This window comes from Myodes glareolus, chromosome 6 (genome assembly GCF_982192425.1).
Source record: "Myodes glareolus chromosome 6, mMyoGla1.1, whole genome shotgun sequence".
In the NCBI taxonomy this organism is placed as follows: domain Eukaryota; kingdom Metazoa; phylum Chordata; class Mammalia; order Rodentia; family Cricetidae; genus Myodes; species Myodes glareolus.
This window is the reverse complement of record NC_142031.1, coordinates 4745251-4887532: the sequence shown is the minus strand read 5'-3', so window position 1 is coordinate 4887532 and position 142282 is coordinate 4745251. Positions and strand designations below refer to the sequence as shown.

At 48.2% G+C, this 142282-nt stretch overlaps 3 protein-coding genes across 6 annotated transcripts; 1 reads left to right on the top strand and 2 right to left on the bottom strand.

Annotated features, from left to right (window-relative positions):
* The first annotated feature begins 74506 nt into the window (after positions 1-74506).
* Dnajc11 (DnaJ heat shock protein family (Hsp40) member C11) lies at positions 74507-125720 on the top strand. The gene is made up of 16 exons (XM_085690140.2): positions 74507-74643; positions 93380-93509; positions 95694-95767; positions 100048-100149; positions 110774-110902; positions 112013-112135; positions 112589-112662; positions 115440-115629; positions 116253-116338; positions 116530-116646; positions 120566-120721; positions 121636-121705; positions 122634-122691; positions 122772-122914; positions 123332-123461; positions 124449-125720. The coding sequence occupies exons 1-16, from the start codon at positions 74572-74574 to the stop codon at positions 124472-124474; spliced, it is 1680 nt and encodes a 559-aa protein (XP_085546266.2). The 5' UTR covers positions 74507-74571; the 3' UTR covers positions 124475-125720.
* Positions 125721-126416: 696 nt separating this feature from the next.
* Positions 126417-132365, bottom strand: Thap3 (THAP domain containing 3). 3 transcript variants are annotated; one of them, XM_048415835.3, is made up of 4 exons: positions 132237-132365; positions 128851-129043; positions 127366-127446; positions 126417-127134 (listed from the first exon to the last, which is right to left on the bottom strand). In XM_048415835.3, the coding sequence occupies exons 1-4, from the start codon at positions 132308-132310 to the stop codon at positions 126853-126855; spliced, it is 630 nt and encodes a 209-aa protein (XP_048271792.1). In that variant the 5' UTR covers positions 132311-132365; the 3' UTR covers positions 126417-126852. The 3 variants fall into 3 exon arrangements, with proteins under 3 accessions (XP_048271792.1, XP_048271784.1, XP_048271796.1); XM_048415827.3 differs by having other exon boundaries at positions 132154-132352; XM_048415839.3 differs by lacking the exon at positions 127366-127446.
* A 790-nt stretch (positions 132366-133155) lies between these two features.
* Phf13 (PHD finger protein 13) lies at positions 133156-139144 on the bottom strand. Of its 2 annotated transcripts, none has more exons than XM_087906829.1 (4): positions 138969-139144; positions 137195-137296; positions 135764-136298; positions 133156-135433 (listed from the first exon to the last, which is right to left on the bottom strand). In XM_087906829.1, exons 1-4 carry the CDS (start codon positions 139005-139007, stop codon positions 135207-135209), a joined length of 903 nt encoding a protein of 300 aa, XP_087762955.1. In that variant the 5' UTR covers positions 139008-139144; the 3' UTR covers positions 133156-135206. The 2 variants fall into 2 exon arrangements, with proteins under 2 accessions (XP_087762955.1, XP_048273838.3); XM_048417881.3 differs by lacking the exon at positions 138969-139144 and adding an exon at positions 138073-138282.
* Between the last annotated feature and the right edge of the window lie 3138 nt (positions 139145-142282).

The following is a 142282-nucleotide window of genomic DNA, read 5'->3' as shown; positions in this document are numbered from 1 at the left end:
TCCGTCAAGGCTTGAAAAGTGCTGGTAGTTCTGCCTCGGCAAGCAGAGCTCGGTGGAACTGGACCACATCTAATGCCTGGGCCATGCAAATGAAGATGGAGACTCTTGTCTCCTTTGATATGTGTGACTAAGCGCTCAGAGGGGATATTTTCCTTCCAATCCCCCGGTGGATAAAGGCTCTTTAAAAATACCTGTTGGCGCTCCCTCCTCCCCGTTGACAGTAGATGTGACTCTTGTGCTGGCGGAGGCTGGGAAAGGCTGTGATGAATGGCTCTCCCTGGGAAGAATGCTCTTTCTGTGTTTGCCACAATGGGTAAAGTTCTGGAGGGAATTAAGGCGCGTGAAAGGCACGTTAGTGGTGGATCTCTGCAATGATCTCTAGAAGGGTCCAGAGAGCATGTTCCTAGTGCAGAGCTGGACGTATGGAATTCCCAGTGGGATTTTCTTCTCGCTCTTTTGGGTACCCGGTAGTGAACAGAGTCCAGGGAAGCAGGGGATGGGAGTGGCTGAGTGGAAGAAGCCAGTCCTTGCAAACCCTGACCCACCTATTCAGGCTTACCCCTTGACCTCCCTGCCAAGAGGCAGAATGATCCAAAGGTTGCTGGGAGAATCTGAGCACTTCTCTGTACTAAGGAAGTCTGTGGAAACACACATGCAGGAAATCAATAGCTTTGGCCGCCATCGGAGCTGCGAGTCTCCAAATTGGCTGTCCTGGGTGCTCAGAGCCGCACTCATAATGAAAGGAAGCCAGCTTTGGCTCCCCTTGACTTGACTCCCCCTCAGCGCCCCTATTTAACAAGGCACTCTGCAAGGAAGATTCTGTTTAAAAGCAGGAAAAACAATCCATAAATTCTGTTTCGTGCCATTAATTAATTTTTAATGTCTCTCCCATCTCCCTTTTTTTTTTTTTTTCAGAGAGGATAGAGGGAGGGTACGGCTCAGTGTGGAGGTGGGACATGAGACAATAGCTCCATGTTGTGAGACTTCCTCAGGAGACACAACACAAATGTCAATTCACCCCGGACAGGGAGCCAAGGACAGACCAAAGGAGGATTCTATGCAAATCACAAACCAGTCAGTTTATGAGGGTTACTCATAGGCCCTGGGTAGGTGAGGAGTTATTTACTTAAGGGAGCACCACGGATGACTCAAAGGTAGCAGCAGCACCAGAACGCCCACCCCAACACAGAATACCTTGGAGGCAACTCAGGGGTCTGGTTAAAGAAGCTGTCCCAGATACCACCATCTCTTCTCTCACCCCTCCCCTCCCCTCCTCTCTCCTCCCCTCCCCTCCTCTCTCCTCTCCTCCCCTTCCTTCTCCTCCCCTCCCCTCCCCTCTCCTCCCCTCTTCCCCCAGTCACTGTTTAGCCCTGGGGAGGGAACTTGTGAATCTGTTAAGTTTCAGCTCCCCAAATGTTTTTTTAATTTGGTGAGTCTCATGAGTCTCCTTCCTCCTTTCAGAAAGGGATATTTTAATCCTGAGGAAGTCGCTACACAACATTCTGTGATAGAAACGTGGTTGTCACCACTGTGTGCTCGGACTGAGCCGGGACACACCAGTGTGCAGGAACGACTGAATGCGTGCATGCATGAATGCTCAGTCCAGCAATAGCCAAAGGAGCCAGTGTACTGTGGGGGCAGGAAATCTAGGTAAAAGAGAAGCTAGGCTCACTCTTGCATGGCTCCATCTGTTTGCTCTGGCCGCCATTCAGCGCACCGCAGACTGAGCACCTCAACAGAAGTTTCTTCTCACTGTCCAGAAGGCTGGGAATCAAAAATCGGGATATCAACACGTTCGTTTTCTTCCAAGCCCTCCCCATCTCAAAAGATTTGTTTACTTTATTTTACATGTATGAGTGTTTTGCCTGCATGTATGTGTGTGTAGCACATACATGTACGTGTGTGTAGCACAGGAGAGGATGTCAGATCCCCTGGAATTGGCATTACAGATGGTTGTGAGCCACCATGTGAACTCTGAGAATTGACCCAGGGTCCTCTCTAAGAGCTACAAGTGCTCTAACCACCGAGCCATCATCCCTCCAGCCCTGAGGTCTCTCTTTCAGGCTGGCAAATGGCTGCCTGCTAGCTGTGCCCATTCAGGTGACCTACCTCTGTATACATTCACATGTCTCTTCTCTCCTTAGAGGGACACGGATGAGACAGATAAGGACTCAGTCTAAAGGTTCCGCTTAACCCCAACGTGTTTTTTTTTTCTTTCAGAGGCCAGTGTCTACGTACAATCCATCCTGAGAGTCTGGAGTTTAGGGCTTCACAGGATGAACCTTAGGGCATGTGTTTCAGCCCGTCACTGACATAGACTGTTCTCACACTACATTCACTACTGCGCTAGTCTGGTGGGTGAAACAATATTGGTGCCATTTCCTGCCATGTGAAGGAAGCCTACATTTTCCAGTCTTTCTTCCCATGCTAGCCAACAAAGAATGCCTCTGTCCTTCCATGTAAACCCTGCCACACACCGCAGCTTTTTCTCCTCTCTTCTCTCCTCCTCTTTCTCCTCCCCTCCCCCTTATCTTAGATAATTTCATACATGAATACAATGTACTTGATCATAACCATTTCCAACCGAGTCCTCCCACTCCCCCGCTGCCCCATAATCCCTAACACATCTCCCTCCCGCCTTCTCGTTCTCTGTCTCCCCAGACCAGTGGACGTGGTTCACAAGTTAGCAGATCCATTGTGTGGTTTAACAGACTATTCTTAAGGAAATAAAAAGACAGATCTTGGGGGGAAAGAAAAAGAAAAGAAAACCACAACCTATCAAAATGCAGGGCTGTGGAGCCTAGCCCAGTGTAGACATCGAAAACCCGACTCCTAAGTCTAAGACTCGGGGATCCTTGCAGAAGAGAGGGCGAGGAGACTGCAAACCAGAGCGCCAGGGAGCTGTCCGGAGTCACAGCCATGCTGTCTCGCCAACACGGCTGCCTAAATATGACCAGGGGAAATCTCAGGAGGCCTTGACGCCAAACAAAGAAGTACAGGCAATTCAGGAATGCTGAGCAGGGGAGAAACACCTTCCCCAGGGAAGAGCCCACCAAAGAGTTATCCAATACCAATCGTCAGCCCTGAAAATAAGTACATACAAGTAACGTTAAACAGGTTGACCAGGTTGTATTTTGGTATCTAGGAATATATGTATAGGATATATATATTATATATATGCATATATATGCATATATCAACAGTTAATGAGAAAGAGGTCATGGATTTGAAAGGGCCGGTACATGGGAGGGTTTGGAGGGAGAGGAGTAAAGGGAAGGTGGGCAGTTACATTACCCTGAGCTTTTTTTTTAATTTAAAAGAGGGTGTTTATGTCCCCAAGGGCTAAGTCTCAGTGTAGGCAAGGCACACCACCTAAAGCGTCTGCTTTTAAATATGATTTTATATTAAGATCAACACAAATGCACGAGGAAGCAGAGTGGGAGGTTGGCATAACAAGCCAAAACCTGGAGGGTTTCCAGCAACCCCTGTCCTTGCTGCGGTCTAGGCTCCTCTGCCATCCCAAGCGCTCGGGCAGGCTGCACACACAGAAGATGGACGAGGTTGCTCCACTGCCTGACGGTGAACAATTGCCAAGACAGATGGCAACATGAAAAATTCCAGGTGCCGCCAATTATTTTTCTAAGCAGAGGGAAGTGAGGGTGTTGGCTCATACTTGTAATCCCACTTCTCAGGAAGTTGAGGCAGGAGAATTGAGAGACCCAGGCCAACCTGGGCTACATAGTCAGTCCTAAAATGGCAACAAAATAGAAGTAAGTGAGACTTGTGAGTGCTTCTGAATTAAAGTCCTGGAAGCCCCCATACAGGAATAAGAAAGAGGTCTTGCTAAATACCCCACACACACACATACACACATCTACATGTGGTATTTCCTTTTCAGCATACATGCAATTACCTCTTTCTTTTTCAGTGTGTCATTTTTAAAAGCAGTAGTCTTCTTTTTAAAATTAATTATCATTATTCAATGGATGGTTTTCTTCCAGAGCAAAATGAAGGATAAGAAAAATGCAAACTATTAGTGAATATTGAGTCTTTGGGGCAACCATGCATGGTAACTGAGCAATCCTGAAACTGCAAGCTTGGTTTTCCTCTACGTTTAGACTCTGAAAATTGTTTCTCTGATATTTCTACCTGTGTGCAAAGGGGATAAAAGCATCAGGCAACACAACCAGTAAGATTCTCTTCCTACAAACAACGTTTAACTGTGAGAGATTAGCAGCTCATTAGCAGCTCACAACCATCCAGAACTCCAGTTCCAAGGGATCTACTGCCCCCTTCTGGCCTCCGCAGGCACTGCTTGCACATGGTACACAGACACAAAAGTAGGCAAACACTCACATACAAAGAATAAACAAATATATAAGAATCTGATAAAAAAAATAAGAATCTTTTTTAAAGTTTTCCCCCCAAAAAAATAGAATAGAATCATCAATTTTTTCTTTAGGTTTTTTTAAGTTTATTTATATGAATATTTTGCTTTAGTGAATGTCTGTGTACCACTGGTCATACCTGGTGCCCATGGAGGTCAGAAGAGGGCATTATATCTCCCAGAACTAGAGTTACAGATGATTGTAAGCCACCATGTGGGTGCTAGAAACCAAATCTGGGTCCTCTGGAAGAATGACCAGTGTTCTTAACCTCTGAGCCATCTCAGCCCAGTCACTAATTAATAAGGTGTGGTAATCCTAGGCATCAAGAGGCTGAGTCTAGATGACTATCAAGTGGTCCAGAAGAGTTGAGCACAGTGGTGCACCCCTTTAATTCCAGCACTTGGGAGGCGGAGGCAGGAAGATCCACGTGAGTTCAAGGTCAGCCTGCTCTACATAGCAAGTTTCAGAACAGCCAGGGTCACACAATAAGACCCTGTCTCAGAACAAAAAAAAAGTTTCAAAACAACAGGGCTATAGAGTTAGATTCTAGGCAGCCTGTAGGAGAGTGAGGGAGAGTGAGACCCCATCCTAAAACAAACAAAAACACAGGGGCTGGTGAGATGGCTCAGCAGGTAACAAGCCTGGTGATGCAAGTCCTCAGAATTCACTGTGGAAGGAGAGAACCAGCTCCTGGGAGCTGGCCTCTGCTCTCTTCACACTCGTCAGGGTATGCGTGGTACACACAGAATAAATAAACACAAAAACAAAATTAAGAACTCAGAGGACTTAACCCAGACACAGGAAGACAATTATCACATGTACTCATGTAGTTGGTTTTTAAACATAAAGCAAAGAAAGACAGCCTACAAACAACATTCCCAGAGAACTTAGACAACAATGTGGACACTAAGAGAGATTCACATCGATCTAAACTACATGGGAAGTAAAAGTAGAAAAAGACAAGATCTCATGAGTAAATTGGGAGCATGGGGACCTTGGGAGAGGATTAAAGGCAGGAGGAGAGAGGCAGGGAGGGGAGCAGAGAAAAATGTAGAGCTCAATAAATAACAATTTAAAAAAAGAACAAAAAGATAAATAAAGTAAAAATTCAACAAGAAAAAAAAAAAAGAACTCAGAAGACTGGTGGGGCTCTAGCCTACCAGTTACTCTGATAAGCTGTTCCTGTGGAGTCCAAAGGGCAGCGGTCACTGCAGTGAGGGGGAGAATGACCAAGGGCAGTGGTCACTGCAGTGAAGGGGAAGATTGACTATGGAAGGAAGTAGTGTCCCTGGTGCAGTATCTGCAAACAGTGAGATGAAGTGGGGGGTGATGAAGACAAAGGGGGACCAGGGCTCTTCTTGTTTTCAAAGATGGCAGCCACATGGTTCCCTTCCCAGACTGAGGGAAGGAGGTTTTTGTAGTGATATTTTGTTTGTGTTTTAACAAATAAAGCCTGCCTGACCTGAAGATCAGAATACAGAGCTAAGTCACTAGGGGCCAGGCAGTGGTAGCACAGGACTCAGGAGACAGAGGTACAGGGATCTCTGTGAGTTCAAGGCCACCCTGGGCTACTTTGAGATTGATCCAGTCTAAAAGAAAAGCAGAGCTCACACAAAGGTGATCCCAGCACTTGGGATCCAACACCTTTAATCCCAGCACTAGGGAGATGGAGACAGGACCGATATGGCTGGGTGGAGAGAGGAAAATAAGACAGGAGGAGACAGGAGCTCAGTGAAGTCTGAGAGAATGCAGTCTGAGGACAGGACAGCCTTTTGGGTCTAAGGATTCGGTAGAGTTAGTAAAAGGTCTCTCTAGTGGCTGTCTGCTCTGCTTCTCTGATCCCTCAGTTTTCACCCCCTAAAATATGACTCCAGGTTTTTATTAAGGGCAAATAGAATTTGCACTACAGGTTTTAATTGGGTGTCCGCTGTTCAGAATCAAAGCGTTTTACTTTCTTGTTACGAGTGAGATCACAAGAGCAAGCTCTGCACATCTTCATGAGACGAACACGGTAGGAACCAGCACCCAGGGCAAGGCCTAGCGCGAGCAGAACACAATGACTTTGTCTAACATCGAGACTCACCCCCAGCCCACAGGCCTCTGCCTGTGATAAAGCCTGTGGGAAGCCCCACCCTCTCGGGGTCAACCTGCTCACAGTGGGAGGTTGTGATGACCACAGGTGCCAACCTGACTGGATCTAGAACCATCTTGGGACAAGCCTCCGGGCATGCTATGAGAGATTAGGGTACCTGAGACAGGAAGAACCCCTCGCTGTGGGCGGCGCCATCTCACGGGCTGGTGTCCTGGAATGAAGGAAGCAGGCTGAGAATGGGTATTCACTACTCCCTGCTTCCTGACTGCAGAGGCAATGTGACCAGCTGCCTCGAGCTCTGGCTGCCAAGATTCCCCCACAAAGATGGACTGTACCCCAAACTGGGAGCTAAAATAAGTCCTTTCTCCCTTCAGTTGCTTCCATCAGGTGAATCGTTATAGTAACAAGAATGTAACAATACTAAACATAGAAGTATATAATAAAGTTTACAATATGCATATCAGCCAGGCCTGGTGACACACCCCTTTAATCCCAACACTCAGGAGGCTGTGCCAGTAGATCTCTTGAGTCTGAGACCAGTCTGGTCTACATAGTGAGTTCCAGGCCAGCCAGGGCTACAGAGTGAAACCCTGTCTCAAAATATATATACATATCAGATAGTAAACGCCAAAAATTATGTGTGTGTGTGTGTGTGTGTATATATATATATATATACATATATATACACACACACACACATAATATATATACATAATATATATACATACCAGACAGTAGAAGGGGTAAAATGTATATATTATATATACATTATATAAATTATATATACCAGACAATAGAAGGGGTACAATAGGTAGGGAGGAGCATGAGGGGTCCCAAAAGGAAGGGCAGGTTATAATTAAGCACAGCTGTGAGGGGACTGAACACAGATGAAGCAGACAGGGAAGCAGCCACAGGATCCCTTGGGGAGGAGCATCCTGAACAGAGGAAAAAGTCAGTGCAAAGGCCCAAGGCAAAGGCCTTCCTTGTGGGTCAGTGAGAAAACAAGGAGACTGAGGATTGGATGATGGAGCAAAGGGAAAAGAAAGAAAGGCATTGAGCATTCAAAGCTGACTCAATGATGGGGCTCTGCCAGCAGGGAAGAGCTTTGAATCTGGTTCCAAGCACACGGGGAGGTCAAAGGGACTTGACCTGACGTGGATCAGAGTCCTCAAGCTGGCCACAGCATGGGGACTGGACAGTTGTGAGGGAGGAGAAAGGAGAGGGACCAGTTATAAAGCAAGCATGGGATCCAGGAAGGAGGGACCTCCAAACCGCCCCAGAGCAAGAACCACAGGGATGGCAAGAGGACTAACTGTAAAGACAGAGCGGGGGATCAGCCAGCAGCTTGAACATGAAGCTCAAGCGTGAAGGACTCCAAGGTGGGGAAGACTTCGTTAGGGGAAAGATTAAACCTGCCCGGGAATGGAGGCCTAGTGCCCTGAGCCAGCTCTATCCTGGATGAGCAGACTCCTTCAAAAGGAAGCGGGTCACTAGGGACATGCCTTGGCCACATTCCCTTCCTTGTCCTCCCTCCCTCTCTCCACTTCTCCTCCCCTCTCCCCTCCTCAGCCACAATGAGTTGAACCACTTTACTCTGTCACAGGTTTCCTGCCTAAAAGCAAAGACTATACACTGAAACCATAGCAAATACAGTTTATTTTTGAAATAAGGATTCTCGTGTAGCTCGGGCCAACCTCTAATTCCCTAAGTAGTTGAAGATGACTTTAAACTCCTGACCTTCCCGCTTTTACCTCCCAGGTGCTGGCATTACAGGTGGGGAGCTCACACCTCAAGACAGGGCTTTGTATAAAAGGCCACATCCCTGCCTGCCCTTCTGTGTTTTTTGTTTTGTTTTGAGACAGGTTCTCACTTTATTGCCCAGTCTCTCTAGGAACTCACTATGTAACCCAGGGTAGCATCAGATTTGCAGTAATCCTCCTGCCTCAGCCTCCAGAGTATTGGGCTTATAGTTGTGAGCCACCATACCCAGCTAAATCTTTCTTGAAGATAACTTTCATGGGAACTTGTTGAAGTGTTGAAGAATGTAACAGACGAATATTAGTAACACGGGAGCCACGGGTTCTATTAGTAGACTAAGATACAGCTGAAACACAGCCTGTTGCTCCTCCCCAGCCAGAGTCCACACTGCTGCTCAAAGGCGAAGCGAAGGGTGTTCCCAGAGATTGACCGTTTTCCTGTTTGTGGCTGGTGTTGCTGAATGAGAAGAGTCCCGCAAACGCCCGACCAGCTTCAGAAACTGAGAGACCAGGTGGGTTAGACGTGCATGTGTTTGGGGTAGTGAACATCCTTGACTGGTGGCATACAACTCGAGGCCAATGGCTCTCAAAGTTGGGCTCTTGGATCAGCCAGTCACACCATCTAGGAACTTATTAAGCAAGTCTGTATGTCTGAGGTGCTATTCCACCTCACTCAAACAGAAATGCCCAGAGAAAGATGTGGTGGTGTGTGCGTATCGACCCAGGGTCCCCTGAAAGAGCAACAAGCTCTCAAGGGAGGGGAGGAAGAAGGGAGGAAGGGAGGAAGGGAGGGAGGGAATGAGCTAGTAAGGGAGGGAAGAAGGAACAGTGGAAGGGAGGAAGAGAAGGAGGGAAAGCCAGGCCCAGAGGTTTGCTTCCACAGCGGTTATAAATCCAGGCCAGTTGACACTGGAGAACTCACATTGCACTGTTACTTGAAGCGTCTTTTGCCACAATAAACACCATGACCAAACACAGCATGGGAGGGAAAGGGTTTATTTCACCTTGCAGATTATAGTCCGTCATCAGGGGAAGTCAGGGCAGGACAATGGGGCAGGACAATGAGGCAGGAGCTGAAGCAGAGGCCACAGAAGAGCCCCTGCTTCTTGGTTTGCTTCCATGGCTTGCTCGGTTTCCTTTCTGACACAACCCAGTACCGACTGCCCAGGGGTGACTCCACGCACAATAGGCAGGGCCCTCTCACATCAACCATGAACCAAGAAAACGCTCCACATGCTTGCTTGCCTACAAGTCAATCTTAGGTAGGAATTTTCTCAGTTAAGATCACCTCTTCCCAGATAGGTCTAGGTTTGTGTCGGGCTGACAAAAAAACCTACCAGGACACTGACTATATGCACACAAGCAGGGAGTCACATCCAAGCTTGTCCTCACCCGTGCTCGACTCTGGTTATGCACGCATGTCTCTTAGCCTTGGCAAGCATCACACGACTAAATGACAGTTGAGCTTCTGATGGTTACATATATGGCAACATGGAAACGCTCCCTTTCACACGAAGTTCCGTGCTGCAGGAGACAAAGCCAAGCGTTGCCATTTTTCCAAACACTACAGTCAAACACAGGGCTGGCTTTTCCAGCGTCTGTGGGACTGAGATCAAACCAACTGTTATTTTGGCGTGGTGTGGCTTAACGTATCTGTGGTGATTCTTTGGAATGGGGATGTGGGGGAAAGCCTGCTAAAAGCCAGGCTACCTCACGGCTTGCCAGTCAGCAACGTCTGGCTTTGACTGTTTGTGATAAAGAGGAACACCTCAGTTGTCCGATGGTTAGGACACTTCGGAACTCACCAGTGCGCATTCAGGACTGCAGGGGAAAAGCCCCAGCCCCTCGGGCTGCTGGCTCATCCATCCAAGTGGCAGTTAGGCCCCTTGTGACTTGAATGAAACCGGTACTAATACCCTGTGGGCAGCAAGTGCTGAGTCAGGGCCCAGAGAACTGTTTTCTCGGAGACCCAAGGAGACAGGTCGCCTGCTGTTTCCCACCGTCCAGAGCTAGAAACCTGCTTGTCCGGGGGAACAGAAGCTGATGCCAAAGACAGGGAGAACGTTCCTGCCTTCCTACACAGGCCCCTTTCTCCAGGGCGAGAAGAGCTTCCAGTTTGCCTGACTGGCCTGGGAAGGGGACAAGAATGCCTCCATCAGCGCTTTGGCTCTCATCAGGGAATATGAGTCTGCTCCTGGCACAGGCAGGAAGTGGGACTTGACTCTACCGAGCAGGGCCTGCCTATACTGAGAGGGGATGCTGTGGCCTACACTCTCACAATGAGTGCCCCCAGGCATAGACCTTGTGGGCGCCAAGGCTATGGGTGGCACTGAGGGAGGCCAGCCAGGCACCCACTCTTGCAATTGCGCGTCCCCTGGAAGGACCGCTTCTTCCCAGCCTGCACCCTGGACTCCCGGACCGCCTCTCTTCAAGCCAGGCTTCTTCTCTAGGGACACAATTAGAGGCTTCAGAGGGGTTATTTAATAAGATGCGGGGTCCTCCTGCCAGGTTCACAACAGGCTGAAGCCACTATCGAGCCTCGTTTGCCAAACGATCGCACAGTCAGCAGTAAACGGCACAAGAGGGAAAAGGAAATCGGAGAGAGAAGGCGAGGGAGCTTGTTTCCAAACTCCCACTCGGCCGTCAGTACTGTGGGATCAGCAGAAAGCCCTCTGCTCCTTCCGCCGGGCTTTCCAGACTGACTGCGCCACTAGAGAGCAGCTGGCAAAAGGCGCTTCACCAACAGCTGTGCCTGCTGGGGTCGACGTCAGAAGGTAAATTGTGGCGGCACGTGCCTGCAGACCCGGCTACTTCTGTTTGTATGTGTATTCAAGTGTACAGGCATACCGTGTTATATATATATATATATATATATATATATATATATATATATATATATATATATATATATATATATACACACACACACACATATATATTTCAAACAGTCTTAATTTGTAGTCCAGGCTAACCTTGAGTTCATGACCCCCTTGCCTCAGATCCTCCTGCCTCAGCCTCCCAAGTACTGAAATTATAAGAACGCTCTGCCAAGCCGGCACCACCTGGCAGGCACCACACCGGATGTCATTTCCTATTTATTTACCTAACTCAGCCAAAACTGAAGTAGACTGCTTTTGTTCTATATTCTGAAAGCAAAGAGGGAAATGCGAATTGGGCTTATTAACTTTTGGTAAAGGAGAAATCACACAGAAAAACAACGCCCGGGTTGGCCCGAGGTTCCAGTCACTCATGGGTGCTCATAGCCTCAACGAAAATTATTCCCAGCTCTATAAATCAGTGGTTCTCAACCTTCCCAACGCTGTGACCTTTAAGACAGTTCCTCATGTTGTGGTGACCCCCAACCATAAAATTATTTTTGTTGCTACTGTTATGAATCATAATGTATATATCTATGTTTTCCAACGGTCTTAGATGACCCCTTGAAAGGGTTGTTTGATCCTCCCGCCCCCTCCCCACAAGTTTGAGACCCACAGGTTTAGAACCACTGCCCTAAATGCTCACAACATTCATTCAATTGTCCCCAGTCTTTCACCAACCTCCCCAAATCCTCTCAGAATTTGCTGGGGGCTCTGAGGCTCAGCAAAGAGATACCAAGCCTTCCTCTAGAGGAGCATAAAGGGTTGTCACACAAGGATGATCCAAGATAAGGTCTGACAGGGCTGGGAAGAGGGCTCAGTCAATAAAGTGCTTGCTTTATAAGCACAGGGACTTGAGTCCAAGCCACAAAACCCATTTTTAACGAAGTCAGGTAGAGAACTGGAGAAACAACTCAGCAGTTAAGAGCACTGACTGCTCTTCCAGAGCCCTGCACTGTGTCCCACAAGCATCTGTAACTCCAGTTCCAGGGGTTCCAACGCCCGCTTCTGGACTCTGTTACAGGCACACATGTGGTGCACCTACACACACACAAAGCTCTCTTTTAAAAATATTTGTTTATTGTTTACACAGTGTTCTGTCTGCATGTTTGCCTGCAGATCAGAAGAAAGCACCAGATCTCATTACAGATGGTTGTGAGCCACTGTGTGGTTGCTGGGAATTGAACTCAGGACCTCTGAAAGAGCAGTCAAGGCTCTTAACCTCTGAGCCACCTCCCTAACCACCAGATAAAGCTCTTGTACACATAAAATAAAAAAAGTTAAAAAAAGCCAGTTGATGCACTTGTGACCAACACTGGGAAGGAAGATCCCTGGGGCTCCCTGGTCAGACAGACTAGCCTAACAGGTGAGCTCCAGTGACTGATGCGGTGTCTCTAAGAATGAAAAGGTGGACCGGACAGTGGTGGCACATACCTTTAATCCCAGCACTCGGTGATGCGGGGGGCAGAATCAGGCAGGTCTCTGAGAACTCAAAGCCAGCCTGGTCTACAGAGTGAGTTCCAGGATTGACACACAGAGAAACTCTGTCTCAAAAAACGAGAGAGAGACAGAGACAGAGACAGAGAGAGAGAGAGAGAGGAGAGAGAATAAAAGGGTGAATGGCACTGGAGGGGTGACCCCGAGATGGTCCTCTGGTCTTCACATGGGAGGACCCAGGAGAGCTGACCTGACCACTTGCTGCCTAGAGAGGCAGCTGACCCCGCAGCTCATCTCTTGCTCCCCTCACCAACGGCCCCCTCTTTATTTATTCACCAGTGCACAAGCACGTGCATTCAGCACCAGCCCAGGCACTGTTCTCGGTTCCAAGTGGGCAGTGACAAAGGAGACAGGTCCCCTCAGGATGGATGGTCCCACTCTAGAAGGAGGGAGACGGACTAGGAGGGGCCCGAGGGGTGTGAGGTGTGGCAGGGAGCTTCCCCTGAGTCACGGAACTCTGTGAGGAGCAGATCAGGCATGACAAGGAGGCTGGACGGTGGCCCTCAGGAGAAGAAGCTTGATCTGGGAAGCCAACGTTCAACCCCATGACAGGGGAGAAGTCAGCGCTAAAGGGGGCCTGCTGGCTCTGATGTGAGCTTGGGTTTTATGATAAATGGTGGAAGAGGCCATTGGGTAGGGTTCTCAGTAGGAGAGAAGCATGATCAGAATTCTGAGGACCAGAGCTCTGTTTCCCTTTTTATTATTTTTCATTACATTCACTTATGGGGGTGAGCATGCCACAGCCTGCTTGGGAAGAGGTCGGAACACAGCTTTGGAGAGTCAGTTCTCTCCTTCCACTACGTGGGTCCTAGGAATCGAACTCAGGTCCCTGCACTTGGCAGCAAGCTCCTTTACGTACTGACCCATCTTGCCTCCAGGGTTGCTTCTTAGTGTCTTCCAACAATTTTCTGAATTGCGTTTCACCCATTCTGCCAAAAGTTAGGCATAAGACAGTGGCCAAATCTACCTCTGTTGGTCTCCGTTGTATGTCTCAGGCCTGGGCACTTGCCAGGGAGTCGGCACGTCTCTGGTCTGGGAAGCCAGGGTGCTTTCTCCTGACTTAGCATCGGCGTAAGTGTACGACCTCAAACTGCTGAAATGGTCGTAGAGCCACTCAAGCTTCTCCCAGTGTTCTGTTCCAATTGGATTATTACAGCTCATTTCTCTCCAGAACGACCCGAACCCCTCCCTAGACTCCCAGCCACAAAGGGGAAATTAACGGTAACATAAAAAGTTAAGAAGGTGAGAGAGTGGGTATCGCTGTTGTCAACAGTAAAATCTGCTGCTGATCGTCAGTGGGGAAGACAGGGGCATCTATTATTTATAGAACACAGATTGTTAAATATTAAATGTTCGAGGCTGGGACAGTGTAAGGGTAAAACCAGGGGTGAGAGCTTGTCAGAATCATAAAGACATACTCTTTGCAAGGGTGAAGTGCGCCTACGTTTATTACCAGTTTTACTGCACTGTAAATTAAAGGGGGGCCCTATGATGTGTCTGTTTCTAAGTGATAGACATTATCATCAGGAAGACATCTGTCTGTACTTAACTCTGCTTTCCAAATAACGGCAGTACCCTCACCTGGAACCATTAACCATTTCAGCAAAGGCGGGCGATAAAAGGGGAGATCCCCTTACTTATTTACACCCGAGGGAACGACAGCCAGGAAAGGGTTTTCTAGGCTGGTAATGTTTCTTGTTTCTTGCCGCTTGTCCGAAGACTCATGCTGACAGAGAGAGGTAAAAATACTTCTTAAAATTACCCAAATCACCAAAGTCGTGGGGTATAGAGCATGTGTTTCCAACTGAGGTGAGAGGAACATCTAAACCCTGGGATTTAAGAATAGCCTGGGTAAATAAAGAGTTCGCATCAGGAAAGAAAGGGGGCTGGAGCGATGGTGAGGCTGTTAAGAGCACTGACTGCATTTCCTGATGACCAGATGGACCCAGGTTCGATTCCAAGCACCTGTGTGGCAGCTCACAACCATCTGTGACTCCAGCTCCCGAGGATCAGATGTCCTCTGGCCTCCTTGGCCACCAGACACATAATGGCCCACAGACAGGCAGGCAAAACACCTATTCACATAACATAAAATGAATAAATTATTTAAAACATTTTTTAAAAGAAAGGGAATGGGGATAAGGAAAAGACCTGGGGAGATGGCTCAGTTGCTGAGGGTTTGCCAGGCACACACGAGGACCAGAGTTCAGTCCCTGAGAGCCCATGTCAAAATGCCAGGCACAGTGGTGAATACCCGTAATTCCCATGCTGGGAAGGCAGAGACAGACAGATCCTCGGGGCTGCTGGCCAAGTTGATGAGTTCGGGGAGCTGCTGGCTCAGTCACAGACTCTGTCTCAAAGCAATAAGGTGAGATGCTGACATCAACCTCTGGCCTTCACACGCAGTTTGTACATACACTTGGACAGAGAGAGAGAGAGAGAGAGAGAGAGAGAGAGAGAGAGAGAGAGAGAGAGAGAGGCTCAAAATGTACGTGTTTATATGATCTTTGTCGGTCCACCCTAATCATTGTTCAATTATTTGTTTAAGACAAGGTCTCTCTATGTAGCCCTGGCTACCCAGGAATTCACAAAGTCGAAGTAGGCCAGGCAAACCTTGAAATCACAGAACTCTACCAACCTCTGGTTCCTGAATGCTGGAATTAAAGACAGGTACCACCATGCCTAGCCTTTTTAAAATTGTGTGTGTGTGTGTGTGTGTGTGTGTGTGTGTTTCAAGACAGAGTTTCTCTGTCTTAGAACTTACTCTATAGACCAGGCTGGCCTCAAATTCACAGAGATCTGTCTGCCTCTGCCATCTGGGTGCTGGGGTTAAAGGCGTGCGCCACCACCACTCAACCAGCATTCTTCAAATTTTTAGAAATTTATTTTTAAAGTAAAATTTTTAATATTCTCTGAGTTTCCCAGACTGGTATTTGATTCAATATGGAGGGCAAGTAGGCTTCAGCTGCCTCCGTCTCCTGAAAGACCACTACATGAAGCTCTTCCTTAATTTCTTTCTGACTTAATTTTTTTTTAAAGACAAGCACTCATTTGCCAACATTGACCTTGAATTCACGACAACCCTCCTGCCTCAGCCTCCCCTAAATGCCGGGATTACAGGGGTGAGCCAGTATGCCCAGGTCTACCCTCATTTCTTTCTGATCTGAATTCTTTGTTTGGGGAGAGGAGTTGGGAGTGAGGAATAGGTTGAGGCAGGATCTTATGTGGCCCAAACTTGCCTTAGATTCTCTTTGTAGCAGGGAATGCCCTTGAACTTCTGATCCTCCTGCCTCCACTTCCCAAGTGCCGGGCTCTGGCCTGAATTCTCAATGCAAGGCTAGAAACCATGAAGCATTGGCTTCATAACGTGAAGTAAGATGTCCTGAGATCCACCAGCACCAGGCATCCCCTTGGGCTGCCCCCAAAGACTCACTGGCCCAACAGCTTCGACTCGTGATTTTCTGCTCAGAAGAAAACCATGTTTCCCTCTTTCAAAAGAGATTTTCTCATCCAATTTGTTTTCCTTTTTTAAAAAATGTGACGAATTAAGCCAAAATATTTCTGATGAAGCACCTGACTGAAACATAAATTATACCCACTGGGGTAGCAGCCTCCCGTTTAATAAGTGCTCAGTGGGGACTGTGCACTAAATTATCTGCCTTAAATAGTTGCTGATAGACTTATCAATATTTGGATTAATTTTAAGGTTAAGGAAGTAAATTCTTAACATTTCCATTTTAGGTAGGAAAGAAGAGCTGCAACTTAATTGTATAGCAGCCTTAACCTTGACTCTCCCTTCTTCTGACTGAACGCTATACAATGATATTAAATTCAAAAATTAATCTAGCCTGCAGAACAGATAATTAGTCAAAACCAGAGAAAAGTCACAAGAAATTAACAATGAAATCAATTCCTTGATTTTATGTCACACCTTTTTCTCTAGGGCATTTTCAGGCACACTTCAATGTGAGCTCATTGCCTTTTAAATTCGGGTAAAATTATATTGTCCTTTAAGAGCTGGGGAAAATGGAAGTAAGATAAGTTCCATAACAATGGGAAAGAAATCCAGAAAAGAAAATGATCCGAAAAGAAAGCTAGGAATGAGGGATCTACCACAGCCCAGAGGCGTCAAGACAGCCGACCCTGGGAGAGGTAGAGGCTCATGGCTGCAGAAAGCATAGGAGAATGGCTTCCAACACAAAGATGGAGCATGTGTAAGCAACTGTCTAGCATGGAACAGCAAGGCAGAGGGCTCTGGAAACCTCCCTGGTAAAGGCAGGGATTTGGTAGAGTGACTGGAGCAAAGAAGAGCTTGGAAAAGGACTGGGACAGAGGTAAGGGGTAAGTCTTACTGAAAAGAAAGGAAAGAAAGGACACAATCACATACCCTAAGACAGCTGACGAGGGCTGGGGATGGGGCTTGGGTGGCGGAGTGCTAGCCTAACTGCACAGGGTCCTGGGTTCAATCCCCAGCACCCTGTAAACTGGCCATGGTCATCAAACCTGTAACCAAAGCACTTGGAGGGTGGAGGCAGGAGAGACTGGAGGGGCAGAGTTCAAGACCAGCTTGAACTACTTGAGACCTTATCTCAAAAAGAGAGAGGAAGGAAGGAAGGAAGGAAGGAAGGAAGGAAGGAAGGAAGGAAGGAAGGAAGGAAGGGTGAGGAGAGGGAGGGAGGGGTGGGGGGAAGAAGGGAGAGAGAAAGAAAAGAAAGAACGAAGGAAGGAAGGAAGGAAGGAAGGAAGGAAGGAAGGAAGGAAGAAGAGAAGGCCTCATAGCAACCCAAAAAAGTGTTATAATGTAAAGCAATCAATGGAACAACACAATAGTTTCATATTTGGGATGATGATGGTGGTCATAATGAACCAGGCCTTGTACGCTTTTGACCAAGGCTATCATCCTAATGGAAGGTCATTGAAGATATATCTATATACTGGTTTTTCAAGACAAAGTTTCTTTGTCTAGCTCTGTCTGCCCTGGAACTTGCACTGTGAACCAGGATGGCCTCAAACTCACAAAGATCTGCCTGCCTCTGCCTCCTGAGTGGTGGCATGTGCCACCACTGCCTGGTTTGAAGTTATTTATTTTGATTTACTTTTTTGTGAGTTTCTCTACAGTGGTCATGACCAGCAGCGAAACCATCCTTGAAGAGACAAGAAGGAAAATTTGGTTCTGCCTGACTTAGCTGAACTGGATCAAACTCAGGGAGACTGACAGCAGGAGGTTTATTGTAAGCATATTTAAACACGGTACAATTTGGGGGAAAAAAGTTTTCTGGTGAAATACAATCCCCTGTATACAAGGATAATAATTATACCAAAATCCAAAGTACATGTGACCAAGGTGGGATCTACAGAACAAGGGTCTGGGATCTGGTGTGGACTCTGACAGAGAGCACAGAGGCCAGCAGGCTATAAAGTATATGTAGTAGCTCCCCTAAGGATGGAGTCTATTGACTGAGAGCTAATGATAAAGGCCTATGGAGGAGCAGCCTGGGATAGACATTCTGGGGATTCGGGTGAGGTCTGGCCCTACAGATAGCAGAGATTGCCAGGTCATTAATCCACCCTCAGCTTTCTGGGTGAAAAAGCGGTATTTATTTCCTTCGTTGAGAAGACATCCCTGCGTGATGATTAACATTCCTGGTTTCTCCAGTATTTATCCATGAGAACAAGGACCCTGTGCCCTCTGCGTTTATTTATGTGTGTGTGCCTGCTTGGATTTATGCTAGCGTGTGTGGGTACAGTAGCCATGGAAGCCGGAAGAAAGCATCACATCCCCTGGATCTAGGGTCGCAGATGGCTGTGGGTGGCCGGTGTGGGTGCTCAGCACACAACCCAGGTCCTCTGCAAGTGTGTGCTCCTTACCACTGAGCCATCCCTCCAGTCATAGCTTTTATTTTTTTTTTAATTTTTTTACTTGTTTGCTTGGTATTTTAAGGCAGGGTTTCTCTGAGTAGTCCTGGCTGTCCTGGAACTAGCTGCGTAGATCAGGCTGGCCTCAAACTCACAGAGATCTGCTGGCCTCTGCCTCTGGTGTGCTGGGATTAAAGTCATGCACCTCCTGGTTTTTAACTTTTAACTCCAAAGTGCAAGCACAGCACCCAAGACTCGGATGAGGTGGTGGGTGGCAGGTAAGAACGTTTCCCTGTCTTCACATTCTCTGCTGGTCAGTGTTGTGAGAAGGAAGGAGGGGGACTATGAAACAGTGGGAGTGGCCTTCCACACAGCAAGACCAGGCAAAACCGTGGGCACAGAAGAGCCAAAAAACCAAAATATAATCCTCTTACCTAAAGTTACAAAGTGAGCCAGATGGGTGGCCTGTAATCCCAACTGCTCAGGAGGCTGAGGCAGAAGAGTCACAAGATCAGGATGGAAGTGTTTGTCCAGATTTATAAACTGTTTGGCCTAATGCTCAGGCTTATTACTAACTAGCTCTTACAACTTAAATTAACCCATGATTCTTGTCTATGTTTAGCCACATGGTTTGGTACCTTTTCTCAGTGAGGCATTCTCATCTTGCTTCCTCTGCAAGATGCTTCCTCTGGGTGGTAACTGCATCTCTGCCTTTCCTCTTCCCAGAATTCTTCTACTCTGGTTGCCCCACCTATACTTCCTTTTTATTAAACTAATATGAGTGTCAAATCTTTACAGTGTACAAGAGCATTATCCCACAGCAAGGGCCAGCATGGGAAACTGATAGTAACAATGTTGAAGGAGAAAAAGATAGTGCACACCTTTAATCCCAGCACTAGGGAGGTGGCACAGAGCCCTCTGTGAGTTTGAGGCCAGCCTGACCTTCAGAGTGAGTTCCAGGCCAGCAGGAACTGTCTAGAAAGAAAGAAAGAAAGAAAGAAAGAAAGAAAGGAAGGAAGGAAGGAAGGAAGGAAGGAAGGAAGAAAGAAAGGAAGGAAGGAAGGAAGACAAAAAAATTATTCCCAAAAGGGGAAGGAAGGTACTGGGGATGCAGTTCAATGCTGGGTGCTCGCCTAGCATGTGCAAGGTCCTGAGTCTGATCCTTAGTGCCAATAATAATAATAATAACGACAAGAATAATAGAAGTGATTGATGGAATAATTTAGAAGAGTAAATATCAAGCATTAAGGAAAGAAAGAAGGTGCTGAGAAGATGGCTCTGTCAGTAAAGTTCAACATGAGAATGAATTAGGATCCACAGCCACCATTGGGAAGCCTAGCACTGGTCGGGGGTTGGTGAAGAGCCAGGCAGACCCTGGCAGCTTGCTGGCCAGTCTAGCCAAAAAGAATAACTCTAGTGAAAGACATGGTCTCAGAGAGGTGAGGGAAACACCCCAATTTAACTCTGGTCTCCACACACGCACAGAAAGAGAGGTGGGTGGGAGGGAGACACGGGCAGACAGACAATAAGACACATACACTCAGAGACCACACAGGAAACAATTCAGACTGAGAAAGGAAAGGGAAGTGGGAAACTGGAGGACATCCAAAAGAAACAGGAAAGTCTGAGTGTACCTGTGACAAGCAAAGGGATGGGGTTAGCATGGGAGGGCCTGGGTTTGACTGGAGAAAAACGAGAGCAAATTAGTCATCAACCACCCAATCCCATGACCAACACACACACACATATACACACATACACACACAAACACATATACACACACAAACACACACATAAAATACACACATACATATACAATACACACACACACACACACACACATACACACACTTCACTGAATTCAAAGAGGTCTAACAAACATTCCTTCTAAATGTAGCAATACCCCTCATGAGCATTCCCAAACGAAAGCAAGAAGAACTATGTCCCAACTCAATGTATGAAACCAATATTTATGGTTCCCAAACCATACAAAAGCTCATGAAATTGCACACCAACATCCTCAACAAAATCCTAATGTACAGAATCAGATCCATACAAAAAGAATTATATGACCAAGTGGGATTTATCCCAGGAATGAAGTGTTGGTTTAACATATGAAAATCAATCAGTGTAATATACAATATTAATTGAATAGAGGATAAAACTATACAACCATCTCAACCACTACAGAAAAGGCATTTGACAAAATCCAACACCCATCAATATGAGCCCCACTCCTCCAACAGTGGCCGAAGAGAGCATCGCAGATGCTGTCTATGGGAAAACCCTCATGGAGCAAACCCAGGCACTGCAATGACAAACTAGATGCCCCCCCCAAAGCCAGGAGAAGCTCAAAGACCTTGTTCTCCTGGCTCTGGCATCTTAGGTTCCAGCCCGGACAGTCAAGCAAGCAAAAAAGCACTTAAATTTTTTAAACAATGATGCTCTCTCTCCACACACCTTTGATGGGCGTGTGGTACTGGGGTTCAAACTCAGGCCCTTGTGCATGCTAGCGTTATACTTCTGAGCTACCCACTCCAGCCTTCTACTTATTTTCAAAGATTTGCTTTTTATGTTATGCCTATGAGTGTTTTGTCTGCATGAATATATGTATATTACATGTCTGCAGTGCCTGTGGTGGACCAGAAGAGGGCAATAGATTTCCTGGAACTGGAGTTATAGATGGTTGTGAGCCATCAGATGGGTGCTGGGGATCTAATCCACATCTCCTGGAAAGCAGCCAGTATTCTTAACCTCTTAGCCAACCCTCCAGGCCCACCCCCCTTTTTTAAGATTTATTTCTATTTTTCATTTATGTGTGTGCCTACCTGTGTCTGTGTGCAGGTACCCAAGATGGCCAGAAGAGGCCAATGAATCTCCTGTGTAGCACACATGATTAAAAATCCAGAGACAGATATTGGGGTTCAACCTGAAGATCAAAAAAGCAAAACTCCCTATCACTGGCTCTTACTTCTACCTCAAAACGAAAGTGGCCACAATCCTGTCTCCACGAATCCTGAAGATTCCACACCTCACACTCCACTGAGTTCCTGTTTCTTCTGCCTTATACTCCTTCTGCCATATCGTTCCTGTCTCCACCTCCCTAGTGCTGGGATTAAAAGCAAGGGATCTCAAGTGCTGGGATCACCTTTGTGTGAGCTCTGTTTCTCTTTTAGACAGATTCAATTGTGTGGCCCAGGTTGGTCTTGAATTTACAGAGATCCATCTGTCTTTGTCTCCCGAGTCCTGGGATTAAAGGTGGTGGTACTTCCTAACCTGTATGGCTGACTAGTGTGGCTGTTTTGCCCTCTGATCTTCAGGAAACTTTATTAAAACACACATGATACACCACTGTACCCCTGGAACTGGAGTTACAGAAGACTGTGAGCTACCTGGCATTGGTGCTAGGAACTAAACTTAGGTTCTTTGCAAGAGCAGTGTACAATCTTAACCACGGAGCCATTCACTCCAGCCCTCTCCCCACACCCGCCAGCCCTTTTGGGTTCTCATTTGTTTGTGAAATGTTTTACTCCGTGTGTGTGTGTGTGTGTGTGTGTGTGTGTGTATGTGTGTGTGTGTGTGTGTTGCACACCACATGCTGCGTGTGTGCTAGTCAGAGGACAAACCTGTAGAGTCCACTGTTTTTCCATCCACCACAATCTGGGTTCCAGGGACAGAACCCAAGCCATCAAGCTTTAAGTGCTAGGATTTCGGGAAAGTTCTGCCATGCCTAGCTGTGTAAAGGTCCTAAGGACCACACACGTGCTCACACAATCACTAGGAATAATAAACGGACTTCTTGGTGGAAAACCAGTGTGAGAGCAATTACTGCCTGCTGACCATGGAGGAGCGGGCGTGCCAGTGCAGCCCCAGGCTTCAGGGCGCAGAAGTAAGCCGGCCATAATGATTTCCAAGCAAGTGTGTGCTACTTAACAAGAATCTCTCACAAAGCAAACCACCACCTAAACAAGCGCAGTTCTATGCCTCTGAACAACTGGAATATGAAATTCAGAAAATTCTCTGTACAGTTATAACAAAAGCTAAACACAACACAATGCTACTAGGGCTGGAGAGATAGCTCCACGGTTAAGAGCAATTGCTGCTCTTCCACGCAGGACTGGGCTTGGTTCCCAGCACTCATGTCAGTTGGGTCTCACAACTACCTGTAAGTCTAGCTTCAGAGAATCGGACGTCCTTTGCTGGCCTTTGAGGACACCTACACACACCTGGCATACACACACACACACACACACACACACACACACACACACACACAATCTCAGCACCTGTGAGCTAGCACACACCTTTAATCCCAGCACTGGAAAGGCAGAGGCAGAATTCACATTCTTAGGTTGGGGAATTTAGCATACGTGCTAAAATTCCTTCCCCTGGGGACATATAAATCACTTCAATCCTCCCCAACACTGAGGTGCGACTCCTTCAGAGTGAGCTCTGGGGAAACAGCAAGCTTATTAGGTTTCCGTAGGGAGCACTAGGAGAGGAATCACGGGCAGGAGCACGGGTGACCTTAAAGCAGCCACACTGTGAAGTCTTCACCCAGCTTGGTGATGACTCCCTTCTGCCTGTGTAGATGGAATCTCTTCCCTTCATCCTTCTCCACCTTTATCCTCTAGCCTCTCCCGGAACCCTGAGGCCATGCACAATTAGGGCAGAATTGCACGCGACTGGTTGGGAGCAGTGCCTGGATGCTCAGACAAGGGTCCCAGGATGCCCCACCCTCTCCTTCCAATAGGGATGGTTAACAGTCAGTGAGACTAGCTGTGATGATCTTGGGCAAGCTGGTCCAGCTGCACTCCTGAGGCAGCAGTCTGGCTCGGAGGACAGACCTCTACAGCAGATGACAACTCCCCAAAAGGGCCCACACCTTCGGTAAAAACCCTGTCAGAGGCCTAAGTGGAAGAGCTTAGAAGAAAACATGAATTTCTCAAACATTTTGACTTCGAATGGACCACAACTTATCAGTCTGGGAAAGCATTAATTGCAAACAAAAACAGATAAATTCAGCTTCACAAAATCCAAAGCTGGGCGGTGGTGACGCGTGCCTTTAATCCCAGCACTGGGGAGGCAGAGGCAGGTGGATCTCTGTGAGTTCAAGGCCAGCCTGGTCTGCAGAGTTAGTTCCAGGATAGGCTCCAAAGCTACAGAGAAACCCTGTCTCAAAAATAAATACATACATACATACATACATACATACATGAATAAACAAAATCCAAAGCTTTGGTGCCCAAAGAAACCATCAGGAAAGAGATGGAAGGATGGTGTCTTTGGGTTACTGTGATGGTGTCTTTGGGTTACTAAATGCACGGTGGGGCAGAAAGGGTTTATCTGGCTCACACTGCCTCATCACTGTCTATCAAAGGAAGTCAGGACAGGAACTCAAGCAGGGCAGGAACCTGGAGGCAGGGGCTGATGCAGAGGCCATAGAGGGGAGCTGCTTACTAATTTGCTCCCCATGGCTTGCTCAGCCTGCTTTCTTATAGAACCCAGGACCACCAGCCCAGGACTGGCATCACCCACAATGGGCTGGGCCCTCCCCCATCAATCACTAACTAAAAGGCACTACAGCTGGATCTTAGGGAGGCGTTTTCTCCATTGAGGTTCCCTCCCATCAGATGACTCTAGCTGGGGTCTAGTGGACATAAAACTAGCCAGGACAGAAACCTTGTCAAAAAAAAATAAGAAAAAAAAGAAGGAAGGAAGGAAGGAAGGAAGGAAGGAAGGAAGGAAGGAAGGAAGGAAGGAAGGGAGAGAAAAAGTAAAAGCAACAAAAAAATCAAGTGGCTAAGCTTAAAAAGGGATAAAACATATGTATCTAATAGAAGGCTTTTTGTTTGTTTTTTTGAGACAGGATTTCTCCGTGTAGCCCTGACTGTTCTGGAACTTGCTCTATAGATCTGACCAATCTTGAACTCACAGAGATCTGCCTGCCTCTGCCTCTGGAGTCCTGGGATTAAAGGTGTGTGCCACCACTGCCCAGTGATAAAAAACGTTTTTGAAACCAAGTCTCCCTTTGTAGCCACAGCTGGAGCTCACTATGTAGACCGGATTTGTCTGTCCTAGAACTCACCAAGATCCACCCGCCTCTGTATTCTGATTGCTGGAATTAAAGGCATGTGCCATCATGCCTGGCTATATAAAAGGCTTTTATAGACATTTTCTGAAAATTTATAAATAGCATATAGGTTCATTAAGAGGTACTCAAAATCATTACTAGTTACGGGAACACAAATCAAAGCTATGGCAGATCCCCTTCCATATCCCCAGAGTGGCTTCAAGAGACTGAGACTGACGAGCCAGTTAAAAATGCTCTTGGGACTCTTTTCCTCCTGTCCAGCCTCACTGTGAAGGCTTTTGCCTTGTCTTATTGTATCATGTGTGTGTGTGTGTGTGTGTGTGTGTGTGTTGTCTCTTGGAGGCCTGATCCTTCCTGAAGGGAAACTTGGAGGGGGGGGTGGATCTGAGGGAGAGGGAATGTGAAGGGAACGGAAAGGAGTGGAGGGAGAGAGCTGTGGTCAGGATGTATTGGATGAGAGAAGATGTTTTCAATTGAAAAAAAGATGCAGGCCAAAGCTCTCTCTAACAGGCCCGAATATGGCAAACATGGTGCCAACAGGTTTCACCCTTTCCCCTCCCCTCTCTCTTGTTAGACTGTTAGATTACATTCCTCAAGCTAGCCCCCAAGGTCCATTCTCTTATTCGGCCACTGACTCATTCCTGAGACCAAACACCAAGGTCTAGTAACCAATTTCTTTATTTGGCTACGCTGGCTAACCTGTCTACTCGGGACTTACCAACTCGCCCCAGCACACACGTCTCATTTTCCTCCTTAAAAACCACTTCTGGGCCGGGCAGTGGTGGTACCCACCTTTAATCCTTGCACTCAGGAGGCAGAGGCAGGTGGATCTCTGTGAGTTCGAGGCCAGCCTAGTCTACAAAGTAGCAGCCAAGATGGTTACACAGAGAAACCCTATCTCAACACACACACACACACACACACACACACACACACACACACCACTTCTGCAGAGAAAGACCTGCTGTTGCCTTTGTCCAACCTAGAGGCAGTCACCCACCTCTCCACCCCACCACCTCTTGGCCCTCTGAGATTATAAATCTCCTTGTGCTGAGAACTTGGTGCCTGGGTGGGTTCTGTGCCAACTCCAAGCCACCCCACCACCACCACAGGCATAGTTGCAAATTCCTCTAATTCCAATACCTAGGAGGTGGAACACAATAAAAGGGAAAAAATAGCTGAGGTCACTCTGCATTTTTCAAAATTCTTTTCTTGGTGCTGGAGAGACAGCTCAGTGGTTAAGAGCACTGAGTGCTTTTCCAGAGGACTGGGTTCCATTCCCAGCAACCACCTCCCAGCTCTCTGTAACTCCAGTTCCAGGGGATCTAACGCCCTCTTCTGGCCAAGCATAAATGTGGTACACAGACATACATGCAAACAAAACACCCATACACACAAAGTACATATTTTTTTAATTAATTAGAAATTTTTCACTGGGCGGTGGTGGCACACAACTTTGATCCCAGCACTTAAGAGGCAGAGACGGGTGGATCTCTGTGAGTCTGAGGCCAGTCTGGTCTACAGAGCAAGTTCTATGACAGCCAGGGCTACACAGAGAAACCCTGTCTTGAAAAGCAAACAACAAAAATTGTTATTTTCATCCTTCTGCCTCAGCCTCCCAAGAAATGAGATTTCATAGGCTTTCACCACCACACCTAGCTAAAAACAGCTCCTTCCAGTGCGCACACGCGCGCGCGCACACACACACACACACACATACACACACATATTATATACATATGTAATATATATATAATCTCCCATATCTTTGATATGAGAAATATACCTTTAATCCAAATGTTTTGAGGTGTGAAGATCCACCTCTAATCTGGACCACACCTTCTGATGGCAACCTATATAAAGGACATGGAAGAAAGACTCTCTCTCTGTCTCTGTCTCTGTCTCTGTCTCTGTCTCTCTCTCTGTCTCTGTCTCTGTCTCTCTCTGTCTCTCTGTCTCTCTCTCTGTCTGTCTCTCTCTCTCTCTCTCTCTCTCTCTCTCTCTCTCTCTCCCTGCCTGCTTGCCCTCACTCTCACTGGCAAATCCATTCCTTCACTGGCACTAGAGCCTTCTTCTTCTTCAGGATTCTAGTGTGTACTGAAGACCAGCTGAGACATTCAGACTCATGGCCTAAACAACCACTGGATTATTGGACCTTTCATTGATAGACAGCCATTGTTGGGCTAGCTGGACCATGACCCATGAGCCATTCTAATAAATCCCAAGTATATATATTCATACATACATACCTACATGGAGAGAGAGATTCATTCTATAAGTTCTGTTCCTCTAGAGAAGCTTGGAAATATATGTATGTATGTATGTATGTATGTATCTATGTATGTATATAAAATTTGCAGTGCTTTGAAACAAACCCAGAGCATTCTGTGTGCTGAGGAAGCACCCTCACCACTGAGCTAAGTCCCAACCCTTCTTGTCTCAGTTCTATTTGTTCCTATGTGTGTGTCACTTTGATCTAAAGTTTAAAAAAAAAAAAAGGCAAGCAAGTATTTTTCCGCCAAAGATCCTGGTGATTGAGGTCAAGACAGGGAAGCTGTGACGAATGCTTTGCGGGGGGGCATCTTGCATGGGAAGACCACAGTCAGGACTGAGCCTCTTCCAGGAACCTGCCCATGCGCGCTGAAATCTCGTCGCTGTGCCCACCCGCTGCTGTCCCTCGCATCTCCTGCTGTGGCTGATGCCCCTACTCAGGCTTGAGCAAGGATAATGACTGATACACATTTTTTTTTTTACCCCATCCAGCTGAGAGATCAAAGTGACACTTTGTCAAGATGGAACGGTGTACGGAGTTAACTGTAAAATTAATTAAATGTCATGCACCCAGAAGAAGAAAGATCGGAATGAGAGTACAGCCACGGCATCGACAGGCAGCGCTCAACTCCGCATACTCTTTAGTATTACCCCCTACTATGCCAATAAATTGGGGTTTTTTTTGCTGGCATCCCTGATACCTCTCCTTGGCTTCTATTGCTGTAATCCCAAACCACTCCTCTCCCGGGCTGAATGCATGGCTCAGCTAACACATAGACCAGACAGCTATTTGATCCAAGACTCCGAAAAAAAAAATTTTTTTTTGAAAGCAAAAAACAGTGTGTAAGGTAATTTTGTTCCAGATCTTTCCCTCCGAGTCATGAACATAATAGATTTGACTTTTTACTCGTGTACCCCCCTAAGAAGCATAAAAGAAAGGTTACACTGGCAGGCGGCTAGAAAAGAGTTTAATTAATCCCAAAGTGTGCGCTTCGTTTGGAAAGTGCATTACAGAAGAACCCTGTGTCTACTGAACTAGATCCTTCAGGCTATTATGCCTCGTGCTGGAGAGAGTTTTCTGAGGGAGCCAGTCCCTCGTGGTCTGGAAGGCACTGCCATTAAACTAAGATCTATGCAGGGACCAAGACGGAAGATGCTGAAGGAGCAGGAACTCTCCCCTCACAGCAGGGGCTGGCTTGTCTCTGTTTACAGGAGATCGACACCCAAAGGCTGTGGGTTGCCTCGCTCTCCTGATGGGCCAAGCTGCCCAGATGGCTTTCTCTAGGTCGCCCCCATCTGTGCAACAGTGAAGGTATGAATGACTGTCTTCGTTTGGCTTGCTGCTTCATTCATTCATTCATGCTGGTGTTTTCTCACTATATCCTTTGTTTATTGTTTGACATTTCATATATGCATACAATGTATCAGGTTTTTATTTTTGTTATATTTTATAAGTGTGTGTGTGTGTGTGTGTGTGTGTGTGTGTGTGCATTTTCTGTGCACATGAATGTAGGTGTCCACAGAGGCCAGAAGAGAGCGTCAGATCCCCTGGATCTGGAATTACAAGGCAGACACGGGTGCTGGGAAACAAACATCTCCCACCTCCTTTCAGCTCTGTGTGTTCAACCAGAGCTGTCTGCTGAAGTGTCAGTGGACCTGTTGGCTTACAGAGGTCTTCTGCAGGTAGCCATGTTGCAATAAGCTCGTGTATTTAACAGGCAAGTCCAAGAGTCAGCATTTCCCAGCACTGCGTCCCACCCTCCAGTTCTTACATCTTTCTGCCCCCTCTTCCGCCATGTTTCCTGAGTCCTGTGAGGCTGAGAAAGTTGTCCCACTTAGGACTGTGCACACGATGGTCACTTATTCTCAGCACTTTGCCCAGTTATGAGTCTCTGCATTAACTGCTGCCACAGTACAATGATGTTTCTCTGAATAAGGCCAGGAGCTACACAAATCTACAGGTAGCTACTAATCTCTAGATAGACATTACACTAATCTATAGGTAGATGCTGCACTAATCTACAGGTAGATTCTCCACTAATGTACAGGTAGACTCTCCACTAATCTACGAGTAGACACTACACTAATCTACAGGTAGACGCTACACTAATCTACAGGTAGACGCTACACTAATCTACAGGTAGACGCTACACTAATCTACAAGTAGATGCTTCACTAATGTACAGGTAGACACTCCACTAATGTATAGGTAGATGCTCCACTAATCTACAGGTAGACACATAAATACTTAGAAGGCAGTTTGACAACAACCGAAGGAGGCTTCTTCAATGACCTGAAGCACGGGTCTTTGGTCAGGTTCACAGTGCCAGGCATGAAGTCTCTCTTGTATTCAAGGACTATCTCAGAAGAGCGAGAAGAAAGGTTCTAAGACCGAGAGGACCCAAAGTCCACTGCAAGGTTGTGCCTTCCACATGTGACAAGGAAGGTTACACCCATGAACTCTCAACAGTATGCCCGCTTATACAAGACTGGAACAATGACAGCACTGGTTGTCATGCCAACACAAAGGGGGGATATCCCACAGGGCCCCACCCTGTAAAGATCTGATAATTAAAAACCGCTGAGAGAGAGAATAAGTCCTCCCCAGAGATGGGCTCATTAAATGGTCATCTAATACCAAATGGTCATCCCTAAAAAATATACATGCAAGCAACATTAAACTGACTCAGCAGGTTGAATTTATAAATGTATTTGCATATATGTGTGTGAGACAACAATAATTAAAAAACAAGAGAGTATGAATTTGAAAGGGGGGACATACAAGGAGTTGGGCTGAAGGGAAACAATGCAATTATATTTTAATTTTTAAGATATTATAAATAAAATAAAAGATCAAGGTAAGGTAAAAATTATAATAAATAAATATGGGCATACTTTCATATTTCTCCTGTGGAGCTGACCACAAACCCAGTCAGAGAAGAGGTGGTTATCCTCACCATGTGGGTGCCGGGAAATGAACCCAGGTCCTCTAGAGGAACAGTCAATGCTCTTAACCACTAAGCCATCTCTCCAGCCCCCTTTAAAGATTATTTTATTTTGTGGTAGTTGTATTTTAATTGAACATCTTCTTTATCAGTTGGATGCCTAAAGGAAAACAAGCAGGAGAGAGGCCCTGGGTGAACCCCCAGCAGAGTAGCCAGGTGGGGTGGGTCAGACCTATAATCCCAGCACCCAGGAGGCTGAAGCAGGAGGATTGCCACAAATTTAAGGCCAGCCTTAGGGAGTTCCAGATTAGTAAGACAGTCCATCTCAAAAAGGAAGAAAGAAAGAAAAAGGGAGAGAGAGAGGGAGGGAGGGAGGAGGGAGGGAGGGAGGGAGAAAAGGAAGGAAGGAAGGAAGGAAGGAAGGAAGGAAGGAAGGAAGGAAGGAAGGAAAAGAGGAAAGGAAGGAAGGAAGGAAACTGCTTACAATTGAAAATAAGATTGTAAGTGCTTATCTGTTTATCTGTGAATAGAACAGTTTTGCCATCTCCTGTTTTGGATTATTTAACTAGGAAAAGATGTGTTACATTTCTTTATGCCACAGAATATGACTTTAGCTGTGTAACAGTGTGTTACTTTTGTTTATGCTGCATTTGTTTAAGTGTGTAAAGATGTGTTGAATTTGTTTCACCTTGCCTGCAGAAGGCACCTGATTAGTCTAATAAAGAACTGAGCAGTCAATAGCTGGGCAGAAGAGGGATAGGTGAGGTTGGTGGGCAGAGAGAATAAATAGGAGAAACCTAGGCTCAAGAGAAGAATGGGAGAAGGAGAGAGATGCCTGGGGCCAAAAGCCAGGCAGCTTCCAGCCAGCAGACATCAGAAGCAGTGAAAGTAAGTTACACAGAAGAAGAAAAGGGTGAGAAGCCCTTAGGCAAAAGGTAAATAAAGAGAGCCGGTGAATTAGTTAATAGCTAATCAGAAAAGAGCCTAAGCGGGACCGAGCACTCTTAACTAACAATAGTTTCTGTGTCATGGTTTGGGAACTGGTTGGTGACCCAAAAGAAGAAGTCTGGTAAAACCACCGCTGTACCATCACCACCACCCCAAGGCTTCGGAAACATCTCCAAAGAGGAGGCAGGAAGAACGTTTGAGCCAAAGGAGTGCTGTGGAAAGCGGCCTTCCAGGCAGGCTTGACGTGCCTTTTGCCCTCCAAGATCAAGTCAATCCAAATTCCTTAAATGGGAGGGGTGATCTCCAGGCCCCACCCACTGCCGTGGAACTACTGGCAGTCCATAGCTGCTGAAGAGGGAGACTCATTCTTCTCTGAGGGGTGGCCACTGCCAGGTTTCCCACACTAACACACATGTGGGCAGTTCTAGGAGGACATCATGGATTGTCAAAGAAGGAGGGAGGGAAGGCATGAAGTTGGGAGGGGGATATGTTGGTGGACTGTGGAGGAAATTGCGAGGAGGCAATTGTCTTAGGGTTTCTATTGCTACGAAGAGACGCCATGACTACGGCAACTCTTTTTTTTAAAATATTTATTTATTTATTATGTATACAATATTCTGTCTGTGTGTATGCCTGCAGGCCAGAAGAGGGCACCAGACCTCATTACAGATGGTTGTGAGCCACCATGTGGTTGCCGGGAATTGAACTCAAGACCTTTGGAAGAGCAGGCAATGCTCTTAACCGCTGAGCCATCTCTCCAGCCCCACGGCAACTCTTATAAAGGGAAACATTTGATTGGGGTTATCTTACAGTTCAGAGGTTTAGTCCATTATCACCGTGGCAGAACATGACGGCATGCAGGTAGACGTGGTGCTGGAGGAGGAGCTGAGAGTCCTACATCTTAATCCACAAGCAACAGACAGTGAGCTGAGACCCTGGGCGTGGCATGAGCATCTATGAGACCTCAAAGCCCACCCTCACAGTGGCCCATTTCCTCCAAAAAGGCCACACCTCCTAATAGAGCCACTCCCTATGGGCTTATGCAGACCAATTACATTCAAACCACCACAGTGATAGTCTCATATTTCATTGTGTATGTGCATGAAATTCTCAACAGATTAGGTATAATTGAAAATAGAAAAAGAAGGTGGAATGATGGCTGCTGGGGTTGAGGCTGGAAACACTGAATGGGATAGGTTGACAGGATGACCAATCCCCAAGTTAGCCAGTGGTGGTGGGTGCCAACAAACCAAACAAACTTGGTGCCACTGAGTCACTGAGTGAGCCACCGAGAAGTGGCGGAAATGGCAAGCTTTCTGGTACACACATTTTACCATGATTTAGAGGAATTAATAATTAAGGGGCAAAGCACAGACTGTTCTATTAAAAAGTACATGATGTTCTGCCTTGCTATAGGTGTTAGCCTGACTCTGATTTCAGAACAGCTTGAAGCCCAGGGCCAAGGCGCCTCTCTGGGTATCTGAGGGTGAGACAGGGACCAAGGTGCCTCCGTGGGCATCCGAGGGCAAACCAGGGGCCAAGGTGCCTCCGTGGGCATCTGAGGGTGAGTCCAGACTCTTCTGAGGTCTGGGAGGAAATGTCTCCTGCTCCTGACTGTGGTTTTCTGGCAGACACTAAGGAGGAAGGAACTAAAAATACTTATTGGCCACTCTGCCAAAACTCCACAGTGCTCAGAGTGTACCAGGCCAACGTGTTGAAGCTCTCCGAGGAAGAGGGATCTACCAAACGCCAAGGTCAAAGTTATATCCTGCATTCCCCTCTGTCTCTCAGGGCTGCTGGTGAACAAGGGCAGCAGGGTGTCCCCCCAACACAGCGGCAGCATCAGGCGGAACTGGTCGGGTTCCCAGCCTGCTATCTCAGGGCTACTGGTATACAAGAGACATTGGGTGTCCACCCAGTACAGCGACAGCATCCAGCGGAACTGGCCAGGTCCCCAGCCTGCTATCCCAGAAACACCACCCCACACCCAGCCTCAGAACCCAGTCCTCTCCAGCCAGGTTCTGTTCTGCTGCCAGCTCTTCAAAGCTAAGAGCGAGCCACACAGACATTTCCCTAACGCTCCTGCCAGGCTGCAGGAGCTCGCTCAGGACACCTGCAGAAAGGCCAGGCAGCAGAAGAGGAAGAGGAGCAGGGAGAGTGCAGTCCAGAGGGCTAATCCTCCTTGATAGGATCCTCTCTAGCGTGCCCGTGAATCATGGGAGATCTGGTCAGGATACAAGCGCTCATACAGCAGGCGTGGCACAGGGCCTGGACCCGACCCATTTAACAAGCGCCCGTGTGTGCCAAGGCAGCTGGCCGGTGTAACCACACAGTGAAGAAGGGACAAAACCTGAGCAGGCAGAGAGCAAGCAAGAGTTGGGGGTGTGGAAACGATGACCCAGGCATGGTGAGCTCCCGGCTGGAGAACTGCAGGGCCTCCCACGAAACCCATCCTCGCTTTGCATGTTGGGACTGGAGCAGATGTCCTAAGGCTTTGAAGCCTGTTAGTGTGGAAGAAGGTGACTCTGCCTAGCACCATCTAGGGAAAGTGTGTCCTTGCAAGAAAGGTACAGACTGACCTAAATGGGTGTCTGGGGCAAGTCATTCTGAGTCTTAATTTTCTTCCCGAGTGAGACTAATGGAGGAAGGGGCGGTGGTGCACACCTTCAATCCCAGCAATCAGGAGGCGGGGCCAGTGCCTCTCTGTGAGTTAGAGGCCGGCTTGGTCTAAGCAGTCAGCTCCTGATCATTAAGAGCTGCATAATGAAACACTGTCTCAAAAAGAAATAAAAAACTTTCAGGGTTAAATAGACAAACAAATCATGGCTGGGGCACAAAGGGGACAGGCGTCCAAGACTCCAACCATCATCCATTACCTTTAAACTAAGAGCTAAAGTCCATTTAAGTTTTAAAATTGCCTGTTTATTTTGGCTTTTTGAGACAGGGTCTCACGTATACCAGGCTGGCCTCGAACTCACAGTGTAGCCATGGATGGTTCCAACCTACTGACCCTTCAACCTCCACCCAGGATTATAAGCATGCACCACCACAGACCAAAACCCACTCTCTTTTTTATTTTGTGTGTTTGAGTATTTTGTCTGCATATATGTCTATGCACCACATGCGTGCCGGGTGCCCTCAGCATCCAGAAAGGGATGTTAGATTCCCTAGGACTGCAGTTGTAAACTGTTACGAGTGGGTGCCGGAAATCGAACCCTGGTTCTCTGGACAAGCAGCCAGAGCTCTTAACAGCTGAGCCATCTCTCCAGCCCCCTAAAGTCCATTTTAAACCTGTACACTCGCTTCCCAAAGTAACACTGTTCACAGGCGAAGGTGGACTGTGAAGCAGAATAATCAGACCCAAACAGGCTGAGGATGACTCAGAGGACCAGGCGGGCGCTCAGCCACCCGCACCTGGGGGACCATCAGAAGTGAGGCACTCGTTCCTAAAACTGAAACCTTTCCCTGCTCCAGATTATGGATCCTGGACCCGGGCCAGGACATAATGTATTATAACTATAGAGTAAGTTATTCAAATTATGAACATTTCAGGAACCATTTTTATGAGAAAATAAATTTTAAATAATAGCATTTTAAACTTTTTATGGCTATATTTGTCATGTGACCCGGGACAAGGTATATTTTTGCACTAAAATGGGACACATTAATTATCTCCTAAGTGGCACTCGCTTAGCATCCACCTTCGCGGGGTGAAAGGACAGACTCAGACAGCTTCTCCACCTGTGACACGTGAGCATACACCTGGGGGGACACGCACGCATGTACACACACACATACATAAAGGTAGGGCAATTGGGCCTGTGGGCCTAAAATAGGTCCCATAAAAGTCATAAAGAGTCTAATACAGAGCAGTAGAGTTAATTATGGCTGTGTGTGTGTGTGTGTGTGTGTGTGTGTGTGTGTGTGTCTGAGAGAGAGAGAGAGAGAGAGAGAGAGAGAGTTTGCTTAACTTGTTTACCTGTTAATTAAACACTTAAGCCTTACCTTTGGCCAAATACTTCCCACTTCTTAGAAACAGAAACGAAAATTCTTCAATATTGAATTCCCTACCTCTCTCGACACCCCGACACTCCTCTGGGAACGCAGAGGTTCCGAGCTCAGTGCCCATGCGGAAGGTTATTGGAATCAAACAGTACAGCCTGGACAGTGTGAAGTGCAGCTTTCTTAGCAGAAAACCCACAACACAAGACTTTGTCCCTGAAGAGAATGAAAGGTTTATTGAGATTACTAAATCAGACTGGAGAGATGACCCAGTGGGCAGGAGTACTTACTGCCCTTTCCAGAGAACCCGAGTTCAGTTCCCAGCCGCAGCGTTGGGTGGCTCACAAACTCCAGCTCCAGGGGATCTGACCTCTGAAGGTGCCTGTGTGAATGCTGGATGTAGGGGCACATGCCTGGGAGGCAGAGAGAGAGAGCTTTCCTGGCACCTTACAATTTGCATAGCTCCTGTTCTCTATGGTTCAGGACATGAACGGGACTGTCTATATCACTGCGGGCCTGGTATAAGATGAAAATAGGATCTTTTTGTTTAAAACTGTTAGGAATTTTGACAGCGACAGCTCTACCTTTTTGTTTAAGCCAGCTTGCACGGAGCTGCTGTAATCTGCTGAAAGCGGAACAGAGGAGCTGTTTGGAGGGGAGGTGATGGAGGGGGGGCAGGTACTCTGTAGGTCATGGGTTTCAAATTCTGATAACCTGCAGGGGACAGGTCAGCTTCACAAGTAGGTAGCCTGGGTAGTCATGAAGACCCTGCTGAGCCCAAGCATTCTTCCATCTGCTTACTGACGGGATGCAATGTGACCTGCTGCCACAGGCTCCTGCAGGGATGCTGCCCCACCAGAATGGGCTTTGCCTCCAACTGTGAGACAGAACAAATCCCTCTTAAACTGGACCACATCAATGATGTAAATAAGACTCTCCCTTAAAAGTAACTGCACTTCCTCTCCAGCAGGGGCTGTGAGGAAATACTGATGTGGGGCAGGCACCCCTGTGGGCTTCACTGGGAACTTGCTGGAGGAAAGAATAGAACTGACCTTCACTGGTTTCTGCAACCACAGATTGTTGACAGAAGTTTCTGTCCTGCCTGCTCCCACAGCCATTCAGTCCCAAAGAAACACACAGGGGTTTTTTATTAATCATAAGCTAGTTGACCTCTTAGCTCAGGCTTATTATTAACTAACTCTTACATCTTACATTAACCCATAATTCTTGTCTATGCTGTGTGGCTTGGTACCTTACTCATGAGATATTCTCATCCTGCTTCCTCTGTGTCTGGCTGAAGACTGCGTCTCTGCCTTTCCTCTTCTGAAAATTCTCTTAGTCTGGTTATCCCACCTATACTTCCTGCCTGGCTACTGGCCAATCAGTGTTTTATTAAACCAATATGAGTGACAAATCTTTACAGTGTACAAGAACATTATCCCATAGCAGTTCCTCTTTATTTCTTTTCAAAACAGGACCCTGAATCTAATCTCCTTTGTTTAGCTTTTTTTCCCAACCATTATTCATAAAAACTGTAAACAGCATACTAAACAAAGACAAACATCCATAATTCATTTTTTGGGAATGTGGACATAATTTTATAGGCTACTTTCTGTTGATTGAGGATGCTGGTAATCTTATGGGGACCCAAAGAATTCAGGATTATGATCAAATCCTGACTGGAGTCAGCAGGATCATCTCAGTCAGCAGTCTTGAAGCTATTCTGGATGTAGTATTGGTGTACAAAAGAGTTCCACAATATCCTGGAATGGAGTATAACAAAGGTTTATTCATCTGGGGATAAACTCACAGAAAGAATAGCGATCTGCAGTCCTCTGCATGTGCTGGGAACTGGAATAGAATCCAGCAGCTAAGAGGCTCGTGCATGCTTTCCATTTGTATTTATACATGAGACCATGCCCAAAGTATGCTGGTATCGTAAAAGTTATTGGCTGAAGGAGTTTCCACAGCAATGTAGAACTCAGAGGAAGCTGCAACAGAGGTGCTCTGAAACTTGGATCATCTGGGCCACCCACTCCTATCAGAGATTTCTCAGGAGATCTTCCTTGATCAAACCTTATTTTTCTTAACCCAGAATGAATCCACAGCCTCTCATTTCCTGTGGAAGCAAAAGTAAAACCTCTTCTTCAGAGTAACATGTCTTTTGACTTAAATTTTGAAGTCAAGGCATTTTCAAAATACATAGGTTGAATTAATCCAGCAGTATTTATAATCAGCAGTATTATAATATCTTTTAGCTGTTGTTCCTTCCTCAGCAGTCAAACAATTCAAAGATAACACAATAACATACAGTGTCCAGATTCTCTGTGTATTTTCCATCTTTACATGGCTTTTTAAACTCTATTTTTTAATTTTTATTTTATAATTTTTTAGTTTTTTGAGACAGGGTTTCTCTTTGAATCTTTGGCTGTCCTGGAAGTCACCCTGTAGACCAGGCTGGCCTCAAGCTCACAGAGATTCACCTGCCTTTACCTCCCAGCAAACAGAGCCTACCAGAGAAAAGTCGGTTACCAAGAAGCTGCCCTTGACTGTTCTGTTCTGTCTAGAATACTTTTTTTTAAAAGATTTCTCAGGCTTTATGTGGAATTTCTTGCCATTTGTAGATGGAAGTTTCTGTCCTGCCCGTCCCACAGCCATTCAGTCCCAAATAAACACACAGAGGCTTATATTAATTATTATTTGTTTGGCTTATTGTTTAGGCTTATTACTAGCTACCTATTATAACTTAAATTAACCCATAATTCTTATCTATGTTTAGCCACATGGCTTGGTACCTTTTATCAGTGAGGCATTCTCACCTTGCTTCCTCTACATCTGGTTTTTTGTTTGTTTTTTGTTTTTTGTTTTGATTTTTCGAGGCAAGGTTTCTCTATAGTTTTGGAGCCTGTCCTGGAACTAGCTCTTGTAAACCAAGCTGGTCTCAAACTCACAGAGATCTACCTGCCTCTGCCTCCCAAGTGCTGGGATTAAAGGCGTGCACCACTGCTGCCCGGCTCAAGTGACAGATCTTCACAGTGTACAAGATCATTATCCCACAGCACACAGCCAACTGTGGTCAAGATTCAGAACCACATTGGGTCACAAGAATGCAGAGCGCCGCAAGAATGACCCAATGCTGCTGTATAGCAGTTTCCTCCTAGATTAAAACCTTCCATCCTGCAGATAAACTCCTTGAGCAGAAAAGTAAACAACTCAGAAATTTCAGGAAGTCCCTGAAACTGAACAGATTCACTAGGCCCCACCCTGGCAGAGTAAGCCAGAAAAGCTGAGAGCTCCCCTGAGACAGAAGAAAGCTGAGTGCCAAGAAGACTCTGAGACCAAGTCATCTGCCTGGAAGAGGTTTAAACCAACTGAGTCACTGGAAAAAAAAACAATTGGGGAAAAAAACACTCTCTAACCTGTGGCGCTGCCTGCAGGCTGTGCAGTGTGCTCCAGGTTCCCAGCCTCTGTGAGCTGTCACCTCTGCTGGAGTAGGTTCTAGTGATGTAGCTGTCTTTAAGTCATTTCTGCTCCTGTAAGGAACCCCAATAAAACTCATTGGTTTACCAAGTCGGACTTTAGTGGTATCTGTACTCTGGTCTGTTGTGAGCTCCCTATCTGGGATGAGTACATGTGTGTGTTGTATCTCTCCAGGAAAGGTTTTTATATGCCCTGCCTGACAGGAGCTTCCAGTGATCCATTTGTGACATATAACATTGGCTATTAGTTATACTGGATTGACCCACAGGACCCTAACCCAGAGATAGCCTAACCATGAGCTGTGTGTTGCCCTGTGGGGCTGAGAAAATGGACAGTAAATGTTGGCAGTTGACATTTAAACATCACAAAGAAGAAAGACTCCAGAGAGGACACAGAGGGCTTTGTGCAATTCAAGTAATGAGGAAGAAAAAGAAATGTGGCCCCATAGACCCTGCAGCGTTGTATGGACACAGCTTGGCATACTCAAAGCCATCTTGAGTCATAACCACCTTGACTGTCCCTGGGTAAACTTAATTGTTTAGTTTTCGTTTGGTTTTCCCCTTGTTTTTCTTTCAAGACAAGATTTCTCTGTGTAGCTCTGGATGTCCTAGAACTCACGCTGTAGAATGGCCTCAAACTCACAGAGATACACCTGCCTCTGCCTCTGGAGTCCTGGCATTAAAGTTGTGCACCACCATAGCCTGGCTCCAAGCTGGTTTTTGTCTGTGTAAATTCCCAACAAACTATTAAGCAGGTAAAGTCATTGAAGTCTTCTATCAGACTTTGTGTGGGTATCCTGACTTTGGTAAGCACTTGAGTCTGTGCATATGTGGACTGTGTTCATACACCCACATGTATGTTATATATATGTTCATGTTTATATGTGTGTATGCATGCATGTGTGAGTGCATGTGCATGCATGCGTATATGCATGTGTGTGTGCTTATGTGTGCATGTGTATGCACATGTGTGCGTGTGTGTGTGTGTGTGCATTGCATACATATGTGTGTGTATGGAGGCCAGAGTGTGGTGTCTTCAATCACCCTCTATATTTTTTTCAGAGATGGGGATCTCTCTGAACCAACTTAACTGGGATGGGTGGCCAGTGAGTTCCAGGGATCCACCTGGAACACTAGCACTGGGCTTACAAGAGCATGCCAATATACCCAACTTTTTTGGGGGGAGGGGGGCCGAGAGAGGGTTTCCTCTGTGAACCAGGCTGGCCTTGAACTCACAGAGATCCACCTTCCTCTGCCTCCCCAAGTGCTGGGATTAAAGGCGTGTGCCACCATGCCCAGCTATATCCAGCTTTTTACACGAACTCCAGGGACCAGAAGTCAGGTCTTCATGCTTGTGCGGCAAGCACTCTGCTGACTGATTCATCATCCCAAGCACCTTGACTCCTCCCCTGTCCATGTTCTTTAACCCGAGTTCTGCCAACCTCTAACCTAAGGTAAACTTGAACAGTCCAGCCAAGAAGAAGTCACCTTAGTCCTGAGCTGCAAACACACCCCTGTTTCTCTTACAAATTATGACATCTAATCGGTCTTGTCCAGGACCATGCTTCCATAGTGTACGACTCTCCAAAAAATTAGACTCTGCCCGACTTCCTTGTCATCTTGTGCTACCTTGGGACTGAGCATCACAGGACCTGACCAAGATGCTCAAAAACCAATGTTGAGAAAAGATGTTGAATGACAAGTGAGGAGCAAGCAGAGACAGCCAGAAACAAGGGGGGCAGGCACTGCAAGCTCCAGAGGGTTCTGGGTCCAGCAGTCAGCACAACCACCTTTGCTGCTTTTAATTATCTCATTGTTGTTGTTGTTGTTGTTGTTGTTGTTGTTTTACCTTTTGTTTGTTTGCTTGGGCTTGAATTTTTTTGGAGGGGGATGGGTTTGGGTTTTGTGGAGGGTTTTTTCCTATTTATTATTTATCTATCTATTTATTTAGAGACAGAGTTTCTCTTTATAGGTCTAGCTGTACCGAAACTCACTGTGTAGTTGAGGTTAGCTTCAAACTCACCAAGATCCGCCTGCCTCTGCCTCCTGAGTGCGGGGGGTTAAAGGTGTGCGCCACCACAAGCAGCTCTGCTCCAATTCTTAGCGTCCAGCTTTCCTCGGGCTGTTTGTGCCCCCCTCCCAGATTCTTGAGTGTTTTCTTCTTCTTTTTACAACCAGAAGAGCCTTGTGTTAAACAAGGCATCTTAAACTTAATTGCTCTTTTCAGCTGAGTAAGAGAAGAAAGAAAAGAGCCACTCTATCATCCAGCTTGTACGGAGAGCTCTTTGTGTGCCCTGAGCCACTGTGAGGCTTCGGGGTTACCACAGTAGTACAGCCATGGCGGCAAGTCCTTCACTGCTCAGGGCGATTGAGAGGGTCCCCAGCCACAGCCACCTCACAACCAAGCATCTCCAAACTTAAACTGAGGTCCAAATTTACGCTGTGAGTGAAAATGAGATGCAAATGTCCGATAATAAGCAAACATATGGTAAATGTATTTCTGCTCCCCTCCCCTACTGCCTCCCCTGGATCTATAATCCTTCTACTGCCATTAAAAAAGAATTTAAAACAAACAAACAAGGTTTATCCTGAGAGCTTTGCACAGATTAGTTCTCAAGCCCACGAAAGCACAGCTTCTGCTTACAGAAAACGGGGATAACAAGAGTGATATCCATGGAAACCGATCAGAAACAGGACATCCATGACAGATCCTCGGTGGGACAGATAATCAGACCAGATGACCCTGATTTAGGAATCTAGCTGTGGAGCCCCGGGAGGGGTGCACGCTTCAGTCCCACGCGGGACTCCAGGGAATTCACCGTCCCTGAAAACAGCCGGAACCTCAAGGCCAAAGGCTGTGTGTATTGGCAGCCTGAGGGGCGGGCAGGGGCACAGGAATGAACACGGGAATGAGCAAACACTGGTATATTTATATCCTGGGGAAAGCTGAGTCCCACCTTCATGGTTCGCTCCCCCGGGGGTGGCCATCAGTGGCCCCTCCACCAAGATTGCACAAATCCAAGGAAATTTGCTCCAAACTTTGGGCAAAGGCTGGGGAAATGGGTCAGTCAGTAAAGTGCTTACCTGAGTTTGAAACCTTTGAGAAACACACACCTTTGAGAAAGGCCCTTGTGAAGAAGTCGGGCATGGAGGTTCACTTTTGCAATGCCTAGGGAAGTGGAGACCACAGACAGATACCTGGCGCTCATTGGTCAGTCAGCCTCGCTGAATTGCTGAGTGAGAGCCCAGGTCAAGTGAAAGACTGTCTCAACACACAAGATAGGCAGCCCCTGAGGAACGAACCTTAAGGTGACTCTCGTAAAGATATCTTGCTTGTAATCTAATAAAGCTTGCCTGAAGATCAGAGAAGCAGAGCAGTCGGCCACTAGAGAGACCTTTTACCTCTACTCAGACTGAAGGGGCGATCCTGTCTCTGAATCCTCAGACTGTATCTCAGACTGCCCTGAGCTCCTGTCTCTTCCCGCTTTATATTCCTCTCTCTGCCCAACCACACTGCTCCTGTCTCCACCTCTCTAGTGCTGGGATTAAAGGTATGTAAGTACCGAGATCACCTTTGTGTGAGCTGTTTCTCTTTTATTCAGAGTTAATCTAGTGTAGCTCAGGGTGGCCTTGAACTCGCAGAGGTCTATCTGCCTCTGTCTCCCGAGTACTGGGGTTAAAGGTGTGTGCCACCACTGCCTGGCCTCAATGGCTAACTAGTGGCTAGCTCCACACTCTGATCTTCAGGCAAGCTTTATTTGTTAAAACACAAAATAGCACTACAACCTCTGGCATATTCACACACACGCACGCACACACATGCACGCACACACGCACACCTTTAGGAAAGGCTCTATCTTAATTACCAGAGACTTTGTAGAGACAATGATCACCCACATGACCCCAGCCAATCCTGACCTATTGACATTTCTCCACTTGAAGTTTTCTAATGTGGCTGGAAGGGTCATGAATAGCAGCTGTCCCCACTTCCTTTGCCATCCCAGGGGTAGACATAATGACAGACCTCCCGTTCCTTGCCTCGTTGGGACCTTGGTGATAACTTCTGGAAGAAATAGAACTGTATAAATCACAGACTAAAATCTAATTACATAGAGAAAAGGCAAGTCTGCAAAGATGGCCCCAAGGTCAGCCAAAGGGAACGGGAATTGATTTCTTCATGAGGTCACGGAGCAAGCAGCCTCTGGCCAGATGTGCCCTGGCAAGTGTCCACATCTGCTGTAAAGTATCCAAGCTGTCATCCTTCTATACTCAGAAACAGATGAATAAGGCAGGGAACACGGGCTGCGTGCGCGGTGCAGCCACTGCCTGGCAGGCGGCGTGGACGGCGGCGGACACCGCTACTCTGAGTCCCATCTTCTGAGTCAGTGACTTTGATAATTGAGTTTACCCTTAGCAATGAGTACAATTCTAGGAAACCTAGATAAGAGCGTGATGGGCTTTGTTTGTCTAAGTGTTTCCTGAGCAAGGACCATTAGCTTCCTGTGGCCTGTTTTTGGACACTCTGTCATCGCCAGAGCCAGGCTAGAGCTTTGGCGTGGTTCTCCGGACTCAGGGCCTCCGTTTCAGAACAATATGCAATCAAGTGAGGCATGATGGCACAAGTTTGTCATCCCAGAAACTGGGAGGTAGAGGCAGGAGGATCACAAGTTCTAGGTCAACCTGAACTGCCTAGCAAAGACCCTATAGCAGAGGGAAGAAGAGGAGGGGGGCAGAATCAAGGGATTGGAGGAATGCTTGATTGGAAGAATGCTTGTCTAGCACTCAGGAAGTCTTCGATTTGTTTCTTGGTACCACCATAAACTGGGCAGGGTAACCCATACCTATAAACCCAGAATGCTGGAGGCTCAAACGTTCATGGTCATCCCTGGCTACAGAGCAAGTTAGAGGCCTCCCTAGGCTACATCAGACCCTACAGAAAGAAAGAGAGGAGAAGAGAGAAAGAGGTGGGGAGGAGTGAGGAGGGGAGAGGAAAAACAAAGGTACCACCCAGAAAGAGGCCAAGCAGTTTTGTAGGCTGAGTGGGCAGGAGCTGCTGAGCCCTTACCCCTACCCCCCCACCCATTATACCAGTGGCCCTGCCCTGAAGAACTCAGTTTGAAAACTACCACAGAACCCACAGGAAAGCTCTCGTCTTGTGATGTGTGGACAAGCACGGAAGCTTCTGGGAGGACTTCTAGATTTGGTTTGCTTTAACTAGGGAGGACTGGGAAGGGGACAAAGTAAAAGTCATCCAAGAAGACGGCACAGCAGGGTAGAAGTGGGACAGCCTGGGGAAGTCTGAGTGAGGAACCTGGAGTTGATCCCTGGACTGACAGAGATTGTGACTTGAGAGGAAGATAATGGGATGGGGATGTGGGGTGGGGAGAGGACACAGGGTGGGGGAGTACTGAACACCAAGCTAAGACATGTGGTGATATTTTGTTCGTGCTGTAACAAATTAAGCTTGCCTGAAGATCAGAGTGCAGAGCTAACCATAGAGGTCAGGCAGCGATGGCACACACCTTTATCCCAGCACTCAGGAGACAGAGGCAGACAGATCTCTGTTAGTTCAAGACCACCCTGGGCTACATGAAATTGAACCTGTCTAAAAGAGCAACAGAGCTCACATGAAGGTAATTCCAGCACTTGGGATATATGTGCGCACAGATATACACGCGGATAAAACACTCGTACACACGGAATAAAAAATAAATCTCAAAAAAGAAAGACGAAAACTACTTCAAGGCCCCATGGCAGAAACCTGCAACCACTGTGAGTTCAGAGGGAAAAGAATAAGGGCCTCAAGGTCATCTGTAGGCTTATTGAAGATTCTGGGCCAGCCTGAGCTATACGACACATTGTCTCAAAAAGTAAACAGAGGAAGAAGGGGGAATTCCTACATCAAATTTTTGAATCTTGTTCCCAGGTTAGGAGTTTGCTAGGAGATTTAAGCTTGGCAGAGGGTCCCCTAACCTGCGGAGCCATCTTGAAGGGTCTCAGGTGAGCCTTCCACTTAACTCTGGCACCAAGCAGAAGGTTTCACCCCAGCACCACAAAGACAAACAACACAGAGCCCTCACATGCTGTGTTCCTAAGCAAGGATGTTTAGTAGCTTGGGTAAAATAAATGTATCAATTTATCGTACTTCTTAGGATGGGTTTCATGAATCGTAACCTGTCGGAGTTGCTTTTCCTGATGCTATGACAAGACCAAAGCAACTTCAGGGAGAAAGGCTCATTTAGCCCATAGTTCCCGGCTACAGCCCGGCGTAGGGGAGGGGGTAAGGCCTGGAGGAGGGGACAGTCCGAGAGAGGAATTTGAAGCACCTGTTCACATCACAGACACAGTAAAGAGTAATGGGTGACGTCGCTCTCTCCTTTCCACCTAGACCAGGACCGCGCCCACATTCAGAGCAGACCTTCCCATAGCAGGTTAACCCCAAAAAATCCTGCAGAGGCACGCCCACAGTCCAACGCAGTCCAGACAGGCCCTTGTTGAGGCCCTCTTCCCAGGTGATCTGAATTGCGTTCAGTTGACATCTGACATTAAGAATTACGAACCCATCAGAAGTTGAGTGTGTCAGGTATGTGCTTGCCTAGGTCCTAGAAACCCCTTCTCACAAGTATCCAGTCCTGTTCTGCGAGGATCCACCCTAACAACCTCACCTTCAGCTATCCATCACGTTTTGATGTATGGGGGCTAGGCATGGACTTCAACATACATGGTTTTGGTTTTGGTTTGTTTGCTTTTGTTTTTTTTCAAGACAGGGTTTCTCTGTGTAACAGCCCTGTCTGTTCAACCTGCCTACCTCTGCCTCCCGAGTGCTGGAATTAAAGGCATGTGCTGCCACCACCCAGCACATATGAGGTTTTATACAGATTTATTTTTTAATTGTGCGCAGGCGCATGTATGTGTGTGTGTGTGCGCTGGAGCATACACATGTGCACACATGACTGCAGGTGCTCACAGACGCCGGGGAAGCATGTTGGATCGCTGGAGCTGGAATTACGTGTGGCTGTGAGCTGCCGTGTGGGTGGTGAGAAGCAAACTCAGGTCCTCTGCAAGAGTAGCACATGCTCTTAACTGCTGAGCTGTCTCTCTAGCCCCAACAACATACGAGTTAATGTTTATATTTATATAGTAATGCTATTATACATCATTGTATATAATAAATGCTGCTCAATATGTAGGTATATAAATTATCATCTACATTGTAACACATACCATATATCACTGTATCATCACATGTGTTATGTTCCATGTTAAATACATTGTTGCATAATATATAAAGCTCACCTTTCCATAGCTCTTTAAAGAAAATCCTCTGGTAATCCCAGCAGTTTTCTTGGATTTTGTTTTATAGTTTTGTATTTGGTTGGTTGGGGTTTTTTGTTTATTTGCATGGTTTTTTGTTTTCATGATTCTAATTTTTTTTTTCAGTGCTGAGGATCAAACTCAAGCCTCTGCACTTACTGGGTTAGCCCCCTGCCACAGCTGAGCCCACAGCCTTTGATTTATTAGTTGTAGGAAATCCACTTGTCTGGCACCAGGCACCTTGTGGAAAGACTGGAGACCAGAACTCGCGGCAATGCCATAACACAGTGCCGGGGACGAGCTGCACACTTCTGAGGCACTGTGACCACATGGCGGTCAGGGTGCTGCAGCTGGCGAGGGCCGTGGAGTCTGTGGAGGAGAGGACAGAGGGTATTACAGGCTACACGGGGGTAAGGAGACTATGAGAGGAGAAATGAGGTGTGGTCCCAATAACGGAAGGCAGAAAACCCCCAGGGATGCTGGTGCAAGCGTCTCTCGAGGCACTCTGGACAAGACTGCCTTGCTGCAGTCTGATCGGCTATGAAGCTGCAGCCCTGCGCATAATACTAAAAATGCAGGCTCTGGGTCCGGTCGGGGCTTGTGGCTAAAGGCCTTTCCCACCAAGCCTGATGACCTGAATCTGATTCCCAGGACCCACACGGTAGACGGAAAGAACTGGCTCCCAGGTATTGGTCTCTTATCTCCACATGTGCACACATGCCCACGTACATACACACACACTATAAATAAAGTTAACGTTTTAATAAATAAATTTAAATATGTATGTACATATATACATATTTACCTTTTAATGCAGGACTCTACCTTGTATTTTTGTTGTTTCTTTTGGTTTTGATGGATTTTTTCTTTTTTATTACTATCTATGTCTGCATGCCATGTGTCTATGGGAATTACAGGTGGTTATGAGCCACCAACGTAGGTGATAAAAACTGAATCTGGGTCCCTTGGAATAGCAGCAAGTGCTCTTAACTGCTGAGTCACCTCCCAGCTCTCACCACCTCCTCTCTAAAAAAAAAAAATACATTTATTATGTATTCAGTGTTCTGTAGACGGTTGTAAGCCACCATGTGGTTGCTGGGAATTGAACCCAGGACCTCTGGAAGAGCAGCCAGTGCTCTTATCCTCTGAACCATCTCTCCAGCCTCCACCACATCCCTCTTTTTTAAAAATGTGTGTATATGTATTTGTGAGGGTACACACGAGTGTTTGTGTGGAGGCCAGAGGACTCCTGGTGTCATGCTCAAATATACCATCTTCTTTGACACTGGCCTGGACCTCCCTGCGAGGTTGGACTGGCTGCTCAGGGAGCCCCAGGCTCCACCTGTCTCTGGCTCCCCAGCACCGAGAATTCAGGTGCAGTTTCTTATGTGAGTTCTGGGCATTGCACTCAGGTTCTCGTGGTTAGGAGGCGGGCATATTATCAACCAAGCCATCTCCCCCAGCCCTTGCTGGATTGTTCTATTTGAGGCAGGTTTTCACGTGTAGACAAGATAACCTTGACTCGGCTGTCTCTAAAGCGGTCCTGGGAATTGCCTTGACGTGGCACGAGAACCTCAACCCGTAGCAGCGCTCTCTGCAGGCTCCTACACTGCAGTCCTGTTGGAATACACTGGGGAACCTCACAAAGGGACAAAGCAGGGTCACCCCAACTGAATCACGCAAGTCAGGGAACTGGACATCCCCCATCATGTGAGTAGCTGCATGAGTCTCAGTGGGACAGAGGGGGAGGTTGGGGGGGGCCATTTATTTATTTATTTATTTATTTTTAGAACAGCTCCAATAACAACCTCGAAAAGCCAGACTTCAGAGAACAATGAGGAAAAGGAGCGGAGCCAAATATAAAAAGCCTGGCACATGCAAAAATAATAATAAAAAAATCAATTCACTCTCACGGATTACAAGTGGAGAGTCCCGGGGGGCGGGAGGATCCTGGAGAGGAAAAGAGATTATATTTTATGAGGAAGGATACAATAACCATTCTCTTCCCATAAAGCCAGTGATGGAAGATTGTCTCTGCGTCACAGATCCACACTGCACATTGTCAGGATAATCCTAACAGGAAATCAATAGCATCTTTTCTATGTGAAAAGACATTATCTCTGCAGACCCAGGCCGGCTAACCGGGCTACGCAGGATCTTCACAAAAACTTGTCAGACAACACTAATCTGGATCCTCGGACAGGGAGCAGCAGCCCTCATGCCCAAATCTTGGTTTATTTTGAAGTTGTCCTTACACCTGTTTAAAGAGGCACAGTCATTACAGCCACAGAACCCCCCAGGTGACTCTGCATGACCAAGTCTCCTTGGTCAGCCAGACGCTCTCTAAAGCCTTCCTTATGTCTGTGCTGGGTGACGGCCATGACACCAGCCACCAGAAGCTTTGTCGTGGCATCCTGTGACAGTGAAGACAGTCTCAGCGGAATTTATGGAATCTCCTGTTTGGGTTTTTTTGGTGGGTTTTTTTTTTTTTTTTTTGGCTTTCATTGATCTGAAACAGAACCCAAGTTAATATTAGCAAAAGCCACTTTGTGCTGGGGTCATTTTCCTACGAGTGGCGGCTTTAAGCAATGTACTCTATGAGATTTCTAGCTGACTCGGGGCAGGAGGAAGCCTTGGCAGGTCAAAGACACCACATCCTAGCATCTCCTCCCTTCTGGGCTCTACCCACCCTCTTGGTAGAGCGTCTTATTTTCACACAAAACTAACTTGACTGTCACAAAGCATCCAGCTCATTAGTGTGAAGTTTGGATTTAGCAATTGGCTGTGCCCTTGTATCAGCCTTCTTGGGAAGCCACAAAAAAAAAAATGCAAGAAACTTGGAAGCTCAAACCCCAATTTCTTAAACCGTGCACCCTGATCCTCCACGAAGTACCATAACTGACTATAGAAAAACAAAAAAACAAACTTGGCAACAGCAAAGATTTTCTGAACAGCCAGTAGCCAAAAAAAGTGAATTCTGATTCAAACACAACGAGCCTGGGGCGTTTCCGACAGTGCTTGCCCGCATTCGAACTCCACTGTAACCTTGATTCTATCACGCAACACTTACACCACCCGAAGCCCAAGGACGCTGCCTGCGTCCCCCTCAGCTCAGACTCTGCGCCACCATGCCACTGTGAGCAGTGGCATTTCCACTGCGCGTGCAAAAGTTTCCACCCATGTACGAAGAGAACAGTCTAATTGCGGAGGTCTAGGGTTTTCAGTATTTCCTGCTGTGTGCCTCAGCACAAAAGCACCAAGTTCGTATGTCTGTGGAGCAGACTATGACAGAGAACTTGATTTGATTTTTAAGTTTCTGTCTGAGTTGCTGACTTAAATTCCATAAAAAAAGAAATGTTCAATGGATTTTGGTTTGGGGTTAGGGTGGCATTTTCAACCGTTTCTGAAATGACCCCAAACATGCTGTTGTCATTTTGTGCTGTATACGTATGCAAATCACGGCTCTCAGCATTGATAGCTACAAAATTAAAGCATCAATAGCTCTGGAACACACTGAAGACATGCTGCACCCTGTGGTGTCGAATAGCCAGCCAAGGCTTCTGCACATGAACATAAATAATCTCAACCATATCATTAGTGCACAGATCTGCTTTTGTCTTTAATAAATGGTAAAATTATATGTATACCAAAGAATTATTTTCCAACAAGTGTCTTGAGGACTGAAGAGTTGGCTGGCTCCGCAGTTAAGAACATCTGCTGCTCTTGAGGAGGACCCCGGGTTGGTTCCCAGCACCTACAGAGTGGCCCACAACTCCAAGTCCAGGGAATCTGATGCCTTCCTTGGTCTCCACATGCACCAGGCATGCAGAGGGTTCATAGACATATATGTAGGCAAAACATTCATGCATATTAGATAGATAGATTCAAAATAAATGTCTTTATGATCTATATCCATAAATGTTTGGTTTACATACCTATTTTACATGCCCAGAGTCATATACAAACTTTCCAGGTGCCTGCTGAATGCTCAACCCCAATGGGGCCTTCACATCACCCCCTCCAAGGCTCAAGGAGCACCATGCAGAAGAGGACTTGGGAGAAATGTAAGAATTTGGTAAGAATTCGAGGATTGTGTTGAGTGTCGTCGACCACTGTCTTCCAGGTCTAGTATGGCCTTTGCATGCTTGAACTGTCAACATTGTTATTACAGTTTGCATAAGATGGGGCCTGTTGGGTCAGCAAGATGGCTGAGTGTGCTTAGATACTTGTTAGCAATCCTGGCAACCTGCGTTTTGATCCTTGGGACTCACATGGTAGAAATGATAGATAGATAGATAGATAGATAGATAGATAGATAGATAGATAGATGATAGGTAAGTAGGTAGATAGATGGATCGATTGATGGATAGATCAACGGATGATAGATAGGTGATAGATAGGTAGATAGATAGATAGTAGATAGATGGTAGACAGACAGACAGATGGATCTAATTTCTTTAAAAAGATTGGGCCTATCAATAGTCTGTCATTAAAAAGGAAGGGACTCACAAGGCCCCACCCTTCCCTGAAGATCTATAGGCAACTAAAGGTTACTGGGAGAGAGACAGACATTCTCTTTAGTAAGGTAGCCACTGGTAAGGTGCCCATATTCCTGAAAATAACCCCTCATCCATGCTACTGTAAGTAAACCCAATCAAACTCAATGGGGGAGAGAGAGAGAGAGAGAGAGAGAGAGAGAGAGAGAGAGAGAGAGGTAGAAGAATATACCTGGGGAATCAATGGAAGAGAACAAGAGAGGGTGGAGGGCCAAATATGATCAAAACACATTATGTACATACATGGAAATGTCAAAATGAAATCCAATATTGTACATGATCAGTATATGCTAACTAAAACCTTTTTTTGGCTTTTTTTTTCAAGACAAGGTTTCTCTGTGTAACAGCCCTGGTTGTCCTGGGACTCATCTGTAGAACAGGATAGCCTTGAACTCACAGATATCTGCCTGCCTCTGCCTCCCTAGTGCTGAGATTAAAGACGTGTGCCACCACCATCCGACTGGTAATAGAAACTTATTTAAAGTTTCCTTGGGTGGAAAGGAGTCATGAGGGCAGAAGCCTAAGGGTTAGGGTTAAGGGCTAGGGTTAAGAGTTAGGGTTAAGGTTAAGGGTTAGGGTTAAGGCTAGAGTTAAGGGTTAGGGTCAGGGTTAGGTTTAAGGGTTACGGTTAAGGATTAGGGTTAGGATTTAGGTTAGGGTTAGTGTTGGCTTAAGCAATGAAAGAGGTTAGGGGTAGGGTTAAGGTTAAGGGTTAAGGGTTAGGGGTTAGGGTTTGGCTTAAGCAATGAAAACTGCTTCCCTCCTGATTCTTCAGCCTTAAAATTCTATTCTAGGTGTTAGCAGATATGTACTCTCTGTGACTCTATAGGACAGGTCTTCTTGCGTCTTAACTCCTGGTTTTTGCCTGGTGTCTCTTGGCCTCCAGTTGGGTGACTCTGACACACAGCCAGCCTCTTCCTTTGTGTCTTCTCCTCATCTTCTGTCTATGCGTGTCTGTGTCCAAGCTGTCCACTTTGTAAGGACACCATTTGGTTTGAACTAGGGCACACTCTAATGACCTCATTTTAATTTAATTACTTAAAAGGTCCTAGTTTCTAACATTCTCAGGCACTGGGTGTTAGGATTTCCTTCAAGATATGAATTTGAGGGGGCTGGAGAGATGGCTCAGAGGTTAAGAGCATTGCCTGCTCTTCCAAAGATCCTGAGTTCAATTCCCAGCAACCACATGGTGGCTCACAACCATCTGTAATGGGGTCTGGTGCCCTCTTCTGGTCTGCAGGCATACACACAGACAGAATATTGTATACATAATAAATAAATAAATAAATAAATATTTTAAAAAAAGATATGAATTTGGGGAGACCCAGCTTGACCTAGAAGAAGCCAGAACTGCTCTGAAGAAACTTGCATTTTATTAAGTGAGATGAAATAACTCCAAACATGATTAGACGATATCAGGATTTCTAGACCGCAATGTAGTTGCCATTTTGTCTATATAATTTCTTATGGTGGACGTTCTATACATTATATTGGGCTCTGGAAAAGGACTTCTGGTCTCTACCCACCACATGCCCATAGGCCAGTAGCCCATGTTGTTCTCTCATAGGGATCTCAAATATCTCCAGATATTGCCAGATGTCCTCTTAGGGAGCAAAAACCACACACGCATGCGTGCGCATGCGCACGCGCGCACACACACACACACACACACACACACACACACACACATACACACTGGTAAAGGAAACCTGTACTCAGTGAAACATTCTAACATTCTGGAATGCAGGCCACATCTCTCAACACTGCAGAAAGGCTGAAGGCCTAGAAAAGGCCAAGGTGATCCGAGCCATGGCCCCTGCTCCATCTCTCTGTGTCTGTACCCATGCATCAATTCAAGAAGCCTCGCCAAGTGCCAAGTATGCGTCAGGGCTGGTCTGGGAGCTGTAGGAAAAGCACAGGACAGAGGAGAGGCTTTAAAGAGCTGCCTTGAATATGTAGAACAATAAGCTGTGATAGGTGTGAATGAGAGGAAAGCAGAGCAAGTGAGAAGGACGTGAAGTGTGAGGAAGGGGCAGGGTCGGCCTGTCCAGCTTGTGGCCTAGAAAGGACTCAGAAGGAACAGGCCTACAAAACAACTGCTGGGAAGAGTCTTGTAAGGAGTGGAATCTCCAGACAAAGGCAGAGACATCGCTGGTATGCCTGAAGAGCTGGAGGCATGGCCTGAACCGAGGACAGAAGGAATGGGGACATAGGCATTGAAGTAGTGGTGGGAAGGACACGGGGGTCTTCTTTGACTTGTATTCCAGACGCCAACAGCAGCTTCGTGTTTACATCTACACATTCCACGCTTCCTATATATCCACACCAGAGTGACATTCAGTGTTTAAGCCTGGAGAGATGGCGCAGCAGTTAACAGCACTTACTATTCTTGCGAAGGACCCAGGTTCAGCTTGCTGCGCCCATGGTAGACAGCTCACAACCACCCGTGACTCCAGGTCCAGGGATGAAGAGCCTCTCCTGGCTTCCAGGAATCTAATGCATGTGTGCAAATACACACACTCAGGCACACACACATAAAACTAAAAAGTCAATGTTTTTATAAGCTTAATTTGTAAACTAGACAGTGAGACCCTGTCTCAAGAGGGAATGGGGAAGCAAAGGAGACCAGAGAATGAAACTTGGTTGGTAGAGTGTTTACCAAACTTGTACAGAGCCCTGGTTTTGTATCCCCAGCACCATATATATTGGGTGTGGTGTACATTTGTGATTCCTGCACTTGGGGAATGAGACGTGAGTATCAGAAGTTCGGTCATTCTATACTACCAAGCAAGTTAGAGGCCAGACTGGGATACATAAAACTCTGTCTCAGGGAAAAAAAAAATGTAAAACCGGTGGTGCACACCTTTAATCCTAGCACTCAGGAGGCAGAGACAGGAGGATCTCTATGAGTTTGAGGCCAGCCTGGTCTACAGAGCAAGTTCTAAGACAGGCTCCAAAACCTGGAAACCCTGTCTTGAAAAACCAAAAAGAAAGGAAAAAGATTAGGAACTTAGGGGCTGATGAAATGACTAAGAAAGTAAAGGAGCTTGCTGCTAAGACCAACGACTTGAGTTCAATCCCCAGAACCCACACAGTGAAAGAAGAGGACTGACGCCCCCTGGCTACCCACAAACACAGTGGCACATGTGCACGCACACACACACACACACACACACAAATAAATGTAATAAAAAATTTAATTGAGCACAGTAAACTATTAATCACAAGTAATTATAAATAAAAAATTACAGTAATACACTGCTATAAAATAGTGTGAATATGGTTTTTCTCAAATTCCTTGTAGTGTCCCCAGCTTTCTTCTCGCGGTGACCCGAGAGCTATAGGATGAAGTGTGAGCCGCAATGAAACCTCCTGTGGTGGTAATAGCAACTGACACTCACACAGCCGTTCTAGACAATTTGTTAGGACAGGGTAGGGTGTGCATGTGTTCATGCGTGTGCACATGTGTGCAGAGGTCAGTATGGAGTTCTCCACTCTTCATCATCCTTTGTTTAAGGCATATGAGTATTTTTCCTGCACATATGAATGTGCACCACATGCGTGCTTGTTGCCCTCAGAAGCCAAAAAGCAGAATCAGATCCCGAGGTTGGAATTATGGATGATAACTGTGAGCCACCATGTAGGTGTTAGGAATTGAACCTGAGTCCTGTGCAACACAGACGGTGCCCTTAGCTGCTGAGCCATCTCTCCAGCCCCTAAGAACACCTTATTCAATATTTTTTGAGAGGTCTCACTGAACCTGGAGCTTCCAGATGTGGCTAATCTGGCTGGCCACCTCCCCAGGGCTGGGGTCGTGAGGTTGCATCCTTGCAGTTTATTGTGTGGGTGCTGGGGTCAGATCTCAGGTCCTCATGTTCTGCAGTCTCACACTTTGCTAACAGCTATCTTCTCAGGCCCAACAACCTTTTTTTTTTTTAGACAAAAATCTCACCATGTTCCCATGTCGCCCTGGTTATCCTGAAAGTTTCTGTATAAATCAGGCTGGCCTCCAGCTCACAGACCCACTTCCTCTGCCTCCCAGGTGCAGAGAGTGAAGGTGTATCACTATGCCTGACATAACCAGAAGGGCCCTCCCAGCAATTTTTAGGTCTACAATTCTATGGCATTTAGTACATTCCCACTGCTGTCGCCATCCATCTCCAGGACCTGGGTGTCCGTCCCAGGGCTTTTCAACACTGGTGTCTGTAGCAGAGCTGGGGATAAGATGGCCTAAAATTTGTGTTACTGAATGCCCTCCTTTTCCCTGAGAGAATTCAGATTATGCCTGTTATGATGGTACGATTAATTGTGGCTCTTCTCACTCTGAAAGAAGTCCCGGTTGATGCAACAAAATGGTCACCCCACCTTCAGCTCACTTTCTCTAAAGTAAAAATTGCCAGGAGGCATCTCTTACTCTTTTTCAATGTGTGTGTGTGCACACGCACACGCATCATAGGTATGAACGCAGACACACCCCAACCCTATCTACACCTGCCACAGCTGGTTGGCCCATGAGCTGCAGGGGACTCCTCACATCTCATACAAACACTAGAATTAATGACACACTGCCACCTTAGCTCTTTTGTGAACTCTAGGAATTAACACTCAGGTCCCCATGACAGTTAATTAAGTGCATTTACCCCTGAACCACCTTGCCAGCCCCCAGTGGCATTTCTTTAGAGTACAGACCTTTGATGACTGTGGAGCCAGGGGGTGGAGTGTGGTGGTTTGGATTAGAAGGGCCCCCAGAGGCTCATAGATTTGAATGCTTTGTCGTCAGGGAGTGGCACCCCTTGAGAGGAATTAGGAGGTGTGGCTTTGTTGCAGGAAGTGTGTCAGTGAGGCTGGGCTTTGGGTTTTCAAAAGTCTAAGTCTCTCTTGCTGCCTCCAGATGCAGTTGCAGGGCTCTCAGCTACTTCTCTAGCACCGTATCTGCTTGTGTGCCGCCATGTCCTGCCAGGATAACAGAATAAACCTCAGGGCTGGAGAGATGGCTCAGAGGCTAAGGGCAGTGGCTGTTCTTCCAGAGGTCCTGAGTTCAGTTCCCAGCAACCACATGGTGGCTCACAACCATCCATAATGAGATCTGTTGCCCTCTTTCATGCAGGCAAAACACTATATACATAATAAATAAATTTTAAAAATATAGACTATTTTTAGTCCAGATATAGACGAAACCTCAGAAATTGTAAGCCAGCCCCAATTAAATGCTTTCCTTATAAGAGCTGCTACGGTCATGGTGTCTCTTCACAGCAACAGAACACTAAAACGGTGATCCACCTCTACCTGCGCTCCTCTGCCTCAGTTCGGATCCTAGAACTGTCCCCCAAGGCCTCATGTAGTAATGCTCGGTTCCGAGGTGGTGGTGCTGTTTGGGGAAGGTCTGGGGGTCCATGCGGGCTTGCTGAAGGGCATATGTTGCCGCAGGCAGGGTTTGAGAGCTGAAGGCATGCCTACTCCTAACTTAATCTCTGTTTCATGTTTTAGGTTTGACGATGTGGGCTCTCAGCCTTTAGTTCCAGCCACCATGCCGCTGCCCTGCCGTCATGGACTCTTCCTCCTCTGATGCCGAAGCCAACTTAAACGCTGTCTTCCTTAAGCTGCCTTGGTCAGGGTGTTGTGTCACAGCAACAGGGCGGTAACCACGGCAAAGACTGACCAGAGTCTGCCTCTGCGACGACCAGAGGCCTGCGCCAGAGACGACCGGCAGGAGGAGATGTCCACTTCCGGTTGCGAGTGTGCACAAAAGCTCAGGGTCCCCTTTCCTCTTCTGATGTGTGAAAGAAATGACACGTCTAGATTGGTAAAAAAAAAAAAAAAAAACAAAAAACAAAAAACAAAAAAAAAAAAACCCTTTGGCTGTGATAGTGCCAACCCCGCGGGAACCTTCTGCTTATTTACAGCAGATCATTCCTCACCTGTTGACATTTCTGTGCATGAGCCAGAACTAAGAGGAAGCCTGAAGGAGGAGTGAGATGAAGATCTGGGGTGTTGGGGGAGGGCTCCACGATCCATTAGCCAGGCAGGCTGGAACATGGTTGGAGACCAGGGAGTTAGTGATGCCCATTCTGAAGTCCCCTGGGATGTGCTCACAATGAACGGGACTCAACGGCCGGCAAAAACGACAGCCTTTTATTTCATTCCAAAGTTTACACGTACATCAGCACCGTTCTACCCCAGCCTTTTGTATCCATGGAAACCAGTTATGATGCTACAAAGAGAGGATGCTGGCCAGAGCAAGGAAGGAATAATAGCAATGGAAGCTAGTTTCCAAAGGAGCTTTGGGTAGCAGGAAAGACAGGGAACCCCAGGAGCTCCACCCAGGGCTCTCAGCCAAGACTAGGCAGAAACTCCAACAGGAACCTGGAACCAAAAACTGAAGCAGAGTCATGAAGGAATGCTGCTTACAGACTCGCTCCTTATAGATTGTTTAGCTTCCTTTCTTATAGCACCCAGGACCTTAGTCTATGGTGACATCACCCAGGGTGGTCTGAACCTTCATGTTAATCAAGAAATCGAGAACACTTTTAATCCCAACCCTCAGGAGGCAGAGGCAGTTTGAGGCCAGCTGAACTACAGAGTGAGTTCCAGAAAAGCCCTGGTTACAGAAAGAAACCCTGTCTGTAGAACCAAAGGGTGGGGGGAAGAAATTAAGAAAATGCCCCAGCCTGGAAGTGGTGGCACACACCTTTAATCCCAGAACTCAGGTAGAGGCAGGTGGATCTCTGTGAGTTTGAGGTCAGCCTGGTCTAGAGTGAGTTCCACGACAGCCAGTGCTAAACAGAAAAACTCTGTCCCGAAAAAAAAACCTAAATAAATAAATAAAAGTGGGGGCTGGAGAGATGGCTCAGCAGTTAAGAGCACTGGCTGTTCTTCCCGAGGTCTGAGTTCAATACCCAGCAACCACGTGGTAGCTCACAGCCATCTGTAATGAGATTTGGCGCCCTCTTCTGTCCTACAGGCATATATGCAGGCAGAACACTGTATACATAATAAATCTTTTTTTAAAAAGGAAGGAAGGAAGGAAGGAAGGAAGGAAGGAAGGAAGGAAGGAAGGAAGGAAGGAAGGAAGGAAGGAAGGAAGGAAGGAAGGAAGAAGGAAAGAAGGAAGGAAGAAGGAAGGAAGGGAAACTATTGCCTACAAGTTTACCTACAGGCCAGTCTGATGGAGACATTGTCTCAGTTGAGGTTACTTCTTCCTCTGTGACCCTAGCTGTGTCAAGCTGACAACCAAAACCAAACAAAACAGCTCACTGATCCTAGGTTTAACCCTGAAGATCCGGAAAGCTGGGTGACCCTTCAAGACATGCCTATACCTTTCTGCTTTATTCTCAAGATTTAAATTTTTTTAAAAAAAAAAAAATGTTCTCTGATCACAGGAGAAGGACTCTCTGCACGGAAGGATGTGTGGGCAGGGTCACACTTAGGATGACGTGCCGAATCTGGGTATCAATCAGAGCCACGTGTTGGGAAGATCCAACCAGCCCCGCTCCCCCCATTCCAGACCCCGCCCCCGAGAAAGCCCACCCACCCACACCCACACCCCCCCCCCCCCGTCATTGGTGGCTCCTCCCCCCGAGATGCGCAAGACCACGCCTACAAGCTATTAAGGCACGTTGTGGGCTTGGGTGTAGGTGTGGCTCTCTCACACACTCACTCTCGCACACACGCCTGCCACGTGGTTCTCCCTATTTCTACTCTTCCTCTGGAACTACCTGGGAGTGCTTTGCTCATTAAACCTGGACTATTAATTTGGCCTGATCTGATTTATTGAATTGGTGGAGAGACTTAATATCGGGGTATGGAAACCTTTCACCGTGATCCCTCAGAAGGTTCTAGAAGAAAACCATCTTGTCTCCTCCCGGTTCTGGTGACCACAAGTGTTCTTGGCTTCAGAGCACGCTGCTCCATCTCTGCCTGTCTCTAGTTAGCCTTCATCCCCAGATTCTTTTCTTCCAAGAACCCTTATCATTAGATTTAAGGTCACCCCTAAATCCAGGGTGATTTAATTTTGAGTTTCTTAATGATAGCTGCAAAAACGTTTTCCCAAATTTGAATCACATCCCAGCTTCTGGGGGTCAGGACTGAAGTCTGTCTTCAGAGTGCCACCATCCCTCCCAATGCACGGCTTCCTGGAGACTTCATCTGGCAGCTTTGGTGGTTTGCAACCTGAGGCGCGCGTGGGAGACCCTCTGGGCCTCCAGACTTTGGCTGGTTTCAGAGGAATGGCAAGACTGGTTCCAGTCTGGGTGTGGCAAGGCAGCCTGAGCATTTGCCATGGTGATTCCAAACATAGAAACTTTGACCTCTTGTTTTGTCTGTTTACCTGAACCTCAGAACCTGGGGTACCACAGCCCAGCCAGGTGGGCTGATTTTGGAGGTGCGCCTGCCTCAGGGTGAGGGCTCACTTTGGCCTTCCTTGAGGAAATGTATCTGTGAATTCTTGGTTCCACCCCTCTCAAATGACCCCTGCCGTTGGCTTAGCAACCGGCTTACACTTCCAACATAATCAGGCATTTGGAGTGAGGAGGATGGGAGAGTTGGAGGGGGGCAGAAATGCTCACACTTACCAGCCTCCACCGCTCATTCAGAAGAGAGTTTGAAACTGCCATACTCCGAGAAGGGAAAGGCTGTTGGAGAGGCTTGTCATGGCTGATGTGGCTCTGCCAAGCCTCGATGTAGCTCTGGAGGCTGGCAGAAGGAGCAGGCAGCAGGAGAGAGCCGTTTCTCCAGGAAGCTGAGGCATTTTGGAGAAGCCCCGACTTTGGTGGCCCTTCCTGGGGCTCTCATGTGGGGAGGCAGGTGATTATGATGCCTGGGGCAAGTTCATCAGCTTGTCAGCCTGGACAGGATTTTGGCTAAGGGGCCTGATGGTAATTCCCTTCTGTGTGAAATAAAGACCGGGGTGACAAGCTCTTGTTAGAGCATCCATCATCAACTGCAGGACTCAGCGTCCTGCCTCCAGGAGCATGCTGGGGCCTTGTGTAGCACGCTGTGCCCTGAGCACATGGTGACTTCGCAGTTGTGGCACTGAGCCCCTAAGAACCTATCAGTTAGAAGAACGTGGAAGAAAGCCCTTTGCATCTTGATTGTCCCCACAGAGACACCCTTTGTCCCTGTAGCAGGGCCTACTGTGCCTCCCGAGTCAATAATACGTGTAATGGTCCAGACCCTATAAGACCCTAATTGTCTAAAATACTAGAAGCCTGGTCCAGGAAAGTGAGGTCAGGGTAGAAGGTTTACGTCGTGTTAGAGCTACAGTGTTAATTTCACTGGTCGAGAATAAAACCGTTACCACAATTCAAAGCCAAATTTGAAGCAAGCTTAAATTAAATACGGGCCGGGTGGATGGACTCTGACCAGGCCCATCTCTGGTTTCCCAGAAAAACATGGCCCCAAGTCATGGTTTGCAGCAGCTTAAGTATTTCCCATCAGGTCCAGTCAGGGGCAAGCACACATCCTGACATAGTTCCTGCCTCTGAACGCCCCTGCCCACATGTGATCAAGCACATTTGATGCAACTGGGTAAAACAAACTTGCTTAGGGGAGTGAAAACACGTGGTTTATTATCGTCCATAAAAAAATGACCTCCAGCATTTCAGGAACTCGCTGTCCTTGGGCAAGAGGCTGGCAGATCAGTCATTTCTGTTTCATGGATCTCTACGACATAGTCATTGAAACTTAAAGTGTAACTTTGGCCCCCACAATAGAAAGAACATGTGCACACGCGCATGCGTGAGTGGGGGTGTGCACGCATGTGTGGGGGTGTGTGCACGCACGCACGTGTGCAGAAGTGTGCATGTTGAGGCCAGAGATGTCACTGCTAAGTGTGTTCTTCCATCATTCTCCACCTTATTTTCTGAAACTGTTTCTCACTGAACCATGTTAATTGGGCTAGCTACCAAGCTCCAGGATCCTCCCGTCTCTGGCTCCCCAGTGATCAGATCAAAGACACAGGCTGTGGCAGCCGGCTTTTCTGTGGGTCCTGGGGATCTGAACTCACAGCCTTGTGTTTCCACGGGAAGCATTTCACCAACTGAGCCATCTCACCAGCCCCATGTGAATTTTCCACAGACTACGAATACCACGTCCATTTTCCCCACAGCCTACGAACGGTCCCTCTCTGGCCCAGCCACTGGGAGGACTGCCGCTTCCCCCAAATCTTTCCTCCTCTATACACTAAACCTCCGCCCCCCACCCCCGCCCCGTGCAGTTTTCTTTGCCTGTTTCTGTTCTTTGGGCCCACACATCTGCCCTCTGCTGGTGAAGAAACACTCCAGCAGAAGCAGTTGGACAGCCAGGAAGGGGTTTTGTGACCCAGTAATCAACTTCTCTCCCCTTATCTCCTAACTCACAGAGATTTTATCTTGGAGTCTGAGCTGTTGAGAGCATAATATAACATCCCCTGCCTTGGTGGGTCAGAGACAACATCTTTCCACACGGCATACCCCAACGCATTATAAAATAAAGCTCATGCTATCGAACGAAGCTAAAAGTCCTCTGAAATACCATGGTATGAAGTCATCTAAAATAGAGTAAAGAAGTATCTGGGAAGGCGGTAATGAAGAGAGGCACACTCAAGTCTGCTTCCTGGCCCCTCTGTTGTCTTACTCATGGACTTGACTTCTCCAAGTCCAGCTGGCTTAAATGTGAAATGAGGCCATTCATAATTGCATCAGAACTGCTGAAAAGATTAAATGGAATTGTTAATCAAGTAGCATCATACCTGGCACATAGCAAATGTTCTTTATATGGCGCTTCAAGATTTTCTCTTTTTTAGTTTTATTTATTTATTTTGTAGACCAGGCTGGCCTCAAACTCACAGAGATCCTCTTATTTGGGTTGTTATTGTTATTTTGGAGGCAGGTTCTTACTTTGTAGCCCAGGCTGGCCTTCCACAGGCAGTTTCTTGCCTGGGATCATGAGGGTGCCATCTTAGCCCCATTGACATTAAGGATGCCCACGTTACTGTCTGCCCAGCATCCAGGATACTTCATGTAGCACATTCAGACTCCAGACTCATTAAATAGCTTTCTCCAGGCTCCCTCCTTTCAAGGATCCCCAATACTTTTATAAAATAAAGTATGTAAAATCAAGATACACGCTAATCAGCCAACATAAAATGTGGAAGCTTTTCTTTCAAGTTGACATTTACTTAAAAGGAGCTCTTCAAACCTGACCTAAGTTCGTGAATAACTCAGGTCCCCATTCAGTCAGCAACAGAGATACCCTGACTGACTCTAGTTAGGATTCCCGCTGGGTAGGGAAGACAGATGGACAGTGCTGTGGTCCAGATGTCTATTGTCTTAGTTGGGGTTTCTATTGCGGGGAAGAGACACCATGACCACAGCAACTCTTATAAAGGAAAATATTTAACTGAGGTGGCTCACTTACAGTTTCAGGGGTTCAAACCATTACCATAATGTAGCATGGTGGGGTGCAGGCAGGCATGGTGTTGGAGAAGGAGCTGAGAGTTCTTACAAGACACACAGGCAACAAGAAGTGGTCTGAGACACTGGGCAATATCTTCAGCATATAGACAACCTTGAAGCCAGCCTCCACAGTGACACACTTCCTCTAACAAGGTCACACCTACTCCAACAAGGCCACACCTCCTAATAGTGCCACTCCCTTTGGGGTCATTTTCTTTCAGACTATCATCAAATCTGTGCTTACCCTAGTCAAATGTTGAAATATAACCCAGGGTGATGGACTTAGGAGCTGGGGTTTCTGGAAAGTCATTGGGGCCTGAAGGTGAATCCCTGAATGGAATTAGTGTTCCTAAAGACAACACACCAGAGAGGCTCCTCACCCCTCACCAAAGCAAAGAATATAGAGAGAAAACCAACAATAAATGAGGAAAGGGTCCCGCCAGACATGTAATCTGCCACACCTATATTCCCAGCACTCTGGACCTTGGGCAGGAAGATTGCTACAACCTTGAGGCCAACCTGGAGTAACTGGTGAATTCTAGATAAACCTGGACTAGAGTGGGAGCCCATGACTTAAAGTAACAAAGCCAGGCTCTGGAGAAATGGCTCAGCAGTTAAGAGCTCTTCCAGAGGACCCTAGTTTGTTTCCCATCACCCACAAAGCAGCTCACAGGTGTCTAGATCTTCAATTCCAGAGGATCTATTGCCCCCTGCTGGTCTTCATAAGCACTGCACATACAAGATGCAAACATACACTTAAGTAAGCACCCATAACATCTAAAATAAAAATAAACAAATCTTTCAAAACAAAACAACAACAATAAAAAAACCAAAGTGTTTCCCCAATCTATTCAGCCCAGAACAGCACCACCCAATCTTACAGGTGGTTTAATAACCAAAGAGGCTCAGCAGAAATGAGTATAACCATCAGAGCCTTGCTAGATGCCAGATTCGGCAACAGAAATGGTTATTTTGTTAATTCTTGTTGTTTTGGTTTTAGGTTTTTTGAGACAGAGTCTCTCTACACAGTGCTGGCTGTCCTGGAACTCGATCTGTAGACCAGGCTGGCCTCACAGAGATCTGCCTGCCTCAGCCTCCCGGGAGCTGGGATTAAAGGTGTGCACTACCACGCCCAGTTTGAAAGAAAAAAATTAAATAATAAAAGAAAAAGCAGGTGCATTTTATTTCTTAAGTATACTTCAATAAAGCAGTAAAGGGAAAAGGAAAGTAAGCAAGTTCGTGAGAGATTTTAATTGCAGGAGGAGGAGGGAGAGGCAGCAAAAGAGAATAAATGGATTTTAGGGTCTCATATGCTTCATTGGGGTCCCAAAAGTCAAAGAGAAACACCAGACTAGAAACCCAAGGGGATAGAATCGCATCGCCAAAGTTCTGAAGAACAAAGTAACAGCCATGGTAAATTTCTCTGCCTTTCAATACTCTTTACTGATAGAAAAAGATTTTTTCAGATAAGCAAAATGCGGGAGAATTCCCCAAGAGCAACCCTCACCCAGAGAATTCCACAGGGAGTTTTGAAGCTGAGGGGCAATGACCCCAGAAATTCAGCACTGGAGCACGAGCGAAGTTCAGGGAGCATTCAGAGAATAAGCACAAAAGGAAAACTCTCTCGCTGGAATCAAGGATCCCAGAAGGAGAGAGAAAGAGAGAGAGAGAGAGAGAGAGAGAGAGAGAGAGAGAGAGAGAGAGAGCATCGTCCTGAACGACATGCGAATCAGATCGCGCGTGGCAGTTATTGCTTGCCAACTTGCCAGCTGTAGACTTGGCTAGGAGACAGTCATCTAAGCAAGTCACCTGGGGGAAGCCCGCTTAGATGAGGCCAGCACCACCCACAGCTGGGGGCCCGGACTGTATGAGAAAGTCAGCTAAGCAGAGCCTGCAAGCGAGCTGGCAGGCAGTGACCTCCAGGGCTCCTGCCCCGACTTCCCTCATGGTGGACTGTGTGTGAGCTGGATGTGTAGATCAGACAAACCCTCCCCCCCGCCCCAGTTGCTTTTGTTCAAAGCATTTATCACAGCAATAGGTGAGCTGGAACATTGGGGAAAATATAGGCGTCAGGAGAAAGACAAAGAGGGTGAAGGTGGATGACATTGTGAATACTGCCTGGACTTCAGGAGGAAACCGCTGTAGGATATTTTACTCTTGTGAATTTTGGGGGGGCCTACCACCCAGCTCCCAAATAAGTCACAGAGAGGCTTATTATTACTTAAGCCTTAGCTTGGCTTGTTTCTTGCCAGCTTTTCTTAACTTAAATTATCCCGTCTGCCTTTTACCTCTGGGCTTTATCTTTCTTTCTTTTTCTTATTTATTAGATAATAATCTAATAAATCTAATTATCCTGTCTGCCTTTTACCTCTGGGCTTTATCTTTCTTTCTTTTTTTCTTATTTATTGCATATACAACATTCCTTCCATGTGTGCCTGCATGCCAGAAGAGGGCACCAGATCTCATTATAAATGGCTGGGAGCCACCATGTGGTTGCTGGCAATTGAACTCAGAACCTCTGGAAGAGCAGCCAGTGCTCTTAACCACTGAGCCATCTCTCCAGTCCTGGGTTTTATCTTTCTTAATTCCGTATATCTTTTCTTCTTATTCTGTCACTGGCTGGGTGGCTGGCCCCCGATGTCCTCCTCTCCTTGTTCTCTTGCTCCTCATTCTCCTTGATTCTCCTTCTAGTTATCCTCTCTCCTGCCAGCCCCACCTATCCTTGCTCCTGCCTCGCCACTGGCCGCTCATCTCTTTGTTAGACCATCAGGTGTTTTAGACAGGCACAGTAACACAGCTTCACAAGGTTAAACAAACACAATGTACACAAAAGTCACACACCTGAAAATAATATTCCCCAACATTTCCCTTTTTTCTTTCTAAACAAAAATGAAAAATTTTAGCTTGAAACATAGTAAGACTGTATACAATAAGAACAATTATCAAATAAAGATTACATTCACAATGTAATGAATTCCAAATCATTTGTGTCTGGCAAATTTAAAGAAAATACTCCATCATCTATCCTATCTTAGTAAATCCAAAGCTTATATCTACCTTACTCTCTGTTATAGCTAAGAAAAACTGCAACTGTAACTCTCTGGTCTTCAACTCCATCAGAGGCTCCAGCAGGATGTACTATCATTTAAGTAAACAAGAAGTGCATTGCAAATGACTTCTAAAAACTCTAGAATTGACAGAGACTTCTGACCACCTGGACAGTCACCCAAAGTTCCTTTGCAACATTGAGGCGTCCATCTTCAGCCTATAGGCCTATAGTATCTGACAGACTTTTCAACGAGGCAGGAAACTTGAACGATTGTCCCGCCTCTATTGGCCATTGGTCAGTCACTTTCCTCTGTGTCCTGCAGAATGTCTGGCAGTTTCTTTTGAGAACCAGGAACCCTGAGGGACCATTCTGCCTTTTTCAGTTTGGCAAAGTCTACTGGTCCCTTTCCTGTGGGTCTCACATGTCCAGCTTATACAGAATACTGTCAAATGGTCAAGCAAGAGCAGCTTCTTGCCCAGATGGCTAATCTTGCCACAATGACAGCAAACTCCATAAGGAGTTTCGTCAATGCCCATCACCTCTGGAGTGGATTGTGCACCCAGAAGCAGATGTGTCTCATTGACATGAAAATCCCTAAATTAACCAAGCATTTTAAATGCCATCTTCTGTAGGTTTTTGAGTGGTTTGAAGACCATCTATCTATCTAAAACATCTCTCCATGTGATCTGGAAAACATCCCTAGCATATCTACAAATTTGATTGTTGTAGACGGCTAACTACCGACCTGTGCTTCTTGATTGTCCTGTAGTTCATAATAATAGCTTTCAAAAACTAGAATTTTACCTTATATTTTTAAATTAACTGCACAGGCGAAATACCTTAAACAAGAATAGGAACATATATACAATATGTTGTAACAAAAATAACTTTAAATTGGTATCATTATACAAAATCCTTTAAACAAGAGTAGAAACATATATACAGTGTGTTTTAACAAAAAAAAAAATACCTTAAAAAGCCGGGTGGTGGTGCACACCTTTAATCCCAGCACTTGGGAGGTAGAGGCAGGTGGATCTCTGTGAGTTCGAGGCCAGCCTGACCTACAAGAGTGAGGTCCAGGACAGGCCTCGAAGCTACAGAGAAACTCTGTCTCAAAAAAAATATACAAAAGTTCTTTAAACAAGAGTAAAAAACCTATACAGTGGAACAAAATTGACTTTGAATTTGTACCCTTATACCAAATCCATGCCAATGCAAATATCTGAGATGAAGAGCTGTCTTTGAATCCTATGTTCCTATATTCTCCTAAGTATAACAAACATCCATGACCCACAAAATAACCAAAGACCACCCACGCCCCCTTTCCCTTGGGAATGTAGTCATTGCATTCTCTAGACTGCTTTCTGCTGAATGGAGGTGAAGTATTTTTAGGGTCCCAAAGAGAAAATTTGGGATAATGGCCAAGTTGAGAAGACCAGGTATAACCTTTGTTGATAGGAATCATCTGTCAAGTTTCAGGAGGCCTCCCCTGATCAGACCAGATCCAAATCAACCTGGAGCGAATCCACCGCCTCTTGTTTCCTGTGGAAACAAAAACAAAACCTCTTCTCCAAAGCATTTTTGATTTCCATTTGACAAATACATTCTTTGACTTTTTAAAGCTAAGGCATTCTTAAAATACCCAGGCTGGCTTACCACAGTAGCCCCTCTTTCAATTCCAGGTCTCTTAGCAGCTGTCTGTTGCTTTCCAGAAATCAAAGAATTCAAATTCAACACAGTAACATACAGGGTCCAGACTCCGTGTTTCCCATCTTCTGTGATTTTTTTCCTTTATATTACTTTTACTGTCTCTTTCAAGACTTTATTATTATTTTTAATCTCTTTCTTTCCTTCTATGACTGCTTATACCTACTTTCTTTCTTTCTTAAGCCTACGCACATTGTAAAACACACTGGAAACTGTAGAGGGTTTTTTCCTTCTGGACCTCTTTTACTGCGTACCTTTTCGCCTTTTTGACCACAAGAGCAAACTTTAGACTGTTAAGCTACACCTGGATCCCCCGCATGCTCTAGAAGCTGGCTCCACCCACACTTGGTTGGGTCATGAAAGCCAAGCCCAAAGTTTGCGCCCTGTCGGAGGTTCCTGACTGAGAACTGCGTTAAACCTTTCTAGCTACGGAAGCCAGCACTTGCGTTGGCACAAGCGGTTTTTACTTAGCTTACTGTCTAGTTTCTATTTAGCGGTACAGGCTGAAGAGTAGCGGCTATTTTAAAGGGGCCGTACACTTATTTTTTTTTCCTTTTCAGCTTTTTCAGGCTCTAGATGAATATTCAAGCCCCATGTTGAGTGCCAAATGTGAGCTATTTCACTCTTTTGGCTTTTGGGGGACCTACCACCCAGCTCCCAAATAAATCACATACAGAAGCTTATTATTACTTATGAATGCCTGGCCTTAGCTTGGCTTGTTGTCAGTTTTTCTTAACTTAAATTATTCCATCTACCTTTTGCCTCTGGGTTTTTATCTTAATTCTGCATATCTTACTTTCCTTCTTTTTTTTTAAGATTTATTTATTTATTATGTACACATTGTTCAGCCTCCACGTATGCCTGAAGGCCAGAAGAGGGCACCAGATTTCATTACAGATGGTTGTGAGCCACCATGTGGTTGCTGGGAATTGAACTCAGGACCTCTGGAAGAGCAGTCAGTGCTCTTAACCTCTGAGCCATCTCTCCAGCCCCCACTTACTTTCCTTCTTATTCCACGGCTGATGGGTGACGGCTAGGTGACCTCCCCTAACGTCCTCCTCTCGTTCTCTTGCTCCTCATTCTCCCCCATTTTTCCTTCTAGTTATTCTCTCTGCCTGCCAGCCCCACCTGTCCTTGTTCCTGCCTTGCTATTGGCCGTTCATCTCTTTACTAGGACCATCAGGTGTTTTAGACAGGCACAGTCACACAGCCTCACAGAGTTAAACAAACGCAGCACAAACAAAAGTCACACACTGAAAATAATGTTCCCCCACAGGAAACAATTGGACCTGGCCTTCAAGACTGTTTCAGTGGTTGTCCTGAAATGACGGGCAAACTCCTGAATGCCAGGAGTTAAAGGGTGGAGGAGAAGGATGCAAAACTAAAAGCCATATCCACCTGGAAGTTCATCAAAGGCATAGCTTGAGTTCTCGGTTGTTTCCTTCCCAAGCTGGCCTCTTCCCAAGGCTTCCTGAGGACTGCAAATGGCCTTGCTACCAACTAGCTCAAGCTGGAATGCAGAAGTGACACGCTCTTCTCACGCCCTCACCGACCGGACTACTACCAGAAGCTAACGGGACATCAGTCTGTTGTCTGTGACTGTAATCAAATCCCTAGGACCAGAGAATGGACAAAGAAGCAAGGCTTGTGTTGCTTACAGTTTGGGAGGTTGAACTTCCGAAGGGCATGGTGCGAGCCCTGGTGTGAGCCAAGTTACATCTTGGTAGATGGTCTCACAGAGGACGCTCTGGCAAGAAGAGAAATCATGGACTGAGACAGGAGGCCTGAGACTAGAGAGAGGCCCAGGTTCAGAACTCACGGATTCTGCACCGCGAGAGCTGTGCCCTTCCTGGGAGCGGTACTGCCAGGGGACCAGCCCCCCAATATCATCCCACTGTGGACCAAGTTTCTAACACACACACACACACACACATCCTTGGGGGAAAACACGCAAACCTCGGGAATGGGTAACCTGTGTCCGACCATTTGCATGGCTCCTGTCTCAGTCTAAGCCGCCATTCTCCCACCCTCAGACACTTCGATAAACTCATTGCACAGGGGTGACAGTGTTTTCATTCTTGGTCCTACTACTCTGTGTGTCCAACCTATGATACGCAGGCCGCATGCATTACAGGTGGCTATGAATGTGGCCCGGTACATTTGTAAGTGACAACATGTCACCAAGTCAAGGGGTTGGACACCCCTGCTCTAATTTAATATTTCAGGTGGGGGAATGAATAGATTCACAGGCACCATGCAGCGCAGTCCCCACCTATGACTGACCCCAGCTCAGTTCTCTAACTTTCCTGCTACCTCCCCTGCCCACATCAGCTTCCTGTGCCCTGACTCTCCACCTGGCCCCGAAGCTCACCAAACTCCCACCTCCTCAGAGCCTCTAGAGGCACAGGCAGGTTCTTCCTCCAGGTCTTGCAAAGCTGGCGATTCAAAATTCCCTCTTCAGACAGCTTCTCCCGGACCAAGGCAAGGTTTCTCGCCTTACCTGAGATGATCTACCTCGCCTCACCGTATCATCTTTTGCATAGAACCCTTACGGCCACAGATCGTCCTGCATATTAATTGGTTTGTTTATCATCTGTGTGTGTATGCGCGCGCACACACACACACACACACACAGTAACTCACAGGCACAGAAACTGCTTCCCTCTGTGAGTTGCCAAAATTCCAAGGTCCATTCTGTACTTCAAACTTCAAGATAAGTGGGGCAGACACCGTGGGAGAAGTCAGAAAAAGAAGTGTATGCAAAACTTTGGCGAGCAACACTGGTCCCAGCAGAAGTCAGATAACATGAGCTTCATACTTGCCCAGGACCTGTAGCTACTCTGACAGCCTGGGAAGGGAAACAGGGAGACGACAGAGACAAACTGAATTATGGAAACAGATGCGGTAGGCGGGACCAAAGGTGAAGGTGCTGGATCACTGACTGTCCAAGGAGGTGCATTAGAAAGGGATCCACCTGGGTCTTCCTGAAGGAGCTGACAGGACATTAGATAGGGATCCACCTGGGTCTTCCCGAAGGAGCTGACAGGCTGGGATAAATCAATAGGTAGAGACCAGAGTAGTTAGAATTTTCTTGGGACTGCCAATCAGTTCCCAAAAATAGTTCCAGCTACAAATGGCACCCAAAAGGCATCCAGCATGGAGCCTGAACCCACGACCCTGAGATTAAGAGTCTCATGCTCAACCGACTGAGCTAATTGAGTGTTCATGATTAGTAATAAGTTTACATGTTATGATTTGGGTACTGGCCATCCAAGAAAGCCTGTGACAGACCAGGGCTGGTGAGGTGACTCAGTGGGTAAAGGCATCTGTCTCTGTGCCTGAGAACCCGAGATCAATCCTTTGGACCCACCTGATGGAAGGAGATTCTCTGAATGCAGCAAAATGTATGATAATAGTGCAGGTGAAAATACTAAGCCCCAGGCTGGGGAGATGGCTCAGAGGTTAAGAGCACTGATTGTTCTTCCAGAGGTCCTGAGTTCAATTCCCAGCAACCACATGGTGGCTCACAACCATCTGTAAGGAAATCTGGTGCCCTCTTCTGGTCTGCAGGCATATGGAGGCAGAACACTATATATAAAATAAATAAATCTTTAGAGAAAAAAAAGAAAAAAGAAAATACTAAGGCCCGAGAACAGAGGCTCTGAATCAGAGATTTGGGGTGTGCGTGCTTCGAGGAATGGCAAGGACAAAAGCAGTCAATCTGGAAGTGCCTCGCATGTCCCTTCCTTGATTCCATGTCTCCACCGCCACTGAGGCTGCTACTGGGGTTAAGTTCCCAACCTATGTGACTCAGGCTCTTTGTGTGGCTGGCAGAGACTGGTACAACTCTTCCTTCCGGGTGACCCCGCTGCAATTATCACCGTGGCTAAAGATGTCGGAGACAAGTCACTGAATGCTCAGAGAGCAGATAACATCAAGAAAATTTAATTCTTGAGTGCCTGCAAATTCCCTCTTCTCTCCTGCAGCTGAGGCTTTCCCCTATCTGTCGGTTACCAGGTTATCGGCACTGCGCGGGACGGGACGGGAGGAACGGGCTGTGAACGGCAAGCACTAAATCCCAGCCCAGACTCGATGACACAGGAATAATAAAAAGATTATAGGTAATTCTTCCTCCTGAGTTAAGAGACAGAGAAGAAGGATTTAGTCCAGTTAGAGAAAGGGCAGGGCAGGCAGCCGCTTGCCTCTGCTCTCGGGACTGTTGCTAATGAAAGTGGGGAAAGACAAGGGAGCCTCCAGGTAAGGGCTGCAAATGAAATCACAGGATGCCTGTGTGTCCGCCAGCTTCCTGCGACTGTGACAGCCAAAGGCCTCAAGCACAGAGACGGGAAAGGTTATTTTGGCTCAGGGTTCTGGAAGTTTCCATCCACGACGAATCGGCCTTGATATTGGGGGGCCTGTCACATATCATAGCAGATGCATGTGTCAGAGATAACCCACTGACCTCACAGCAGAGGAGACTACTGGGGTTCCTGTCTTAGGGTTTCTGTGGCTGTGACGACACACTGTGACCAAGAGCAAGCTGGGAAAGGAAGGGCTTATTGGGCTTACACTTCCACATTGTAGCTCCTCACTGAAGGAAGCCAGGACAGGGACTTAAGCAGGGCAGGAACCTGGAGGCAGAAGCTGATGCAGAGGTCAGGGAGGGATGCTGCTTACTTGCTTGCTCCCCATGGCTTGCCCAGACTGCTTTCTTATTGAACCCAGGACCACCTGCCCAGCAATAGCACCTCCCACGGTGGGCTGGGCCTTCCTCCAACCATCACTAATTAAGAAAATGACCTATAGCTATCTTCTGGAGGCATCGTCTCTATTGAGGTATCATCCTTTCAGATGAATCTAGCTTGTGTCAAATTGACTTAAGAGTGGTCATCGCAGTCCAGTAATTCCTCTTGAGGGCACCTCAACAAAATCCTGCGCCTGTCCACCGGCTCTGTCTCTGAACGTTCCCAGTGATCCCAACAACAATACGGTGGGAACAAGCCTAAAACACCTGCACTCTTGAGGACTTGCAATCCAAACTATAGTACACTGCTGAATTTGAACTTCAGATAAACTGTTATTCAGAATAGGCCTCATGTGATATCAATACTTGCCAGGTACCCCACTTTGTGTGTGTGTGTGTGTGTGTGTGTGTGTGTGTGTCCATGCATGCCTTCAAACATGGAGTTCAGAGGACAACTTACAGGAGTCTGTTCTCTTCAGCTCGTGGGTTCTGGGGAATCAAACTCAGATTGTCAGACTTGGCAGCCAGCCCCTTCACTCGCTGAGCCATATTGCTGAGCATCTACATAGGAGAGGCTCAATGAGAGCCAGACCATTTTAGGGTCAGTAACATATGAGTATGTGGAGATGAGTGTCCTTAGCTTCACTGTTTGAAAATGAGAGCCCAGGGCTGGAGAGATGGCTCAGCAGTTAAGAGCATTGCCTGATCTTCCAAAGGTCCTGAGTTCAATTCCCAGCAACCACATGGTGGCTCACAACCATCTGTAATGCGGTCTGATGCTCTCTTCTGATCTGCAGGCATACATGTAGACAGACTTGCATACATAATAAATAAATAGATAGATAGATAGATAGATAGATAGATAGATAGATATTTAAAAAAAAAAAGAAAGAAAGAAAATGAGAGCCCAGGTATGATGGTCACAAGGGAATCCCAGCACAGGTCAGGTTAAGGTGGGAGGATCAGGAATTCAAGGTCATCCTCTGTCTGCTGCAGAACAAATTCAAGTCCAGCCTGGTTTATGAAACCCTGCCTCAAAACCTAGAAAACAAAAGTAAAAACAAACAATAAAATGAAAGCATTTAACAGGAGTTGCATTGTGTGTGTTCTATAGACACACTCATAATGGCTTTTGCGCGTGCATAAAACAGACACATGTATCCACAGTTACAGAAACAAGGTGCTGGTGGGATGGCTCAGTGGTTAGGAGCACTGGCTACCCTGGAAGAGGAACCACGTGACGGCTCACAATCTTCTACAACTCCGGTTCTGGTGGCTCCCACACCATCTTCTGCCATGCTGAGGCACCAAACACAGTGGTACATACAGTCACATACAGGAAAACAAAACAAAATAAAACAAACAAAAACCTCAAACACATGAAATAACCCTTTAAATCTGCATCTCACATGTGCTTATTCTTACAGAAATATATTACCTAAGTATACTGGATTTTGCTTGCTCCTGAATTACAGGTTGCTTTAGAAAGTACAAGGTCTTGAGTGACAGGGCTTTTTGGCAGTTTCTCTGGCTCTGGTCGTGTGTCTTTTAACTTATAGATTTGTACAGCCCTTGGTTTCCAGTATTTTGCCCATGCAACATCAGGGCTTTGGGCGAGGAGAAAGGACAACAGCCAGCCCTGGAAATAAATACATTCCCTTGGCCTGTGGAGTGTGGAAGTTGACTCTCCATCTGCCACAGCCATTTTCCAAGGAACCACAATAGAAAACACTGTGGGCCGGAGAGAGGACAGGCCCAGAGCATCCCTGAGTCATTATTTATTTTGTCTGAGTGGTGCTAAAAACCAGGTCACTCTCAGTCACAGAAACACAGACCTGGGCATAGTGAAACATATGCTGTTCCATTTCTGTAACTCCTAGAAGCTGTTTCCCCGAGCAAGGGAGGGAGGTAAAGGCTTCCTCTGCAGCCCACTCAACATCTACAAACGCAAGGAAAAGGGAAACATCAACATCGTAGTTTTTCCCCTAGCCTCTGTATGGAATTCTCAAAGACCAGAAAAATGTCAGCAGGTAGCTTTGCCCTAATCACAGCTCTGCAAAGGAAGAAAAAGAAAAGAAAAGAAAGAAAGAAAAAGCCTATAAAAACCGCAGGAAGAACTGATAGACTGTGGCTGCGGAAGCCTAGAACTGATACACTGTGGCTGCGGAAGCCTAGAACTGATACACTGTGGCTGCAGAAGCATACCAAGCTTTTCTTCTTTCTTTCAAGTTATTAATTTACAACCTGGGCTGACAGCCTACCACAGGCTGCCTCTGCACACCTAGATGTCTCCAGGCGAAAGAGCCTAAGAGGAGTGGACAACTTGGAAGGGACATTACCCAGGCCCAGATGGCGCACATCTGACCAAAATTAGGAAGGAAGAAACCAACCTCTCTTATCTACAGACAGGTGCTGGGGTTTCCCAGAAAGCCAGTTTAGGAAGGGCAAACAGAGGGCTGTGAGGAACAACAAAGACCCTGAGAAAAGACAGGTCATGTGAGCCAACAGGTGGAAGAGTCTAAGCAGCTGCCCACCACTTGATAACATCATTACAGAGACATTTAAATTATTTAGATTATTGTAACCAAGACGTTCTTAATAACGCACCAAACAGCAGGCACCGGGTTGAAATCAATTAGACGCCACTCCTAAATTATACGGGAGAAATTTACAACAGAGAGAAATTTACAACAGAGTGGCTATGAGGTAGGAACCACGGGTATATGTGTACGCCAGACTCAATTAAGAGCCAAATGGATATTGCCTCCTCATTTACGCAGCAGAAAAAAATGGCCAGGTGTTCCTAAATTTAGGGCAACACATTAAAAAAACAAAAACCCAAAAACCTAAGCTAAGGAGGTGACCGGTTCTCTGAACAGGAAGGAAGGCTCCCGTGGACCAAGAATGGTGTAGACAATCACTTTGGAAGTTTCTTGAGCAGAAGTATTCAAGTGCATCCACAGCAGCTTCCTATGGGGGTGGGCCTGGTGAGATGAAAGCGGGGGGCTCTGGGTGGCCTTGCAACAAACACCAAACCAGGGGAGGAACTCGAGGCATTCCCGGTTCAGGGCCGCCCAGAACCGGGGGAAGGGGCGGCGCGGGGGAGTTAAAGCCTCAAGTATGTAGCTTTCAGTCTCCCTTGACAGTCCAGGGAAAGGCTTAGTGCCACCCGGGTAGGCACCCAACACACACACACACACACACACACACACACACACACACACACACACACACACACTTGCACTGGTTCAGATGGACATGCAATGTCAGTGCCACCCCACTACACATACACACGTGCAAAGGCTCACACACACAAGTCCGCCCCACCCCACCTAACCCCCCTCCACCCCCACCACCCCCACCACCCCCGCGAGCCGCCCGCTTGCTACTGGCCTCGGCCGCACGGTGGCGTACTGCGCAGGCGCGTTCCCGCGGGCTGCCATGCGGCCTCCGAGCCGCCAGGGGCCGCTGTGGGTAGAGCGGAAGCTTTACAGGGAGCGCCGCGCAGCGCCGGACCCTCTTGAGTGCGGCCTCGCCGGTTTGGCGGGGTGAAAGGTTGCGAAGATGGCGACGGCCTTGAGCGAGGAGGAGCTGGACAATGAAGACTACTACTCACTGCTGAACGTGCGCAGGGAGGTGAGGCCCGCGGCGCGGCGTCGGCGGGACTGACGCCCGACCCGATGGGTCTGGAGGGTCGGGCGAGCGGCTCTGGCCCCGCAGCCGCCTCAGGGAGGCCGCGGCCCGGTGCGGAGGCCGCGTGACCCCGCCGCCGTGTGCGCCCGTCAGCCGTCGGGCTGCTCACAGCGCCGCGACCCTCGCGCCCTGGCGCGGGTCCAGCGTCTGCCCAGCTCTCCTCTACCCGTGCGTGGCGTGCACCGTGTCCCGGCTGAGCCTGAGCCCACGCACTTGCCGGAGGGAGGACGAGGGTCCCGGGACAGCCGTTGCCTTGGGGTTCCTGGGCCTCCGTGACCCAGGCCCATGCCCCCTCTTCACGCACCTGCCCTAGACGGAGGGTTAGGGTCAGCGGCCTGAGCCAGCAGGCGGGCAAACTGAGTCCCGGGACACCAAGGTCAAGGCCACCTGGGAGCCTCCCTGGAACTCAGCCGGGCGCCTATATCTCTGGTGCCACCGAAGTTGGATCTAGCCTCAGACGCTAGCGTTCCGTGCCCTCCATCGACCCCTTGAGCCACCGCCCAGAAATTAGACAACAGGACCTCCCCAGCCTCGGCTCAAGGGGCGGAGGATGAGCAAGAAGTGCTAGGCCTGAGACGCAACGGCGTCCTGACTGGGGCTTCAGCATCCAGGTCAAGTGTGTTCACGCTGTCTCGAGAATAAAAAGTAACCCGAGAGGCCCGCACTGTCTGCCACCTGTACATTTCTTGTAGGTTCCCATTCGCGTTGCTAGTCGGCAGTTGAGTTCCATCGGAAAGGGTTTCCGGAAAAGCTTCCAAGGTCAGGGTGCGTTAATGATTAGTTGGGTCCATCCCCAGCAGACAATCCTATCCTTCAAATTTTTTGGTAGTGATCAAGTGTAACCGAACTGGACTGTCCTCAGCAAAGCTACTTTGCTTGCTAATAACCAGCGTCTATTAAAGTGCGTGTTTTGAGCACGGCACCTGCTGAAAGAACTCTAAATGCTCAGGGCGGTGGTGGCACAGAGGCAGGTGGATCTTTGTGAGTTCGAGGCCAGCCTGATCTACACAAAGAGTTCCAGGATAGGCACCAAAGCTACGCAGAGAAACCCTGTCTCGAAAAACAAAATAAAACAAAAACCCTCTAAATGTGGTGTCTCATTAAATTGTCATAGCTGCCCTCATAATAATCCATTGTTTTATTTTTTTTTTCTAGACAGGGTTTCTCTGTGTAACCCTAGCTGTCCTGAAACTTGATTTATAATTATTTATAATCGAAGGAACTGTCGGGTGTAATTCATCCCTGGACATTAGAACTCCAGAACCCAGCTCTTGAACTGTGCTGCTGCCTCAGTTTACCAGCCCACATACTACAAAGCTCTTTGTTCTGATAGTGTGCTCTTGGCTACCCGGAGTATGCATTTCTCAGCTGTACTAACCATTGTTTCCTGCAGACTTTCTGGGGCCTGGATTTATAGCTGAACTGTCCTCAGACTTTAAACAAATTGTTTCTTTAACACTTAGTAGTTAAATGAAACTGTAACTTTACCCTGGCTTGTTACATTTTATGTTTTTTGAGGCAGGCTGGCCTTGAACTCGAAGAGATCCACCTGCCTCTGCCTCCCAGGTGCTAGGATTAAAGGCAAGAGCCCCAGTGTATACTATACCCTGGTTCTTCAGGAAGCAAAGTGGCAAAAGAACCCAGTTTTTCCAGGACCCGGTTTTGTTTTGTTTAAAACCCTCACACTCCTAACTACACGGAGTTGTTAGTAGTTGAGCCACCGTTTACCTGCACGCCAGAACTGCTGAGCCTAGGGAGCCTTCGGTGCTCAGAAGGACATTTGAACCCCTGGGATTTTAGGGCCTTTCATTGCTACTGAACTGGGATATGAGCCAAAGAAATACCTCTTTTAAAGGAATTCTTTCTTCTGCCAGTGAGTGCAGGCACTCCCTTCGTTTATAGCCATAGATGAAGTCCTTGTCAAACAACACGTTCAGTGTTGAGAGCCGTCATTTCTGCGTGCTGACTTTGTGGCTCAGGGTTCTACTAGAATGGAGGCTTTAGAGGTGATGCCGTTAGTGTTTACTAGGTTTTTGGTTTTTCATACCTGAGCTGGAGAACAACAGAAGGAATCTTGAGTTGTATGTGCGCATATGTGTCAGAAGCGTGTCAGCTTAGCTCTATGTGCTGTCAGTTCTGACTTTAGTAGAGTGTGCCATAGGAGGGCACTCCAGCCCTTGGAGGACCTTCAGAGGGCGTCCATAGAATGTTCAATGTTCCACCATGTTCAGTCGTCTACCTAGAAGTCACAGGTGGGAGCAACGCTGCAGAACCTGGCTGGGCTTTCTGTTTACAGTGTAGAAGCACTGAGTTGGACTGGAACTTAAGTCAGTAGAGTGTTTGTCTAACTGGCATGAAACCACGTTCTCTACCACGTGCTGCAGTCACTGTACAAACTGGGCGTGGTGGCACTTGGGGAGTAGAAGCAGGAAGTTTGGTGCTCAAGGTCATCCTCAGCTACGTGAGACCACATTTCAAAAAGAGTGAAGTAAAAATTAGATGAATAAGAGAATTAAACAACTGAAGTAATAAGGAAATGCCAAAAATTCCCTAAGAATTTCCCTTCTCAGGTTTCTGCGGCAGGAGGTCGCTGGCTAGCCAGGACCACCAGCTCCTTCTGTAAACCAAGCCCATGGTCCCAGTGAGGGAGGGAGGCCCTTTCTTGGCTGTCGCAGAGCTTCTGTTGGTAGAGTGGTGACCCCCCAGTAGTCAAGCCCACCAGCTCCAGGCTGGCTCTGTGGTCTTGTGTGTTAGATGCATGATCAGGACTAAAATTGAGCCCGTCTGATTTCCAGGATGATTTTTTCCAAACTGTTTGGAGAATGGATTTCTTGACAGCAAATTAGCGTTAAATTGATTTATCCTTAAGCTTTTTGTAGAATTCCTTTTATATTTGTATAGGTGTTACACTTGAGTGCATGTATGTTCAGCACACGCATTGTTGTAGACAGTTGTGAGCTACCGTGAGGTGCTGGAAACTGAACCCTGGTCTTGCAAGAACAGCAAGTGCGCGTAACCATTGAGCCATTTCTGTGACTGATTTTTATAGGATTCTTAACTGATATGATTTAAACCTAGTTTATTCCTAAGTAATATAGTCTGATTTTTTTTCCTCATTGTTGCCATGTTACACTTTGAAGGACATTATTTTAGCCAAACAGTAAGGTTATCATGAGTTCATAACTGGCTGGGGCTTCATAACAAGACATAACTTTGTCTTTAAGAAACAGAACAAAAACAAAATACTCTGGTTGTTTGGTTTGGTTTTGAGTGGGTTTTTTTGTTTGTTTGTTTTTTGTTTTTTATTTATTTTTTATTTTTTTTGAGACAGAGTTTCCTTATAGCTTTGTAGACCAGGCTGGCTTTGAACTCACAGAGATCCACCTGCCTCTGCCTCCTGAGTGCTGGGATTGAAGGTGTGCGTCAGCACCTCTTGGGAAACTCACTGGTCTTAATCAGTGTAGCTAGCCAACCTCATTTTCAAGGCTATCTGGAGGCTTTAGTGGTGGATAGGGGGTTGGGGTTTTTTGGTAATGTTTATTTATTGTGTCTGTGTGTTTGGTGTTTGTGTGACAAAGTTGGTTCTCTCCTACCATATGGTTTCTCCTCTTCATGAGGTCAGGAGAGTCTGGGTTGACTCTTGAGTTTCTCCACATGCACAGTGGACTGTGAGCAAAGGTTTGGCATTGGGCATGTAGGGTCAGAGCTGGCTGTCCACGACCACAATTCTTTCTGTCGCCCATTGTGCCTACCACTAACCTGCAAGTGCTTAGCAGTGGAGAGGACAGTGCTGTCCTTGCTAGCCTTTGAAGCCAGAGGAGCCTGGGAAGTGTGGCCTTGTGAGCGGCTGCCTTGTGTTCCAGTGCCCTTTCTGTTTTTAGTTCTGTTGCTCTGTCTAGTCTTCCTGCCCATTGTCTTTTTCTTCTAATTGCGTGTATTGTTAATGTGTGGAGCACAATGTGAGGTCTGAGGACAACTTCTGGCTATCAGTTCTGCCTTTTCATCATGGGAGAGCTCAGATCATGAGACTCAACATCAAGCTCCTTCACCTGCCGAGCGATCCTACATGCCACTCCTGTTTTCTTTGACACAAGGATGTAGCTGACAGGCTGGGGATGGTGGCATATGCCTTTTAACTCCAGCACGCCAGGGCAGAAACAGGCCAGCTTGTCCCACATAGGGCAGCCAAGGCTACAGAATGAGACCCTGTCTCAAATAAAGTAACAAGTGTTAAGCACTTCCTGTGAGCCAGGGTGACTGTACACATCGCCATGTGGGCAGGATGTATGTAAAGTGCTGAGCATAGATATCCAGTTAGTATTTATTAGCTTTTAACAGCAGTGAGATTCTGTGTATTTTGAAGACATCCACATGGCATGGTGAAGGACACCTGTAATCTCAACATTTGGAGGGTAGGTCAGGAGTTCATGGTCTCTGTTGTCTCTATAGTGAGTTTGAGGCTACCCGGGGCCACATGAGACCTTGTTTCAAAAGACCAAAAACTAAACATGGGTATAGATGGCCTTAGTGTGGCTCGTGCTAAATTGCTCATCTGTTGTACCACTGGAAGTCAGTGCTGGGGACATGCATGGATCAGTGGTAGAGGGAGTGCCTTGTGTACACAGGGACTGGGCTCTTTCTCCAGTGCTGCCGGAGGAGAGGTTGTGCCAGAATGTATACCAGGCATTAGATTATGAGTGCCCAAGCTTTCTGCCTGCTCCAAATGTTGAGTGGATAAGTGGATTTTTTTTTACTTTATTTATTTATTTATGTATTTTTGAGGCAGGGTTTCTCTGTAACTTTGGAGCCTATCCTGGAACTAGCTCTTGTAGACCAGGCTGGCCTCGAACTCAGAAAGATCCGCCTGCCTCTGCCTCCCAAGTGCTGGGATTAAAAGCGTGAGCCACCACCTGGCTGGAGTGGATTCTTTTTAAAAGACACTGCTGTCCTGAACGGTACTTCCTGCAGAGCTGACTGGGTGGGTGGCTCTGCTGTAGTTGATTCTGAGCACAAAACCTACCACAGAGGGTAAACTAGAGACTGGAGTCTAAGATACAATAGAGGGGGACCCAAAGATGCTCCGAAGATATGGGCAAGATGAGAGAAAGTGAGGAGCATGGGGTGGCCAGGGTGACTAGGAGAGGCTCACTGTGGAGAGGGGAGAGAACAATGAAGGATGCTTGGCCGGGTTCAATGTTATTTTGGTGTCATTAGCCAACACTACAAAGTTAAGTTTACTTCGTTAATGAACCATAAGCCAGTTAATACCTTCCTGTTTTGAGCATTTTGGTAATAGGTTCTTAACGTTTTTATGCTCTGGTTTTGTATTATGCAGCTAAACAGTTTCCTTTTCTCTCAAAGATTTCAATTGAAAGTGTTTGTGCTGTAAATCTAATAATAAAATGATAGGAGAGAGCACATGGGCCTGGGAGCAGCGCGCCTGCACAGCTGTGGAGTTGTGCTTCCTTCTGCAAGTGTCTGTTTTGATTTCTCTTACTCCATGTATTCCTCTCGTTCTGATAAGGATTTAAAGCAACTAGCGTACTAATAAATTGTACACGTTTTAACGAGGACCAGGCACACATTTATCTCTAAAAGAGACAGCCTCTGCGAATGTCGCTGCTGCTTTGCTCTTGTAAGGACACAGTGAATTCCTCTCTGAGCAGCCACCTCGAGGCTTCGGAACTGCGGGAACTTCTCCTGCATGTCAGAGTGCAGTGTGCAGGAAGCAGAGAATCCGCCCAGAAAGAAATGCCAAGCTAAAAAGATAGACTGCCAGGAGTGTGCCTGGTTGGGCAGGGTGGAGCGGGAGTGAACAGAGCAGATAAGTTTCTAAGGGGGAGATAGGGTCTGAACCGTCAGTTCTGCTGGAACCCAGAAGTCCATGGAGAGCTGGAAGACGTCTCAAAAGCCATGCATGTCCTGGTCGTTTGTAGCGGTGTCTCAAGGCACCAGAGGAACATGGAAGTGTGACCAGGAGAATAGTGAAAAACCAAGTTGTGTCACAATAGAGAGGGGTTTTCTGTGTCCTGAGTGGCCTCTATTTAAGGCAGTTTCTGCCCTTGGTCCATTTGCTCTGAGCAGAGGTCTGTGCTAAGGACAAGATTCCCCTGTGTCCTGGAAGCTTTAAAGGTCACTGTGTTCTGGCCTTAGAAACATTTTCCAGTTCTAGGCACTGAACACAGTGTGTCTCTACCACTGAACTGCCCTAACCCTTGCCCCTTGTTCAGTTTTTAGATAGGTCTTAGCAAGCTGCCCAACTGTGCTTAAACTTTTGATCTTCTTGCCTCAACTTCCAGAATAGCTAGGACCTCAGTCTTGTGCTACTGGGCCCTGAGAATTTTTTTTCTTTTTAGAATTTTGAATTTTAGAATTTTTTAGAATTTTGTCGTTACTGATTATCTGGTTGTGTTTTTAAGAGTTTGTGGTGCCATCTTTGAGTGTATTGTGTCTCAGTTCTGTGGGGTTTCCTCTAACTTTGTTAAATAGGACCCAAAGTCACACAGTTGTTTGTCAAAGCAGAGGCTTGTGTGTTTGGTCGATCTGTTTAACTGCCTTGATTATTTCATGGTCTGACTGTGTCTCTCCCTAGCCCGTATGTTTCCTGGAAGAGGCAGACTCCAAAGGGATGTGAGCTGTGGTTGTGTCCACTAGACCCCTGGCCTTGGCGATGAAACTCGGACAGAGTAGGATGTCTGGTGGTAGAGCCCAGCACCTTGCACATTGAGTTCCTCTGTACACTTGTTGATCTCGAAGTGGCCCCAGATTGCAGCTGAACCTCAAAGGGTATGCGTGAAAGCCAGCTTTAATGAAGACAGTCTCCGCCGTGGGGTCCTGTGTGATGTGAGGCAACCTTAGCTGGGGACGGAACTCGCCCTGTGTAAACCTATTTTTTCATCCTTCAGCCTGCAAGGCAGAGAGGTGGAGTGCGTCTCTGTTACTTCCTGTAGTGGTGGGTATACAGCTCTTTTTCCACAAGCCAGTCTGCCAGCCTGTGGTGTCATGCCACAGAATCCCAGCACTGGAGAGGAGGAGGCTGGGGGATCAGGAGTCAAGGTCAGCCTGGGCAGTACAGAGAGGTGCCTAGGAGTGGTACTGTACACCTGAAAATTGCTGTGAGGCCAGCTGGCACATGTGTAAGTGTGTATAGTAAGACTTTGTCAAAAATAGAAAAGAAAGAAGAGATTGTCTCAAAAAAAGAAAGAAAAGAGCTAAGCAGTGGTAGTCCTTTAATCCCAGAGGAGACAGGCAGATCCCTGTAAGATCAAAGCCAGCCTGGTCTACAGAACGAGTTCCTGGACAGTCAGGGCTACACAGAGAGATCCTGTCTTGAAAAAAACAAAACAAACAAAAAGGGTGTGTGTATGCTGTAATTAACAGTTGAAATAATGTGGATGAGTTCCCTCTCTGTATATTTCCTTGCATTTTCTTGAACGAAATTTGATTGGCATCAAACCATACAAATTATTAAATTCTAGCTGGCTTCCTGGTTGGGAATCCAGAACCAGCTTCCTTCTGCATCAAAGACAAGTCATTTGATGGTGCGTTTATTTACTTTTGTGATTCTGGGACTAGCATAAGGCCTGTGTAGACCAGGCAAGGGTCCCATCGCTGAGCTATATTCAGCCCTCTTTTTATACTTTGCTCTTTGAGCAGGGTCTCATTGAGTTGCCTAACCCAACCTTGAACTTGGCAGTCCTCCTACCTCGGCCTCTGAGTACTCCACCAGGCTGTGCTCATCTGATTTTTATCATCCTAAAACCAACCCAGGTGATGTAGGAGAGGACCTGTTAGTGAGAACAACACAGACTTTCTCTGTGTAATAGTCCTGGCTGCTGTCCTGGAACTCACTGAAATCCTTCTGTCTCTGCTTCCCGAGTGCTGGGATTATAGGTGTGTGCCCAGCGTTCTCAACTTCTTGAGTCTGTTTGAGTCTCCATCAGCCTGCTCCCCCTTCTCTCTCTGCCTTCTGGACGTTGTGCCTAGGTGAAAGTTATGTCCACTCCCTCCTCCCAGGCCTAAGCTGCCTTCTGGTCACTCCATAACCCGCACGTAACCCTCACTAGAGTTGTCCTGCCGCCTCTGTGTTGAGCTTTGAGTAATTTAATTTACACACTATTTGGTTCAATCTTGAGGTCAACTGACCAGAGTTCTTCCAGCTTCCAGATCATCCCCTCCCCCATAAACTCAACCCTGAATTCCTCTCACTGTTCTCTTGGGTCTCTGACTTTGGCTTTGTCTATTTTCACAAGTTATGTCCGGTTAATATTAACAGACAGTATGGAACACATTGCAGAACCCAGGCCAAGCTCAGGCTCTGTGTAAGCAGAGACTGTTCTGTTTTCCGGCCACCCAGACCCAAATAATCATACAGAAACTATATTAATTACAACACTGTTTGGCTAATGGCTCAGGCGTATTTCTAGCCAGCTCTTACATCTTACATTAACCCATTTCTGTTCATCTGTGTATCGCCATGGCTTACCAGTGCAGCCCGTTATTCCTTCAGCAGCTACATGGAGTCTCTGCTAACAAATGACACCCACGGTTTGGCAAGAATTTACGTATAAAGCCTGAGAAAGCTTTTTAAAAAGGATTCTAGACAGACAAGAACAGAGTCAAGCATGGCTACTTGGTAGCAGCATTTTCTCAGGTGTGCTCTGTTTGCTAGAGGCAGGCAGAAGCACATCTTTAAGAGAGGCTTCCTGACTCAGCGTTAGTGCCAAAGCCTCACAGCTCTTTTAAGAGGCCCTGCCACCAGACATTTAAATGGTGTTTTTGAGCGGCAGCAGCATGCTTCTTGGTGGTGGCAGAACCCTTGAAACAGTAAACATGGCTCCAACCTGTACCTCCACCTTTAAGCTAGAATTTCAGCCAAGGATTGAGTCAGAACCAGCCGCCAAAGCTGCAGCTTTACTCCTAGCCATACCATTTAGCAGATTAAAGATTGATGGTTACTTTTAATCCCAGCATTCAGGAGGTAGAGGCAGGCAGATGTCTGTGAATTCAAGGCCAGCCTGGTCTAAAGAACAAATTCTAGGGCAACCAGGACTGTTATATAGAGAAACCTTGTCTTAGAAAATCAAGACAAGTGGGCTGGAGAGATGGCTCAGTTGGTTAAGAGCACTGGCTGCTCTTCCAGAGGCCCTGAGTTCAATTCCCAGCAACTACATGGTGGCTCACAACCATCTGTAATGACACCTGGCACCCTCTTCTGGCGTGAGGGCATACAAGGAGGCAGAATGTTTTATACATAATAAATCTTTTTAAAAAAAAAGAAAAAGAAAACCAAAACAAACTGAAAATGATTTGTGTTTGTATGAGAGAGAGAGAGAGAGATAATCCCACCTCATAATGTCTGTGTCGAAGAGGTCGGGACAACTTGGGACAGGGGGCATTTCTCTCCGAGTTGTTGGACTTGGCAGCAAGTACCCCACTTACTGAGCCATCTCACTGGCCTCTGGGATTTTTTTTTAATATTTATTTATTTATTTATTATGTATACAATATTCTGTTTGTGTGTATGTCTGCAGGCCAGAGGAGGGCGCTAGACCCCATTACAGATGGTTGTGAGCCACCATGTGGTTGCTGGGAATTGAACTCAGGACCTTTGGAAGAGCAGGCAGTGCTCTTAACCACTGAGCCATCTCTCCAGCCCCCCCACCCCCTGGGATTTTTAAAGCCTTTTATAAACCATGTTTTATGTGACATTTTACCCCTTTCACTTCAAGGAGATCTGGTGACTGCATCTGTCTGTTGCCACTGTGTACCCTGCACGCCATAGAAAACCGTCCAGAAGACGTCATTAGCCACCTTAGCTTATCACAGTAAGCTCTGATGTTTGGGTGATGATACAGTTCCACCGTGCATCTCTCCAGCACATCCCTGTTGTTGAACGTTCTTAACAAATGTTTGCTGAAGGAATGAGCAGATGGATGGATGTTCAGATGAGCTGCCTGTCCGCCCCTTCCTCCTCATACCACTGTGCAGCATCCCATCTTGCTTCCGAGTTGGTGGCTTGCTTCCTCTGTCCTGTTTTTCTGGTAGTACGCCTCAGCCTCTCAAGGACCTGATGCAACTTAAAGTCTCTTGTGACCCATTTAGGTCTTTTCCTTGCCTTCTGACCTCCCTAACTTCTGTGCCACTAACATTAGCATTTCTGCCCTATGTCTAGTTAAGTCCATGTGTGGGGGGGTCTTTTTTATTTATTTCATATGCTTTTTTATGTGTGGGGTTGGATCCTCCTAGAATTGGAGTCACAAGTGGTTGTGAGCTGCCTGGTGTGAGTGCTGGGACCTGCCCCGGGTCCTCTACAAGAGCAGTGCAGGCAAGCTTTTAACTGCTGAGCCATCTCTGCAGCCCTTGTTCATGGGTCTTAAGAGTGACAACACAGCTAGTTTGTTGTCTCTTGAGGGTAGGGACCATTGTGCTTCTTTTGTCCTGGGTGCTACCTAGAACCTAGCTGACACCAATCATCCCCAAGCAATGTACATTTGCTGGCCTCCTGCTTAGAATTGTGTTTTGCCTGTGTATGAGGGTGTTGTTGGTGTTGGTTGTTGACCCCAGAGCTTGCTTACTCAGGTGTCCTGTGTCTCTCCTGAGTGCTAGGCTTTCAAACAGACTGCCACACCCACCTGCGCCTTCTATGGTGCCAGGATCTAGCTCTAATCTGGTCTCACTCCCACTTGTGCAGCAAGTGCCGCATCTGCCAGGCCATCTCTGCAGCCCCCAGTACCCCGTTCTCAAGCGAGGCACGAGTTGTAGATTCAGCCTCTCAGCCTTCATAATGCTTCGACCCCTTAGTACAGTTCCTCATGTTGTGATGACCCCAACCATAAAATGCTGCGTCATAGCTGTAATTTCGGCGTTGTTATGAATCATAATGTAAATACCTGATATGTAATCCCTGCGGAGGGGTCTAGACACACAGGTTGAGAACTGCTGCTCTAGAGGAACTGGCTGCCAGAAGGAATTTCTTCACCTTTGTTTTGGTGAATCTGTGCTTTCCCTTCTGAAGTTTGTCTAGAGTCAGGGAAAGGGCAGGCTCACACCCAGAAGTACTCTGGCTCTGAAGCGGTGAGGCCTGGGCATCCTGCTGCAGTCCTTGGAGGCCCCTAGAGGAGGAGACGCAGCTCTCCGCTGCAGGTTTCGCCTTTCCATCTGGCAGGTATTGATTGTCTCCTCGCGGGTTTTTTATTGTCGTGAGAAAGGTTGCCTGTTTGTCATCTTCCACACCAGAACCAGTAATGATGTCTATAAAGGAAAACAAGTTTCTCGTGGCATGGGGCGTTTGCACACTGTTTCTCTTGTCAGCCATGCACAGCTGCATTCTGCAGTGTGTAGAAGCTAGTCCCTTGCCGTCCATCTTCTCCTGCTTGGCAGGCTCCTTCACAGACCCCAGGCAGCAGTCCCGCGCCAACTGACTGCTTAGGACGGTTCACTCTGCCGGGTTAGAATGTGAAATGGGTTAGATCCCAGTGCCTACTTACCCAGGCTGGTGGAAGGAAGAAGGAAAGGAAGAGAAAGCTGCCTTGAACAGGCACATGGTCTCCGCATGTGGTGGGGAGGGGTCTGGCTGTAGAGTAGGGTGTTTTACAGGACAGGGTAGAGAATGAGCCCTCCCGCCATATTAGCTACAGCCTTCTTCCCAGCACTGACAAGTTTCGACTTCGCTCTACAGTCGGGATCAGCCAGTGACACAGTGAGATGTGGCCCCTTTCTCCAGGTCACAGCTCCTGTCTGGAATGTTCATTAGCTCCCAGATCAGCTTCCTCCTTTAGGGCCATTTTTCCAGTGTATAGGCCTCTACTAGCTGTGCGTGTTTGTTTGTTTCTATTTTCCCCATCAGAGTCTCATGGAACATACAGGCCGGGGAAAGGGGGGTGTCTTCAGTTGTGGGGATTAGGTAAACTGCCGATTCAGTAGGGGTACAGCTTCAGAGAGGGCAGCACTGTTACTTAAGTGTCATATGGTTGAAGAGTGACTGGCCATGCTGAGCGGGTTTGAATCAAGAGCATAAGTGTGGTCATTGTGATCACCTTGCTCCAAAGGTTATTGGCTCTGTCTGGTGCCGCATCCTGCATCCAGATGACAACTACCAGGTTCCACCCGGCCTCGCTTATTCCTGTCTGTGTTTGGAAGGAAACGTGAGGACTAAGAAAGAGACAAGAAACAACTGATAGAGTCGGAAGGGCATCCAGTAAGTCCTGAGATTCGCCTCACGTTTATTTCTCGTGTCCTTTATATGCCCCAGTCCAAAAGTGGGGAGGAAGGGAAGAAGGCAAGGAACTTCTTTACCGTGATAGAAGGATCAAAGCAATCACTTTCTTAGTACCTAAAACACCAAGTAGCCGCAGCTTAGGTCACACCACCTGTCATACAACCTTGAAGGAGCAACAGTAGGTCTGAACTCTGACCTTTAGTCAAGGCGGAACAGATCCCTGTCTGGGGGCTCCCAGAGTCTGGCACACGTGGTATAGGACTATACTTCTTGGTGCCTAGTTGGTGTATGAGGCAGTGTCATTAATACTAGACTGTCATGAGTAGGAACGACATATATCACATTGAGCCTCAGATATTCAAATATCTAAAAAAAAAGATATTAAACAATAAAGATGGAAAACCATTTCAGTGCTGCTGGGATGGCCTAGTGAGAAAGACTCTTGTTGCTGAGCCTGACAACCTGTGTTTGATTTCCCACATCCACATTGTGGGGGCAGAAAATGAATTCCAGGCAGTGGCTCTTGGCCTGTAGATGTGCTCCATGCGTGTGAAACTGCATGCATGGACTTGGAAGGGGAGGAGCCTTTGAGATTTTAGGTCAGCCTAGACTATACAGTGTGACCCTTTGTGTTGAAAGGGCGTGTGCTGCGTCTGTAGTAGCTTGTGTTAGTGGCCGGTGTTCTCTGTCCCTTACGACGGTCTCTTTCATTTTGTGTTACTTATTTCCTTTCTCAGGCTATTCCTTATTCATCAATGGAAATGCAAGTGGGTTTTGTGTATCCTGTTACTATACTAAATTTGTGTTCTAACAGGTCGTGTGTCTCTGTTTAAATTGGGGGATATTCCATACATAGGGACATGTCATCCCAAACCAGTCGTTTCCTTTCTGGTTGAGTGTCTATTCTGCCATCTTGCTCTAACTAGCACCTTCAGTCGTTTGACTGGAAGACATCCATGCCTTGTTCCAGATCTTAGAGGTGTGCTGTGTGGAGCCGCTCTGCTGACGCAAATAATCCCAATCACACCCAGTTAGACCGAATTAAAGATGCCATTTTTAATGGAGTGCTCCTGGGTAGCCCTGGGAAACATGGAGAGGGCAAGAGAGAGAAAGGGAGACCACAGGAAACCCAGAGACCACATGTTTATTCTCTGGGGTGCAGTTTAAATAGCCTGTGGGAGTGGTCTTCCCTGGGGAGGGGTCACCGTTTGGTGGGCTTTCTCGGAGGTGGAGTTTGGACTAAGGTAACTCCTAGGGAACAGTGCTTATGCCAGGAGCTGGGGTGAAGCCCCCAGACAAACAGTCCAGACTTTCGTATAAAGGGGTGTTAGGGAGCTGAGGTGATGCTTCCAACCAAACATTCTAGACTTTGGATAAAGGGGTGCCAATGAGCTGAGGTGAGGCCCCTCAATCAAATAGTGTATGTTTGGTGTGCGTGTATCTGTGCATGCTTGCATCCCTCTCACAGGCACATGTGAAGGTCAGAGGGTAACCCTCCGGAGCTGGTTCTCTTCAACCTGTAGAGGCTGCAGACATCAGGCGCTATGTCCAGGCTTGTACAGCAGGTGCCTTCACCATGGAGCCACCTCTCAGCTCTGCCCTTTCTCCTTTAGTGTCTTTGTGCTCGGAGCTGATGAGTGCTGCTGCCCACCCAGGACACGGGTTGCAGCTTGGCAGGGCAGAGCATGTCAGCACACACAGTCCTGGGCCTGGGCCCTAGCACCAAAAGCAGCAGCATCAACTACGAAATGTGTCCAGTCAGTACCCATCTTTACCACTTATGCTTTAAGTATGTCTCCAAAGGCTCATGTGCTAGAAGCTCGGTCCTCACAGCTGATGCTAAGCACTGGCCAGCTGGAGGGCAGGAGGTTGCTGTGGCCCTTGGAAGAGATCAGGACCCCAGCTGCTCTAGCTCCCTGCCGTCACCCTCACAGGCTACACATTTCAATGCCCTTCGACATTAGGCCTTTACCAGAGACAAGCGTAAGCGGCTGTTATGCCTCTGCATCTTCTCAAACGTCAAGCGAAAGCAATCTTTTGCTCTTTATAAAGTCTGCAACTGCAAGTATTTTGCTACAGCAGCAGAAAATAGAGTAACACAAGAACTATTATTGTTGTTCCTTGACACAAAGTCAGTCTGTATAATTCTAGTTTGGTAGAACTTGTTAAGTCTACCAGGCTAGCCTTGAACCTTATGCCATGGCTGGCTTCTTTGGTTAGTTAGTAGTTATGGGGTGAGTGTGAATGGACCCGTGTGCACTCCCAGAGGCTACACGAGGGTCACATAAACGCTGGAATCTGAACCTGGTGAGCCAGATGTCCAGCCTTACTTCTGGCTTTATTGCGGTGGTTTATGGTTACAAACTTCCCCACAGCTCTGCCTTTGTTTCATTCTATAGGTTTTGGCATGTTGTGTTTTATTTTCTGTGTTTTAAGTATTTAACCTGCTCGCACTTTCTTCTTTGATCCCTGATGGCTGGGCGGTGTGTTGTTTAATAGTCGCAGATTTTGGGGTTTTGGGGTCTCCTGTCATAGACTTCTTTCTTTGTTGTTGTTTTTTGCTTGGTTGGTTGATTTGTTTGGTTTGGTTTTTCGAGACAGGGTTTCTCTGTGTAGCCCTGGCTGTTCAGGAATTTACTCTGTAGACCAGACAGGCTTCAAACTCAAAAGATTTTCCTGCCTCTGCCTCCCAGATGCTGGGATTAAAGGCGTGCTCCACCACTGCCCGACCTGTAACAGGCTTCTAATTTCATGCTGTCTGGTAGGAATGATTCTTTGTGTAGTGTTTATCTTTTAAATCTGCTGAGGGCTGGACAGACGGCTCAGCAATTAAGAGCACTTGCCACTCTTGCAGAGGCACTGAGTTTAGTTCCTAGCACCCATGTTGGCAGCTCACAACCACCCATAGCTCCAGCTTCAAGGGAGCTGCATCTCTTCTGGCTTCTGTGGGCACTGTGCGCGCACACAAGAACAGAAGTCTTTTTTTCTTCTTCTTCTTTTTAGCTTTAGAGCCTAGGAATAGAAATCTTATTAGAAGTTCTATTGAGATTTAATTTGTGACCTAACATTCTCTTCAGATGACTGGGCAATAAAACTTTCAGATTTTAAGCTTGGGACATCTGGATTTTATTGTAGAAGTTTTGAGATAAATGTATAGTTTAGGTGTCCTTCTTAATGAGATCTCATTACCTTCTACAATGGTGTCAGGAGCTAAATAGTAGTGAGAAAGGTTATCATTTATGAAATATTGAACCAGTGACCTTAGCTATTCAGTTGTGATGAAAGGCCTAATCTAACCTTTATTGAATGTGAGATTTATTAAAAATGAAACTTCTCATTTCCATTACTTAATCGATAGTACTCTAAGTCGTTTGTTAGTATGATTAAAGGTGGCATTGCAGACTAGATTCCTGCTCCCCAGACATTTGGCTTAACTTTAGTAACCAGGACTTGTCTTCTAACCTTGAGTCACTCAATTCCATTTCATCCTGTACTGGTAACTTTTATAAGGTATGAGAAAGAGCAATTAAAGTTTCCAGGAAGAAGGCCAGACAGTTCCTCACACCTAGACTCCCAGTGCTGAGGGACCTAAAATAAGAATGCATATGAGGGTCATGTTGAGGCCGCTTGAGCTACATGCTAAGACCTGGCTTCGAAGAAAACATCACTGGTAAGACGGCTCAGCAGACAGGCAATGGCACCTGCCACACAGCCTGACAGCCCGAGTCTGATCCCTAGAACCCACATAAAGGTGAAAGGAGAGAACAGACTCCACATAACTACCCTCTGACCCTACAAGTACACTGTGGCACTCACACACACTACATATAGAAACACACTGTACACATGAATACTTTTTTATTTTCCCAAATAAATACAGGGCTGGAATGACAGTTCAGTAGTTAAGAGTGCTTGCTTCTCTCTTTTTTTTTTAAATTTATTTATTTGTTTATTATGTATACAATATTCTTTCTGCATGTATGCCTGCAGGCCAGAAGAGGGCACCAGACCTCATTACAGATGGTTGTGAGCCACCATGTGGTTGCCGGGAATTGAACTCAGGACCTTTGGAAGAGCAGGCAATGCTCTTAACCACTGAGCCATCTCTCCAGCCCTTGCTTCTCTTTAAGAGAAGCAGAATTCAGTTCCTAGCAACCATGTCGGTGACTTACAACCATCTTTAATTCCAGCTCCAGATCTGATGCTCTTTTCTGACCTCCATGGCCACCCTTACACATATGTACACACACATACACATAAATAATCTTTAAGAAATAAAAAATTGCAGGAAGAAACTAATGTGTAGCTATGACTTAGGAAAGAACAACTCTTTTGAATCACAGCATCGAGCTATCGGAAAGATGTGTGTTTTATCTTCTGTTGTCTACTATTGTAATTCAAATGCTGGGGTTTCATTCAGATAATGTGTTAATGCAGCAAGAAATGTGTTGCGTGATTAGCGGCAGCTGGGAAAGAGCCCCAAGCAGGAAGAAGCAAGAGAAGGCTCAGTGATGGGACCACTGAGATCTAAGCACAGTTGGCGGGTGTGATGCAGGTCCACTTTGGCTGGCAGTGGATGCCTGTTGCCCACGCCAAGCAGTGCTGCTCTGACCATCCCAGTGCTGACGGGGAGGGGGAGGTCTGGAAATTAAGCTGAGATTGCTATCGGATGGTATGCATTGCCAGGCTTGCCTGTGAGTGAGCTGGTATGTGTCTCACCATAGCTGAGGAACAGCCTTGTCCCCTGATTTCACAGGGAGGAAATAGGTTCTGAAGAGCCACTCTTATAAGTTTTTGCTGTGTCGGGCACCATGTGAGCCCTCGTGGGATGTCTCAGTGCATTGTCACACTGAGACGGAAAGCTGCTTATAGGAGCTCCCTCACCCAGAATCACAGAAACACAAAAACCCGGGCATAGCCTGGGTCCAGGCCTTTGAGCTCCTACGCCTGCCTTCTCAGCCACTGAAATGGAAGGTCACCCAGTAAATCAGAGATAACCTGCCAGAGATGGAGGGGAGGCAGTGGGCTAAGAACTACTAAACAGTGTCATTCCCAAGGCTACCCCAGAGAGAAGGTAGAGGAAGAGATTGGGGACAGAAGGGCAGAAATCTCCCTAGTTCTCCGTCTTGAGAGCCTGCCCTCTTCTGGTGGAACAGCTTCTGGTTTAGAGTGACAGTGGCAGACAGCAGGGGTCTGTGGCTAGTCTAACCGACAAGCTGCAGGCTCCAATCTTGCTGCTGCTTTTCTGAGTAACTGCTTTATCGAACTTTGGGGAGGTCAGCCCCAGGCCAGCCAACCCTGTGCCCACTGCATACCTTCCCAGCACCTTGTCTCCCTCAGGATCTGGGTTTCAGCATCTGCCAGGTGGGGCTGGTGGGAAACGGGTAAAGTCATGCCAGAGATTATTGTTAAGCACGGGTCAGTTTCACGTCTTTGTGAGTGGGGAGGAAAAAAGAAAAGGGAAGAAGCTTAGTCCTAGAAGGGAAAAGTTGTAGTTAGCTCATATAGTGTCATGTGGTTTTCTATCACTGCCCTTGAGCTGTCCGTCCCTATGATCACTTCTTGAAGACCTACATCCCAGTACATGATGCTATGACATGGTCATCCTTGGTGACCCATTTCCACCTAGATGCTGACCTCTTGGGCCCCTCTTACGTATTGTCAGTGACCACACAGCATAGTTCCCTTGTCAAGATGGGGGGGGGGGTGCTCCTTCAGCTTTACTTGTGATAGACCACAGTGGTCTTGGATGCTGATTCTAGGTCTTCCCAGAGAGAGACAACAACTGGCAAAACTAGACAGTGTTCCCAGGGCCATGGAGGACTCCTAAGGGGTTTTTGGTGGCTGCTAGCCAAGAAGAAGGTGTTTATGCTGGCCTCATTCCTACAGCCCACACCGCTGTCCCCACAGACCGTCAGGAAGCACCTTCTGTGCCCAGCATTCCCTGTGTAACCCCCTGGTTGCTCCAAGCTGATGGAACATTTTCCATGTTCACATTTAGAGGCCACATTTAGGACTGTGTTGCTTTTACAGCCTTGTCTTTGGCTCTTGAGAATTAATATATTAAGCTCTGACATCACTGACATCCCATGTGCCTGTGGCATGTGACTGTGCTCCCTCTGTGTGCTCTCTGGTGTGGGGGACTTAGCTGACTTGGGTTTGGGGGCAAGTAAGGGTCTGGTGTTTCAGCACGGCGAGCCAGGGTGGAGACAGCCGCTCTCATTCCCTTGCATAGCAGTGTGCACAGCAAACACAGTTGCTATTGATGTACATAATTGATCACTTTATTAACTGTGGAAACGAAGCCTTATTGGGGAAATAAAGCATAACTTGATTATGTCCTGTGCAGAGGGCAGATGCGGTGGAATGTGGCTGACAGGTCCTGTTCCAAGGCTGATTCCGATAATGATAGTGTTTCAGTACCATTGATGTCCTCTAATTGAATTTCTCTTTCTTTAGGCCTCTGCTGAAGAGCTGAAAGCTGCCTACCGGAGGCTGTGTATGCTCTACCATCCGGACAAGCACAGGGACCCGGAGCTCAAATCACAGGCAGAACGGCTGTTTAACCTTGTTCACCAGGCCTATGAAGGTCAGTGGAGAACTTGGCTTCATGCGCCCAGACGTTCGATTTTTAAGTGACTTGATTTGTGGAAGGCAGAGCTGGAGTCCTTAGAGGTGTATAAAAGAGGTGCTTGGTTAGGTGCTTCCTACTGACGGAGCCCTTTGAAAGAGTCGTATTTTGCTTTGGGAATCAATATGTGTCCAGGAAAAAGAAAATGGGAGTCCAGATGAAGAGATGGGTCAGGTCTGGAGAGAGGCTGCGCTGTGGCTCCAGCTGGTTCCCGGTGTCTACTGGGGGCGGGGCGGAGCCGGGACTTGTAAAGCTGCTTTCTTTGACCCTTTTTTGTGAGAAGCTACAAGGCCTTTTTTTAACCTGAGTGGTTTTATTGGTTTTGTGGCAGTCGGTGAAAGAAAGGGCTTACAGAAGCTGGTGTGCAGAGCGTGGTGGGGAAGTAGAGCCTAGTCATTCAGGATCTGAAATTTATGGCTTTACCTATAAATGAAGAAAACTTGGGATATGTTTGTCTCTGGGAAGGTGGAAGGCTCTGCAAAGAGTGATTGATGGCTTCCTAGTGCCGGTGAGCTTCATGCTACCAAGTTGGGCATTTTAAAGCTATTGAAATGGTAAAAATGTTCTACCATGATTTAGAAATAAAAGCAAAAAAAAAAAAACTGTTAAGTCACTCTGAGGATTTATAGATTAGTAAAAATCAAGTTACTCATTTCAGACCCTGTGATCTGCCTCTTAACTAGAGGCCAAAATGCTAGATAATGTGTGAGGCAGCAAGACCTCACAGCAAGCAAAATAGCAGGTGTCATGTTTTACCTCACAGCTTTTACCAAGAAGTTAGATTTTGACGGCCCGCGACACATGATAGACAGGGGTCTGCGATGTCACCAGGGTTGGTGGTGACCAAGCCCATTGTATTCTGATTTGTGAAGGGCTGTAGCGATTCTGCTGTTGCCGGTGTTATGCATCACTGGCCAGTGCAGGTAAGCGGAAGCCTGCCTCCCTGTGGAAGCAAGCACTGCAGCCGCAGGCAAAGCCCTGGACCTCTTTAGTAAATCAGCTCTGCTCAACAAGTTTGGCTCCGTGTTTTCCAGTGGTCAGCTCTTCTTCCTTCTCTGTTAGATTTGCATATGGATAGACTCATTTAGATTGCTTTTTAATTAGGCCTAAAAATATATGGGAACCTCAGAGGAGGCGCAGTGCAAAGATCCCCAACAAAATCCGGAGTGGCTCTGGGGCAGTTGTCATCCTCGCTCACAGTCCATTGGGGCCCGGAGTAATTTTCTCCCTTGTTGAGGAATCTTCTCACTAGGTACTGTGGCCACCAGTATTGTGAATGATAGTCATGTATCTTTAAACGGTTTTCAAAGCTGGATGTTGGAGCTCACACCTGTGATCCCAGGACTTGGGAGGTAGAGATCCCAGGACTTGGAATGTTGGCTGTGTACTGAGTTTGAGCCGGGGCTACATGAGACCCTAGTTTAAAAAAAAAAAAAATGCAAGTAAAGAGAAGTACACCAAGACCAGCTGTTTTGGTTGGTTAGTAGTCAGGTAAATCAGCCGTCAGTACAGTGTCCTGTGGAGCGCACTTTGGAACAGAGTGTTAGAGAAGATTACTCTTATGGGGCAGCACTCAGCAGGTGGGAACAGTAGAGCCCGAAGTATATGGACATCCCCAGCTACATAATAAGCGCAAGGCCAGCCTTGTGTACAGGAAACATCTCAAGAAAACTAAAACCTGAAACCAAACAAAAACCACCATCCTTCCGAACTGCCAGAGCGGGCTGGACCCTACCAAAGCCCAGCTTTTCCCATCTGTAGCCTTTAAACACCCTCCATCGAAAGAAGAAAGCGTCAGGAAAGATGCAGCAGAAGAAAGACACTCCCAAGGGCTAGAGAGATGGCTCAGCGGTTAAGAGTACTGACTGCTCTTCCAGGGGACCCAGGTTCAAGTCTCAGCACCCACATGACAGCTCACAAACTGTAACTCCAAGATCTGACACCCACACACAGACATACATGCAGGCAAAAAGCCCAATGTACACAAAATAAAAATGATTTTTTTTTTTTAAAGGGGAAGAAGACTGGCAAGGAAAGGAAGGCGGAGGAGGCTTACTTCGTGACCTTGTACACTGGGTTTTCAGGACTGGAGGGGAAGTTTTCTGTGTGAAAATGCATCATTTTTTTTTCTTTTTATTGCAGTGCTTAGCGATCCCCAAACAAGGGCCATCTATGACATATATGGGAAGAGAGGCCTGGAGATGGAAGGATGGGAGGTAAGAGACATTGAGTCTGAGGAGCTAGAAGCAGGAGGAAGCGCAGCACCACGGCTGTCCCGTAGGGGCCTGTGAGGCCCGGGGCATCTGCCTGGTAGCAAAAGTGTGGCAAGCTTTTTTGCGCTTCTGTGTTACCTGAAGAATAAAGTTCTGTAGAAAAGTGAGCATGAATATTAATTGTATTGTAAGAACCCAAACTGCTACAGAGTATACAGGTGTTCTTACTCAGTCTTACCCAGAGACTGATACGCGAGTGCCCTCGGGATCCCATCAGTGCCCTCGGGATCCCGTCCGACGGTAGTGGCACATGCGGATGGTGCCAGTTTCCTATTGGACCTCAGGCTCTGTCTGTCCCTTCTGACCCCGACAGGAAGCCCATCTAAGGCTTGAGGTATGATGGGAAGAAAGCAGAACTGACTGGTTGCACTGGGGGCTTATGGGTCACCTTCCACCTTTAGCCGTGCTCTGATGGGCGTAGCATGGTAAACTGTAGCTGCTAAGATTTGAAGTCTGGAGGTTTTGTGTGAATATCCAACAGTTGTCTGAAGCGCCAGAATAGCAGCACTGGACCTGAGTCCCCTCGTGAGGTAGCTGCCAGCCCTGAGGAAGCCCTGCCCTTTGAACTAGTCTGTGTTCACACTTTGTCCCATCCTCTCCACTCCATACTGTAATCAGGCCCTTGTCTGCAGCAGGCTCTATGTGTCCTGCCTGGCTCCCATAGGAGTTTGTTTTAGGCCTCTAGCTTTCTGGAAATCTCAGTAGTTCGTTGCAGTTTGTACCTTTTACCCGATGGAAAAGAGTCCATTTTGTGCCCAGACTCTTCTCAGACTCTGGCAGTGTTTCAGCACGCCTGGAGTAGTGGGACCCTCCCACCAAAGCAGACTGTCTCCCGCTAGCATGCTGCAAAGCCAGACTCTGCTGCTCTTACTCAAGAGGCAGCCAGTCACAGATGGTGAGTGGTCAACTTTGCATGCATAGCTTCAGCAAACTGCTTTAATGAAACAAACTTCTCAGTAAATCCACAAGTAAGCCAGCTAGGTGTGATGTCTCGTGGGAGTAATTCCAGCTCTTGTGAGGCAGGACAGCCTGGGGCATACAGTGAGTTCCAAGCCAGCCTTGGCTCCATAGAACAGTTCTCAACCTGTGGGCCTTGATCCTTTTAACAAATCTGTCTCAAAAAATACATTTATAGTAGTAGCAAAATTACAGTTATGAAGTAGTGACAAAAATAATGCTATGGTTGAGGGTCACCACAGCATGAGCAATTATATTTAAAGAGTTGCAACATTAGGAAGGTTGAGAACCAAAACAGACAAACCAAAAATGAAAGCATCCTTGAGTATTAACAGTGCTGGCATGCAACAGGACACCAGCTCCCTAATGCACACAGAGCATCTGAATTCGGCCATGATCTGTGGAGTGACTGCAGTTCCTGTTTACATGGGCTCTCTCTCCACACGAAGGACATGGCATTCATTATGTTCTTTTTATTGTGTTACTAATGTCTTCAGAATACGGGTCTTTGGTGACTGAAGGTCATCTGTCCCAGCCTGTTACTTGAGTAAACACCTAGACTATTCGGTAAAAAGTGAAGGTAATTGTGGATCCAGAGTATGTGAAATGCCTCAGAAGCACCTGGGTCTCAGCTGTGATGTCACTTCTGTTTAATGGAGGATGTTAGGAATGAAATTGGGTCTTTTAAAGGCAGTTCTCACTATGATGCTCTAGAAGGCCTGGAACTTGTAATGTAACCAATAACCGCCCCCAGCTGTTAGTGCCTGGAGCTGGCTAGCAGTGTTGACACCAGTGCCCACGTTGAAAATGAAGTTTGTCTTTTCCTTAGAATTGAGAAAGTCAGATTGAACGCTTAGACGGTCTCGGCACTCATCCTGGCTGGCAGGTGGAGTGGAAACCACATGATTCAACTTGCCTGCAAACTGCTCTCATGGGTACATCCTTTGACCTGATTCATCTGCAGTTTGCAGCCCTGTACGTTACCCATTGTCCCCTATGAGAGTGTCTAAGAAGGGTAACCTCTGTGAAAAGCAGAAATGTATCATGAGAGATTTCAAACTGTCACAAAGCAGAGATAACTAAGGCAATGTGAGAAATAAATGTTAGTGGGAAGCTCACAAAATCTGAAAAGTCTAGGTCTGGCCAATAAAAACGTGTGGTGCTTATGATAGCCTTGATGGTTGTCTATGGCCTCATGAGATGCTACCATTGGGGCTGGAGAGATGTTCTTCCAGAGGACCCAGGTTCAAACCACAGCACTTACATGGTGGCTCACAGGTATCTGTGACTCCAGTTCCAGAGGACTTGATGCTGACTTCTGACTTCCCTGGCACCAGGCATCACAAATGATACAGATAAGCATTTAAGCAAAACACCCATATGCATAAAACAAAATTTTAAAAATTAAAAAGATTTTTTTTGTTGTTGTGTTTTTGTTTTTTTTTTTTTTGAGACAAGGTTTCTCTGTAGCTTTGGAGCCTGTCCTGGAACTAGTTATTGTAGACCAGGCTAGCCTCAAACTCACAGAGATCCACCTGCTTCTGCCTCCCTAGTACTGGGATTAAAGGCGTGCTCCATCACCACCCAGCCTTAAAAAGAATATTTTTTTAAAAAGATATTAATATAAAAGTAGACTTAGGATCCTAGACTTTTCAGACCCAACCATGCCTAGGGACTGTAGCTGTGGACATTCTCCCTGGAGGTGAACTGCCCACTCCCACCTGACCCATCCTTCCCTGTAGTTGGACTTTTTCTGTCCTGCCAGCCAGCTCCCAAATAACCACATGGAGACTTTTTATTAACTATAAAAGATCAGCCAATATCTCAGGCTTGTTTCTAACTAGCTTTTTTATTTTGTTTTGTTCTTTTTGTTTGTTTGTTTTTTCAAGATAGGGTTTCTCTGTGTAGCCCTGACTGTCCTGGAACTTGCTTTGTAGACTCACTGAAATTCACCTGCCTCTGCCTCCCACATGCTGGGATTAAAGTTGTGTGCACCACCACCACCCGGCTGTAACTAGCTCTTATAACTTAACCCATATTTATTAATCTACATTCTACCAAGTGACTTTTACCTCTGTCTCATTTTGTGTATCTAACTCATTCTCTATCTGGCTGGCTTCTTTGCCCTTGTTTTCCCAGCATCCTCTCTGCCCAGAAAATCCTGCCTAGCAATTGGCTCTTCAGCTTTTTATTATACCAATTCGTTATAGTCACAGTATACACAAAGATTATTCCACAGCACTTCTCCTCTAATGGAGTCAGTCTTCCTACTGGCCCAGGTGAACTAGGCTTCTGTGGGGGCTCAGGGTGGGGGTTATCCAGCACATAGCAAAAGTTGTAGGTGCCCACAGCCGGGACTGCCCTCATGGGACCACCCCAGCTTCCTGTACTTGATTAGTGCCAGGTAAAGCCCTGATGACAGAGGCTTATGACTGCCAAGAGGGAGGTGTCTGCACCCAGGAAGTGTCATCAGCATTGTGGAGGGACCGGCCATTTAATTTGGCAATTGGTTCTGTCTCTAACCAGCCGTGTGCAGTGGGCACAGGGAGAAGGATCCAGGTTGTTTTCACCGCAGTGCATTCCAGGCTGAGACCCAGCACCGGGCTCCGTTGTGTTCCCAGGCTCTGCGTTTCTCATGGGGGCTTAGGATTGTGTGCTTGGATGTCATGTGGTACAGTGGCCACAGAGGTGAGGGAGCTGATGTCCACAGTGCCTCGCCCTTTCCATGAAGCTCTGCCCCTGTGAAATGTCAGCTGCAACACCTCCTGTCATGTGCGCTGAGACTAAGCAAGGCCGTGCTAGAGCGTCCTGGCTTGTCCAGACTTGATCTCATGGTGTGCCAATGACTTTCACGTCATCTGCTATTAGATCCTCCGGTGTTGTTGGACCTGAGACCACAGCGTCACTGGCAGCTCAGTGCTGAACTTCATGTTATAGAAGACAAGCCCCTGATTTGTCCCAAGTTTAGACTCCCACGGTGTACTGCATTGACAGTTAATTTCTCAGTAGAACTAACTGTAGGATTTCTTTAGAAGGTTCCTGCACCTCTGAGGGTTACTAAGATAAGGAATGTCAGTTTTTGGAGAGGCCAGCAGAGCCTTGCTTTCCTCACAGGGTTGGTAGGCAGCTCTGTGCAACTCCTTCTGTATCTTTAGAGCCTGGGGTTTGCCCTGCTGACCCCTGGCTATCGGCTATCATGTGTATGTCAAAAGTCCGTCTCTGTGGGTGTCCTGGGCCTCATCTGTCTCCCTCAATTCTGCTCACAGGTTGTGGAGAGAAAGAGAACTCCAGCTGAGATCAGAGAGGAGTTTGAGAGACTCCAGAGGGAGCGGGAAGAGCGGAGACTGCAGCAGCGAACCAACCCCAAGGTAGCCAGCGCCACCTGAAAAGGGACCTGGGGAGGCCAGTTTGAAAATAATTCAGTGTTTTTCAACTGACAACATAAAACTGGGTGGGGCAGAAACTGGCTTATCTCAAGAAAAGTGTTTTTCTGGAAGGTGACACCTGTGTTGCTCAACAGAGCTGTGGCTGGGGACAAGCAGGAGAGCCTGTGGAGGGAAGACTTGGTTTGCACAGGCACAGCTCATAGTTCCCAAAGTTTGTTACACTTCCTGAGTCCTTGGCAGCCAGAGTCAGCGAGAAAGGACACCACCTGACAGCTCAAGCACTAAGGCAGTGGTCCCCTGTGTAGTACACTGTGAAGGGCAAATTCAGATGGCACCAAGCAGGGACCTCTGCCTTCATCATTCATCACCCCAGTCAGGCCTGTATGGTGTCTTTTTCCTTCTATTCAGGAGGTCATTCTGAGCTGTGCCTCACCCAGGAGGCAAATGGTATCTCGTGAGGTTTGGGGTGCACATTTTACTGGGTGGTTGACTGCAGCTCAGTTCTGTCCAGCAGTGAAAGGGTGCTGTTTGTTGTTCAGGCTGGGCACTATCAGTGTGTCAAGATGGCCCTGCTACAGCCTATTCCTGTAAAGATAAGACGCTGGTAGCCTTGCCATCACCTCTTGAGGTACCCACATCCTCTCAGCAGTGTGGTGGGAAGGCAGCTGTGCAGGATGGTGAGAGGCACCGTTGTGTTTCTTACATCGTCTTAGATGTACGTACGGTGCCAGCTGAAGCCAGGAAGCAAGTACAGTGAACCTCTCATTCATTCTAGCACTGTGTTTTAAGACAGTAAGTATGTAAGGACTTTATTTCCAGTGTGAGATGGGAGATTTTCCTGGAGATCCATCCCATGAAGTTGTATCTTTGAATCCCATAGTCCCCAGTTCTCACTGCCTCTTACCTGCCTTCAATTTGCTCTTTTCAGATAAAACCTTGTATCTGTAACTTCCTACTGAGAAAGCTAAAACTTGGTGCTGGGGTCATGTGTCCCTGGGCCTCTCCATAATGAGCCAATGTAGAGGAGAGAGGGCTGTGGCTAGCCAGCCATGAGGTCATTCACATGGACCCAGTGTTGACAGAGGAGGGGACTGAGACTAGTGTGCTATGAGATCATTCACATGGACTGGTGGCACTGCCTTCTGCCTAGGACACTGTCCTTCCTCCTGGTTCAGGTATCTGGTTTGTACGATCACCAACACTGGTTTTAGTGACTGGGAACCTGGATTAGAGTTGGTCTGTGCTGTACTGGTGTCATGTGACCTGATTTGATTCTTTTCTATCCCAGCAGCCCCCAGCAGCTCTTGCTGCCGTTTTCACAAGCTTCTGTGGACCCCTGTGCCTGTTGCTGGCAGAGCTAGACTTTCTCTGGGGACAGAGGTTGCTTTCTTTTTTACCCTGTTAAGGGATAGTTGCAAAGATTGTTAAATTGTTTCCTAGTGCTTTCTGTTCTCTCCATATTAGACAGGCTGATACAAACTAGCATAGCATCCTTTCTTAGAAAGGCTCTCTTCACACACATAATGGCTTAGAAACATAATTCAGCTTTATCAGAAAATATTTGAATAACGATTATTATCGAGGGCTGTAAATACCTATACAGATACTTTTAAATCACAGAATACTTTCTTAACAACATGAATACATTGTTTACTTTTTGGTTTTTAGATAGTTTCTCTGTGTAGTCTTGGCTGTCCTGGAAAGCTCTCTGTAGACCAGGCTGGCCTTTAACTCACAAAGTGCTGGACTAAAGGTGTGCACCACCACCACATCACACCTGACTGCTCTCTTATTTTTTAAAGATTTTTAAGAAAGTTGTTTTATAAGGCTGAAGAGATGACTCAGTGGTAAATGTGGCAGCTGCCAGCCCTGACGGCTTCAACATAGATCCCCGGGGTCCATGTTATAGAGTTGATTCACAAAAGCTGTCTTCTGACTTCCATGCACACACGCACACTAAATACATAGAAAGTTTAAGGTAAATGTTTAGGTTTTCATGGCAAAGCACAGCCGTCAGAGTGAGCCTGCTGTAGCTCCAGCCTGCTCTGTGGAAGTGGTTAGAGTCAGGAGGAAACTCATTAGAGCCCGTATGTTTGTTGCACTTGGTGACAGAGGGCCAAAAAGAGTCACATGCAGAAGTAGGCTGCAACTGAACATGGGACAGTGGGACTGTGGCGTAGAAGGGGCAGAAGCCTGGTTGATCCTGTCTGGGAATTTGTCACAAGAAGAACTGGGCTTTGGAAAAGCAGAGTCCTGTACTGCTCCTAGGCTGCGTATCTGATGAAAGGCTGCTGTGTGTGCAGAATCATTATCAGCAAGACTTGAATTAAAGACTGCAGTAGGCTGAGGGGCTTCAAATGCTGATACTGTCCAGTTTGCTCCCCCTACAGTTGTGAAGTCTAAGTCTTGGTTCTGAGATAATGCGATGATTCTGTGGCTGCTCTTGTCCTCACAAGAGCTGTCCAAGACCAGTGCAAAAAAAGGCCGATGTCAAGTTGCTCTCAGCTGCCTGTACCGCTTCTTCTGCTGCTTTATACAAACCAAACAACATGACCAGGACACAGTAGAGAAAGGAGAGCTTGTTTGTGGTTTTAGAGGCATGAGAGTCCACGTTGGCTGCAGGTGCTGGGCCTGGCTGGAGCAGGAAGCCAAGAGGCAAACTGGAATCTTACCAGTCTTTAAATTCTTCCCATCAGGCTGCACTACCTAATCCCCCTCAAACAATGCAGCCAGCTGGGGATCAAGAGTTCAATTGCCTGAGCTGTTGCAGGCATTCTCATTCAAACCACCACATTGCCTGTGGGGGAGACTTTAGTGAGTAAAGAGTCATTGTTGAAATTCTAAGGCTCTGCCTCAAAAATGGAAAAAGGAGACTTTTTATCCATAACCATTAATAAAGAGAAAGGACCACTACAAGTCTATTGCTGCAGTATCTGTGGACAGGACCTTTACTGTCTATGGGGGGAAGAAGCAGGGGCCATGGGACTGTGAACGGAGCTCTCTCTTGACTGGCTGTGCCTGTCTATTCTTCTGATTAGTTTGACTGAAGAAACAGGAAACTGGGTGGAGTCCCATAGACTATTTGTCACCAGCGATCAGGGGAAAAGTAAGAGTGTCCTCGCTGTGGACACACACGGTCATGGAGATCTGAGTCGGGGATCTGGAGCCTGCTACACACAGGTCTGTTTCCAGCAGCCCCCTCCTGCTGTGTGACAACCATGTGTCACCGTTTCTCCAGTGGCCATCTTTAGACACTGATGGCAGAGTTAAGTGCTCTACAGCCTGTTGGCAAACTGCAAGCCGTCACACAGTGTACAGCCCAAGAGAATGACACTTTGCTTTTGAGTTTTGTGAAACTGGAAAGAAGAATGTTTTGTAACACGTGAAGTCAGATTGCAGGAAATGAAGGGTTGCCTAGGGCTTGGTGTGCCTGGTTCTGCTTACAGACCCAGAGCCCAGTGCTCAGTCTCACCAGTGAGTGCCTAGATCTACTCTCTGCTCTTTACAGAACAGGTGTGACAGCTTCGCTCTAGAGCAGCATGGAAAGCGGGCAGAAAGACAGCGCACGGCTGTGGCTTGACTTGTAGAGACAGAAGGCCTGCCGACCTCAGTCCTGCTTTCCAGTCCAGCTAGGGCTCCATTCAAACAAAAAAATTACCAGAACTAGCCAAGTGGGGTGGCACACATCTTTAATCCCAGCACTGGGGAGGCAGAGGCAGACAGAACTCTTAGATCTAGGCCTGCCAGAGCTATAGAGAACCAAACCTGTGATTTATTGGCGTTGTTGGTGGTGGGGATTAAAGTAAATGGTTTTTGCTTTCACATGACTATGCTATAGGGCAGTTGATGGGCTTGGATGAGAACCTGCACACTTTCAATCAGAAGCTTCAGCTAATCTAATCTCTGCCCCACTCGGTGTGTCCAACAACTGATACTTTGCATTAGCTGTGTGTGCTGGCGTCCCTGTCACAACTTAGATGTCGCTTTTCCTGTGAGAAAACATATGGTGTTGGAACTGCAGGCCAGCCTGTGGGCACACAGGAAGGAAATCCTCTGGGACTGCAGCGGGCCTTCTGAGCCCTCTCGGAAATGAAGGAATGCTCTTGTCAGCTCGGGGTGACCTGACCAGCCATTTCCAGAACAGTTCATTACATCAAGCAGGTTGTTGCTGGAGCCCAGCATTCTCCTTGACTCACTATCACCAGTCTGGTTTAGTTGCTTTCCATAGATTTGGGTCAGCACCAAAGGCTTTTAATCTATAGTCACTGGCTCACTGGAGTTTTCAATTATAGCTGAGACGTGATGACTGGACCTTAGTTTTAGACTTCTAATGCTCACTGTCCTTTGCTGAAGCAATCACTTGGTTGTCAGTGAGAGTTCATGTCAGTGAGAGTACTTTGTTTGTGACAGGTCTTGCTTATGGCCTGGGATGACTTGGAACTTGTGTTCCTCCTGTCTTGGTGTCCCTGGTGCTAGGATTTCAGGCCCGTGCTGCCATGGGCCTTGCTGAATATATACTATTTGAAAAACTTTCAGAGCTGGATATGTTGCTGAGATTAAAGACATGTCACCGCACTGGGCCTGCACCTGTGTTTTTGTTGTAGAATTGTTGAGGAAGGAACCAGACTCTGGTGCGGGAGAATTATCTGTATTCTGTCAATCATGTATTTTAATAAAACGCTGATTGGCCAGGCAGGAAGTATAGGCGGGTCAACCAGACAAGAAGTAGAGGCGGAGTAATGAGAATAGGATAAGGCTAGGGAGGAGAAAAGTTCCTCAGCCACTCCTGCGCAGACTACTGAAGAGGCAGCATGTAACTTGCCCAGCTGAGAAAGGTATGGAGCCATTATGGCTAACATAGATGAGAATAATGGGTTAATATAAGTTATAAGAGTTAACAAGAAGCCTGACCTAATGGGCCAATCAGTTTATAACCTTATGGAGTCTTGTGTATGATTTTCTTTGTTGCTTGCCAGCTGTTGGGGTACTTGGAGGGATGGAAACCCCAACAAGCCGGCCCCCTCATACTACAAGACTCTTGCACATCCAGGCTCTACCAGTGAGCTACATCCTCAGCCTGCAACCATCTGAATCCTTCTCATGATTTCTGGGGTTGACTAGACTCCACTGGCTGGCTCTAGACTGACACCTCCCTGCAGGTGTAGTCATTGGATCCTGGGTCTTAGCATTCATAGATTTACTGGACCAAGTGTTGAAGAAAGCTTGCTTGCTTGTTTGGGTTTCTTTGTTTTTGAGCAAGGGTTTTTCTAGGTAACTCAGGTTGGCTTTGAACTCAGTATGTAACTCAGGCTAGCCTGGAATTTAGGCCAATCGCCCTGCCTCAGCTTCCCTAGTGATGGTATTCCAGCGCTCGAACCCTGCAAACCAGTTTCTCTTCAACTGCAGAGGGGCCTGGCCTGGAGTCTACCTAGCTTGCTAGGTAGTCACCTTGATGTGCGTGACTGGTCTTCCCCAAATGGCATGGTCCAGAGACCCAGAAGAAGCACAGTTTCTCATACTTGATCTTGAAGTCAACACCATCCATCACCCCATGCCTTCCCTCCTTCCCTTTCCTTCCGTATTTTAACCTGTGGTTGGGTATGTGTTGCTCTGGGGAGATGGAGCCTGCGTGTCGGTCATGGTGGTGCCCGCATGTAATTCCAGCGCTTGAGAAGTGAGACGAGATAAGTGGGAATGCAGAGCCATGGTTTACATGAAACTGTCTCCAAAAAAATATTTTTCCATTTAAAATTTCTTCGTATTATAGCATGGAGGCGTCACTCATGGGCATTTTCCTTTTTGCCTCCATTCAGAACAGTCTTTGTCCTTGTTTGTTAGTTTGTTTGTGTTTTAAGACAAGCTTTCTCTGTATAGCCCTGTAGAGTCTCTACTGTCCTGGAACTCTCCCTGTATAGCAGGCTGGCCTTGAACTCAGAGATCCACCGACCTCTGCCTCCTAAGTGCTGTACACCACCACTGTTAACTGACTGTCTTGAACCTTTTTGTTTGTTTTTTGTTTTTGTGTTGCTGTTGTTTTGAGACAGGATTTCTCTGTCCTGGAACTTGTTCTGTAGACCAGGCTGGCCTTGAATTCACAAGAGCTAGCTCCAGGACAGGCCCCAAAGCTACAGAGAAACCCTGTCTCGTAAAACAAAACAACAACAAAAATAATGGAATGTAAGTCTAACTAGTTGAAAAATGCCAGTTCCACCTATGGACTTTCTTGTCCAAAGCTGACGCACCGAAAGGCCACCAACAGATTTTGAACTATCCCTCAAGCCATTGGAGAACGTGTTCAGTTCAAGTTTTCCCACGTGAGCCAGCCCATCTGAGGATGTTCCTCTGTTTTCAGTGACTTCACTCCCCATAGTGTTTCAAGGCTGATGAGTGTTTGGGCTGAGTGAATAGTGCACACACCACTGATCTCAAAGGCCAGAAGTTGCCCGACAAAGAACTCTAGGCCAGCCTGAGCAACGCAGCAAGAGCCCCCATCTCAACAGTAGTAATTGTGGGGTGTGGGGCGTGCACCTCTAATTTCAGCGCTTGGAAAGAGGAAAGTTTGAGATCTTTCCTGGGTTATATGTGAGCAAGACCCTGTTCAAAAGAAGAAAACATTTTTAAAAAATAGAAATAAAAATAAAAGTAATAAATGACGGGGGCTGGAGAGATGGCTCAGGGGTTAAGAGCATTGCCTGCTCTTCCAATGGTCCTGAGTTCAATTCCCAGCAACCACATGGTGGCTCATAACCATCTGAAATGAGGTCTGGTGCCCTCTTCTGGCCAGCAGGCAGACACACAGACAGAATATTGTATACATAATAAATAAATAAATAAATATTTTTAAAAAAAAGTAATAAATGACAATTTCAAAGGTAGTCAGAACCAGGCTTGGCAGTTTGGGGTGTCGTCCTAGGTGCTTGGGATCAAAAGTTCAAGACCACTCTGAGCAACTTACCTTGTCTTTCAAAGTGTCTCGAGGTATCGAGGTATAGCTGAGTAGTGGAGAACTTGCCTCGAATGTTCTGGAAAAGAGGGAAGGAGAGAGAGGTCTTATACGTACATCTTTCTGAAAAATTGAAAATTTGATACTTTTTTTAACAAAACACAATTTAATTTTGTCATTGAAGAATGTATCGTGACAAGTATACCAAATGGTAATAACTCGTCCATTTCTCAGGAACTGCCAAAACACAGCCAATGCCTTATTTATTTTTGATGGCCTATGAGGTAAGAAACTGATAGAAGAATATCAAAAAAAAAAAAAAAAAAGACTGATGCTTAGTGACATCTACGCATTATTCAGGTTGGAAGGTTCGTGGAGCACAGCACAGTCAGTTGGTTGTTATCTGCTCCTCCCTCACAGCACAGCAGAACAGAACACTGCAGACAGCAGCCAGATGGCTGAAACCACAAAAATGTTATGTACTCTAGCCCTTCACAGAAAATACCAGCCCTGGTGACAGCCTTCAGCAGATGACAGAAGCGCTGTGGTAGGTCCTGCAGCAGAGCAAGCCCACCTCACTTCCTAGCTGTCACACCTACCCATCACCGTCTGTGATTGAGACTGAGAGTAGCATGACAACCCCTGCACCCTACAGGCCAGCACACTGGCCATCTGCCACCCAAAGGCACATCTAAGGCTGCCCACACCCACTGAGCTTGGAAGGAGTTAGCTGTACCAAGCGATTTGTCAGCAAACATCACGTGGGCCATCGGAGGCAAGAACACGCTGTTCCATTTCATCTTGAGCTAGATGGGAGGAGCTTGGGTTAAGAAGAGCACTACTTCAAAATCATGAGGACTGGATTCCAGCACTCGTGACAAACTGGGCATGAACATGCCATGTCTGATGAGAGCAACAAGAGGGTCACTGAGGTTTGCTGGCCCCCAGCCTAGCCAAGAAAATGCCAGTCCTAGGCTTAGGGAGAGACCTTGCCTCAAAGGAGTAAGTAGAGAGGAATGGAGGAGGACACCTGATACCCTCTTCTGGTTTCTTCATGTGCCCAGGCCAGGTGTGTACATATGCATGGGCACACGGGCAAATAAATGAACACCTTCTAATGCCAAGACAGTGTGACTAGGAGAAGAGTGGGGACCTTGCTCGGCATTTACGACCTGCATGTTAGATGTGAGAGACAGGGACAGAGTCCACTGGGGGAGAGGTGAGTGTGACCTGTCACACCTACTTTGCTGGGTATGGTGTGTGTGTGTGGAAATAAGGATAATTTGTGCCAGTTGGTTCTTTCCTTCTGTCATGTGGGTTCTGGAGATGGAACTCGGAGAGTTGGGTTTGGTGGCAAGTACAGCCACTACACACTAGGCCATCTCGCCAACCCCCACTGCATCTTAATTCAAAGCAACTGTTGCTGCTGGTGATCCTTTGTTAGGATGTCTTGGCTAATGGCTAAGCCAACAAAATCACGGTGAAGTTGGTATGGTCCTAGACAAATGTCACATGGCATACCCTCTGAGGCTGCCTATCTGCCATTCGGGTTATAGGCCAGCCAGGGCTACATGGCAAGCTGAACCCTGTCTCAAAAAGAAGACAGGTTTGTTCATCCAGGGTTGACTGTAGAACCTGCTTAGGGGGCCTGTAGCAGCACATCCTGGCAGCAGTATGAAGCAGACCTTCACCTTGTAGCCAGGATGAGAGAGAGGAGTCTCCCACTAGGCCCCACTTTCAAAGCACAAAGCTAAGGACGAGCATTTTTTCGGGGGGCCAGTGCTCACCATGTCACTTAAGCTCTCTTGACCTCTGGGCTCAGAGGCTACTTCTGCCTTCGCCTCCCAGTGTCTGTGCTCAGCCCCTTGTGGCCTCTATCTGAGCTCCTTCATTAGGTGCCCTGAGGCCATCACTCGTGTCTGTCATAAATCTGTGCTTGCACACCTCCCCTTCCTGGGGACACTTGTTGGTAGTTTAAAGAATGTAGTTATCTGTCAAAACCCTGAGTAATCAGGTAGCACACCTCCTAGAGGTAGAGGCAGGAGGCTCAGGAATTCCAGATCCTCATCCTTGGCTGTGCTGTCTCAAGCACCCTGCAGGAAGCGGGTTGTGCCGCTGGAGTGGTGGCTTGTTAATCCCAAATGAGAGTAGAGACGTTACCCCAATCCTTTGGTCAAATTTTGCAAGTGTTGTTTTCTGTCAGATAGGGCTAGCTCCCCAAAGCAGGGTTTGAGAAAATAGCATCAAACACAGAGAAAGGTGATGTTTATATAGCCCAAAAAACTGCAAGACTGGGGCGGTTTCAAGGGTTGGGGTATTTCCAGAGGAATTTTGGTTATGTAGGAACTTGGCTAAACATTTCAGAATTATTTGGGAGAACATCTTATCGGGGTAGAGGTTAGGGTATAGGATATAGAACATGTCAAATTCCAGAAAACGTGTTAAGACACAGTCAAGCCCAAGTTTTACAGAAAACAGGAGTGATCTTATTTTGACCTTGTAACAAGATGGCTTTTAATCTTAAAATGGGGTCAGGCTGGTCTGTCGGTGTATCCTGGAATGCTAGCAGCTGAGAAGCAGGAGCATTGCTTCGAGTTCCGTGCCAGTATGCATAGTGAATTTTATGTCAGCCTGGGCCACAAAGTGAGTATCTTGAAAAATAATAAATAGACCAAAGAGAAATTAATAAAAATGTATGTGGTTTTGTATGTGTGTACAATGTGTGCACATATACTGAGTTAAGATAGACCCATGAGAAAAGTCTTAGAACTTTGAAAGAAAATGATAAATGTTGTTTGTCTTTCTGTGAAGGGTTTTTGGCAGTTAATTTTATGATAACTTGACAGGCTAGAGATATCTGAGAGAAGGTAGCCCTGATTAAGAAAATGACTCCTTAAGACTGGGCTGTACACAAGCTTGTAGAGTATTTTCTTAATTAGTGATTGTTATGGGAGGGGCCGTCTCTGAACATGACCATGACTTCTGCATCAGCTCCTGCCTTCAGGCCCCCACCTTGTTTGAGTTCCTGTCCTGACTTCCTTCAGTGATGGACTATGATATGGAAGTGTAAGCCAAGTAAACCCTTTCCTCCTCATCTTGGTTTTGGTTGTGATGTCCTCACAGCTGTTAGTAACTCAAACTAAGACAACAAGTCAACAAAATTTTAGCTTAGTATTTCTTGGAACATGCTGTCTTTAGTTTTCAAAGGCGGAAAGGTGTGTAAACACCCCGTGTACGAACACTGTGTGTGCACATTGTGTACCTGCTTCCTGGTCTGGAGGGCACTCTTAGGTCTCATGGGATTGAGAGGTGGCTTTGAAGTAAAGGTGCTTAGTCCAGGTGGCCAGCCGGTGTCTGGGTGATGTCGCCAGGGATCTGTGTGATCCCTGCATGCTCAGGTCATTGGCTCTCTCTCCCATGTCTCGTCTCTGATGCATGCTCCCTCTGCAGGTGTGTACAGGCCAGCTCTTCCATAGAGCTGGTGTTTGCTGGCTCTGACATTCCAAGGCATTCCGCAGCTTTTTATTTGATCTGTGACATTCATGCTTCACGGACTTCATGGAGTACTGTCCATCCGTGAAGTCAGATGCCTAAGCACTCCACTTGAATGTTTTCATTCCACAAACACCAGCACCATGCTGACTGCCTGCTTTTCTGCCCCAGGGAACCATCAGCGTCGGAGTCGATGCCACTGACCTTTTTGATCGCTATGATGAGGAATATGAAGATGTGTCCGGAAGTGGCTTTCCGCAGATTGAGATTAATAAAATGCACATATCCCAGTCCATTGAGGTAAAGCACAGACACTTCTCCAAGTACAGCCTGGGCCTGAGTTAATGAGGCGCAGTGCCGGAGCAGCTGGATGGGAGTCGGCTCGGGGTTTCTCATCGTTATTTATGAAAGGCTGCAATTAGCCACTGAGAGAGGGGAGAAGGAAGGGCGAGAGAACTTGCGAGCATGCTCCATTTGGCCTTGTTTGTTACTGTTTGGCTCACACACACACACACAAGGTGGCTGAGTGTTGGCACTTAACTCCCAAGGTCCCAGGTCTTGCCAATTAGGAGTGCTAATGGGGTAAGCATAGATGCCCAAGGTCATAGTCATTTTAAGAAGGAAGGCAGCCCTGCTGGCAGATGATGCTTAGAGCTAGTCTAGGTTCTAAGTACTTGACTATGTGGAAGACAGTAGCAGCTCTGGTCCTGAGCCAGGGAATTCGAACACCACCCTTTTGTCCCTGGATGCAGTAGGGGCAGGCCATTCTATTTAGGACACCAAGGTCTCTGCCTACACAGCATCTTCATTTTATTATCAAGTGCGTGAGCCTGCCCCATGGAGTTAATGCCAAGAAACTTGCTGTTCTTGAAGAGCCCTTAATACAGCCAGAACCCTGGTGGCAGACTGGGAGTAAAGAGCCTGGACAACACATTGTGGGAAGGCACAGGGTGGGGGTCTCATGTAGCTCCTGCCATGACACGCTAGACCTGGTGTTCTGCCGCTCTCTGTGGGTTTTAGGGAATCTTCTCTTGAATTTGTGCAGCTCAAGAGGTAACTCAGTAAGTAGAGTGCTGATAATCACAGGCCGTGGACTGGATTCCCAGTGCCATATACATAACATCAATGCATATGGCTGCGTGTCGTGGCTCCTGCCAGCGCTTAGGAGGCACAGGCAGGAGCATCTTATCCCACAAGGAGGCTAACTCATCTGTGCAGCCCCACAGCCAGAGCTGTAGTGAGATCCTCGTAAAAAAATAAATAAACTACTGCTTTTGTGGCCCCATGCCATTGATATAAAGTGAGGAGAGCAGAGCGGTTGGGAGGCCTCCTGTCTCTGTCCTCAAATGCCAGGTGACCTGTGTCCCCATTGCCTCTGTTCACTCGCTACTCGTGGCCATCTTCCCCTAGGCACCCTTGACAGCTACAGACACAGCGATCCTCTCCGGAAGTCTCTCCACCCAGAATGGCAATGGTGGCGGTTCCATTAACTTTGCACTCCGGCGGGTCACTTCTGCAAAGGGATGGGGAGAGGTAAGACCCGCTGGATTCTGGTGTCCACACATGGTCCCGTTATTGACTAGTCAATGACAGCTAACCTTCACTGCCTGAGGAAGCTGTTGGTTGAAAGTTGCCTGGGCTCTGGTAGTCAGTGAGGCATCCAGGAGAGTGCCGGAAGGACTGATGGACTCCATCGGGGCTCATGTCCCATCTGTCAGCCAGGAGATGCAGCAGGTGGCACCATGGTGGAGAGGGGTGTGGACTACCAGTCTCCTTCCCTTCTGACTTGAGCCAAGGGAGGTCAAAATTCAGGACGGACATTTTCTTTGGCGGAGTACTTGTCTACAGTCTGGGGCAGAGGTGATACTGAGGCGTTAGGAATCTGCCGGTCCTCTGTTGGGAGCCTGGCCGGGTTCATGCTGAGCCCTGGGTTGCTGTTGTAGAAAGAACACCAGTAATGCTTTCTCTGTTTATTTTTCCCAACAGTTGGAGTTTGGAGCTGGAGACCTCCAGGGGCCTTTATTTGGTCTCAAGCTGTTCCGTAATCTCACACCAAGATGGTAAATACACAAGATAACTCCTTTTTGGTGATCTGCGCTAACTTGTATTAGAGCCTGTGACATCTTCTGATTGTGGACATTTGAAGTTACTTGTCCTGTGTGGGCGCAGTTGGACAAGTGCTAGGGCAGCCTGCAAGCTGAAAGAGCTCTGCATGGGAGAGCAGGCCCAGCCCACGTGGGACTATTTACCTTACAGTCCTGTGAGGACTGGGAAACAGAATCTGTCTGTGGGATTACCTGGTTATTGGGCGGAGTTGGCCACACCTGAGTTTTACAACCTCTGCAGCTACAGTGATGACTCCAGGCTTCATCCAAGTTCCCTTCCCAGCTCGTGTAACACAGAATACCCTGCTGAAAACAACTTAGGGGAGGGAGACAATTCCAGGTGATAGTTCATTCTCGTAGGGAGTCGCAGCAGCGGAACCTTGAGGGGACCGGGCACATCAATCTGTAATCAGGACAGAGAGGCAGATGTGGTGGCACACAACTTTAACCCCAGCACTTGGGAGGCAGAAGCAGATGGGTCTCTGAGTTTGAGGCCAGCGTAGTCTGCATTCCGAGTTCCAAGCCAGCCAGAGCTAGTCTGTCCTCGTGTACAGAATTCAGATCAGCCAGTCTCCCTCCAGGGCTCCCTCCTCCGTGGCCAAGTCCAAGCTCAGTCCTAAAGTTGCTGTATAAAACCAGGTGTGTGGTGACGCAGTTCAGTAGGAGGATGCTTTTGGCTCTTTTGGGGGGCCACCACCCAGTTCCCAGATAAATCACATGGAGACTGTTAGAAATGTCCAGCCTTAGCTTGACTTGTTTCTTGCCAGCTTTTTTTAACTTACATTGTGCTTTTCCTGTTCTCTTCTATAGATTTTTACTTTGACTCTTGCTCTGTGGCTTGTTGGCCCCTGATGTCCTCCTCCTCTGGCTACTTCTCTCCCCTATATATTCTCTCTGCCTGCCAGCCCTGCCTGTCCTTTCTCCTGCCTTGCTATTGGCCGTTCAGATCTTGATTAGACCATCAGGCGTTCTAGACAGGCAAAGAATCACAGCTTCACAGTGTTAAACAAACGCAACATAAACAAAAGTCACAGACCTTAACATAATATTCCTAACTGCAGGCAGGGATAGGATAGGTAGAGGCCGGGAGATCAGAAGTTGAGAGTCATCCTCAGCTTCTTGTGGAGTTTGAGGTCATCCTAGAATACAGAAGACTTTGTGTCAGAGCAAACAAAGCTGCTGGGTAAAGCCAGACTTAGTGGTGTATGCCTCTGATCCCCACTGCTCAGGAGGCTGGTGCAGAAGTGTTACAAATTTGAGACTGGTGTAGACAATCTAGTAAGACCCTGTCTCCAAAAGAAAATGGGAAAGGCAAGCATGGTTGTAAACGCCTGTAATCCCATTGTCGGAGGGGTAGGAACAGGAGGGTCAGGAGTTCAAACCCTCCCTGTGCTGTGTAGCTCATCGAGGCCAAGCTCTGGCCTATATGAGAATCTGGCCCCCAAAGCAGACAGCCCTGTGGAATGGTCTCGATCTCTGTCCAGTGCCTGCCTTGCTGATCAGTTTTCCTCCCTTTGGGACAGAACCTGGTTTCTCATCCCTGTCTTCTTTCGGCTTCTCTGGCTTTCTCTTGGAACTCTACCGATGACATTCTCCCTGCTGCTTCCCCTGGCTCCTGTAGGGGAAGCAGGAAAATGCAGCCTTTCTCTAGCATGGCTGGGTCTCGTGGAAACTAAGAAATTGGTTCTTTTTAGTCATTTGGCTGAGGGAAGCTACTGGGAGTATAAAGTAATCCTGATTAAAAGTTAGTGAGTTTGCTGGGTGGTGGTGGTGGTGCATGCCTTTAAGGAGGATCTCTGAGTTCACACAGAGAAACCATGTCTCGGGGGGGAAAAAATGTGTCAAGAGTGTCATGGTTACCTTAATGTCCCAAGTGTTATCTCTAGAGCTTAGAAAGTCGAGAAAGAAATGGCTAGATAACAAGCAGTGAGCGTTGGGGCTGTACACCAGAACCAGTTGTCTGTCAGCCTCCTCCCTCTAACCAGGAGGTGGGGCTGCTCTTCCTTGGAAGCTGACTTCAGAGTCCTTCCTGGAAAGCTGGTTCTCATCAGCATGGTGAATATCAGGATCCCTGGGCAGGTTTTTTAAATTAGTAAGCCATCTCTGCAGCATTTAAGAGCACTTGTTGCTCTTGTGGAGGACCTGGGTTTGATTCCTGACACCTATATATCAGCTCCCAATCATCTACAACCCCAGTTCCAGAGGATCTGACAGGCATACACAGGGCACGCATACCTGAATGTAGATAAAAACATAGAAAATAAAATCTTTTTAGTGTATGCGTATGTGTGTATGTGTAAGCACTGCACATGCTGGGGATCCACCCAGGACTTTGACTTGTGTGGCGTATGCCTGGGGTAGGTGGCGCTACTCTTTGTGATGAGTTGATGTCGCTTGGAGACTGCTCATGCTCCAAGCCCGTGCTGAAGAAACCAGAATGCCTGACAGAGGAGCCCACTATTGATGGCTGCACATCAGCCAGGTGACTTCAGCATTGAGCAGAGTTTGGGGAGCACTGTCCTGAGCCACTGTGTTTGAGAGTGTCACCAGAACTGCCTTCCGTTGGCTCCAAACACAGCATTTAGTGCTCTGCTAGAGTGGATGGTGGGGAGTGGGGCCGCCAGGGAGGATCCTGGAAAGACAGGCTTGCTCTGCTGCTTTCCTTGCTGAGAGAAGGAGCAGCTAAGAGTCCGTGTCATCTGGACCCTTCTGTCTATGTCCCCCACCCCCAGCTTTGTGACGACAAACTGTGCTCTGCAGTTTTCATCCCGTGGGATCCGGCCTGGCCTTACCACTGTCCTAGCTCGGAACCTGGACAAGAACACCGTGGGCTACTTGCAGTGGCGATGGGGCATCCAGTCGGCCATGAATACTAGCATCGTCCGGGACACTAAGACTTGCCACTTCACTGTGGCCTTGCAGGTGGGTAGAGGACATGCAGTCTCCTGAAGGTGCATCTTGAGGCAAGTATCTCAGTATAACCCTATACCCTGTGGGGCAGTTCTGGGTACACGCAGCAGTGACTGTGGCCTCTAGTGAGGAAGGAGGATGTTCCCAGGTGGCTGTGCTCAGATCATCTGACAGGAAGTAGCAATTTCATGTCCTATCAGAATGGTTCTCTTGAGTCCTGTGGCCGGGCAGAGAGAAAAGCTGGTGGGAAGCAGGTCCTGGGTTCCTCGTCCTAGCTCAGGGTTACCAGAGGTTTGTGTTTTCATGAGAGGCCAGTAAACTGCATTTTCATTAGAAATCAGTTCTCTTACAGTTGTGTGCTTCATAACATTCCTGTCAGTAGTGGATTCCATGGTGAGACCATGTCCCCCAGTGGTGTCTCTGGAACTTACTTTATGTGAGATTTACACAGTGACAGATCACTGTCATCTCTCAGCGTGTCATTACACAGTAGTGGCTGTACTGACTGCTGGTAAACGTTCACACACCTGCCCTGATGAAGCTTCCCACAGGCAGGTGCCCAGCAGCTATGGGCAGCTGGCATCATCGCCAGAATGGTAAGGCTTAACTGGCGTCCTTGCACCCTCCTCCCTCAGCTGGGGATCCCTCACTCGTTTGCACTGATCAGCTATCAGCACAAGTTCCAGGATGATGACCAGACACGGGTGAAAGGGTCCCTCAAGTAAGTCTGACCTGACCCAGCTCTGTGGAGGGCCCTCGGGGTGGAGCTGTGGTGGGCACCTGTGTGTCATCGTCACTCCTGTGATGCTCCCTGATTGTCCCATCCTGGCATTGGCCCTCATGGATGATGGGTGTGGGGCAGGAGGGAGGCAGAGGGAAGCATGTGCCGGCAGCTGTGCTGTACCCCCACAGGGCAGGCTTCTTTGGGACAATAGTGGAGTATGGAGCTGAGAGGAAGATCTCCCGACACAGCGTCTTGGGTGCTGCTGTGAGCATTGGCGTGCCGCAGGGGGTGTCTCTCAAAGTCAAGTAAGTTGAGCCTGACCCTTGCTAACCTCAGTGTGCCCCTGCTTCTGAGCTGCATGAGCAGAGGTCAAGGGGCATAACCCAGCAGTGAATTGGGAGAGGCCTAGGCTCTCCTCCCTCACGCTTCACCAGGCCTATCCAGTGACCACATCCACACCTGGGACCACCACAAGCATCTGCAGCATCAGATTTTTCCTTGTCTGCAGCATAAGAACGTGCACCCTTTCCTCTGCACTGCCCGGTTCCTCGGTCGTGCTGTCTGAGTTTGCTTGGGATTTTGATGTTTTGTTTGAGATATGATCTCATATAACCAAGGCTGTCCTGGAGCTCAGGCATAGACACTTCTAGCTTCTGGGTTTGCTCACTTTTCTGTTGCATTGCAGTTGGGCCTCCTTCAACCACCTGGACATCATCCTTCCCAGCAGAGGGCAGCTGTCTGTCCTCTTCTGCCTCTGCTTCCTCCCTACGCTTTTCTGTACCGGGATTCTTGAACAACAGGCTGGAGCCCTGCTTTTTTTTGTTCCTGCCTCCCAGAGGTGGCTCTGTGGAGCGCAGTCCTTGTCTGTGCAGACTTCCACAAGTGACGCAGTCTGGCCTATGTGTTTAGTGTCACCGTCTACCGGTTTTGTATCTGGATGGAGTCCTTAACTCCCAAGAGATGACTGTACTGTGTTTCCAGTGTCCTTGCCTCAAGGCCCCATCTTGGCCTGCTTCCTAAATCTCTAGCTTATATACATGGTGCCCCTCTGTATCCATGGATATCACGTGTATGGATTTAAGCCACCAGAATCAGCAATTATGGAGGAAAGGTCGCACAGGTGCAGACAGTGCAGTATGGCAGCTGTTGATGTGGCATTCGTGTTAGACAGGACCCGAAGCCAGTGAAAGATCTTGTCTAAGAAAAGAAAGATGTGAACAACTCCTTAGGAATGACACTTAAGGTTATTTGCACATGTGTCCAGCAAGAGTCCTAAATTCTGTGAGTGCAAACAACCTTCTGACCTCTGCAGGGACTGCATGCATATGATGCATTCATACGTGCAGGCAAACATTTGTGCATGTGAATCAAATGATTTTTTTAATTAATACTGGTTTCTGCAGACACTCTACCATTTTACACTCTGAGCTGGGACTCCTGGGTCCCAGTGCTCATCTGCGTGCTGACCCTCTTTTATCTGGAGGAGGGCACTGGTGAGGACACCACGCTCTGCTGGACTCTGTCTCCGCACTGATGTGATGACTTACTTCCAGTTGGCTTCTCAGGGACAGTGTCACCTGTCACCCTCTGTTCTCTGTGACAGTATTAAACTGTCCAAACTAAATTTTTAAAGAACTTATTATTTTGGGACTGGAGTGATGTCTCAGCAGTTAAGAGCACTGGCTGTTCTTCCAGAGGTCCTAGTTCAGTTCCCAGTGGCTCACAGCCATCTGTAATGACATCTGGTGCCCTCTTCTGGCCTGCAGGTGTACATGCACACAGAGCACTCATACATAAAATGAATAAATGAATAATTTTTTAAATGATTTATTATTTTTCATATATGTGTGGGTCTGTCCACATGAGTGCCAGTGCTCTGAGAGGCCCAAGGAGTCAGATCCCCTGGGGCTGGGGTTCTGGGCAGCTGCAGGCCTCCAGATATTGGTCTTAACTACTAAGCTGCTGCTCTAACTCCTTCAAACTGAATTTTTATGCTGGTTGGATGTCCCTGATCCTTGATATATTTGTATGTAAAGAGGAATCTTGGGAATGAGACCCAAATCTAAATGAGTTCAGTTCTTTCACAAACATAGAACTTTAAAATGTTCCTAGTTCACCTGTCAACTTCGCTATTTTGTAAACCATGTTTCAAGGATTGTGTTTCTTTTATCTTGGTGTGAAATTTCTTAGCATTCATTTGTTCCTGTCACTTGCCTGTCCTCTTGTAGTTACCCTTTTGTTAATTTGTATCCTTTCTGTCTTTTTGTTTTTAAAGACATGGTCTCACTAGATAGCTAGTGCTGACCTCAAAGTCATAAAGATCCCAGTGCCTCTGCATCCCCACTGCTGGACTTAAAGGTGCGCCAGGCTTGGGTCCTTTCTCATAACAACATCTTACGACAGTGAAGCCCATTTATACAGTCTACTGCATCTTACAAATTTGATGTTGTATTTTCATAATCTAGTTCACTAAGAGTGTATTGCTTAATCATTGTAGCTAGTGCATGCTTGTGCTTTGTGTGTGTGTGTGTACGCGCGCGCGCTTTTAATTCCATCCTCAGGAGGAATTACATCCTCAGATACATCGCGAGTTCTAGCCACGAACACACAATAAGACCTATTTTAAAAAAAACACATTCAGTGTATTGCTTGAGGAATATGGAGAGAGGACAGAAAGGAAAGATGAATACTGCTTGAGTCAAGAGTGGGTTCTCATGCCTCTAATACCAGCGGAGGTGGGAGTATTGCTACAAACTTAAGGCAAGCCTGGGCTATGTAGCGCCAGGGTAGCCTGAGCTGCATAAGGAAACCTTGTCTTAAACAAATGCATTCTTGCATCCATACCTAAGTGGGTAGCTGAATGGGGCAGTGTGTGCTTAGCACACACAAGGTCCTGGGTTCTGCCAAGGCAGCCAGCAATGCAGTGGGAAACATGCGCGCGCCCTGTGCTCATGCTCACCTGTCCACTGCTGTCAGAACTTCCGTGTGTTTGTGTAGTGCGTCTCTACTGCCAGCTCACAAAAACAATGCGGAGAATTTTTTTTAATTATAAATGCCCGGTTGGTAGCTTAGGTTTGTTTCTAACTAGCTCTTATAACTTAACCCATATCTTTTAATCTATATGGCTTGTTATCTCGTACCCCATTTCTTTTACGTTTGCTCAGTTACCTTTACCCTGTACCGCCCATGCTGCTTCCTCAGAGTCTCCTGGTGTCTCCACCTTCTTCCTCCCAGTACCCTCTCTGCTTGGAAATCCCGCCTACCTATTGACCATTCCGCTTTGTATTAATCCAGTCCGAGTGCCACGTCTTCACAGTGCACTTTGTTTTAAGATATAATAAACACGGGCTGGAGAGATGACTCAGAGGTTAAGAGCACTGGCTGCTCTTCCAAAGGTTCTGAGTTCGATTCCCAGCAACCACATGGTGACTCACAACCATCATGTAATGAGATTGGGTGCCCTCTTCTGGCCTGCAGACATATATACAGACAGAACACTGTACATAATTAATTAGTTAATTAATTAATTAATTAATGGATCTTTAAAAAATATATTTAATAAACACTAATCTGAAGCCCAGCCCGGTGGCACCAACTAAGGGAAACTGAAGCAAGAGGATCCTAGTAGTTCAGGGACAGTCTGAACAATGTCTCAAAGCATGAATAAAGCCTCTGTTATTTAGTTACTTATTTTTAAGATTTTTGTGTCTTAGCCAGGCAGTGGTGGCACGCACCTTTAACCCCAGCACTCAGGAGGCAGAGGCAGGCAGATCTCTGAGTTCAAGACCAGCCTGGTCTACAGAGCTAGTTCCAGGAGAAGCTCCAAAGCTACAGAGAAACCCTGTCTTCCTTTTTTTAAAAAAAAAAAAAAATTTGTGTCTTCTGTGTGAATGTCTGTTTATATGTATACAAGTATGCAGATGCCCTTGGAGGCTAACAGAGGGCATCTGCATACTTATCTACATATAACTCCCTAGGAACTGGAGTTATAGGCAACTGTGAGCTATCCAGTGTGGGGTGCTGGGAAACTAACTTGGGTCCTCTGGAAGAGCAACGAGTGCTCGTAGCCATGAGCCATCTCTCCAGTCCCAAGTCCTAGTCTTCATATGTGGTCAAGTTCACTGGTAATCAGCTCAGCTTTGGAGCTGGCATGCAATGGCTGAGCCCCCATGGCTGCTCCGTGGGACCTGACACACTCTATGTGTGTCCTTGTGTTTCCTGCAGGCTGAACAGGGCCAGTCAGACCTACTTCTTCCCGATCCACCTGACGGACCAGCTGCTCCCCAGTGCCGTCTTCTATGCCACCGTGGGACCACTAGTGATCTACTTAGCAATGCACCGTTTGATCATCAAACCATACCTCAGGGCTCAGAAAGAGAAGTGAGTTTCGCACTAAGAACCTCTACCTCGGTCTCCTCTAAGCTGGAGAGCAGACTGTGTCCCCTAGAAAAAGGACAGGTTAATGCTGGGGAAGTGCAAGTGTGGTGTCTGGGTCCTGGTCCTGTCACTGTTGACAGCTGCAGCCACAGGTTGCTCCCTTCTGGCCAGTCAGTCCCACCCTCAGAAATGACCCGATATGCTTTATAAAATTGGCTTCAAACAGGACCGGCACAAATGCTGTCTCCCTCTCTTCTATCCTAGACCTCCCACCCTGGTGCTGAACTTGAAGTGGAATGGGTCTGTTTGGTGTGACTCTAACTGTAGTCATGGAAACCACAGAATAGACCTAGCTTTGAAATTTCTTGTAGGGAGCCCCTCCCCTCAGTCAAAACTGAGTCCAAGCATCCCTCAGAAACTCAAGTGATGGAGAAGGCCCCGTGTTAGCCTCAGAAACACTGGGGCACTAAGGTTCAGTGGGAGGCAGGGTATCCCTCTTCTAGCTGCCTGTGACCTGTTACTAGTGTAGGGGCCGAGTTTCCATGGATGTTTAAAACCTGGAGCAAAGAATGTCCTTCATCTGGCAGCACTGTGTGGGCTGACCCCTGAGTCCCTCTGTTTGCTGTAGGAGTGGGCATATCTGTGCATCCAAAGTAGTCTGAATTGTCTCTGCCTGCTCCTAAGGACAGCAGTTTGGGAGGTTCCATGGAGGAGGTGGACAGGGAAGGTGATCTCAAACTAAAGGGAGATGCACAGACCTGCAGCTCAAAGGCTGACCTGGGATTGTTTTTGAAAGTGTCTTCTAAATTCTAGAAGTAGAAATCCAGTTACATCGCAGACTGCATGCTGGGCTCTGTCCAGCAGAGGGCGCAGTTTGCTCACCGTAGAGTCACTTGTGCCCTGCTTCTCTCTGAAAGGGAACTGGAAAAGCAAAGGGAGAACACAGCCAGTGACATCCTGCAGAAGAAACAAGAGGCAGAAGCTGCTGTGAGTGTCCCACTGCCGCTGTGCAGAGTCCAGACCCAGGACAGCCTCCTCTGTCCCCTTCTCTAACCCATCCTGCTGAAACTGGGACTGCGGAGGAAACTCCTTCCCCTGCGTTAATCCCAGAGCCCAAGGGCTTCTCTTCCCCAGCATTTTACAACCCCATTGCCTTTCTGTGACCTGTGGGAGACTCTGGTCTGTGCCTTGAGATGAATACAGCCCTTCAGGGCCAGACAAGGTTTGTGAAGTGGCAGGGTTGTCTTCTTCTTCCTCTACGTACTTCCTGTTGGGGGGGGTGAGGGAACAGAAGCATCATGACTGAACAGCAGGGTACCATGGGGTTCTTGTGACCAGAGGAAGGACTGCAAAGGCACGTGACTGAGAAACTGCATGAGGCCACGCATGTCCCCAGGCAAACTTGCTCGTTTGAGGGGCAGCACACAGCCCTACCCAGCTGAATGGTTCCACAGAGAGCACAGGTCCTTCTCAAGGAAAGTGGGGTCCAGCTGCTCACATAAAGTGTCTGTCTTCAGGCGGGACCTCACAGCACTCGGGATGACCTCATACTTGTTATGTAGGCCAGATTAGCCTTGAAGTTCATCACTATGGAGCTTTTTATTTCTTTTGAAATACTGGCTGTGTGTTCGGTAATTTCTCATCCTTCATTGGACTCCATGTGCAGAATTACTGAGAAAAGGTGCTGTCTCTTCCACTGGGGTCATTGTGTAGGGTTCTGTCTTGTCAGGTGACTCCCCAACACTGCCTCAAATGGGGCTGAGGGCTTCAGACAGGTGGGTGAGCTGAGCTTAAGGCTTGTGCTCCTTTCCCTGCAGTCCCTGAGCAGACATCTTGACATGGACACAAACTGGGTGTTTGTCATGCTCTGACCAAAACAGTCCAGGGTCCCCGACATGTTCGTCTTTTCTCAAAGGTGCGGTTGATGCAGGAGTCTGTCCGGAGAATAATCGAAGCAGAAGAGTCCAGAATGGGTGAGCGGACACACCCTCTGTGGGCTGGGCACTGGGGTCTGGCAGGACAGCCTGTGTCACCCCTGCCGCTCTGTCCTCAGGGCTCATCATCGTGAACGCTTGGTACGGGAAGTTTGTCAACGACAAGAGCAGGAAGAATGAGCGAGTGAAGGTGATTGACGTGACCGTCCCGCTGCAGTGCCTGGTAAAGGACTCCAAGCTCATCCTCACTGAGGCCTCCAAGGTACACAACTAGGTCACCAAGGCCACCTGTTCCCAGGATCTACAAGAGAAGGCAGACTGGGGTGCAGCTCCACGTGACGGGAAGGTCAGGCCTGCAGTGACCATTTCCTCAGTCTGGAGAGCTTCTGTGTTGGAATCACCTCTGCTCCCATGGGCCCTAAAATTCACCCGAAAGTGACCACTGAGTAGCCCACACCTGCCTTCCTGGCACTTGCATTCTGTTTATCTGCAAGTTCCAGAAAGGGTGTGGACTCAGCTGGCCGTGTCTGGTGGGCTTCAGACTGGACAGGAGAGAAAGCAGTCTAGCGCTGCCTAAGTAAACAACTCTAATCTCCTTCATCAAGCTCCTCGTGCATGTTGTGCCCCGTTGGTGGCAGAAAGGAGCAGAGCAGGCCTTGAGGGCAACCCTCTGTTGCAGGCTGGGCTGCCAGGGTTCTATGACCCGTGTGTTGGGGAGGAGAAGAGTCTGCGAGTGCTGTACCAGTTCCGAGGCGTGCTGCACCAGGTGATGGTGCCCGACAGTGAGGCCCTGAGGATACCAAAGCAGTGTGAGTGGTGCCCTTGGTGCCCCCCTTCCCATACAGCTTCCTCAGTGACAGCTATCCTTGTCACAGGTGGAGTTAGAGCACGCTTCTGGCCAGGTGTGGTACTACAAGAAGCTGAGCTAGTAGGGTCCTGGGTTCCAAGTCAGCCTGGGCTACATAGTGAAGCTCAACTCAAAAACTCAAAAAAACAAAAACAAAAACCTAGCCAAGTGGTGGTAGAACACGCCTTTGATCCCAGGATTCAAAAGGCAGAGGCAGGCAGATCTCTGTGAGTTCAAGGCCAGCCTAGTCTATAAGAGCTAGTTCTAGGAAAGGCTCCAAAGCTACAGAGAAACCCTGTCTTGAAAAACAAGAAGACCCCCCCCCCAAAAAAAAAAAAAAAACTAGCACTTGGGAGGCAGGCAGATCTCTGAGAATTTGAGGCCAGCCTGCTCTACAGAGGAAATTCTAGAACAGCCAGAGCCAGGGCTGCTATGCAGAGAAGCCCTGTCTTGAAAAGAAAAGCAAAAAGTCTAGACAGATGGCTCATCAGTTCAGAGCACTTCTTGTTCTTGCAGGGGACCCAGGTTCAGTTCCCAGCACCCACACGGTGGCTCACAAACATCTGTGACTGGTTTCAGGGCATCTGACACCCTCTTCTGCCTATGGGCACCAACCATGCATGTGGTTCATACATATATTCAGGCAGAACACTCACACAGAACTTTTAGATGGGGGTAGGATGACCATTCTTGCCACAGCTGTGTGGAAGTGACCCTTCGACCTGGGTGCAGAAGCAGGTGCTTCAGGTTGGGGGTGGTGCAGAAGCAGGTGCTTCAGGTTGGGGGTGGTGGGAGGAAGCAGGGGTCTGAAGTCTAGGCCAACCGTGGACTACAAAGAAAAGCCCTGCCTCAGAACACAGGAAACGCAGCTGCTCCCAGCCCGGCCTCGATGCGGGAGGTGGAGGAAGCGCACCTGTCCTGCTGCCCTGACTTGTGCTTCTCTTTCCAGCTCACAGAATCGACACAGACGGATAAACCACTTGGAACCCTGAGTAAAAAGGCTACAAAATACTTTCCGGGGAGTCTACAAATTTGGAGCAGGGAAAACCCAGACATGAGATGTTTTTTGTTTATCCCTCAAGAAGGTGGCACTGTATCAATTATGTGATGGGACATGCAGACAGCCTAGCCTCGTGGGTGCTGTGGGCAAGGACTGCGGAGCCCCACCCTGGCCAGACCACAGCATGGCCACATCTTTCCCAAGGATCATGTTCCTGGAGGACAGCGCCTGAACCGACTCGAGGTCACCCCAACCCGGTCCTCGTGAATGGCCATGCACAGCCACTCTCGGGAGGCATTTGGGACATCCTCACACATGGACTGTTCTTCCTGAAGTCCACGCTGCACCTGGGAAACATGAAAAGGAAGGTGTGGCGCGTGCTGCTCAGTAGACTCCACAAGCCACCTTTCTCTTCTAGAACATTACAGAGTGGACTGGAGAGGACTGTGGGTTTATAAAACTGCTTTTTATCCGAAAACAACAGGTTTGGAAACTAGTCTCTTTCTTCCCACTTCCAGAGCTTCTCAAACCATTCCTCCAGGCCCTGGCTTGGGACAGAGAGGGGAGACCCCAGGTCCCAGGGTGCACTGTCCAGGCATACTGCCCACAGTGCTGAAAAAAGATCCTGCCCAGTAGCCCCTTCACCCCACCCACAAGACATCAGCCTTGCCTTGCCTGCAGCCACTCCTCTAGAGGGCAGTGCTGGAAGAGTTGCAGGTAGTGGGGAAGTTTGCCAATTCCTGGGTGTGGGCCAAAGGCTGGCCCAGATACCTGTACCTCTAGTGAGTGCCCAGCAGGCGGTGTTGTTGCTTGCCAGGCCAGGCTCTCACAAGGTTCCTTCTAAGGAGTCTCAGTTCCCAGCCCCCTTCTAGTGCATTGCACACTTGCTGGCTGTCACTGCAAGCTCTACCCCTCTGAGCAGGTGTGACACCGGCGCTGACTCTAACCCTGGTCCACAGCAGTAACTGCTGAAGGCAGACATTGCCTCACCCATTCTCATAGCCCTTCAGTTTCTAAGAGCATTCAGTTCTGTAATATTTATCTCCGTTTTTTGTTTGTTTTTTTTTTTTAAGAGGCCTTTTCTTTGCCCCAGACTGATGTGCGGTTTGCACTGTTGCATGAGCCCGACTCAGTGGCCTGTGGCTCCCTGGGCACCGCTGCCCCTTCTGTGTGAAGCTGATTGTGGCGGCACTGCCCAACAATAAACCTGACCTGCAGTCAGTGTGTGTGTGTTTAGAAAGGGCTAGGAACCAGCTCCAGTGCCCTAGACCTGTCCCCCCACCCCACCCCCTGCTGCTTCAGCTTGGACCATTGGCTTCCATTCCACACTCAGGTTTACCTGAGACATAGAACCTCAAAATAAGGAAATTAGACAGAAGATTTTGTGTTTGCTTTTTAATCATGGTCTGGCTGTGTGGTCCGGACTGGCCCAAAACTCCTAATTCTCCTGCCTCAGCCCCCTGAGTGCTGGAACTACAGGTGTGCACCTCTACTCAGATATTTTAATGTTTTCACTTTTTAAAGCAGTCTTCATGTCTAGATAGTCTGTATTCTTGGTAGTGAGTCTAGCCCTTAACATCTGGGCTATCTCTCCAGCCCGTGTATGGGTATTTTGCTTGCATGTGTGCACCATGTATTTACAGGGTGCCCTCAGAGATCAGAAGGGGGCAAAAAAGAAACAAAAACCATCTAGAATTGGAGTTGGATGGTGATAAGATGTCATGTGGGTGCCAGGAGCCGGACCTGGAGCCTCTGAAAGAGCAGCCAGCACTCTTAACCACTGGGAGAAGATGTTTCTGCAGCCCCACCCCACATTCATTTATTTATCTGCTTAGTTATTTTGAGTCAGTCCTGTGGTACGGTAGTCACAGCCTGTCTCTCCTGTATCAGGAAAAGGTGAAAGCAGCAGGCCTTAAATAGAGTTCAAAGCGTTTATTCCAGATTTACACAGACCAGGCCAGAGTCATCAGAAATACAGGCTGATGTGGGAGACCCTTGCCCTGTCCTCAGAGCGGCTCCTCTGGGAAGGTGAGAAGGACCCCACAGACTAACTGTGTTCCTGGGACCACCTCTCCCTCGGGGTACTGTCTCTGGCAGGGCTGCGACAACTCCTAACATTTGGTCACTGTTACAAGACAGGCCCACAGCTGCCATCCTCAGCTCAGGAGACCCAAGATTGTGCCTGGTTCCCCAGCACTTGGGCCCTCCCCTGACGACTGTCTGTCGGGGCATCCTATCCATCCAGTCTCAAGGTGCCTTGCAGCACTAGTGGTAGGAATGTGCACAGCAGAGACGAAAACCACTTCCTGCAAGGGTGTCGCCACCATCCCCACATCCCAGGGCCTACTTGGGCTCAGTTCTGCTGTGCTGACCGTCTGGCCCGCGGTCCCCGCTGTCCCCCTCTATACGCTCGCAGGCGGCTACATGTCCTCCGAAGCAGCAGCCTCTGGGCCCTCAGTCGTTTCCGGAGCCTCTTGTTTTCCTTCAGCGTGAGGAAGAGTTTTTTTTTCAGGGTATCCAAGTCCAAAAGGGCATAGCTGTGATCGGACGGCTGTCCCGGGAAGGGCCGTTCTAACCCCATGGGGCCGGCTGGCAGGCCAGAAGCCTCCATTGCTTCTGTTCTCTCTGGTAAGACCTGAGGACAGAGGTCAGTAGTAAGAGCTGTCCAGGTGTGGCCCTGTGTCCCCAGCAGGAAGGCTTCTGAGCTGGGGTCACAATGCCCATTACCCTTCTGGTCTAGCCCCAGCCCCATTTCCCCCATTTCCCCTTGTGAAATCCCGATGGTGGTCTTAGGAGAGGCTCTGATCCTGTCTTCTCTCGGGTCCTCTGGGGCATTTCTGAGACCAGCTTGTACCCAGGGTCTTACCTGTTTCACAGGGCCTTCAGTGTCTGGAGGCTGAAGCTCTTCCAGTGTGCGGTCCCCACCAGCCCCCACCTCAGGACAGACCTGGATACAGCAGGCGGAGTCAGGCTGGCTGAGCAGGCAGACACCGGATCCTCAGGCAGCTGCCACTGTCCATCCCTGAGTAATCCCTGCCCGGAGGCTGCAGCCAAGTCCTGTGCATCCGCAGTAAGAGCCTGCCTCCCACCAACTCCAGGGCTCTAGCCTATGACCCACTGAGCCTGATGCCAGAGGGCAGGGAAGCCTGAGGCCACAGCTTCCCTCTGAGAAAGCAAGCATCCTGAACTCAAACCTAGCTCTGCTTTTCTCCAGATACTCTCTCGGCGCTCACTAAACTCTGCTTGCGAGTGCACTGCCTGACTGCCCTCCACTGCAACCCTGGGGTGTGTGGAGAGCCGGTGCACTCACAAGAGGCAGCATCTCTCCCTCACCAGCCGCAAGACACGGCTGTCGCTCAGGCAGGACACAGTGGGACCTAACCGTGGGCCAGACAGAGGCCTGGTACAGCCACGTCCCCCTGCTCAGCCTGAAGCAGGGCACAACTAGAAATACCAACTGAATCCAGCTGTGCTCACTCTTGCCTTCACTAGATATACAGGTCCCCATAGCTCCAAGGACCTGACTCCTTTGCATCACCTTGGAGCCTGGTAACCATCCTGGGTGAACACTGGCCCTATGGTGCCCTGTCATCAAAAGGTCATGCAGATCTGAAGTCCCTGCTAGCTGCTGGCAGCGCACACATCTGCAGCTTCTTGCTACCAGCTTAGCCTGGGGGCACTGAGGACTGTGAAGTGGACCTGCTCAGATCTCTCCCAGCTTCTGACCACTGGCCCTGGTTCTCCCACCTAGGAGCCGTAACCTCCACCCTGTCACCATAAACATGGCCTAGAACGCACTAGATACTTCAGGCTGGAGTTTGTGGCAATCCTCCGGCCTCTGCCTCCTAAATGCTGAGATTACACCTGGGTTTCTTGTGAGACAGGCTCTCACGTACCTCAGACTGACCTCAAACCCCAAGGATGACCAAACTTCTGATCCTCCTGCCTCCACCTCTGGAATGGCAGGATCTCACACATGCACAGCCTAGACTGAGCAGCATTGGGGATCTAGCCCAGGGCTCCGTGCATGCTAGGCAAGCACCTCTACCAAGGGAACGGCAGCCCCAGGCCTCAGCAAGCGCATGTTAGTATTAAAAGTGTTTGGAATTACTTTTCTTCTCTCTGGGGGGTGGGGGTGGGACAGGGTCTTGTGTACCCCAGGCTGGCTCCACATTATGGGATTACAGGCAGGCCTGCAGCACCATAGTTTATGCAGTGCGAAGGCTTGAACCCAGGGCCGCTTCCATCCTCTTACCAGCTGAGCTACACCCCAGACCCAGCTTCTTTTTAAGCTCCCCCCCCCCATTCAGCACACAGACAGTCCCACTGGCTAGACGTCAGACCACCTTACCTGTGCGGGGTTCTGAAAAGCAAACACGGTAGGCACGGCATTGTGTTTGAGGTTCTTGCGGTTCCCGAAGGCACTGAAGCACTCAGGTCTGAAGTGCTCAGAACAGATGACCGTGTGTTGCTTGGGCTTGAAGTTGACCCGGCCGATGTTGAGCACCCACTCCTTCAGGAGCTCCGGGCGGCTGAACGGGAACCTATGGGCACAGCATTCCATGATCCAGCGTTAGGAACTCAGTAGTCCACTTTGTTTACCCTAAAATCCGGACACTCACCAAGGCTGTTATCAGCACATATATGAAACCCAGGATCATGAGCATGATAGAAGAGCTCAAGAGAGCTGAATTTCCACAGCACATGCCAGCAACTGTCGTTCCTTCATGAGTTCACTGCTGGGCCTGGAGAGAGGGCTAAGTGGTTAAGAGCACTGAATGCTCTTTCGGAGGACCAGGGGTTCGATTCCCAGCAGCCACATGGCAGCTCACAACTCTTCTGTAATTCGTTTCAGGAAATCCACCCTCACAGACATGTGCAGGCAAGACACTAATGCACATAAAAGAAAAGTAATAATTTTTTTTTTTTAAAGTTCACCTCTGGCCAGGTCCCGATTTCCTGCCAAAACGTGGCAGTGGATAGGATCAAGTCCCTGCCCTTCAGGAGTCTACGTGGCAAACGGCAGCAAAGCAAGCTGAGGGGACTGTGAGGGCTGCAGCGGCTGAAAACAGCCTTAGCAAGGTGACACCTGAACAGACCCTGCAGCAAGTGGGTGGCCTTCACAAAGGACCACGTGACACGGGGCTTTATTTCGGTGAGATGTCTGTAGGTGCCAGAGAAGGGAAGGGAAGGCAGCCTGTGTCCACCCGGGCTGCAATGAGAACCAGGGCCGAGCAGGAGAAAGTGCTGGAGATGGGGGAAAGATACTGAAAGCAAGGCAATGCTAAGTTAGCGACTCAAGTCTGCAATCTGAGCACTGGGAAGACTGAGGCAGGAGGACCACTTTGAATTCAAGGACAGCCTGGAGTACCAGAATGAGACCTCGTGTCAAAAATAGAACAACAGCTGGGCAGTGGTGCTGTGTGCCTTTAATCTCAGCACTCGGGAGGCAGAGGCAGGTGAGCTCCAAACCAACCTCATTACTTAGCAATTCAAGGCCAGCCAAGGACTTGTCTCAAAACAAAAGAAAAAAATAAAAAGGAAGGAAAAGGCCAGGTTTCAAGGTTTACCTGTGGATCATGAAGCAATGGGAAGGAAGGAACTTCATGTTTGCCATGGAGGACAGGAGGTTTGGGTGAACAGAAGTTTGGAATGTTAGGTGTTCAAGGTGCTCTTCGGACTGCCCAAGAACAGGCGTGGCGGATGGGCACATGTGCCCGGGGATGTCCCTACAGAACCTGCCAGCCTGGGAGACTTCAGCACTCTGGTTCCCTGTTGAACACGTCAACACTCAGTGTGGGAAGTGGGGAGGACTCGGCCGAGGAGACTGACAAGGGCGATCTGGGACAGAGGTCAGATGTGTCCTAGGACTCTGGGGAAAAGACCAGTCTGGTCAGAAGCTAGTGAGAAGTCAGGTAAGACAAAGGCAAAGCCCAAGCAAGAACTGAGCCGTGGTGCAGGCCTGGAATTCCAGCAGGAAGACCCAGTTTAAAACCAGCCTGGGCTACACAAGACCTCTGCTCTCTCAAAAAAGTAGGAGCAACACCGCCAGAGAGAAAGGTCACACGCAGGCAGGAGGAAGGACACGGGTTAGTAATCAAAGCTTGGAATGCACACAGAAGAAAAAAGTCATTAGGAACCTACCAGTGTCTGTGATGACTATGCTAATAAAAACATTCTAGGCCAACACTCCGGAGGCAGAGGCAGGTGTGTCTCTGCGAGTTCAAGGCCAGCCGGGTCTACGGAGCTAGTTCCAGGACAGGCTCCAAAACTACAGAGAAACCCTGTCTTGGAGGGAAAAAAAAACAAAAAAACAAAAAAACAAAAAAAAAAAAAAAAAAACATTTTAGAGCCAGCAAGATGATTCAGCTGGTGAAGGCACTTGCTGCCAAGTCTAATGACCTGAGTTTGGTCCCCATGATTTACTCGGTGGACGGATGAAACCAACTCTAGAAGCTGTCCTATGACCTCCACTCCTGCACTGTGCATCTGTGCCCACACACAAATAAATAAAATAAAAATTTAAAAACAAAGGTGGGGATTGGAGACATGGCTTAGAACACTGGCTCTTAACTTCCAGAGGACCTGGGGTTCAATTCCCAGCACCCACATGACAGCTTATAACTGCCTATAACTCCAGTTCCAGGGGACTGGACACCTTCACACAGACATACATGCAGGCAAAACATGAATGCATATGAAATAAAAATTATTTTAAAAAAATGAAGAAAGAAAACGGCAAGAGTGAATGGAGGTGACTGTCCCCGAGTACACAGCAACATGACCAGGAGACAGAGGTCCCTAGATAACTGCCCATGCAGCCACCAAGAGGCCCTTCATTTGCAGAGCACAATTTCTGACACATGTTCAGTGGAATACTATGCAGAAAAGAACCCAATTGCGCATGTGGGGCAAGGATGACTTCGGCAACAGTGGAAAGAAGGAGGGGGGTGGGGATGTGGGGGAGAGAGAGAGAGAGAGAGAGAGAGAGAGAGTCGCTGATTTCCATTACTTAAGGCTCAAACCTTAAGTAATGGCCCCAGCAGTCCACTCTAGCGGCAGGCTATCTCTCTGTGGGCAGGTGAGAAGAGACTGGAAGTGGGTGCCAGTGGAGAGCCTTCTGTGGGCTGCCAACTGATGTGTGCATTTTTCCGTGGTAGAAGCAGTGAAACAGTGTACTGGGGCCCCGCGGGGGGTGGAGAGCACCCTGTGCGCGCAGGCTGCCAGGCCTTGGTGAACTGCGCTGGAGGCAGACATTGCTCGAAGCTAGCGCCCCTGGAAAGGGCTACGCACGAGCTGGACTGGGGAAAGGAGTCCTGGGACTACAAGGCTGAGTATTCACCACCTTCCCACGACCAAAGAAAGCCCATGCGGCCTGGCCATCCTGGAGGGCGCTCATTCCTCCAGACCATGTACCTCCGCCTGGGCCTCCCTCGAGGTGACGCAGGCAGCAAGGGGCCAGCATAGGGACACGGCCAGACGCCACCCACGCTCAGCCTGTTTACACTGAGCATCTAATGCTTCCAGGTGAGATGGGTTAGCCCAAGCCTGCACTAAGAGAGGCTGGCTGGATTCGGGCTTTGAGGCTGTGGGAACAACCGCTGACGCCCCAGCCGTCCCCTCCCTGCAGTCCCGATCCACCTCGTCCGCACACCCTGGACTTCCCGGAGCTCCCGCCCGGTGCACTGGGGCCTGTAACTGCTCCACAGGGTCGGGTCCCGGCCTCCCATCCCTCACCGGTGGAAAGTGAGCTGCTTCCTGCGGCTGCTGTAGCGGTTGCAGCATTGCCGGGCCGCGCAAGACTTCGGCATCTCGGCGATGAGCCCGCTGCCCCTAACAAAGATGGCAGTACGCGGCCCTAGGGGCGGAGCTTGAGGGGCGGGGCCTGCAGGGCTGCGGGGGCTGGGACCTGACTTGCTCTGCTCCCTGCCTCCTAGAGTTTAAGACCTATTAACCTTGGAAACCTGGACCAGAGGTGTCAACCCTCAACTCAGCTAATATTTTAAAGCTCCCCGAGGTGCTAGTAGGCGGTAGGAGTTGGGCCTTTTTAAAAACAGTAACAGAGACTGGCTAGCCTGGAACCCATCACATTCCCCTATCAGCCTCCCAGATAAAGGGGGTACCCACGGGAGGTGCTCTCTTGGCTACTTGGGGGACAGGAGTCTAGCACTGCAAACGCACCCCATCTCAGATCCGCCTCTCTCTGCTTACCAAATGCTGGAGTTAAAGGCCTGTCACCTGGACAAGGAAAGTTCCAATCCCAAACTTGCAGAGCAGAAAGGCTGTAGCTTTGAAGCACAGGTAAATCCGGGGGTGGGCACACCTTTGGTGGAGACAGAGTGACTGAGGAACAAGAGAAGCCTTTTTTCTTTTCCAAAACAGGGTTTCTCTGTGTAGCTTTGGAGCCTTTCCTGGAACTTGCTCTGTAGACCAGGTGGCATCAAACTCGAGATCCGCCTGCCTCTGCCTAGTGCTGAAGCCTGTCAGTAAGCTACACTGGCTAGCAGTTAACTGGGGAAGCGGACCAGGAATAGCAGTCCTTTTCATTGTGCTAAATGCCAAAACCAAGTCAGTTTTGCCAGAGTCACCACCCGGGTAAGTGACTGGGAAGACGCTCAGTGTCCTTCAGCACAGGATAACTCAGGAGACACCAACCTCAAAGTAGCAATATCTTTATTTACAAAATATACAGTTTCACAGAAACAGCTTGCTTTATACACATAAACTTTATAATTACACAGAACCATGTAAACGATGTTGTGTCTGGTCTGGCCAAAGCCAATGGGAGGGGTCTACTTTGGAGGTGATACCTTTCCCTCCCCTCACATCACTAGCATCAACCAGGAGGCCCTAGAAGGGTCATGCCCAGTTTGCATAAAGAAGCTAATGACAGCTGCCCAGCTCAATCTACACCCAAACCACCCACAGGGAAAGCTCCCCTTAAAAACACAAAGCAAGCAAACAAATTGAGATGAGTGTCACTGTATCCCAGAGCTATCAAATCTCTGAGCACAAACAATGGCCTTCCACACCAAACCACAACAAAACCACGTATTCTCAAATGCACTTAAAAAAAAAAAACGAAAAACACCTACTGGAACTTTGGTTTTTCTCAGGGTGAGGACACTGGACAAGTACTGTCATGGGGCAGGTCTTTGGCAAATTCCTCTAACTTGTCCTGGGTATTCACTCCAGTCAGAGCCAGACAATAGCTCCTTCACTATAGCAGAGTTCTCCCTTGAGATCTGCGCGACCAACTGAGCTTCAGCAATGAGTATTTCTCTGTACTTTAATATGAGCAACAGGACTTTTAAAAACAAACAAAAAACTAAGACAGTTACTTAAACTGGACAAGCGTGAGAGATACTGAGACCCACTCCTTTCCCTCCCCCAAGAAGGGCTCTGACTAGCCAAGTTACAGTTTGAGCTCCTTTGGTGTTTAAGATATTGTGGAGGAATGAAAGTCTGGTGACCCTGCAAAGGTGTTACACAGGGGGAAGAAACGGGACCTACTTGGGTACTCTTCCCTGTCTCATGCCTAACAAGAAACAATACTTAAGAAATACACCCACTGCTTTGCCAAACACTGCCGAGAACAAGCATCGGAAGTGCTGAACAACAAGGGCCCTTGAGAGTCACAGCGCTCCCTCTCTGTTCCAGCCCTAAGACCACCAGTGTCCAGGTGTGGGGCAGCCCTCACCCAGACCAGAGCTCTGGGTCACACCTTTCCAACTCTGCACACTGTTGCAAGCTGATGTTACAGCACTAATCCAAACTCGCGCCTTGCCCCAGGAACCCAGCAGGCCAGTCTGTGTGCACGGAGGGCAGTCCCTGCAGGACGCCCTTGGATTCTTTCTAACCATCATCTAAACGAACAGCTCATAGGTCCTGAGGACAGCGTCATCTGGGGGCTGCTACTGGAGCAGATGAGGAACAGAGAAATCAAGTGATTCCACAGAGGGTGGTGCTAGGCACCCTGGGGCACAGACCACCAACGGCAGACAAAGGGCAAGTAGGAAGACACTGGCAAATACTTTGGGCTGTATCGTGCGAAAAAATGGTTTTTTTACATCGTGCAAAACAAGAACTTAGTTATGAACACAGGACAACCTCCACCCACAACTCTGCTCTGTGGAGAAGTGGGTACATACTGTCCCTTCAAACAAACAGTGAAAATCAAAGACTCACCGCTCACCCACCACCAAGGGCTCCTCTTGGGGACACCAGACCTCTAAGGAAGCAACTCCCTAGCCCAGTAAGTACAACTAAGGCAGGGACAATGAGATCACAAAGGGGCAGACAACTTGGACGGCTGCTGTATAGACACTTGTGATAATAGACCAACACTGGAGAATAAACACAGGCCAGGGAAACAGAACAACTCCACTCCCGAGCACAGACAGGACTGCCGACTAGCACGGCTCCCAACGGTGGGAACTGGCTAACGATCCTGTGCCCGCACTCAGCTCAAGGAGACCTGGTGCTCAGTCTGTCTCCGGTACAGAGAACACAGCTGGAGCAGCAGCTTTGGCCACCATTTTATCTGCTCACTGGCTATGTACAGTTTTATCTGGACAACTAGTCCTTTGCTTAGGCACCTGAGTGGCAGGGTCTGCCCGCACCAAAGCCGGGAGTTCTGTGCTCAACTAAGGGAAGCCACAGAGCCCAGGCCCTTCCAGTCCCGCCTATCTCCTGGCCAGCTCCAAATCAGTCCAGAAACAGCTTCCGGGAGCCCATTCGGGAACGATTGGAACGTCGGATATCGAACTTGGAGTCCCGGCACTTTTGGCAGACAAACACTTCCGGAACATTGGACTTGCGGATCTTCGCACAGGACAGGTGGATCCAGGTGTGGCACTCGTTACACTCTATCATGGGGCGACCAGCAAAAGGCTTCATGCAGAAACAGGTGACAAGATCCCAGGAATCATCATCTGGAGGGAAATCAACAGTTGACAAGTGAGAACCTCCTGAGGCCCGCCATCTTGCCTGGGAGCTGCACATCCAGCACACGGTGGCCCAAGTGTGGCCACAGCTGCACTAGCTGAGCTGGTGTCTCTCTGAAGGCAGTGACTTCAACCCAAACAGTGCTGAGAGCCATGGGGGGGGGGGGGGGGGCCTACGTCATTTTCACACTCAGGCTTGGACAGAAATCGTGGGCTGTACCCAGGAGCTAACAACTCTCTTAGGAGCACTGATCTGCCCTTCCACACTTCCTCCCTGATCCCACCCCAGGGCCTAGACCCTCTGCTCAAAGCACTCACCTGAGTCTACCATGATATCCTCATCGTTGCCAGTGCTGTCTTCATCCCGGAACACCACCTGCTTCCCCTGCCGGACAATAGTCCGTTTCCCTTCAGTTTTTATTTCTTTAACCTGATCAGGCGACACAGTAGCACAAGAGCCACTTGAGGGAGTGTCAGAGTCCCAGCCTGAGCAGGGGTCAGCAGAGGCCTGGGGAATATCCTGTATGGTGGGACTGGTGGGGGTCTCTGCGTATGGGTCTGCAGCTCCCAGGTTCAGCAAATCCCCTCTGTACCCCTCCTTCACAGGAATGTCGTCGTCCCTCCGCTTCCTCTTCTTCTTCTTCTTCAGCTTGTCTGTCTTCTTCCTGTCCAGCAGGAAGTCACTGGGCTTTGCCCGCTGCAGGAGGGAAGGCTGCAGGTGACTGAAGCAGCGGTCCGACACCGGCAAGGGCACAGAAGAGGTGATGTCAGAGAAGCCCGCGTCCCAGCCGTCACTGTCGATGGTGCCCGCAGTGCTGTTGGCCGGGCTGGGGCTGCTCCTCAAGGGGAGCTCCTGAAACAGAGAGCAACAGGGCGTGGTTGGTCATTTAAGCAGCCTCCAGGGCTAGGAGCCTCCAAGCAGGTCAGTCCTTCTACACTGAGCAAGCACAACCTGGACCCTGGGCTCAAACCAGCATCAAACTTGTATGACCTCGTTAGTACTAATGCGCCAGCAGACCAGGACGGCACACCTTCCCTCACTGAGATTTTCCAGCCCAGAGCCAGGACAAAGCTCACAGTCAAGGCTAAGGTACAATTTGGGACTGGAGTGGCAGAGTGCTTGCCTAGGATGCAAGGAAGGGGCCGTTGAGTTCTTCCCGCCCTCCAAGATCCTACAGGAACTGCTACTACAATCACCTTCTCTCAGCTTCAGTCTCCCTGAAGAAGGAAGAGTATACCTCCATTTGTTCTCCCAACAGCCCCAAACTGTCTGCCTCTGCCTCCTGAATGCTGGATTAAAGGCATGCACCATTCCTGGCTCGCAACAGGTATTTTTCAATTAAGTGACTTTAGTTTCAAATTTTTGACCTTCTCTAAAAGCCAAACAAAAAAACAGCTGAGCATAGCAGCACAAGCCTTTAAGGGAAGTGGTTCAAGCCCAGCCTGGTCTAAAGAGTGAGTTCTGGGACAGCCAGGGCTACACAGAAAAACCCTGTCTTGAAAAACTAAAAATAAATAAATAAGTAAATGGAAATCTATTTGTTAAGTCAGTTCTAGAGAAGCTTACGAAAGCTTTGGAATCACTTCCCTGTTTCCTGTCTGAGCTCATCTAGGTTCCCAAAAAACTGATTCCCGCCAGACTGCTGCCTGAAGCTGGCACTAAGTGCCAGCAGACCCACCGCTGCTAAAGCACCTGTAGCAGGGAGCCAAGGCGCTGGAGGCTGATGCTCCAAACTCTGTAATCATTACCTCCTTCGGGTAGGGGATGTAGCCAGCATATGCCAAGACGAAGGTGCAGAATTTGTTGAAGTCCTCAACGGTGCGGCGCCTCTTACAGCTGGGGGAGTACTCCTGTGGAGGGGAACAAAGGGGCTGTGAAGAAAACTCCAGGAGGTGAAGCTGACCAAAACAAAGCAAGCTGCAACTTTTATTGCCAACTCACACAGCACTGCAGAATTTACAGTCTAGAAACAAGATAAGGTGAGTTGGGGTCAAGAAACAACAAAGTGTTCTTAAGGTAGAAAGAGGCGTTTTAAGATTCTGTGCCAAGAACACTGGGAAACCAGCTAGAAGATAAAGGCTTGTCTAGAGTCCACCCGCCTTATCTGTTTGTCCCTGCAGGCCTATCGGGAGCTCCAACATCGGCATTTTTGCTAGAGATTTTCCACTATGAAAACAAACTGCAGCTGTGGCTCTAAAGAAAAATTAAGTGATTTCAAAAACCAGCTGCTTAATCTCTCCTTGCTCTCCAAACCTGACTCCCTGGAGGCCAAGGCAGGGAGGGGGAGCCCCAGTGTCTGCAGCTCGGGGCTCAGAGGGACAGACATCCTCTGTCCTCTCCTGGGAGAGGCGGGCTGCCTGCCGGACACCCAAATGTTCTTCGAACTCAGTCGGAATGGAGAACGCACCGCTCACTTTAGGTGCGCACTTACGACGCAGGCAGGATCGGCCGGCTCAGGGGCCGTTCTTAACGGCCGCACAGCACCCACCACAAAAAGAGATTTTCTCCCGAGAAGGCGGAGCATCAAAGGCCCCGGGAACATTCCCTGCGGTTGCTCCCGCAACTTGTCACCACCCCCACCCGTACTCAGGTGCTCGGCCAGCTGGAAGGGGGACACCGGGCCGACCTCCGAAACCCTCCCGCGAAGGAGCAGCACTTTCAAACGCGGTCCCAACTTGCTCGGGCAGGCCGCTCGCTCCCGCCCCTCGGGCAGCCCCGCAGGCGACAGAGCGGGCCGCGCGCTCCCGGCACTTGGGCGGCCATAGGCCGCGCCACCGGGCCCCAAACTCCGGCAGAACTTTAATTTCGCCCCGGGGGCCATCGCGGTGGGGGGGAGGGGGGGTTAGGGCCGCGGACGCGAGTGCGGGGCGGTGCCGCGGTGGCCAGGGACCCGCCCTCCCTCCCGGAGCAGATGGCGCGCGCCGCCCGCTCGCCCGCGCAGGCCCCGGAAGGTGCGGGGCCCACCCGTGGGGTGCGGGACGCCCGCGGGACCCGGGGTGGGTGTCCCGGCGCCGCACAGGCCCCGGCGCCTCCCACCCGCAGCGGCTACACCGCGAACCGTCCGCGCCCCGCCCCGCCCCCGCCGCACACCCCGCACACCGACCCCGGCCCGGCCGGGGGCGCTGCGCGGGGGCCGCTCCCCGGAAGGAGGGGGAGGGGCAGGCGCGGGAGACGGAGTCCGGCTCCCGAGTGCGGACCCCTCGGGACGCGGGCGCCGTGGGGGTGGGGCGCGGCCTGGCCGGTGGAGGGGGCGGCAGGACCGCGCGCGTAGCCGTTCCGAGGGGGCCGGGCCGCCTCGGGCAGATGGGGAGGGGACCCCCGCGAGCCCCAGCCGGGGCGGCGGGAGGGTGGGCGCGGCGCCCGGGGAGGACCGGCGGGGAGCAGCAGCGCGGGCCCGAGCTGGGGGCGCCGGGCGAACGTGGGGGGAGGGAGGCCGGGCTCGAGACGGCTTCCCGGGGTCCCGCTCGGCCGGGAGCGCAGCCAAGGCCGGGGAGGGGGCGGCGGGGCGAAGCTCGCACTCACCTCGGGATGGAAAGCGGCGGCGCAGGAGTCGGAGTCCATGTTCCGGGTGGGTGGGTGGGGGGCGGCGGCTGGGGGAGTGCCGAGGCCGGAGTGCGAGAGCGGACCCGCAGGGCGCTCCGGGCCGGGGGTCTCCGGCACCGAGCAGGGCGAGGGCGGACCCGTCCAGGGAGGGGTCGCCCGGGCTGGAGGTAACGGGGGTGTCGGTGTGTCGCGTCGCAGGCTCGCTGATCCCGGACTGAAGTGTCCACAGCGACCTGAGTGGAGGATGCAGCTCCCACGACCGATGCTGTGGAGAGGCGGGAGAGGCACTGTGGGGGGCGGCGGCGGCGGCGGCGACGGCGGCGACAGCGAGCGGGAACCCGACCGGCTCCCCGACCTGACGCCCAGTTCGGCTCGTGTCTCGGGAGGGAGGGCGGGAGCGCTGCGAGGGTCGTCGGGAACTGTAGTCCGGGGATGGCTGGACTGCGTCAATGTGGGGGCGTGGCGCCCGCGGCGCGCGGCATTGTGGGCCTTGTAGTCCCGAGCGCGGCGCTACGGCGTCGAGAGGCCGTCTCAGAACTCCAACTCCCAAGAGGCCCTGCGGCCGCGTACACTAGCAGGGGCGGCACTGACAGGACTCAGGGGGCCGCGGGAGCGGGGGAGGGGCGGGGGCTCCCACCTCCCGGCTGGTGGGGGAGGGGCAGCGCGCTGCGCGGGGGCGGGGTCGATCCAGCGGCCTGGGTCTCGGAGGGCGGTGGCCGGGGCTCCGCTTTCTCCCGTGGGGCCTGGGCTTGGGCCTTTGTGGGGCGGGGGTGTCCCGGCGGCTGAGGCAGGATGGGGGCGGGCCGCTGACGTCCACGAGGGCGGAGCGCAGTTGTTTTCGCGGCCGCTGGCGTTTAGCTGGAGGTTCCGGGCGAGCGAGGGAGCGAGCGAGCGGGCGAGCGCGGCATCAGGCCTGGAGGGGCCGCTTGTGGGCACCCGGTGCGAGCAGCTGACGGTGGGGCCAAACTCCCGGCCCGCGCCGGGCTTCAGGTCGCTTTTTGTTTTCCTCCCCGCTGTCGCAGGGCTGCAGCGATGGGAAACGCTGCGCCTCCGAAGTTAACGCTTTTCCTGGGATCCGACAGGCGGCGGGTGCGTGGTGCCCACGGCGAGTGTGGGCAGTGCACGGAGGCCAGATCAGGCTCTGCTGTGGGTGTCCAAGGTCGACCCGGAACGCTTAGCGGAATGCCTTGGTGACGTTACCGTAAGGCTGTTACTGATATTTTAACGTTAATAATCGTGTAGAAGGAAAGTACACATTGTTCAGTAATATATTTGGCAACTGTAAAAGCTGTCGAAAGAGCGACATAAGATTTTAAATTCGAATAAGAAAACATTGACGCAGGAAAGAGACGAGATTGAGAGCCTATGGAGAATGACTAGTCAGTGATTGTGGCTGTTTCCGTGCTTAAGCGAATCTTCATGTGAACAGTGTTGAAAAGAATAGGTTTAGCCAGGTGTGGTGACCGCCACCATTACACCCAGCATGCCGGAGCAGGCGGGACGTGAGGCCAGCCTGGTCTACACAGCGAATTGCTGGCCAGTCAGGGCTGCATACTGAGACTTTGTGAATGGGAGGGTGGGGGAGGAGGGAGAGAGAAGGGACGGAAAGGAGATACAACATAACTGGAGGCTAGCCTGAGCAATGTGAGACCTTATCAAAAGAACAGAAACGGTGTTAATCTCAGAAACCAGCCTCAATTCTCTACACCAAAATAAAATTTCTATCACAGTGACTTACTCAATAAAAGTAGTTAACTGTTTTTGTTGTGTTATGATTTCTGCAATAATGAAGCCCTGTTGAGGGCTCCCCAGAGGTGATATACATTGAAGTAGTGCACAGATGAAATTATTCAGAGAAAACAGGGACTGTGGGCTCAGCCTGTAGGACCTTCAATGTGGTCAAATGCAGAATTAGGATATTCCATGATTTTTGTGTCCAGAGCAAATGTCTGGAGATTGACTAGTTTTGCCCATGGTCAGACTCGCCTGAAGTGACTTAGTTTTTCCTGTATAAAAAAAAGACCTAAGAGTCAGGTGTGGTGTCTAACTTCAGGACTCAGGAGGCTGAGGCAGGATTAACGAAAGTTAAAATCCCCTCCTAGGTTACAGAGAGATCCTAAGGTTGACCAGAACCTATCCATGAAGGTTGGGGGTTGGGCCACCTAGTTGTAACCTGCAAGACTCTCAGTTATGCTCTGGTATCTGTTAGTTCAGAGGTACACCAGAAGCAGTTAGAAGCATTTCTTGTTCTGGCAGAGCACTGGGGTTCCATTCCCAACAGCACATGGGCTCTCCACAACCCTCCATAACTCCAGTTCCTGAGACCCTAACAAGCACGCACATAGCACACAGATATACATACTAGCAAAACATTCCTACATATAAATCTTTAAAAAAGAGGGCTGGGCGGTAGTGGCACACGCCTTTAATCCCAGCACTTGGGAGGCAGAGGCAGGTGAATCTCAGTGAGTTCAGGCCAGCCTGATCTACAAAGAGAGTTCCAGGACAGGACTGTTGTACAGAGAAACCCTGTCTCAAAAAAACAACAAAACTTAAAATGAAAGTGCTACACACCAGCGTGCTAATACACACCTGTAACCCCAGAGGTTGGGAGATAGAGGAGAGAAAATTAGATAGAGGAGAGAAAATTAGGACTACAGCAAGGTCAACCTTGGTTACGTGTTGAGTCTGAGGCCAGCGTGGATGACCCAAGACACTATCCAATACAAATCAAAAAGTAAATGACTATACCCGATCTTTATTCCCCGTGGTAAACACGTCACCTCAGGAAGCTGGCAGAGATGGCTCAGGGTTTCCAGAGGACTTGGTCTGTCCCCAGCACCCACATCAGACAACCCACAACCGAAGGTAGCTCCAGCTCTAGGGGATCCAACACCCTCCTCTGGCCTCCGCAGATAGCAATTCCACACTCAGAAACACTCGTACGCAAGGTAGTGGGGCTCAGTGCTGCTGCGTGCCTGTGTTCCCAGCAGAGGCAGGCACTGCCCAGGAAAAAAACATAGTAAAGTAAAACTAAATGACAAACACCTTTAATCTCTGCACTCATTAGGCAAAGGCGGTGGTTCTCTGTGAATGTGAGGCCAACTTAGGGCTATATTGTCTCTAATAGTAATAAAATCTAAGCTGAGGGTTGGCTGGAGAGATAGCTCAGTGGTTAAGGGCACAAACTGCTGTTCCAGGGGACCAGGTTCAATTCCCAGCACCCACGTGGCTGCTCACAACTGTCTATAAATCAAGTTTCAGGGGACCCAACACTGTCACACAGACATACA

Bases quoted from the DNA above. Each gene is read 5' to 3' on its own strand.
- Dnajc11 (XM_085690140.2), top strand. From the start codon at position 74,572: ATGGCGACGGCCTTGAGCGAGGAGGAGCTGGACAATGAAGACTACTAC. The intron at 115,630-116,252 runs GTGGGTAGAGGA...CTCCTCCCTCAG, and splicing joins ACTTCACTGTGGCCTTGCAG to CTGGGGATCCCTCACTCGTT. The intron at 123,462-124,448 runs GTGAGTGGTGCC...TTCTCTTTCCAG, and splicing joins CCTGAGGATACCAAAGCAGT to CTCACAGAATCGACACAGAC.
- Thap3 (XM_048415827.3), bottom strand. From the start codon at position 132,284: ATGCTGCAACCGCTACAGCAGCCGCAGGAAGCAGCTCACTTTCCACCG. The intron at 129,044-132,153 runs GTGTGCGGACGA...CTGTGCCCATAG, and splicing joins GGAGCTCCGGGAAGTCCAGG to GTTCCCGTTCAGCCGCCCGG. The intron at 127,447-128,850 runs GTAAGGTGGTCT...TGCTGTATCCAG, and splicing joins CTTTTCAGAACCCCGCACAG to GTCTGTCCTGAGGTGGGGGC.
- Phf13 (XM_048417881.3), bottom strand. From the start codon at position 138,267: ATGGCCCCCGGGGCGAAATTAAAGTTCTGCCGGAGTTTGGGGCCCGGT. The intron at 137,297-138,072 runs GTCGGCCCGGTG...TCCCCTCCACAG, and splicing joins TTCGCGGGAGGGTTTCGGAG to GAGTACTCCCCCAGCTGTAA. The intron at 136,299-137,194 runs GTAATGATTACA...TCTCTGTTTCAG, and splicing joins ACATCCCCTACCCGAAGGAG to GAGCTCCCCTTGAGGAGCAG.